The following is a 144,179-nucleotide window of genomic DNA, read 5'->3' as shown; positions in this document are numbered from 1 at the left end:
CTCTCTCACAGTAATATACACAACCTTTAGCTATTTATTAAAATTAGCTAGTGGACTTTTTTTTTTTTTTTTTTTGTCAATCTATGCTGCATTCCCCTGGTAGCTCCATTGGTAAAGAATCTACCTGCAATGCAGGAGACCCTGGTTTGATTCCTGGGTGGAGAAGATTCTCTGGAGAAGGGAAAGGCTACCCAACTCCAGTATTCTGGCCTGGAGAATTCCATGGCCTGTATAGTCCATGGGGTCACAAAGAGTCAGACACGACTGAGCAACTTTCACTTTCTTTCATACAGCATTCACTGGCAATGTGCCACAGAAGTAAATGCTTAAGTACTGCTTTTAATTACTGATGTGTCTCTCCATCAGGAAAAGTTCAAGAAAGTGTTAGTTGCTTAGTCATGCCCAGCTCTTTGCAACCCCATGGACGGTAGCCCACCAGGCTCCTCTGTCCATGAATTCCTCTGGGCAAGAATACTGGAGTGGGAAGCCATTTCCTTCTCTAGGGGATCTTCCCGACCCAGGGCTTGAATCCTGGTCTCCTGTATTTCAGACAGATTCTTTACCATCTGAGACACCAGGGAAGTCCTGTATCTCTCCATATTTTAGGTTAATTATGTGTCCTTCTCACCTAAATTAAAAAAAGAAAAAAAACGAAAAACTGTTTTCCCAGCAGATTTTCTTGTTACAAGGGTTGGAAAGGTGCTCATTCTAGTTATCTATGAACTGAATTTCTGGCCACTCACATTCAGTCTTTCACCCTAAAGTTTGACGTTTCTTTATTCAATCTGCTAGATTTTATTTCCTTGCCCATATAATGACTAGCAGTTCCCTTAATCCAGACTCCTTGGTGCTTACATGCCTCAGCTATTCCCAAACCAGAATAAAAACTCTCAGACTTCCTGAAGATAATTTTTTTTTTACATCTATTTTTTTCCCATGATATTTCCATCATTCATCTTGCTTCCTGGGTTAAAAATTTATAATTTAATGAATTTTGTGTACCTACAATCTTAAAAGAATGAATACAAAGCAGAGCATAGAAATCATAAATTAAGTTGACAAAGTTCTCTCTTCTGTGGAGGCCACATTCCAATCAATAATATAATGTATGCATATACCGGAGATAGGTAACTCAGCGTATAAGGCATAAATGAGAGAAACAAAGAATGTTACAAGAACACAGTTTTATGTGTGTAACAAAACATGTGCTTTAAAAACTGTATATGCACATTTGCACTTTAAATATTTATACAAATTCACCATGACCATATAATACTAATGTCAAATGTATTAATATGGAACATAATGTATCTATTTTAAGCTTTTATTTATTTACATTTTTTAGATTATATAATTATTATTATGTGATTATATAGCTGGGATTTTTCCCATTTGTTCCATGGAAGGTGCTAGTGAGGGTATGTAAAACTTCACACAGAGGCAAATCCCCACCAGTAACAAACTGAGCATGCTACGCTTACAGGAAAGGTTTTGAAATATAGCTCTGATTATGTAAGAGAACTCTGGAGCAGACGGGAAACTCAAAAGACAGTGCACTTTGAAAGACTAGTGTGAAAGTGCATCCCAGAATACTTGTACTTCCTATGAGGGTGCAAGTGAGACAGGAGGAGGAAAGTGTGAGGGTAGTAGATTGGTTATGTTTAATGCCTAAGCACAAACTTTCGATTTTCTAAAGAAATCCTTCTAAAGATGGAAGAGGATTTCTGGCAATTTTGGACATAATGGAAAGACTATTCTTGAAGATGCATGCTAGAGCCAGGCTGGAAATATTGTTGGCAGCAAAAATGATACAACAATAGCTTCTGAAGGTTTGGAGGTTCAGAAAGACATGCATTTAATCAGAATGTAGCAGCACCAAGTTCTGCACACCTTGCACATGACTATCAAGCAGTCTCAGAATAAGTCTGTGAATACATATTGCGTTCAGAGTTATGATTAAACCTGGAGAAAAAGAGAGAGAAAGTGGTTCAAGGAAGGGCTCAAAGCAGCTGCCACTACATTAAAGCATGGTGATAAAGTGAAAGTGAAAGTCACTCAGTCATGACCGAGTCTTTGCGACCCCTGGACCATACAGTCCATGGGATTCTCCAGGCCAGAATACTGGAGTGGGTAACCTTTCCCTTCTCCAGGGGATCTTTCCAACTCAGGGATCGAACCCAGGTCTCCTGCATGACAGGTGGATTCTTTACCAACTAAGCTATTAGGGCTCAAAATTAATATCACATGTTAAATCTCCTTTTTGAGTATATTGTTATATTATCTTGTACAATTCTCTATATGTTTAGATTTTTTTAAATAATAAAAATATGGACAAGCCAGGTTTATTTCTAGTTTCTGATTCTACTTATATATGGAGGAGAGGTTCTCTGTTGAGCTATGACTTGACATGATGAGAACACATGCTCACACAAGCGTATATGCAAACAAGAGAATGATTAGATTAACTATTTAATCTACTACCAATGATGTAGCCAAACAGGGCAGAAACAGATGTAGCACTAAATCAGCATGGCTTTCCTGGGTTCCCCCAAATTCCTGTGGGGGTCACAAAGTTGTGTCACTGTTGCAAGGATAAGTATTACAGGAAGTGTAAAGTTCAATTTTCACTCTATCTTTTCTGTTTTGTACACGACCTTATGTCATGCTTCTATAAATGCTTCCATGAATACTGTGTGCGCTGCTTTATAAGAGACATTCTCTAATGTTGAATGTTATTCTTTCTAAAACCAAATTCTGAGTCTGCAGGTTTGCATACTTACTTGGGGAGAAAACTGGGTCAGCAACTGATATCCCAGAATTATTGTGCCACTCGATTTCTAGCAGGTTGGAAGAACCATACCACAGCCTTTTAAAATGTAGGTTAACAGAAAAAGTGGTAGATCCCCCCCATGAAGAATATTAAATGAGAAATTAGGTAAATGGTGGAACTATTTAAGAAGAAAAAGGAAACTATTGGAAGAGTAGGTTTAGGAAAGGGAGAACTTAAGAACTGTGTTTTGATTGTATGTATGAAAAGGCTTCTTGACTTCCAAAGGGAGATTCCAAGCGCACAGTTAGATACATTCACTGGCTATGTGGAACCAAATACTACTGGTTCAAGAGAATCAGTGTCACAGTTGTGGCTGAAAATTGGTCATGCGTTAGGAGAATCTGCACCATAAAAATTATTAAATGCTACGAATCTTTTTTTTTTTTTTTTTCTTTTACAGAGCCCATAGGAATACAAGGTACAGAGAGCTGCAATGAAGTACAGCAAGGATGTCAGATTGAAGCCTGAGATTTAATAGTCATCTGTTTATAGACAGTATTTATATTGGATGAGGTTACCTTGGGAGGAAAGGTGGAGAAGAAATAAAGTCCAGGAACTAACATCTGGGTCCCTCCAGAGTTCAGAAGTTGGAATGATCAGCAGTGGGAGTCATTGAAGTAAGAAGAGAACCAGGAGAACATGCTAAGTGAAAAGGTTGTTTCAAGAAAGAGAGACCAAACAGTTCTGTTCAATCACAGTAAGGGAAGGATTAAGTAAAACAATGGTTAAACGTTAACAGTTCATTTTGGTAACGTGAAATGATTGGTGATAGTGATTACTTGTCACAGGGGTGGAAAGGGTGGTGATCTTATTGGAATATGTTTAGAAGAGAATAATGGCTTTGTTTTTTCTCAATTCACTTAACTACTTCCAACTTTTCTCCTAAAGCATAGGATTTTCTAGGCTCTTTCAATAATTAATTAGTTAATTAATTTTCTATTTATTTTCCTTATTTTATTCATTGTGCTTTGCACTTTTCTTTAAATCATTTTCACTTAATAATGTAGGAAGATGATATTAGTAAAGCATGGCACATTTAAGCAATATAAGCTATTCCCTAAGTCCTATGGGAAGAACAGCCAAGCTAGTCTTTAGCACATGGCTTCCTCCAACCTAGATTTGCAAACAATGTGAATGCATTCAGGCGTGACAATTTTGTTAGAGTGGGTGTTCAATTTGGATGATTTTAATAAAATATTTTTGCAAATTGCTCCAGCAAATATTTGGATAGTGGAAGCTCAGATAATGAGAGAGACATGCAAAACAAATGAGAATAATCATAAAGAATGTTTCATGTTCAAAAAAAAATTATGTGGAGTAAAGGCAAGACAATGTAGTGGCAGTACAGCCTAGGTTTCAAAAATCTGACTTTGAAGTTTGGTTCTGCAACTCAACGCCTGGTACTACTACCTGTGTGACCTCGGCTAGCAGGTAAGCTACTCTAAGTTTTAATTTTCTCTACTGCAAAATGGGGTTATCATAATAATATCTCAGGATTGTCAGGTGGCTTGAAAGGGATGGTATACAGAAAGGGTTTAGTGTAATACACAGCAGCTAATAGATATCCTCTGCTGCTGCTGCTTCTAAGTCGTTTCAGTCGTGTCCGACTCTTGTGACCCCATAGATGGCAGCCCACCAGGCTCTGCCGTCCCTGGGATTCTCCAGGCAAGAACACTGGAGTGGGTTGCCATTTCCTCCTCCAATGCATGAAAGTGAAAAGTCAAATTGAAGTCACTCAGTCGTGTCCGACTCTTAGTGACTCCATGGATGCAGCGTACCAGGCTCCTCCGTCCATGGGATTTTCCAGGCAAGAGTACTGGAGTGGGGTGTCATTGCCTTCTCCGAGATATCCTCTAAATGGTAGCTAAAATAAAACAGAAGAGAGCATTAGCAGAGATGATCTTTTGACATGCATGCATACATGCTAAGTTGCTTCAGTCGTCTCCAACTCTTTATGATCCAATGAACCATAGCTAGGCAGGTTCCTCTGACTGGGATTCTCCAGGCAAGAATTCTGGAGTGGGTTGTCATGCCTTCTTCCAGGGGATCTTCACCTCCCAGGGACTGAATCTGCATCTCCTGCATCCCTATTACTGCTCATGCTTAGATGCATGGTAAGAAATACTGGAGCCCCCAGCTCTCTTTTTCTCTAATTTTCTATTATCTTACCATGTAGACACAGAAATAGTCAAGACTGGCTAAACTGGAAAGCAGAAACAAGCAGAGAAATAGTGCCTTAAATGTTTGGGTCAAGTACTTTGGCTCAGGACAGTATTTACTTAATATATGAACAGATTATAAACTGACAAAGTCAAGGAGCTCTCCAATCCCAACCTATTCAGTATCATTATCTTGAACTCAGGAACCACCATTTCATCTAAAATACACTGAGGTTATCCAGTTCAGTTCCCTTATTCTACAACAAAGCCACTGAGGCTTAGAAGGAAAATGACTCAGACAGACTCCTAAGCCAGCTTCTTTTGTTTAAACCAGATAATCTATGTGGCCTGCTCTGTGTAGTTCAAGAAAAAGGATGAAGTTACTTGAATCTCTCACTCTGAAGGACATTTATTTCTTTTAATATATAGAAGCTCAAACACATTATAGTACTTATCTAGATCCAAGTCCTTATTTTTCAGAGGAAGAAATGAATGCATGTAGAGGAGAAATGGATTGCCCCAAGGTCAGCTAACGATACAGCTGAGCTTGGAATCTATGTTTCCTGACTTACAAACCATTTCTCGGTCCACTAAAATAGAACACTCAGAGGATGCTAAGACTCCAAAGGACATGTAATTGAATTCTGAGGTACTGTCAAATATTAAGAATGAATAGTTGCAAGCTCTTCATTTAACAATAGCCAAGACACTCATCTTGCCTTTCCACTGAAAAATATCAAGTGAGGGACTAGTTTTGCAAACTTTTCTTCTAAGAGACAAACTCCACAGGCACATGGTCTTTTCTTTTTTTCTCAGTGAGTTGAGTTCATGCGTAGAGCTTCCATTAAGTTTCCAGTAATCTTTTTCTGTTAATTTCATGAAGAATAGTGTCTATTTTATCTGGAAATATCCTCATCTTCTAGGATACTTTGCTAATTCTTACCAATTCTGAAGAATACAATTTTGGTTGTGTGAATGAGATTCACTGATAATTAGGTTGTGTGTGTGTGTTAGTCACTTAGTCATGTCTGACTCTTTGCAACCCCATGAATTGTAGCCTGCCAGGCTCCTCTGTCCAGGGGATTCTCCGGGCAAGAATACTGGAGTGGGTTGCCATGCTCTCCTCCAGGGAATCTTCCTGACCCAGGGACTGAACCCACATCTTTTATGTCTCCTGAATTGGCAGGTAGATTCTTTACTACTAGGGCCAACAGGAAACACATACTAATGTACTAATTAGTGAGTATTAGTGTAGAGTGTGGAGAAGGCAATGGCACCCCACTCCAATCCTCTTTGTTGCCTGGAAAATCCCGTGGACGGAGAAGCCTGGTAGGCTGCAGTCCATGGGGTCACTAGGAGTTGGACATGACTGAGCGACTTCACTTTCACTTTTCACTTTCATGCATTGCAGAAGGAAATGGCAACCCACTCCAGTGTTCTTGCCTGAAGAATCCCAGAGATGGGAGAGCATGGTGGTCTGCCATCTATGGGGCTGCACAGAGTCGGACACGACTGAAGCGACTTAGCAGCAGCACAGCAGTGTATAGTGAGTACATACTACCCATGAAGTAGCTTAGTGTTATTGGAAAGTATACTTGGATTAGTTGTACACTATAAAAATAAAATTAAAAAATATATTTGTTTTATTGTTTAGTTGCAATGTCATGTCTGACTCTTTGTGACCCCATGGAAAGTCATCCACCAGGCTCCTCTGTCCATGGGATTCTCCAGGCAAAACTACTGGAGTGGGTTGCCATTTCCTTCTCCAGAGGATCCTCCCAACCCAAAAATCAAACTCATGTCTCCTGGACTGTCAAGTGGATTCTTTATATATATATATATATATGTATTTATTTATTTTAATTGGAGGCTAATTACTTTACAATATTATAGTAGTTTTGCCATATATTGACATGGATCCACAAGTGTACATGTGTTCCCCATGCTGAACCCCCTCCCACCACCCTCCCCACCCCATCCCTCTGGATCATCTAGTGCACTAGCCCCAAGCACCCTGTATCATGCATCAAACCTGGACTGGTGATTCGTTTCACGTATGGTAATATACATGTTTCAATGCCATTCTTGCAAATCATCCCACCCTCGCCCTCTCCCACAGAGTCCAAAAGACTGTTCTATATATCTGTGTCTCTTTTGCTCTCTTGCAAGTGAGGTTATTGTTACCACCTTTCTAAATTGCATATATATGCATTCAGTCAGTTCAGTCCCTCAGTTGAGTCCGACTCTTTGCGACCCCGTGAATCGCATATGCCAGGCCTCCATATCGATCACTGACTCCCGGAGTTCACTCAGACTCGTGTTCATTGAGTCAGTGATGCCATCCAGCCATCTCATCCTCTGTCGTCTCCTTCTCCTCCTGCCCCCAATCCCTCCCAGCGTCAGGGTCTTTTCCAATGAGTCAGCTCTTCACATGAGGTGGCCAAAGCATTGGAGTTTCAGCTTCAGCATCAGTCCTTCCAATGAACATCCAAGATTGATCTCCTTCAGGATGGACTGGTTGGATCTCCTTGCAGTCCAAGAGACTCTCAAGACTCTTTTCCAACACCACAGTTCAAAAGCATCAATTCTTCAGTGCTCAGCTTTCTTCACAGTCCAACTCTCACATCCATACATGACCACAGGAAAAACCATAGCCTTGACTAGACAGACCTTTGTTGGCAAAGTAATATCTCTGTTTTTCAATATACTATCCAGGTTGGTCATAACTTTCCTTCCAAGGAGTAAGCGTCTTTTAATTTCATGGCTGCAATCACCATCTGCAGTAATTTTGGAGCCCCAAAAAATAAAGTCTGACACTGTTTCCACTGTTTCCCCATCTATTTCCCATGAACTGATGGGACCAGATGCCATGATCTTAGTTTTCTAAATGTTGAGCTTTAAGCCAACTTTTTCACTCTCCTCTTTCACTTTCATCAAGAGGCTTTTTAGTTCCTCTTCACTTTCTGCCATAAGAGTGGTGTCATCTGCATATCTGAGGTTCTTCATATTTCTTCTGGCAATCTTGATTCCAGCTTGCGCTTCCTCCAGCCCAGCGTTTCTCATGATGTACTCTGCATATAAGTAAAGTAAGCAGGGTGACAATATACAGCCTTGACGAACTCCTTTTCCTATTTGGAACCAGTCTGTTGTTCCATGTCCAGTTCTAACTGTTGCTTCCTGACCTGCATATAGGTTTCTCAAGAGGCAGATCAGGTGGTCTGGTATTCCCATCTCTTTCAGAATTTTCCACAGTTTACTGTGACCCACACAGTCAAAGACTTTGGCATAGTCAATAAAGCAGAAGTAAATGTTTTTCTGGAACTCTCTTTCTTTTTTGATGTTCTAGCAGATGTTGGCAATTTGATCTCTGGTTCCTCTGCCTTTTCTAAAAGCAGCTTGAACATCTGGAAATTCATGGTTCATGTACTGCTGAAGCCTGACTTGGAGAATGTTGAGCCTTACTTTATTAGCGTGTGAGATGAGTGCAATCGTGTGGTAGTTTGAACATTCTTTGGCATTGCCTTTCTTTGGGATTGGAATGAAATCACCTTTTCCGGTCCTGTGGTCACTGCTGAGTTTTCCAAATTTGCTGGCATATTGGGTGCAGCACTTTCACAGCATCATCTTTCAGGATTTGAAATAGCTCAACTGGAATTCCATCACCTCCACTAGCTTTGTTCATAGTGATGCTTTCTAAGGCCCACTTGACTTCATATTCCAGGAAGTCTGACTCTAGGTGAGTGATCACACCATTGTGATTATCTGGGTTGTAAAGCTCTTTTTTGTACAGTTCTTCTGTGTAGTCTTGCCACCTCTTAATATCTTCTGCTTCTGTTAGGTCCATACCATTTCTGTCCTTTATTGAGCCCATCATTGCATGAAATATTCCCTTGGTATCTCTAATTTTCTTGAAGAGATCTCTAGTCTTTCCCATTCTGTTGTTTTCCTCTATTTCTTTGCATTGATTGCTGAAGAAGGTTTTCTTATCTCTCCTTGCTATTCTTTAGAACTGTGCATTCCGATGCTTGTATCTTTCCTTTTCTCCTTTGCTTTCATTTCTCTTCTTTTCACAGCTATTTGTAAAGTCTCAGACAGCCATTTTGCTTTTTTGCATTTCTTTTCTATGGGGATGGTCTTGATCCCTGTCTCCTGTACAATGTCACGAACCTCAGTCCATAGTTCATCAGGCACTCTATCAGATCTAGTCCCTTAAATCTATCTCTCACTTCCACTGTATAATCATAAGGGATTTGATTTAGGTCATACCTGAATGGTCTAGTGGTTTTCCCTACTTTCTTCAATTTAAGTCTGAATTTGGCAATAAGGAGTTCATGGTCTGAGCCACAGTCAGCTCCTGGTCTTGTTTTTGCTGACTGTATAGAGCTTCTCCATCTCTGGCTGCAAAGAATATAATCAGTCTGATTTTGGTGTTGACCATCTGTTGATGTCCATGTGTACAGTCTTTTCTTGTGTTGTTGGAAGAGTGTCTTTCCTATGACAATGCGTTCTCTTGGCCAAACTCTATTAGCCTTTGCCCTGCTTCATTCCGTATTCCAAGGCCAAATTTGCCTGTTACTCCAGGTGTTTCTTGACTTCCTACTTTTGCATTCCAGTCCCCTATAATGAAAAGGACATCTTTTTTGGGTGTTAGTTCTAAAAGGTCTTTTAGGTCTTCATAGAACCATTCAACTTCAGCTTCTTCAGCGTTACTGGTTGGGGCATAGGCTTGGATTACCATGATATTGAATGGTTTGCCTTGGAAATGAACAGAGATCACTCTCTCGTTTTTGAGATTGCATCCAAGTACTGTATTTTGAACTCTTCTGTTGACCATGATGGATATTCCATTTCTTCTAAGGGATTCCTGCCCACAGTAGTAGATATAATGGTCACCTGAGTTGAATTCACCCAATGCAGTGCATTTTAGTTTGCTGATTCCTAGAATGTCGACGTTCACTCTTGCCATCTCCTGTTTGACCACTTCCAATTTGCCTTGATTCGTGGACCTAACATTCCAGGTTCCTATGTAATATTGCTCTTTACAGCATTGAACTTTGCTTCTATCACCAGTCCCATCCACAACTGGTTGTTGTTTTTGCTTTGGTTCCACACCTTCATTCTTTCTGGTGTTATTTCTCCACTGATCTACAGTAGCATATTGGGCACCTACGGCCTGGGGAGTCCCTCTTTCAGTATCCTATCATTTTACCTTGTCATACTATTTATGGGATTCTCAAGGCAAGAATACTGAAGCGGTTTGCCATTCCTTTCTCCAGTGGACCACATTCTGTCAGACCTCTCCACCATGACCCGCCCGTCTTGGGTGGCCCCACACGGCATGGCTTAGTTTCACTGAGTTAGACAAGGCTGTGGTCCGTGTGATCCGATTAGCTAGTTTTCTGTGACTATGGTTTCATTGTGTCTGCCCTCTGATGCCCTCTTGCAACACCAACCATCTTTCTTGGGTTTCTCTTGCCTTGGACGTAGGATATCTCTTCACGGCTGCTGTATTGGTGTTTTTCTTTCTGGCTTACTTCACTCTGTATAATAGGCTCCAGTTTCATCCACCTCATTAGAACTGATTCAAATGTATTCTTTTTTGGCTGAGTAATACTCCATTGTGTATGTATATCACAGCTTTCTTATCCATTTGTCTGCTGATGGACATCTAGGTTGCTTCCATGTCCTGGCTATTATAAACAGTGCAGCTGTGAACACGGGGGTACACGTGTCTCTTTCAATTCTGGTTTCTTCAGTGTGTATGCCCAGCAGTGGGATTGCTGGGTCATAAGGCAGTTCTATTTCCAGTTTTTTAAGGAATCTCCACACTGTTCTCCATAGTGGCTGTAGTAGTTTGCATTCCCAAAAACAGTGTAAGAGGGTTCCCTTTTCTTCACACCCTCTCCAGCATTTATTGCTTGTAGACTTTTGGATAACAGCCATTCTGACTGGCGTGAAATGGTACCTCATTGTGGTTTTTGGTTTGCATTTCTCTGATAATGAGTGATGTTGGGCATCTTTTCATGTGTTTGTTAGCCATCTGTATGTCTTCTTTGGAGAAATGTCTGTTTAGTTCTTTGGCCCATTTTTTGATTGGGTCGTTTATTTTTCTGGAATTGAGCTGCAGGAATTGCTTATATATTTTTTGAGATTAACTCTTTGTCAGTTGCTTTGTTTGCTATTATTTTCTCCCATTCTGAAGGCTGTTTTTTCACCTTGCTTATAGTTTCCTTTGTTGTGCAAAAGCTTTTAAGTTTAATTAGGATTATTTACCATTAAGCCACCTGGGAATATTCTAAGGAAAGTCAGGGAAATTTAAACATTACAAAATTCTTCCAGCCCTTTGCCATCCTGGCTCTACTGTGCATTGTGTACATGAATCATGCATTGACCTAAGCTCCCCATTGGCAGAAATACCTGCTCAAACATAAAGAGCATCAGTCTCCTAGCATCAACAAAATAACTCCTTAGGAGATAGCCTTCCTCTTAATGTTATAAGGGACCATGATGACCCATGACTCACTACTCGATTTGCATGTGCAGATCTGGATTGTGTAAACTGTCAATATTTCATAACATAACGTACAGCCCTCTGTCTCAACAATTTACATAGCTGCGCTTTGACTTCTAATATGGAAACAGTTCTCAGAGCTTTCTGAGAGGCTGTTCCTGGGTTGTAACCCTCAATTTTGCACAAATAAAAATGTTCATCTCTTTCTTGGATTAATTAATTTTTTAATCTATGTAAATGTATATTGCAAATTCTAGGACACCACTTAGAAAAGAAGTATAACCGATAAGCTCAGAAAAGAGAAAAAAATGAATTAAAAATGCTCTTAAAGCTACTAAAGATAGGAAGATAAAGACAAGAACAAGGTCAATGAATAAAAAAATAGTAATGAGTATGACATATTAATCCAACCATATCAATAATCAGTTCAAACATCAATGGTCTAAATGCATCAATTAAAAGATAGAGTGGATCAAACAAGATACAACCATATTTTGTCTACAAGAACCACCCTCCCCCCCATAAAGACATATAGAGATTAAAAGTCAATGGATAAAAAAAAAAGAAAAGTCAATGGATGGAGACGTATTTTTGTGTGTGGCATAATTCTAGCTTTGTAGAGTTGCCTGTGAGTGAATTGTATGTTAGTGAGTGTTTTTATGGCCTAGGATTTTAAAAATATGAACTGGCATATTAATAGTTGTCATTATCATGTGGTAAGTTATTTTCTAAAATTATTTAATTACTCAATTACTATCAGATGGTGGCTCATCAGTAAAGAATTCTCCTGCAATGCAGGAGACACAGGAGACTCAGGTTTGATCCCTGGATTGTGAAGATCCACTGGAGGGGGGCATGGAAACTCATTCCAGTTTTCTTGTCTGAAGAATTCGATGGACTGAGGAGCCCAGGACTGAAGTGAATGAGCGCGTGCACACACAAACACACACACACAGGCATATTATTCATAGTATTTTTGAAAGTGAAAGTCACTCAGTTGTGTCAGACTCTTTGCGACCCCATGGACTATACAGTTCATGGAATTCTCCAGGTCAGACTACTGGAGTGAGTAACCTTTCTCTTCTTCAGGAGATCTTCCCAATCAGAGATCGAACCCAGGTCTCCCGCATTGCAAGCGGATTTTTTACCAGCTGAGCCACAAGGGAAGCCCAAGAATACTGGAGTGGGTAGCCTATCTCTTCTCCAGCAAATCTACCCAACCAAGTAATCTAACCTGGGTTTCCTGCATTGCAGGTGGATTCTTTACCAACTGAGCTATCAGAGAAGCCCTTCACACTTTGTGAAATTATATTAAAATTCTAACAACAAGGTTGATAAATGAACAAAGTATATAAACAAAAAATTCACAGCAGGAGAAATGCAAATGTCCAGTAAATATATAAAATAAATATTCAATATTACTAACAATCAAATAAGTGTAACAATCAGAAAATGTCATATTTTTCACTCAAAGTAGCAGTTTGAAAAAAAATTGACATTCACACTGAAGGTGTGTATTGAGACATTCCTTAATCATGACCAGTAAGAATGTAAAATTCAGCAATATTTAAAAAAAAATAATTTGCCAGTATTTATGAATACCTTTACTAACAGTTACTTTTTAAGTCTGTAAGGACTCTTGGAATCTATCTTGGATTAGTTTGGACTTGAGACAAAGATGCATCTGTTATATTCACCAAATTTTTTTTTTTTACAATAATTAACGGTGGTAACAAACTTATGCATTTAACAGTTGAGGAATGATTCAACAAATGATATTGTATAGACAGGATAAAAACAATGCATGCTTTTTCAAAGAGAATGTGTGTGTGTGTATGTGTGTGTGTGTGTGCACATGTGTGCTCAGTAATATCCATCTTTGTGACTCCATGGACTGTAGCCCACCAGGCTCCTCTGTCCATGGAATTTTCCAGAATAGACTATTCGAGTGGGTTGCATTTGCTCTTCCAGGAGATCTTTGTGACCCAGGGTTTGAACCCATGTCTAATGTGTCTCCAGCAATGGCAGGCAGGTTCTTTACCAGCCAGGGAAGCCCTCAAAAAAGAATAAAGACCAAAAAACCTATAAAAGAAGAAAATAAGACAGTATTCATATTATTCCCATTTTGAATATTTAGTTGTACATAAAAACATCAACATGCAGAATGTGGTTCTCTTTGCATTATAGGATTATTGGAAGCATTATTACTTCTTTACAAAATTTTTTGTTTGTGTACTTCAGAAATATGTAAAATAAGGTCTTAAAATTCAGATCAAGGATGTTAAGTGACCTGGACATAAAGACCAGGGACGTTTCTGCGGAAGTTCAGACTTTTTCCCGTGTTTGCCGTGTCCCCCGTACAGTGCTACGTCACAAGGCTGGGTGCTTCTTACATGAAACCATATTGTTTGCAGGGACATTCTGACTCAATGCAAAAATTCTGGCTTTTCAAATTTTCAGTTTTAAAAAGATGGCAGATTTCCTCATCCTTTTCCAGACCCTTGTCTAATTTCTGAGTATAGACTCTTTCTAGCTCCCAACTCAGAGACTGTTGGGAATGAGGGATATTGATATGAAGTTCAAAAGTGAGCAAGTGTCCACTCTTTGCGATCCCACTGTAGCCCACCAGGCACCTCTGTCCATGGGATTCTCCAGGCAAGAATACTGGAGGGGGTTGCCATGCCCTCCTCCAGGGGATCTTCCTGACCCAGGGATCCAATCCATGTCTCTCATGTCTCCTGCATTGGCAGGTGGGTTCTTTACCACTAGAACCACCTGGAAAGCCTCAAATCCATTTCTAATAGAGGTTTATTTTTAGATACTAAAAAAATTTTTTTAATACTAAACAAAAATAGTATGTTGTTGTTGTTCAGTCTCCAAGTCATGTACAACTCTTGTCAACTTCATGGACTGCAGCACGCCATGCCAGCCTGTCCCTCACCATCTCCCAGAGTTTGCCCAAGTTACAGTCAATTGCACCAGTATTGCCATTGACCCATGTCATCCTCTGTCACCCTCTTCTCCTTCTGTCTTCAATCTTTCTCAGCAGCAGAGTGGTTTCCAATGTGTCAGCTGTTCGCATCAGGTGGCCAAAGTATTGGAGTTTCAGCATCATTCCTTCCAATGAGTATTCAGGACTGATTTCCTTCAGGATGAACTGGTTGGATCTCCTTGCAGTCCAAGGGACTCTCAGGAGTCTTCTCCAGCACCACAGTTGGAAAGCATCAATTCTTTGGTGCTCTTCCTTCTTTATGGCGCAGCTCTCACAACCAGACATGACCACTGGGAGGACCACAGCCTTGACTAACAGAGCTTTGTTGGCAAAGTGATGTCTTTGCTTTTTAACACACTGTCTAGGTTTGTCATAATTTTCCTACCAAGAAACAATCGTCTTCTAATTTCCTGACTGCAGTCACTACCCACAGTGATTTGAGAGCCCAAGGAGAGGAAATCTGTCACTACTTCCATCTTTTCTCCTTCTATTTGCCATGAAGTGATGGGACTGGATACTATGATCTTAGATTTTTTAATATTTAGTTTTAAGCCAGGTCTTGAACTCTCCTCCTTCACCCTCAACAAGAGGCTCTTTAGTTCCTCTTCACTTTTTGCCATTAGAGTGGTATCATCTGCAATGTGAGGTTGTTGATATTTCTCCTGGCAATCTTGATTCCAGCTTGGACCTCATCCAGCCTGTCATTTCTCATGATGTGCTCTGTGAATAAGTTAAATAAACAGGGTGACAATATACAGCCTCGTTATACTCCTTTCTAAATTTTGAACCAGTCAATGTTCCATGCAAGGTTCTAACTGTTGCTTCTTGACCTGCACACAGGTTTCTCAGGAGACAGGTAAGATGGTCTGGTATTCCCATTTCTTTAAGTTTCCCACAGATTTTTGTGATCCACACAGTCAAAGGCTTTAGTGTAGTCAATGAAACAGAAACAGATGTTTTTTTCTTGAATTCCCTTGCTTTCTCTATGATCCAGCATATGTTGGCAATTTGATGTCTGGTTCCTCTGCTGTTTCTAAACCCAGCTTGGACATCTGTAAGTTCTTGGTTCACGTAATGCTGCAGTCTAGCATGCAGGATTTTGAGTATCCCTTACTAGCATGGGAGATGAGTGCAACTGACCAGTGGCTTGAACATTCTTTAGTACTACCCTTCTTGGGAACTGGGATGAGGATTGACCTTTTCCAGCCTTGTGGCCACTGCTAGGTTTTCCAGAATTGCTGACACATTGAGTGTCGCACTTTGATAGCGTCATCTTTTAGGATTTGAAATAGTTCTGCTGGAATTTCATCACCCACCCCAGGTTTACTGACAGCAGTGCTTCTTCAGTCCCTCTAGACTTCACAATCCAGGATGTCTGGCTCTGGGTGAGTGACCACACCATAGTGGTTATCTGGGTCATTAAGATCTTTTTTGTACAGTTCTTCTGTGCAAAATAATAGTATATTATATTACAAAACCCTACATTGTTTTATAGAAATATACGTCTTTCCACACAATTTACTTATGGCATGATTTCAGTTTTGTGAATAATGTTGTGTGTGAATTAATGTCTATGGTGTAAGTCTAGAAAAATGTGAATGAACATATTAACAACTATTATTTCTTGGTGCTATGTTTATAGACGAATTTTTATTTATTGCTTATTTCTTCTAAAAGTAGTTAGTAATTCTATATTTTATGATAGAAAGCTATATTTTATAGCTTTTTGAATAAGATAAACAATGTGGGTGTTTAACATAACATAAACCTTATATTGTTTGTTGTTCAGTCGCTCAGTCATGTCCGACTCTTTTGAGACCCCATGGACTGTAGCCTGCCAAGCTCCTCTATCCATAGCATTTTCCAGGCAAGAATATTGGAGTGGGTTGCCATTTCCTCCTCCAAAACATTATATAAAAAGCAGAAAATTGTATATTGCTTGTATGTTCTATAAACACTGTAGAATTTAATAAAATAAAAGTTAAATGTCTCATAATTTGTGTTAGAGATGAAAGAGCAAGCATTAGAAGTATTCATTGTGTATATTTCCTCATTATAAACAATAGCAAGTTTACATTTCAGCCTTACCTTTTTAGTTTCTCTGCACTCTGATTTCAAAGTGGCAATATTGAAAAAAAAAAAAAAAGAAAGAAAGAAACTCAGCATCCATTATCTCCTTTGTCTCCAAGATAATATTCTATTAAACTGACTTCCTGCTGAAGGATGCATTGACACGAATGTTACTCAGAAGCAGAAGAAAGATTAGGATCATCCCCACGTAGGCATGAGCACCATCTGGACCAGGGCTTCTCTGTAGACCAGAGTCGGTTCAGTCACCCCTTCATCACAGATCCAGACCTGGCAGATTTCTAACACACACAGCCACCTGGAGGCATAGCGCTGCCCAAACCCAGCTGAGCTTTCACTCTGTGGTTTTCATTCTCTTGTATTTGATGTCCAGCACGCTTCCCTCTGATGTCGGCTTCTGAATTCCCTGACTTATGATCAGCATTAGAGAGAACTGCAGTGATGCTCAGATGATTTGCGAAGACCTGCAGCAGCAAATGCCTTCCAGTGTTCCCTAGATCCCACACTGTTCATCACGTTTCCTTTTCTCTTTTTTTCCAAACAGCATCTATTTCCAAGCCCTTTCCCCCATTCAATCTTCAATCCTAGAATTTAAACTCTCAAAAGTATTTACATTTAAATGGAGTGCTGAGGCCTTTTGGTGTTTGAAAAAAGCTTTTGAGATTTTTTTAATGAACTTCTAAGAGGTACTTGGATTGAAGCATTGCCAAGAGTAGGTCTATTCGGAACAATGGGAAGCCTGGGTTCAATTTAGAACTAGCCGGTCATCAATTCAGGACAAATTAGAGCCTTCAGAACTGCAATTGTTCCTGCTCCTTAGCCTTACGTTCAAGACCTTTGCCAATCGGTTACTGCTTACTTTGTCAAGCTCATCTCTGACCCGACAGGAGCCACAGCAGCCTTTCTGCTACTCCTCAGATGTTTCTGCTTTCCTATGATCTTTCCTCCTCTCTTCATCAATTGCCTTTTCAAAATTCATGGGCTAAGTTCAATATCACCTCCATCATGAAATTTCTCTTTGCTGCACATGGGTGGTTTAGGGAAAAGTGTATATATTACTCCCCAGAAATTTCTAATTTTCTAGCTTCTACAAACCCTCAGAAGTTACATAACTAAGACACATATAATACAGCTCTATTTTAGGTAAGATAAAACATCATTTATTTTGTATAACTTCTGTGTAAACAAAGTCATATGTATTTACTTATTTATGTTGGAGTCTGATTTACAATGTTTTGTTACTGTCTTCTGTACAGTGAAGTGAATCAGCTATACACATATATAACATATATCCACTCATTTTTAGATTCTTTTCCCATACACGTCATTACAGAGTGTTGAGTAAATTCAAAGTCATGTTTATGAAGTTCTCCGGATATAATAAGTATCTCCATAGCTCTGGAAATTGGGTAAAGTTATTTACCCCAACACTGCCCCCAGAATTTCCTCTCCTGAAAAGCAATCTTCAAGAGATTGTAATAAAGATTAAATGAGGAAATCTATGTAAAAATCTTAAGAGAAATATCTGGCAGATAATAGCAGTTCATTAAAAAATTTTAACAATCCTTATTAACCAATGTTCTCTTCCTGGCTCTATCTGTGTGTGCTCAGTCGCTAAAAGTCTTGTTCAACTCTGTCTCCCATAGCTCAGCAGGCTCCTCTAACCATGGTATTTCCCAGGTAAGACTACTAGAGGGGGTTGCCATTTCCTGCTTGAGGCGATCTTCCTGGCCCAGGGATCAAACCCACATCTCCTGTGTCTCCTACATTGCCAGGCGATTCTTTACCCGCTGAGCCATCTGGGAAGCTTGCCTGGTTCTGTGCTTATTTGAATAAGCTCTTAATGGCAGTATTTAGTGCACCTGTGTTCAGGTTCTTCCCCAAACACCACATTCTATTTGATAACAAGAACCATATGAACACAAAGCCCAAGATCATGTGTGTGGTGCGTTATAAGCCTTTAATACACTGTTCATGCAGTACAGTCAAACTAAACCCAGAAAAAATATAAGTCCTCTGCTATTTTAATGGCTCCATATTGTTATCTGACAACATGAACAAATAGATGTACCAAAGGATGTGATTGATGAAGTCAGTTTGACTTTCAAATAAACCTCATTCTCACTTAGCTCTCACTCTGTTGCTTCTTTTGGAAAATGAAAAAAGATCAATGTTTCCCCCAAATAACATGATGATTCCTTTGACTTTTGGCTGCTTTATTTTTTCTTTGGAAGGCAGACCACAATAGGGTGCATGTTATGGGCAGATGACATTTCTTTTTGTAATTTAGATGAAAGGACTATGAAATATTGGTATTTGGTTGAACATACTGGGCTGTTCCAAACAAAGACTTTTGATCCTGAGTGTAGACCTGCCAGGACTCTATATTTCAGATTGATGGATGATCTTTCCAGCATCGTATTTTCATTATTTTCTACTTTCCTGTTCTATGTGTCAAACCACCATTAAATCACAGATACTAAATGCTGAATAAAATAAAACATCTATGAATTAGAAATGAGTCCTTTCATTTCCTTAATGCAGCTCTCTCATCCCATGCTGCATTTTACATCATTCATCTGGTTTTCCCAGTCTCCTGGTATATCCTTCTTTTTGAACTTTCGGTTCCTCACATTTTAATGAAGTCAGTGTGAGGGAACAAAATGGCTTTGAGCTGAGTGTCAAAGGACCTGACCATAGTCTCAGATTTGCCTCAGCTAGTGTTGTGCCTTGAGAATCTCTTTTCTCATCTTTCAATAAGAAAAATGTACAACATGGTCTTTAAGTCATTGAAACTCTATGATTTCTGATTTTTATCTAGAGCTCTGCCCCTTGATAATCTATTTTGAAAAAATGGATCCTTTCCCCACCTTTAAAAAAAATTCATGTTGACCAGTATTTTAATTATGTCTCCTTTTGTTTACTTTCTACTGAGGGCTGCTTTGAAAAATAATAAAATAATCTGCAGTAAATATTCTAGCATAATTTACCTTCTTTTCTAGTTCTAGTTAAGCTCTGCCTTCTCTACTTCCTCTATATCATACTTGTTCATATTATTCTTTTATTCTAAAGTCCTCTTTGATTCTCCCAATATTTCACAACCTCAAATTTAATTCATTAGCAAATTCTTTTATAAGTTTATTAAAGTACATAGCTACTGTGGGCCAAAACTGGGTTATTTTGCTGTTTTGGAGTGTTGAATAAATAAAATTCCCATTCTCTGCCTGAGCTTGAAATTAGTTAAGATGTAGATTAAAGAAGATGAGATGAAGATAAGTATAGCCCGTTGAAGCTGTTGGAAGATGCTACATTTCAGTTCAATTCAGTTTAGTCACTTAGTCATGTCCGACTGTTTGCAACCCCATGAATCACAGCACGCCAGGCCTCCCTGACCATCACCAACTCCCGGAGTTCACTCAAACTCATGTCCATCGAGTTGGTGATGCCATCCAGCCATCTCATCCTCTGTCATCCCCTTCTCCTCCTGCCCTCAATCCCTCCCAACATCAGAGTCTTTTCCAATGAGTCAACTCTTCACATGAGGTGGCCAAAGTATTGGAGTTTCAGCTTTATCATCATTCCTTCCAAAGAACACTCAGGGCAGATCTCCTTTAGAATGGACTGGTTGGATTTCCTTGCAGTCCAAGGGACTCTCAAGAGTCTTCTCCAACACCACAGTTCAAAAGCATCAATTCTTTGGTGCTCAGCTTTCTTCACAGTCCAACTCTCACATCCCTACATGATCACTGGAAGACCCATAGCCTTGACTAAATGGACCTTTGTTGGCAAAGTAATGTCTCTGCTTTTGAATATGCTATCTAGGTTGGTCATAACTTTTCTTCCAAGGAGTAAGTGTCTTTTAATTTCATGGCTGAAGTCACCATCTGCAGTGATTTTGGAGCCCAAAAAGATAAAGTCTGACACTGTCTCCACTGTTTCCCCATCTATTTCCCATGAAGTGATGGGACCAGATGCCATGATCTTTGTTTTCTGAATGTTGAGCTTTAAGCCAACTTTTTCACTCTCCACTTTCACTTTCATCAAGAGGCTTTTTAGTTCCTCCTCACTCTGCCATAAGGGTGGTGTCATCTGTATATCTGAGGTTATTGATATATTCTCCTGGCAATCTTGATTCCAGCTTGTGCTTCTTCCAGCCCAGCGTTTCTCATGATGTACTCTGCATATAAGTTAAATACTGCATTTAGTCTGTCCCAAATTCCCAAAGCAGGATAGTGGTATTTCTCCCAATTATTCTCCCAAATATCTCATGTAGCCAGGTCTCTTCCCTGTTCCCTACAGAATATGCATGGGAATAGAAAGGTGAGTGGGCACGAGAGAGGCCAGAGTGTTACTGATGTAGGTTCTACCTCAGAGCAACATGAGTGTGTGGATTCTAGTGTCTACCAACACAAGGGCCTGGGGACTTCGCAGTAAGTCACCCAGGAGCATCTTTTCTGTGGAATTTATAGTTTGCATAAAGAATTTAGAGTTTGAAACATAGTCAGAAATGTGTAAGTGTGTCATGCAGAAATATGCTAAAGAATGTAAGACAGGAAGCTTACCTCCCTCCAGCGAGTCAAAGAAAGCACCTCTTAGGAACTGATGCATGAACAGAAGCCAAGAAGCTCACTGATGGGATGAGAAGAGGGTTCCAGGCAATGGGAAATGCACAAGAAAACTTGTGGCACCTTTGGAGAACTGGAGTGAAAACAGGGTCTGGAACAAGAGTGTGAATGGCACCAGATGAGGAGGAAGGGAAGGGCTGAGCCCAGTTATGCAAGCTAGAGCTTAGACTGTATCCTAAATGACAGCAAGAAGACTCAGAGATTCTGAGCATCTGTAGAAATCCAAGGAAAGATGTCCAGTCATCAACTGGGTGATCAGGATATCTGAAGAGAGGACCACTCAGAAAAGAAACACAGTTGTCTAGTGAATAAGTGTTGAAAGACTAGAAGAGTCTTTGCTTGATCCCCAGAAACTCCAACATTTGATGACTGGGCAAATAAAGGTAGAGAGTTAAGACCAAAATGAGAAACCAGAAAAAAACAACAACAAAAACAGAGTGTTTGGAGAAGGAAGACACGGCCACTGTCTAATGCTACCAAAGAGGCCAAGCAGGATGAGGACGGAAACAAGCTGACAAGCCCACTTCAACCTGTACCCATTTTTCTTTCTGCCTACAACAGGGAAGAGAGAGATACTATTACATTTTTCCCCCTTTTTTTCTATACTTCATGTCTTCATTGTTCATTTGTTGATTTATCCTAAAATATTTTGGGTGAAAATGTTTTTCTCGAAACACTCCTAAAGGCAGTTCAGCTTTGGTTCCCTCATGTTGACTGCTCTACTGAAACTCCTCCCGCTAATGTTGCCAGAAATATTTCTTAAGGGAAGTTAGGAGTTAATAGCAGAAATGTCAAATATTTTCAGTTTTGTGTTTTTTAAATTTTTTTGTAAAGTAGAAGAAAGTGTTATCTACTAAGAGTGAAGGGAGAAGAAGAGGGATTTGACCTTACAACAGTGAAAGGGTAGGATAACTAGAAATACATATTTAAATATTTGCGGGCAGATTGTTTTTACCTCCATATGGCCATTTCTTTTGAATATTGAAATATGTAGATGTTTCAATTAAATAAAAGTGAAAATGATTCTAGCAGAGAAAGCTTCATCAGAGTCAGGTTTATATATTGATGAGATTTTCTTCTCCTCGTCTTTTTTTGTTTTTTCATTTCCTCCTTCTCTCTTTTCTTGCACTTTCTTCTGTCTTCTTTTGTCCTGCCTTCTCTTCTCCCACACTCCTTCTTCCTCATCTTTCCTCATTTCCCCCCACCTTCATAGCTGGTGGATTATGAGGCATACCCAGGGAATTAAGCTGCAGCTGGATAGACCTAATATTGAGGAACTGTTTATTGGCTTCTCTGCTGGGGCTCAGAACACTTGCCCTTCAAGAGTGCACCTACTGGAACTCTTGCACTGCTGTTTTCTCCAGGTCATTGCCATCTCCCTGGTGTCCGCTGTCTCTATTAACTTCTTTGATACTGTTCATTTGGGGAGTTGGGCTCATTCCTATCATTACATCATTTCTCTTTTGATCCTCTTTCCTTTCTTCTAGGTTTCTCTCTTAATATTCCTTTGGGGCTTTACAATGCTATCTTTCCCCCACTACAATCTCCTCCAGGATAAGACCCAGAATCATTCTAACTCTTGCCTTTTTACAAATGTCTAATCTGCCCCAACAGCATGTAATACAATAGAGGGACAGAGACCAATAGGATAGGAACCTTGACATCAGTGAGGATACCATATGAGTGTGTGAGCAGGGGACGGGGTAGGCGGATGGGACCATGCAGAATCCTATAAATGCAGACATGGGCAAACTCATGAAATAACAGGACAGTGCAAAAGGAAGCAGCTATTAGAACTGCTTTTAAAATCAAAGAAGAGTTCACTGAAGAGAAAGTCCTTTATTTAGATGAATAAATGTAGAAATGGAAAGAAGGGAATCTCAGATAGTGTCCAGCATCAGCAAAGGCACAGAGACACATCACTTAATGACATGTTTGAGGGGGAATTTAAGTTTTTAAGTACAGCTGAAGCAAACAGGTGAACACTAGGGGAAAGGCCTAGATGTTGGGGAGCATAATGTGAGATTGGTAAACGTGGTTCCCAAGACTGTGCTGTGTGATGCTAAGACATTTGGATAGCCTGGGAAATCTCAATTTCACATTTTTAAGGGAGGATGTCAACATGAAAAAAATAAGATCAAGGCATCTTATCCCATCACTTCAAGGCAAATAGAAGGGGAAAAAGTGGAAGCAGGGACAGATTTTCTTTTCTGGGCTTCAAAATCATTCCAGACAGTGACTCCAGCTGTGAAATTAAAAGACGCTTGCTTCTTGGAAAGAAAGTTATGACAAACCTAGACAGTATATTAAAAACCAGAGATATCACTTTGCTGACAGAGGTCTGTATAGTCAAAGCTTTGTTTTTTTCCAGTATTCATGCACAGATATAAGAGTTGGACCATAAAGAAAGCTGAACACCAAAGGGTTGATGTTTTTGAACTGTGGTGTTGGAGAAGACTCTTGAGAGTCACTTGGGCTGCAAGGAGATCCAACCAGTCCATCCTAAAGGAAATGAACTCTGAACATTCATTGGATGAACCGACGCTGAAGCTGAAGCTCCAATACTTTGACCACCAGATGCCAAGAACAGACTTAGAAAAGACCCTGTTGCTGGGGGAAAACTGAGGGCAAGAGGAGAAGGGGGAAGCAGAGGATGAGATGGTTAGAAAGCATCATTGACTTAATGGGCATTAATTTGTCCAAACTTGGGGAGTGAGTGAAGGACAGAAGAGCCTGGTGTGCTGCAGTCCACGGGGTCACAAAGAGTCAGACATGATTTAGTGACTGAACAACAGTAACAACAACAAAATGGAAGACACATCACACACGGAGATGCTAGTTTATTCTCTTAACCTCACTGGGTGATCTTAGATGAGCAAATAATTGATACAGGGAACAGAATAGGAAACCTGTTCTAAAACAACATGGACACCTTTAAAGGATCTGCCTTTCCACATAAAGATCCATGACAAATACCTACAACCTGTGTTGATTCATAGACTTCATACTTTCTATTTGAAAGGAGATGGGAGGTTGCAAATAATAAACAAGTTTTAAATGGCAAGTCATAATCACACAGTAGAATATTTATGTGTGTGTGCCTGCTAAGTAGCTTCAGTCATGTCCGACTCTTTGCGATCTATGGACTGTAGCCTGCCAGATTCCTCTGTCCTTGTATTCTCCAGGCAAAAACACTGGAGTGGGTTTCCATGTCCTCCTCCAGGGGATCTTTCCAACCAGGGATCAAACCCATATGTCTTATGTCTCCCACATTGACAGGCAGGTTCTTTACCACCAGTGCTACCTGGGAAGCCCAAGTCAGCTATACATATACCTCAGCTCAGTCACTCAGTCATGTCTGACTCTTTAAGACCCCCTGGACTGCAGCACACCAGGCTTCCCTGTCCATCACCAACTCCCGGAGCTTACTCAAACTCATGTCCATCGAGTCTGTGATGACATCCAATCATCTCATCCCCTGTCATCCCCTTTTCCTCCCACAATCAAACTTTCCCAGCATCAGGGTCTTTTCAAATGAGTCAGTTCTTTGCATCAGGTGGCCAAAGTATTGGAGTTTCAGCTTCAGCATCAGTCCTTCCAATGAATATTCAGGACTGATTTCTTTTTGGATGGACTGGCTTGATCTTGCAGTCCAAGGGACTCTCAAGTGTCTCCAACACCGTAGTTTGAAAGCATCAAAAAGTATCAAAAGAATATTGATAATCACACAAATAACTAAATGGTAAGAATTGTGTTTCCTGGAATCTTCACAGAGTTTGGTTAACTCATTGGATTTAATGAATCATTCACTATACAGAAGTTGGGTAGTTTGCACCTTTTGTTCTTTTTTCCTCAGCAACTGAAAAGCCAGATCTGAGTAGAATAAGGAGTTGAGCAGAGAAAATTCCCGAGTCTCTCTTTCTCCAGCTTTTGTATATCGTGTTAAGAAGTCTGCAATCTTTATTTCAGCTTGCCTCAGGAGAAATCATAAGCCTTCCAAACAGAGACAGATTCCATTTCTCTGTAAGTATCTGATAAAAGGAAGTTGGAAATTTCCTAGGCCTTGAATTGCTTTAAATCTCAAATTGAGTCACATGTCAAGAACTAATGCCTTACTTCCTTTGACCATCCTGTTTTTGTTTTTCTTACATGATTTTAGATCTAAGACTTGAGAAACAAAGATGCTGTCAAGTTTATAGAAGATCACACATCACCTAGTTTTAAAAGAACAACTTTTAATTGGCTTTTGATTCCTCAAAAATAGCTTTGGTTTGGCAATTCCTCTAAGGAATGCTAGATGCCTTAGTTCAACTCACAGAGTTTGTGAGAAAGGAAACAGAAAGCATCACGAGTTTTGAGAGTGAGCACTGGCTCATGCGACAGGAGAAGTGGGTTCTACTCTTAGCCTTGCCTTATCTGTGTGGCTTTTGATAAATTGCTTTTTGTTCCTGGACCTCAGTTGCCTTATATATAAGGTCAATGTTTGCTTTAAATATTCTTTATGGCTTTTGCTATGCTGCCATTCTGTGACTTTAAGGATATACATATAGAGAGTATATGTATATATATGTTTGTTCCAAGAGCCTAGTTTGGAAGTTCAACAGTTAGCCTAGGCACCCAAATAACACAGCTGGCTATTGAGTCATGTACTGTAATGGGTGGTTTATATATATATATATATATACACACACATATATATATTATTTTTTTACAAATAATGTGTATAAAACAAACAAGCACAAAAATAAATAAAACCTTTTTAATCTTACAGTACTGTACCTTGAAAAGTACAATAGCACAGTACAAGAGCTGGCATACACAGGCTGGTATCGAGTGAACAGGCAAGAAGAGTTACTGACTGGAGGTGGGAGATGGTAGAAGAATCTTCAGCAATAGGAGATGGAGGGCAAGCTGCAATCTCACTCATGCCTGACGTTGATAGAGCATGTGTTGGCATCTTTGAATGTTTACAACTTGAAGGTTCATATATAAGGGCCTTATTGTACTTCTCTATGCCAATGCCTGGCCTATGAGCCCACATTTTAAGTGCTGACAGTTGACTTTTCTTTTTGTAAAGCAAGTGCCTGACTTAAGTTTTAATTGTCAAGTCAGATTCTTCAAAGAGAGCCATCTAGAATAACACACCACCAGCCACTCTTTGCGTCTGCAGTTTCCTTTGCTTTAGAGGTCTTGTTGGCTCCAATAACTGATCATTTGGGCTCCAATTTTCTCTCTCCTTCATCTTGAAACTCCAGCTCTTATGTTTTAAGTTCACCAATAGAGTAAGCCTCCAAAACCCTACATCCTCACCCTTGACCTCAATAAAAGCAGAACCCTAGGCCCATATGTGTGCTCCCTCTCTCTGTCTCTCCATGTGCTCTCACCGTGTGGACGCAGGTGTGCTATGTAACTTCAAGGTTCTGTAAGCAATAAACCCTTATTTTCCCCAAATGTCCTAATGCTTATTGCTGAAGGATGTCTTCCTATCATGATAAGAGCCACAAGGGCTGGTCCAGGCACAGCACTGATTATTGATGGCCTGAGACCAACACAGCTCCATGGCAGTGTTATAGGTGATGGTTGTTTAGTCACTAAGCTGTGTCTGACTCTTTGTGACCCCTTGGACAATATTATACTAATTATTATAACCCCAGTTTTTGCATTAATATTTTATTATTATATCTCTTACAAAAGAAAAACAAAAGGAGGCTTAATAAGGTTGACTAGTTGTCCAGGGTCACAAATGTAATAGGTGGCAATGCATACGTGCTCAGTTATGTCCAACTCTGCAACCCCATGGACTATAGCCCACCAGGCTTCTCTGTCCACAGGATTTTCCCAGAAAGAATACTGGAGTAGGTAGACATTTCCTCCTTCACAGGATCTTCCTGACCCAGGGACCACACTCATGTATCCTGCATTGCAGGTGAACACTTTACCACTGAGTCACCGGGGAATCCCAGGAAGTGGCAATAGTCTGTTTATAGGAGGTTTTAATGAAACAAGTGAATATTTTTGTTTAAATAACCACTACTTACTTACCACAAAGTCAGTTAGGAAGATGCCACAGAAACGAAATAATTTATTACCAAAGATCAAGTCAAGCAGACATCAGTTGGCTCCCCATCATTTATTAAGAGAAAACAGGCTTGCTCAGATGTCATTCTTTTTTTCTCTGAAAGTCTAATACAATTCCCAGGATTTTGTCAAGTCCCAGAGTCTTTTGTTCATTGCTCATTGTCATCTCTCAACTGGTGTGTGTGATGTCGCTTCAGTCGTGTCCAACTCTTTACGATCCCATGGACTGTAGCCCGCAAAACTCCTCTGTCCATGAGATTCTCCAGGCAAGAATACTGGAGTGGGTTGCCATATCTTCCTCCAGGGGAATCTTCCTGACCCAGAGATTGAACCTGAGTCTCTTAAGCCTCCTGCATTGGCAGGTGGGTTCTTTACCACTAGCACCTGCTGAAACTCCCTCAACTGGTACCCTATTCTTTTTAACCTCTTAGAAATTACTTTTGGCATACAAAAAGCTGTACTTATTTAATGTACATAATCTGATGTATTTGAAGACAGATACACACCCATGAAATCATCACCACATTCTGTGCCATAAACATATCCAATACCTCAAATATTTTCTCCCATCTTCTTCATTTAATATTTTTTTGTAAATTAATTTATTTATTTTAATTGGAGGCTAATTACTTTACAATATTGCAGTGTTTTTTTTTTGCCATACATTCACATGAATCAGTCACAGGTGTACATGTGTCCCCATCCTGAACGTCCCTCCCACCTCCCTCCCCATCCCATCCCTCAGGGTCATCCTAGTGCACCAGCCCTGAGCGCCCTGTCTCATGCATCGAAGCCGGACTGGCAATCTGTTTCACATATGATAATATACACGTTTCAATGCTATTCTCACAAATCATCCCACCCTCAAATTCTCCCACAGAGTCCAAAAGTCTGTTATTTACATCTGTGTCTCTTTCGCTGTCTCGCATATAGGGTCATCATTACCATCTTTCCAAATTCCATATATATGCATTAATATTTCGTATTGCTGTTTTCTTTCTGACTTACTTCACTCTGTATAATAGGCTCCAGTTTCTTCCACCTCATTAGAACTGATTCAAAAGCATATGATAAAAGCACACCATTAGATTTACCCTCTCAGCAAAATTGTATGTATACAATGCAGCGCTGTTAACTACAGGCCTTGTGTTTGCAAATCTCTAGGTCTTATTTATCTTGCTTAACTGAATCTGTGTACCCTCTGATCAACAGCTGTTTTCTTTCTTTGTCCGAGTTAGCCTCAGTCATAGAACATTGCTTCTTTGCTTAGATTTTCCCAAAGTACCATTTACAGAAGGCATTCGTGTGGAGGAGAATTTTACAGGAGATTTGAGTTCAATGGCAGACATGTGGAGCTGTGCAAGAGGAGAGCAGAACTCACAGCTGAATGGCAATGGTTAAATAGTACTCTTACTTAAAAGCTCCTTCACTCACACCTGCCACGGGTAGTTCTCAATTCTTTATTCCTTCCTTCCTCTCCTGCCTCCCTCTCTCCTTTCTTTCTTGTTTTCTTTTCTTCCCCTGCCTTCAGAGTTTCATCTTCATTTCTCTCTCCACCTTCCTTCTCTTACACTCAAGAATTCCTCAGCAGCTCTGATGCAAGGTATTTTATTGATCTCTGTATTTCACTCTGGCACATTTTGATTTGTCCCCAAACATTCCAATTAAGGTGAGCTCTAATATAAGAGAGTCTGTTCCCTAGGAGTGGAATCCAATCAACCTCGATTACTGTGGGTTTGCTCCTTTTTATCTCTCTTTTCACTGTCTCCACCTTCTTCCTTCCTCTTTTACCATGCTTTAAGTAGATATAAATGTATGAAGATGTGTATTTCTTGAGGAAAAATCGATACTGTCCTTTGATAACTGCTTTGAGTTTGTGTTTCTTTTTTCCCCTACCCTTCAATCCACGAAGTTGAGCTTTGATGTCTGTGGCTAAATCTAAGGCCTCATCATTCATCAAGTCAGTATGAAAATAGGCTTATAAAAATCACATAACCGCCTTGTGAACTGCAGTTCTGTCAAGCCAATGTGGCTCACCTGTCAGGTTTAATATGGCAGGCTGAGATAGGTCTGTCCTTTGATTTCATGCTGCCTCAAGTAAGGATGACAGTGACATTATATTTTCAGTTTGTATATATATTATGAGGAAATATCAGCCTTCACCCAACTCACCTACTTGTGTCTTTGACCTTTCCTGCCTTCTAGTCATTCCTACCTTCTGGCACTGAATAAGTCCTCATAGGGCACAACCATGATTTTTCCACTTCTGAACTCATGAATTTTCCATAACTCAGCTTCTAAACATGGAGCCAGAGGACTTGGCATTGTATCTTGACTTCTCATCCAGGATTCTGTGACTTTGGGTAAATCACTTCCATCACTGAATTTTTATGTCCATATCTTTAAAATGAAAGTGCAAGTGTGAGTCGCTCAGTTGTGTCCGATTCTTTGCAGCCCCATGGACTGTGTCTTGCCAGACTTCTCTGTCCATGGAATTCTCCAGGTAAGAATGCTGTGGGTATCCAGGCAAGAGAGTGGATGGCCATTCCCTTCTCCAGGGGATCTTCCTGACCCAGGGATCAATTCTGAGTCTCCCGCATTTCAGGCAGATTCTTTATTGTCTGAGACACAAGGAAAGGATGAATTGGCAACACTGACTCAATGGACATGAGTAAATTCCAGGAGGTAGTGAAGAACAGGGAAGCCTGGCTCACTGCAGTCCATGAGGTCACAAAGACTCATCCATGACTTAGTGACTTAATAAAAATAATTTTTAGAATGGGCACATTCTCGGACTGTCAGAGGTTTATTGTGAAGATCCACTTTTGAAATATGTTCAAGAGCTTATAAACGCAAACAAATTATGCAATGTAAGTTGTAATTCTCACAGGATGAAACAACTCTCTAAGTCTTTTGTTTGAAGCTTAAATTATGTATCTACTTATATCTTAAACTTTCTATCATCTTACATTCAAAGTGAAAAGTTTGTGCAGAGGACAGAGCACTGGAAAGTACACTTTACAGTGCAATTTACAATGATCTATTACAGTGGATCCTGTGTTTCATGAGCTATATGACCTTGGAAGAGATAGACAATGTTACTAATTGTACATCTCAACACCAATGAAGTGCTTACTTCTATAAACATACCTACATTCCAGTATTATCTGTTAAGTTATATAGAATAATGGTAAATAATTAAAGTCTATCAAACAAAAAATCAAGTTTATATTCCTTTAGAGGGTCCCACTGTGCCTAGCAAATTCTTAGATACATAGTAACTTTGCAAACTCCATAAATCCAATGCAAGAATTCACTCTCTTCTTGCCACAGCACTGTTCTCAGCTTAGTGGATAGTCTCAATCTCCTAACTCTAGAAACATTTATGACATTTTCCACACTTCCTTCTCCTTCTTCATATACTGTCAGTCACCAAATCCTGTGGATTCTACTAACTCAGTATCTTTGAAATTCCCCTGCTCTTTACTGCTACCTCTTTTTATTAGATCTTCAAAACTTCTTTTCTGATTGACCTCACCACACTTCTTTCTGGTCTTTCCTATTTAAATTTATTTTCATCGTGTTATGCCACCTATCACTTGGTTATTGAAGTGACCATTTTCGTACAGAAATCTAATATGACTTTTTCCTACTTTGGATGTACTGTGCTGTTGCTTGAGTTTGAAACCAAACTGTCTGAGATTCTGCCACTTTTTATCTCTGTGGCCTCAGTGGAATTATCTCCGTTCGTCAATTTCTTTCTGTGGCGACCATGAGTGTGTGCCTTTCAGATCTCCGACTGCATGGGGGCTCAGATGGACTGATGGGCCTGGGTGTTGCACTCTGAAATACAGAGTACCATGCTTTCCACAGGCTCCACTGAGAAGTGACTGAAAACAGAAGGGCTTCTGAAGCAGGCATATTTCTGGGGTACACAGCATTCCTCTGAAAGTGATGTCTGGTCTGAAAACATCCCACTGGCTTTGCGGAACATCCTCAGATTCACTACAGTGTTAAACTCTTTCCCTCAGTATTTCTTCCTTCCTTTTCTTCTTCACAAAGGCTAGCCCTGCATTGTGGTCTGTGCAGCTCCACCAACCTTCACTGATCTGTTTCCTTTTCTCTCACAGATATTTCCTGTAATGAACTTCTTACATATTGAATTCTGTCTTGATATTTTGCTTCTTAGAGGATCTAGACTAATCCACTTCATCTGTAAAATAAATGTAACAGTAGTGTCTTCTTCATAGGAATATGATGAGTATCAAATAGCATATGGATATAAAACACTATAAAATAGCTTGCTGCTATTATGATCATTATTTTCTACTTATTCAACATAGCATACTGTATCATGTATCAGTTATATATACACATATACACTCCTCTGCCAAAAAGAGAATCCCTTTTATTCCAGTCATGCAGAGTAACAACTTATCCATCAGGCCAAGCTCTTTACTCATCATCTGTCATGCCTTCTTTAGCTCATCTTTTTGTTGTTGATGTTTTCCTCTAGCCCTGGGTATATCACTCTCCTACTACTTACATTAGCACTAATCACATTGTTTGGCCACTAATTAACGTGGCTACCTGTAGACTCTGAGTTCTTTAATGGTTTGTGTTTTGTCATACCTACTTGTGGTGTTGATAGTACTGTGCACATTTTAGAGGCTAACATAGTAGGTTTTAAACAATACATTGAGCAAATGAATGCCTGTAAAAGTGTATCATGTTGATTTGGTAGCAATATAAGGGATAAAAGAAGCCATGATATCACTCATGCTGTGACATCTGGTTTCCTTTGTTTGACTAAAATCTGTTACACGTGGAACTTCTTAAATTTTTCAGTATCAACCAAGTTAAATAGCTGTCCTTGGTTTTAGTAGAAAGGCACCTTAATAAAAAATAGATGTTATTCTTCCATAAATCACTTTGTCCTTCTCCAAGTTTCTTCAGGCTCTAACAAGTTATAATTCTAAGTCAAAGTCAGGCAAAAGCTGCTGAAAACTCAACATTAGTCTTAGCTTCATATTTTTATCCTGAGCCTTCAACAAGGAGTTTAATACCGGCTCGAGAGGATAAGGCTGGAGCAATGTAGTTCCTTCAATCTTTCAATGTAGTTCTATCCCAATCTTTGCCCCATATTCCTGTCCAGTTGATTCTACTTTTAGTGTGCATTTATACTCCAAATTATACCTTCTTATACGAAAACTAGTAAATGAGTAATTGGAAGGAGGTGAGGTCAAAGAGATAACAAAGAGCTAAATTGAGAACATTTTAAAGACCCTGGATTGTACCCCAAGTGAGATAAAGAAACGGTGAAGGCCTGTTTTCAAGGTTTCCAGGTACACACCTAGAATCACAAACTTTTATGTTCCTCAGTAAAATGAACACGTGGTTCTAGGAACCAGGGGGTAGGCAGGCATGGCACTCTAACTATCACTCCCGGTGATCCACTTGGAGAATTTAAGCTTCCTTTTCCTGCAACTGTACACTCTGCAATGGTATGGATTCTAATTCGTAAAGTGGGAAAATTTCTACAAGTGGAAAAAACAAGAGTTTTACATTGAGCTATGGTTTGTGCCCAGGAGCTTCAGGTTTCTTGCACCCAGGGACAGCAGATAAGAGGGCTATACAGTCCATGGAGTTCTCTAGGACAGAATGCTGGAGTGGGTAGCCTTTTCCTTCTCCAACAGAGATGGTAGCTGAAGGAAAAGGGGATGCAGATTGGAGAAAGGAAGATGGAGATGAGTATTAGTTGTGGCCCCAAGACTAATTACCTAGACAAGAATTGTAGGTTTTCTCACTACCATCTCTCTTTTAAATTCTCTCTCAGGAATCCAGGAGGAGTTACCCCTCCACCATTCAGTGGATATGACTGTCCTTTGGGAAATGCTGATGCATCATACAGACCTTCCTTCAAAGAAGGACTTACTGCCTTACTCCTGGACATGCTGTAAGTACACAGCTTTCAGTGTCTGAAACTATGGTGGTGGTGATTTAGTCGCTAAGTTGTGCCTGACTCTTGTGACCCCACGGACTGCAGCCTGCGAGGCTCCTCCGTCCCTGGGATTCTCTAGGCAAGAATACTGGAGTGGGCTGCCGTCTCCTTCTCCAGGGGCCCAAAACTATAGGTCTTGCCTTACCAGGCCCATCTTTCTCAAAGGAATGCTTTTCCCAGAGACGCCCATTTCAATGGCTGATTGAGATGGAAGAGTAATGGTCCAATGTGGGGCAGTTGTAATAGGATATTGTCTACCCAGAGTTTCCTGTGTGCTGAGTAGAGTTTATCAAAACCATATTTCAGCTGTACATCTCCCTCTGCCTGATCCTGCTTCTCTTCTCTTTCTACAGGCGTTGGTCACAAAGGCTTCTATAACAAATATTCCACTTGATAAACTTTGTCTGAATCTGTTTATCAAGAAGCACAACCTGTGACAGATCAACAGGTGACTTCTGTTTCATGAATGGCCTTTTTTTGTTGTTTTCTGATAACCACTTATGGGTATCAATATCCAAATCTTAGAGGCACATGGGTGAATTGGGGCTGGAGATAGCTCAGTTGGCCCAGACTAAATATCTAGAAAACATGAGACTCTCTGGGGCTAATTTTAGATGCGTGGAGAGAAATAAAGGCGAAAAAGAAGAGGAGGTGAGTCAGAAAATGGTATAAGGCTGGGACTACATGGGGTGGAGCAAGTCACTGAAAAAAATTCGGGTGCTGATGTGGTCAAAAGAATGACTTTTAGTAGAAGAATATCTGACAAATATTGTGTATTTACACAATGTAAATACACATTTATGTGGTATGGTTTATCTGAAATAAGTTGTTCCTTCATCTTTGTGTTTGCATGCTGTTTCTTCAGTTCTGTCCTTCATCTTCAATATCCTGTAAAAGTCTGTCATATAAAGAAGCTTTACATGATAATTGTGGGGAGACTGAATTATGCCTGGATTAGTATCGTATAGAGCAGGGAGCAAGCTGATCCATTAACGTATCAAATTCATTGGAATTGGGAAGTCAGAGTCATAGGGGACCGTGGTGACACAAACTCTAGGAGTCGGGATTGAATCACATCTAAATCTTAAGCAGTACTTGGTTTATATCTATTCACTTATTTGTTTTATTCTCTGATTGTCCTTTCTTACAGTGGTTCCCATCATGCAACATAATGGCATATTCATAAATAACACTTCTGAAATGTTTGTGGAATAAATGTATATGGATATACATTAGTATACTTGGTTGTACAAGTATCTTTCTTCCTACTCAACTATGAACCTCAGTGAATCTGAGCCACTTATTTTTTTATTACCCAAAGTGCCTAAAACAATGCTTGGCTCACAGTAAATCAGTTACTTGTTGAGAAGAATTCCTTAAAGCTGAATGTCATCTCAAAGCAAGACACTGATGCCAGCTATCAATTTACTGCCTTTCAGCTCTTCATCTACCCTTCATTGCCTACTCTATGATGATAGAGGTGACTTCTGTGAATGTTCCTTCTTCGCTGCCTGGCACAGTGCCCAGTTCTGTTAGTAGAGGGAACTGGGAAGGCACTGCAGGAGGAAGAGTTGCTTCTTGGCTCTGGTGTGCTCACTTATCAGGATCTAATTTTGCACTGACGTACCCAGCACCGGGTCCCTACAGCATGCATAGCTTCTCAGGACCCAGCTCCTGTGGTGCATACTGGTCAAGCCCACCCAGTGGCCAGCAGCTTCCCTCAGCAGCTGCTCTTCATCATATACCCTGATCAAGTGAGGCTTATCCCGGAAATGGAAGAACTCTTCAACATATGTAAATCAATCAATGTGATAAACCGTATTAACAAACTGAAGAATAAACCCATATGATTATCTCAGTTGATGCAGAAAATGCTTTTGACAAAATTCAGCATCCATTTATGATAAAAAAAATTTCTGGAGAGTGGGCATAGAGGAAACATACTTCAGTGTAATAAAGTCCACAGGAAACATCATTCTCAACAGTGGAAAAACTGAAAGCATCTCCTTCCTCTAAGATCAGGGATAAGATAAAGGTGTCCATTCTCTCCACTTTCATTCAACATAGTTTTGGAAGTCGTAGCCATGGTAATCAGAGAAGGAAAATGAAATAAAAGTAACCTTGGGTAGGTTTACAGTTGAATGCCTCCAATGAGATACCTACTTGTGAACCGTCTTTCTCAGGACCTTCAAAGATGGCTTTCTAGCAAGTTTTAGAAGAGGGATTTTCAGAAATTTCCCCTGGCATGGCAGTACAGAGATATCTCTGTCATCTAGTGAGTTGCTAGCATGCCCTTTCTGAGAAAGTCTGGATCTCAGCCCTGAGGGTCTTCTGTCTCAGTCCTGGAGACACCAGTTGGTCTTTATACTTGAAATTCCTGTATTCTTTAGCATTCACTCTACTTATTGCTGGGCTTCCCAGCTGTTGCTAGTGGTAAAGAATCTGACTGCAATTCAGGAGCTGCAGGAGCTGTGAGTTTGATCCCTGGGTCAGGAAGATTGCCTGGAGGAGGAACTGGCAACCCACTCCAGTATTTTTGCTGGAAAATCCCATGGAGAGAGGAGTCTGGCAGACTACAGTCCATAGGGTTGCATAGGGTTGGACACAACTGACTTAGTACACACACATGCTCCTTACTGTCAGTATGCAATTATTTCAAACCCCTTTTATAATGAGGTTCTTTATATTAAACTTTACCCTTTACCCTAAGTCACTGTGAGATTTCTGTCTCCTGATTAGATACTGACTATATAGTAACAAACTCAAGACAACTCTGAATGGAAAATTCACTTTTCCACATATTTATAAATTTCAGATATTTTTCACAGGGTCCACAGAATTCAGCAAACTTAAAATCTAGAGGAAATTCAGATTAATGCACTGTTCTCTAAAGTAGTAATAGCATTCGTAGATCAATTATCCAGAAATATAAGCATGTATGTCAAATGTATTAAAAGATGTGAATGCTAGGTACAAATAGATTTTGGTTTTGGCTTTAGCTATGAGACTTTCTCCAGGGAAGGCAATGGCACGCCACTCCAGTACTCTTGCCTGGAAAATCCCACGGACGGAGGAGCCTGGTAGGCTGCAGTCCATGGGGTCGCTAAGAGTTGGACATGGCTGAGCGACTTCCCTTTCACTTTTCACTTTCATGCATTGGAGAAGGAAATGGCAACCCACTCCAGTGTTCTTGCCTGGAGAGTCCCAGGGATGGCAGAGCCTGGTGGGCTGCCGTCTATGGGGTCGCACAGAGTCGGACACGACTGAAGCGACTTAGCAGTAGCAGCAGCAGCAGCAGCATGAGACTTTCTCAGAACCTATATCATGCAAATGTGAAATATGAACTTCTGAGGGGTGGATGCCATACCAATGGTTTCCAAAGTCTATTTAGCCACATTCTCTGACCTTAGCATCTTACCAAACATGTGGTTCTCAGATGTGTGCTGAAAAGCTGCCTGTAGGATTGTCTGGTAGGTGGTTCACATATCAGCCTCAGCATCACCTGAGAAATAGTTGGAAATGCAAATTCTAGGGCCCAGCCCATCTTTCTGAATCAGAAGCTCTGAGTGTGAAGTCTATCAATCTGTATTTTAAAAATGTCTCTAAGTGATACTATCTACACCCATAGATATGCACTCAAGTTTGATTCATTGATTTAACTCACTGCTGCTGCTGCTGCTAAGTCGCATCAGTAGTGTCCGACTCTGTGTGATCCCTTAGATGGCAGCCCACAAGGCTCCTCTGTCCCTGGGATTCTCCAGGCAAGAACACTGGAGTGGGTTACCATTTCCTTCTCCAATGCATGAAAGTGAAAAGTGAAAGTGAAGTCTCTCAGTTGTGTCCAACTCTCTGCGACCCCATGAACTGTAGCCTACGAGGCTCCTCCTTCCATGGGCTTTTCCAGGTAAGAGTACTGGAGTGGGTTGCCATTGCCTTCTCCAGATTTAAGTTCAGCTCAGTTCAGTCGCTCAGTCATGTCTGACTCTCTGCGACCCCATGAATCGCAGCATGCCAGGCCTCCATGTCCATCACCATCTCCTGGAATTCACTCAAACTCATGTCCATCGAGTCGGTGATGCCATCCAGCCGTCTCATCCTCTGTCCTCCCCTTTTCCTCTTGACCCCAATCCCTCCCAGCATCAGAGTCTTTTCCAATGAGTCAACTCTTTGCATGAGGTGGCCAAAGTACTGGAGTTTCAGCTTCAGCATCATTCCTTCCAAAGAAGGACTGATCTCCTTCAGAATGGACTGGTTGGATCTCCTTGCAGTCCAAGGGACTCTAAAGAGTCTTCTCCAACACCACAGTTCAAAAGCATCAATTCTTCGGCACTCAGCTTTCTTCACAGTCCAACTCTCACATCCATACATGACCACTGGAAAAACCATAGCCTTGACTAGACAGAACTTTGTTGGCAAAGTAACGTCTCTGCTTTTGAATATGCTATCTAGGTTGGTCATAACTTTCCTTCCAAGGAGTAAGTGTCTTTTAATTTCATGGCTGCAGTCACCATCTTTAGTGATTTTGGAGCCCCCAAAAATAAAGTCTGACACTGTTTCCACTGTTTCCCCATCTATTTCCCATGAAGTCATGGTACCAGATTTAACTCACTACTATTCCTGTATAGTGAGGAAGCACAATCTCAAAAAAAAAAAAAAAAAATTCAGATACTTCCTGATTCAAACAGCTTGCAAGAAAAAATAAAAATGTTCTATGTTCAAACAAATTCCCATTTCTGGTTCTTTCTTCTATGTTCACCTTCAGTTGTGACTGCCTCTGAAACCTTCCCTTAATTATTACTTTCCATTTTGTGTGTGTGTGACAGGAAAACAGAAAATGGGCTTGCATGTATTAAAAAGAACAAGCCAACTGTATAAATATAAAACAGCATTTCGGATACAGGAAGCAATTTGCCCCTGAGGTGCTCAAACACTAAAGCATAAACCATTTGCTGGAACATGGTATAGAGGAGTCAAACATCAAATGAATTCTGGACCAGAAGAGATGGTCTTTAAAGGCCATTCATTCATGTGATTTCTCATTTTTATGATTTCATAGTATGATTTTTTTTAACTCTTATCAAATAATTCAAAATGTTCTTGTGAGAAGAAAAATGTTTTTAATTGAGATAGAATCCTACTGATCTCTGCCTCCCCCAGCTCTCTCTCCACAAAAACGTATGCTGGTCCAGATGCTTCTTTTCATTTTCCATTTAGGTGGCATTTTCAAATATAGAAAACAATTTTGTAAACTCCCTGCCGTTTCTGTTTTGCTTGGGCTCTGCAGAGGCTCAAATAATTTATGGAAAAACAGCACCTGTGTTTTCCCCGGGAATGGCTTTCACAACATTGATGAATTTCAAATGAAGGGCATCTACCTCATTCAAGTTAAATGGAAAGTTCTCTCTACATTTCCAGACATTGATGACAGAACATGCTCCAAAACTATTTTCTCATCCCATAAAAACACAAAACTGTATGTAAATATTTCCTTCCTTTGAAAGAAAGGAAGATGGTAGAGTCAAACAATTTTATCAGAGGAAGAAATTCTAGGGTTGATGTTTTTTGAGGATTTATCCAACAAGATTGATTCATTGTTTCATAAAGGCAGAAAAATTTTCTGATGTACTCATTTACCTATTAAATAAATATTAATATTAATTTATTCAACCTCTGCTGTATCTGGAATCATAATAATAAGTGAATATATTTTATTGGGATTCACAACGGACATTTGGTTCAACAAGGAGGACTGAACTTAAGCTTATCTCTGCTTTCAGCTCACATGGGGGCTCTGTGAACTATGGCCTACAGACTATCTGTTTTTATAAATAAAGTTTTATCAAAGCCACAATCATTCATGTACATATTACTTTTTATGGTTTAATAGTCCTGCTTTTTTCTTTGTTTCATTTTGAGTAGTTTCTACTGTTATACCTTCCTGTTTACTAATCCTTTCCTATGAAAGGTTTTCTCTGTCACTGATCCCATTCATTGATTTTTTCCCCCTTCCATTTCACAGATAATCTTTTTCATCTCTAGAAACTATATTTTGATTTAAAAAAATATTTTCCATGTCTCTACTTAACTGATTTAGCTTTCTTTTCTTTAATGTCCTTCTACTTTGAAAAAGAAAAAGTCTACATCGCTCCCAGGTCACTTTAGATTCATTGGCCTTTGTTTTTTCTCATCATGGGTTATAATATTTCGCTTCTTTGGCTTCCTGGTAATTTTTAACTTGGTACAGACATTGTGAATTTTATCTTACTGATGATGGGTATTTTTGAATTCTTTTAAATATTATTGGACTTTGTTCTGGGATGCAATGGGATGCAATTAAACCATCTGAGGTCAGGAAGACACGATTACAGGGAAGAGGATTAGAAGAAAATAGTAGCGTGCCTGGTACACAGATCCAGGATTTACCTGCCTGAATGAAGCAAACAATCAAACAAAGGACAAAACATATGAAATAATGGTTTGGAAGACACTGGACATGAGGAAAGAAAAGACAATGATCCCTGAAAGATGCAAAACAAGGTGAATCAGAAACACAATTGGAAATCTTGGAATAATAATGTGGTTGTTGGAAAAGAGCTTGGAAGCCATGCTCAGGAATTGCAGCACTCATGAGTCCAAGGTTTCCCACCCGATGTACCAAAATACTGACGGACCCCTCTGACCACAAACAAAGTGGTCTGTTTATTCCTGAGTGTTATACCGATAGTATTATTTTCTATGTATTATAGAATGAAGAAGCTAGGGAAGAATATGCTTAATATCTTAATATCTAAAAGACAGCTTTTAAGACAAGAGAAAAAACACTGTTTGTATAAAAAGCATGCCTCAAATGTATATATGTGTGTGTGTGTGTGTGCTGTACTGTGTTTAGTTGCAGGTCAGTCGCTCAGTCGTGTCCGATTCTTTGTGACCCCATGAATCGCAGCACGCCAGGCCTCCCTATCCATCACCAACTCCCGGAGTTCACTGAGACTCACGTCCATCGAGTCAGTGATGCCATCCAGCCATCTCATCCTCTGTTGTCCCCTTCTCCTTCTGCCTCCAATCCCTCCCAGCATCAGAGTCTTTTCCAATGAGTCAACTCTTCGCTTGAGGTGGCCAAAGTACTGGAGTTTCAGCTTTAGCATCATTCCTTCCAAAGAAATCCCAGGGCTGATCTCCTTCAGAATGGACTGGTTGGATCTCCTTGCAGTCCAAGGGACTCTCAAGAGTCTTCTCCAACACCACACTTCAAAAGCATCAATTCTTCGGCGCTCAGCCTTCTTCACAGTCCAACTCTCACATCCATACATGACCACAGGAAAAACCATAGCCTTGACTAGATGAACCTTTTGTCGCTCTGCTGCTGCTGCTAAGTCGCTTCAGTCGTGTCCGACTCTGTGCGACCCCCATAGACGGCAGCCCAACAGGCTCCCCCGTCCCTGGGATTCTCCAGGCAAGAATACTGGAGTGGGGTGCCATACCTTCCTCTAGGGGATCTGCCTAACCCAGGGATCGAACCCAGGTCTCCCACATTGCAAGTGGATTCTCTACTGTCTAAGCCACCAGGGAAGCCTATATATATCTTTTAATGTATATATACATATATATATATATGTATATACACATTTGAAAGTTACTTAAAGAATAGATATTAAAAGTCCTCAGCATAATAAAAAAAATTGTAGCTGTGTGTGATGATGGATGTTATTGGAATTATTGTAGTTATTTTGCTATATATACATATATCATTATATTCTATACTTGAAACTCATATAATGGTATTTGCCAATTAAATCTCAATAAAAACAAATAAGTAAAAAAGAGTGTCTTGTAGTGCGGTTGAAAAAGGATTTGATGGCTAAAGAGAAATGAAGTTAGAAATAAAAGTTAAAAAGCTTATAAAATGCCCAACAGTTAATTTTCTGACACTTGAATAGATAATCAGAAAAGTAAAAACCTTAGAAACTTAATTTTTAAAAAATCTTTTAAGGAAGATTCAATTGCACAAGGTGTTATTTTTTAGGTGTACAGACAACATATCCAAAGGAAGAGCTGATTTTATTTTGCACATGAACGTCAATAGCCAAGAAAAATTCGTCAGGCTGGAAAAAACTGGGAAGGATTATCTCTAAGGAATAACCTACTAGTCCTTGAAGAACCAGATTTTGTTCTTTGTAAAATTCTTAGCCATTGTACAGAGAAATGACAAATTCATTATCTCTTCTAATAGCTTCCAAGTAAGCTGTAAACTAGAAAAGCTGTGGAACTTAGAAAAAAATCACTAATGCACAATAGCACCTGTTAAATATTTTCATTTGTTGGGAAAAAATACAGAAACTATATACACCTGGTCTATGGTACCCTCAAGTGCAGGCACAGGATTGTCCCTTCTGGAAGGGACCTCTGAGACAAGGCATCATTTGGGATGTGGAGTGTGTCCTGTGGCTGGTGATGTGCAAACAGGGTTCAGAGAGGTAATGGATGAATCTGCCAGTGAGTTTACAGGAAGAAAACCTTTAATATGCCTTCTCACCAATACCCATGGATTTTATGATAATCTGATCAGATATTGAGAGACATCATAAAAAACAATACCATGTTATGTTTACCTACTGTATTATAACTTGAAACATAAGTCCTTGGGATTCATTTAATCAATCATCAATATATTATTGGTTTCCTATTATGCTGTGAAGAAGCTGAGTGCCGAAGAATTGATGCTTTTGAACTGTGGTGTTGGAGAAGACTCCTGAGAGTCCCTTGGACTGCAAGGAGGTCCAACCAGTCCATCCTAAAGGAGATCAGTCCTGTGTGTTCATTGGAAGGAATGATGCTAAAGCTGAAACTCCAGTACTTTGGCCACCTCATGCGAAGACTTGACTCATTGGAAAAGACCCTGATGATGTAAGGGATTGGGGGCAGGAGGAGAAGGGGACAACAGAGGACAAGATGGCTGGATGGCATCACTGACTCAATGGACATGGGTTTGGGTAAACTCTGGGAGTTGGTGATGGACAGGGAGGCCTGGTGTGCTGCGATTCATGGGGTCGCAAAGAGTCAGACATGACTGAGTGACTAAACTGAACTGAACTGAACTGATTATGCTCCTGACAGTATGCCTACTCTAGGGCACAGAGGCCAGGTCATTGGCCTCAAAAGCTCAGACTCCAGTGGAGAAGAAAGAGTGACCTGTATGTAATATGATGAGCTAAACATGGTCATTGCGTCAGATTCTCCCAGCAGCCTTTTCAAGATGGCACAGCACATGTTGACCAGTTTTAACTGCAGAGCCACCCACAGTGTCAAGTTCTATTAGTAGCCCAATCTGGGCTAGAATAGGGTTATTTGGGATCCTACTCTGGTTCCCTTTTCTCAATGGCTGGTTGCTGTAAACACCCCATGTTCATCAGGATGTAGTCCTGCCTCTCAGCAGATGGTTCAAGAACACTGTCTCTAGATCTGGATTAATAAGGAAGATTTCAGCTGGCACTCCCCATTGAGGGAACTTGAACGAATGGCTAGAGATCTCCAGTTCCAGAAGTGCCAGGTAATGCCATCTAAGTGCTGTGTATCCCTTACTGGGTCTTGCACCGTTTAGGTTATAGTAGTTCAGTTTCTTTTTCACTTTTCTGTGCTTGTCGTAAGTAACCCTCTCATACTGCTTTCAATATGAAAAAAAAAAAACAAGAGAATTCCAGAAAAAATATCTACTTTTGCTTTATGGATTAGGCCAAAGCCTTTGACTGTGTAGATCACAAAAACTGTGGAAAATTCTTCAAGAGATAGGAATACCAGACCACCTGACCTGCCTCCTGAGAAATCAGTATGCAGGTCAAGAAGCAACAGTTTTAACCAGACATGGAACAACAAACTGGTTCCAAATTGGGAAAGGAGTATGTTAAGGTTGTATATTATCACCCTACTTATTTAACTTATATGCAGAGTACATCATGTGAAATACTGGGCTGGAAGAAGCACAAGCTGGAATCAAGATTGCCAGGAGAAATATCAACAACCTCAGATATGCAAATGACACCATCCTTATGGCAGAAAGCAAAGAGAAACCAAAGAACCTTTTGATGAAAGTGAAACAGGAGTGTGAAAAAGCTGGCTTAAAACTCAGCATTCAGAAAACAAAGATCATGGCATCCGGTCCCATCACTTCATGGGAAATAGATGGGGAAACAATGAAAACATTGAGAGACTTTATTTTCTTGGGCTCCAAAATCACTGCAGATGGTGACTGCACCCATGAAATTAAAAGACACTTGCCCCTTGGAAGAAAAGCTATGATCAACCTAGATAGCATATTCAAAAGCAGAGACATTACTTTGCCAACAAAGGCCATTGTAGTCAAAGCTGTGGTTTTTCCAGTAGTTATGTATAGATGTGAAAGCTGGACTATAGGGAAAACTGAACACTGAAGAATTGATGCTTTTTAATTGTGATGTTGGAGAAGACTCTTGAGAGTTCCTTGGACTGAAAGGAGATCCAACCAGTCAATCCTAAAGGAAATAAGTCCTGAATATTCATTGAAATGACTTATGCGAAGCTGAAGCTCCGATACTTTGGCCATGTAATGAGAAGTACTGCCTCACTGGAAAAGACCCTTATGCTGGGAAAGATTGAAGATGAGGAGAAGGGGACGACAGAGGATGAGATGTTTGGATGGCATCACTGACTTGATGGACTTGAGTTTGAGCAAGCTCTGGGAGTTGGTGATGGACAGGGAAGCCTGGTGTGCTGCAGTCCATGGGGTCACAAAGAGTCGGGCACGACTGAGGGATGGAACTGAACTGAACTGATTGCTTTCACAGCAGTCATTTCACCACCTGTTGAAAGTGTCCTCAAAGCTGATACAGTTCAGGCCTTGCTGTTTATCTCTGAATCATAACAGGTTCAGCCCAGAGAGACGTTGACTTTCATTAAAAACAATAGCAATTGTCCACTCCCCTGCAGTAATCACTAGCTTGTTCTTTCTGTCTGTGAGTCTGTTTCTGCTTTATTATATTTGTTTGTTTGTTTTACCATTTAGATTCCACATACAAGTAAAAACGCAATGTTTTTCTTTGTCTGACTTATTTCAGTAAGCATAATACCCTCCAGGTCCAGCCATGTTGTTGCCAATAGCAAAGTTTCATTCTTTTTATGGTTGAGTAATATTCCATTATATATATATAATGGGCTATATATATATATATAATGTGATATATATATAATGTGATATATATATTTATATATATATATATATCACATCTCTTTATTTTTCATCTGTTGGTGGACACTTACATTGCTTCTACAATCTTGGCTATTGTAAATAATGTTGCTATGAATGTTGGAGTGAATATATCTTTTCGGATATATGTGTGTTTTTGTTTTTAATGATTTTGCTTTTAGGTTTTTGTTTTGTTCGGATAAATACCCAGGAGTGGACCTGATGCATTGAATGGTAGTTCTATTTTTGAGTTTTTGAGGAACCTCCATACTGTTTTCCACACTGGTTGTGCCAATTTACATTCCTACCAACAGTGTATATGGGTTCCATTTTCTTCACATCCTTGCCAGCATTTGTTATTTATCTTTGGATGATAGCCATTCTGACTGATATGGAGGAAAGACAAAATCAGTGAAGGGAACTAAGAAGTTCAAGCCACTAAGTATAAAGTAAAGAAATTACAAGGATATAATGTGCAGCATACGCCAATATTTTATAACTATCTTTGAATTGAGTATAATCTATAAAATTAACGAATTACTAGGTTGCACATATGTTGGAGGTTGTTCAAACCAATATAACATTGCAAGTCAACTATACATCAATTTGAAAATGGGCAAAAATAAGAACAGCAGCAACAACAATAATGACATAACTATACACTCATTTGCAGGCTTAGAAAAAAAAATAAGGGTCTATTGCTGGAGAGTTGAAGACTAGAAAAGTAAGAAATGACTCTGAAGAAGTTCTATTAGAGTTTAAGCTCTGAGAATTTTAGAATTCCTTGATTAAAGAGGTCAAATTTCAGAACTGTGACTTTAGAGGCACTATTTTAGACAACACTAATGATTTACCTGAAAGCTAAAATGTTCAAAGTTCAAAGTTGTCTGGAAATGTAAGAGAATCAGGCAAACACAGTGATATTGCCAACAAAAAACAAAACAGAACAACAACTGTGTTTCTAGCATGTTCTTTGTCTCATCTGGTCTGTTTCACTCCTTATTCCTGAACCAGATCCCTATCCAGATCAATTTATGTTCTGGTCTTTTCTGACATGATCCATCTATCTCATTAGAGTTGAAACTCCTTCAGACTAAAATATATGTTATATTCTTCTTTACAAACTCAGGTATTAGCACAGACTCAGGCAGGCAGCTGGAACTCAATAGTTTTCTATTAAATAAGTAAGACTTTGTATCCATTAACAAATAAAGAGTCTAGATTTAAACTTTTCCATGGGAATTACTGAGATGTAGCCCAAGCTCCACAGGTTACACATAAAACATGTAGTCTTAGAAAAGTTAAGTTTCTTATATGAGAGAGACATTTAATAAAGTGTGATCATTTGTATGATATTCAGTTTATTTATTTTTCCAAAAAGCACTGCTTTTATACATATGGGATGTATTATTACCGAGTTTTCACAATTTGTCAGTGTTTTTCCAGAAATATTGATTACGTGCGTATTAAGACAAATGTCCTGGGGCCAAATAATCTGAAAAACATTCAGTGGGGGTGCACTGGAGCTGTCCTAGACTGCTTTGTGAGATCCAATCGGTAAACCTCTGCTGCAAATCAGTGATTAAACACAGTTGTCAATAAAACAAAAATCATATATGCTTACAAATAAAAACTTGCATGAAAACAAATATAATAAATACATAAAGTTTACTACTTCCTAGTTATTTCATAGCATTTTACTATTATTATGCTATTCAGGGTGTATATGTCTATTGTACCTTCAAGACAGAAATACTACTTCTCTTTTCTTGCCAACCGTGGTCACTCACATCACATTGGTGGCTTAAAATTGGCCTTTATGGGAATATTTACACAATAATAATCAGTAAATAGTGCAAATCAGCTTGACTTAGTGCCAGGAGGTCAAATAAAGTTTCAGTATATTGAATATGATTTCTAAAAGGGAGAGAAATAATTTAACAGAAAAATCACATATCAGACTTGATAAATTTATTGGCAAAACAGTTAAGGGACTTATCTGCATCTACATATATCAACTCATCGTTGAATTGTGACTATACACTGTTTATGGATACAAGAATTTGGCCAAAATCAACAAATTTTGTCATAATCACTTGCTAAAATAGTTAATGTGTATGAGTATAGCTGTGAAAAGAAGAGAAGCGAAAAGCAAAGGAGAAAAGCAAAGATATAAACATCTGAATGCAGTGTTCCAAAGAATAGCAAGAAGAGATAAGAAAGCCTTCTTCAGCGATCAATGCAAAGAAATAGAGGAAAACAACAGAATGGGAAAGACTAGGGATCTCTTCAAGAAAATCAGAGATACCAAAGGAACATTTCATGCAAAGATGGGCTCGATAAAGGACAGAAATGGTATGGACCTAACAGCAGAAAATATTAAGAAGAGATGGCAAGAATACACAAAAAAGATTTCACGACCCAGATAATCACGATGGTGTGATCACTGACCTAGAGCCAGACATCCTGGAATGTGAAGTCAATTGGGCCTTAGAAAGCATCACTATGAACAAAGCTAGTGGAGGTGATAGAATTCCAGTTGAGCTATTCCAAATCCTGAAAGATGATGCTGTGAAAGTGTTGCACTCAATATGCCAGCAAATTTGGAAAACTCAGCAGTGGCCACAGGACTGGAAAAGTCAGTTTTCATTCCAATCCCAAAGAAAGGCAATGCCAAAGAATGCTCAAACTACCACACAATTGCACTCATCTCACATGCTAGTAAAGTAATGCTCAAAATTCCCCAAGCCAGGCTTCAGCAATATGTGAACCGTGAACTTCCTGATGTTCAAGCTGGTTTTAGAAAAGGCAGAGGAACCAGAGATCAAATTGCCAACATCCACTGGATCATGGAAAAAGCAAGAGAGTTCCAGAAAAACATCTATTTCTGCTTTATTGACTATGCCAAAGCCTTTGACTGTGTAGATCACAATAAACTGTGGAAAATTCTGAAAGAGATGGGAATACCAGACCACCTGACCTGCCTCTTGAGAAATTTGTATGCAGGTCAGGAAGCAACAGTTAGAACTGGACATGGAACAACAGACTGGTTCCAAATAGGAAAAGGAGTACGTCAAGGCTGTATATTGTCACCCTGCTTATTTAACTTCTATGCAGAGTACATCATGAGAAACGCTGAACTGGAAGAAACACAAGCTGGAATCAAGATTGCCGGGAGAAATATCAATAAGCTCAGATATACAGATGACACCACCCTTATGGCAGAAAGTGAAGAGGAACTCAAAAGCCTCTTGATGAAAGTGAAAGTGGAGAGTGAAATAGTTGGCTTAAAGCTCAACGTTCAGAAAACGAAGATCATGGCATCCAGTCCCATCACTTCATGGGAAATAGATGGGGAAACAGTGTCAGACTTTATTTTTGGGGGCTCCAAAATCACTGCAGATGGTGACTGCAGCCATGAAATTAAAAGATGCTTACTCCTTGGAAGGAAAGTTATGACCAACCTAGATAGCATATTCAAAAGCAGAGACATTACTTTGCCAACAAAGGTCCATCTAGTCAAGGCTATGGTTTTTCCTGTGGTCATGTATGGATGTGAGAGTTGGACTGTGAAGAAGGCTGAACGTCGAAGAATTGATGCTTTTGAACTGTGGTGTTGGAGAAGACTCTTGAGAGTCCCTTGGACTGCAAGGAGATCCAACCAGTTGATTCTAAAGGAGATCAGCCCTGGGATTTCTTTGGAAGGAATGATGCTGAAGCTGAAACTCCAATACTTTGGCCACCTCATGTGAAGAGTTGACTCATTGGAAAAGACTCTGATGCTGGGAGGGATTGGGGGCAAGAGGAGAAGGGGACGACAGAGGATGAGATGGCTGGATGGCATCTCTGACTCGATGGACGTGAGTCTCAGTGAACTCCGGGAGTTGGTGATGGACAGGGAGGCCTGGCATGCTGTGATTCATGGGGTTGCAAAGAGTCAGACATGACTGAGCAACTGATCTGATCTGATTAAGTCATCATTTATCTTCTTTTTCTCCTTCCTTCCTTTGCTGAAATATTCAGTCCTAAAGACATTAGGTGGAGTCAAGCAAAGTTGGTGTCCATGATAGGTGACTGTGAGGCCTTAGTGGCCTAGAGTAGGCTGTTGAGGACCAAGGTAGATAAAGACGGTGTCCCCTTGGAGAGGTTGGTCTGGTATGTAGTGTTAGAGCCCAAGCAGGGTGTTGAGATTGCCCATTTCCAGAGATGGCAAAGTGTAGGCTGTCAGAGCCTGAGTAGATTAAGGAGGTGGTTCACCAGGGTAAGGGAGTTCCCATATAGGGGCAGCCAGCTTAAGTGACTGGGATTTTGTGGGTGAAGAGAGTATCCAACATGGGGACAGTGTTGGCTGCCCAGTGTGGACTGCTGGATCCTGAGTGGAGTCAAACGGCCAACTATATAGGGGCGGTAGTGGTGACCATGAAATATTGGTTACACACAGAAGAACTGATCAAATAAGTAAATATTACGAGTAATAGAAACCAGTTTTATTACTGTGAGAGAAAGGACTTACAAATATTGAAATAAAGCAACTTAGAATTGAGCCTGCAGGGTTAGATTAGCATCATAGGTATTTAAAACACATGAAAAAATGTCTACAAGAAGCAAAATATATCAATGTAAAGACATGTGCATATGTATCTGTGTGAACATTCACATGTATTTGTCTATACCACTGATGGGCTCTGGGAGTAGAAAAGCACACCCAGGAACCAGATCTTAGCTTCTAAAAAATGTGATCTACAGTATTTAAACCAAAAGGAACCAGGAAATCATGGAAAAACTTTGATTCTTGGGCCAGGTCAGTGAAAGTGCAAGATGAGACTGGAACATCTTGTACTTGAAAGCAAGAAAGTGTTCAAGAATTAGGGGGGCTTATCAAAAGGACACAGAAGCCAGCTGGAAGCATTTACATTGTCCAGATTTGGGGAAATTTCAGCATCAAAATAATGAATGGATTGAATTATAACCCATTAAATAAAATAGGAACATATGACTCTATATTTTTATAAATATGCAAATAATAAATTAAAAATTGAATGAGAAATAACATACTTATGCAGAGTCAAAATACCTCCCCATAAAATCCTTGCTAAATAGAAAAGGGATTAGAGTAATGTTATGGTGGGAAGCCTGGCAGACACCACCTTAACCCAATGATCAAAGCAAGCATCATCACATATGGGATAAGTCAAAAACATGTGGACCGGATAGGAAGCATTGCATCAGTGATATTCTTGCCAAAGATACACAGACTGCATCTAATCAAATCTAAATTTGGGGATGTTCTACAAAATAACTGGCTTGTAATGTAAAAATATCAAGATCATGGAAGTCAAGAAAGACTTTAACAAAGATCTCAGACAAAAGTTAGAATAAAGATACATATAAATGAAATGCCACACATGATTCTGGACATGATCATTTTTCTGTAAAATACTCTATTGGGATAATTTAAAAATCTTTAATAGAATCTGAACTTTGGATGGTTGTGAAATATCAATATTATTTTCATTATTTAATGAGCATTTAAAAGAATATTCTTCACATGGAAACACCACTAAAGTATTTGTGGGTGGTAGATATCAAGTAAGTGATGGGCTAAGGGAAAATTTATTTCTACTATAACTGAAACTTTAATTTTGAGATAAAAACAATGCCACCATGTCATATGACTTAGCAACTTCATTCCTAACTATACAGCCAAGAGATATAAAAGAATATATTTACACAATATACACAAAAATTGTATCGAATTACCCAAAGTACACTAGTCCTGCTGCTGCTGCTGCTAAGTTGCTTCAGTCGTGTCCAACTCTGTGTGACCCCATAGATGGCAGCCCACCAGGCTCCCCCGACCCTGGGATTCTCCAGGCAAGAACACTGGAGTGGGTTGCGATTTCCTTCTCCAATGCATGAAAGTGAAAAGTGAAAGTAAAGTTGCTCAGTCATGTCCGACCCTCAGCAACCCCATGGACTGCAGCCTTCCAGGCTCCTCCGTCCACGGGATTCTCCAGGCAGGAGTACCGGAGTGAGGTGCCATTGCCTTCTCCATACTAGTCCTAATAGCTGGAAATTGGAAACAACCCAACTACCCCTCAATAGGAGAGTAAATAAACACATTTGTAGAATATTCATGCAACAGAATACCAATTAAAAAAAACAAAACACCACTAATACATGCAGCAACATGGATGATTCTCAAAAATATAAGTGAAAAAAGAGAATGAAGACAGACACTATATAATACCTATTGAATGACACCATTTATAAAGTCCAAAAACAAGCAAAGCTAATCAATGATCTGGAAATTAGAAGGATGATTGCTTTTTAGGAAAACTGAATGAAAAAGTGCAGACAAAAACTTTTCCAACACAATGTTCCATACCTTAACCAGGTGATCTGTACACTGGTGTATGCATTTGGCAAAATGCATTAAGATGTACAATTATGATTATGCATCTCATTGCAAGTAAACTGTACTTAGATAAACCACTGTAATCATTTAATAAATACTATGGAGAAAAATTCAGACTTCTTAATATTACAAGTTCAGCATTTTTGAGTAAAATATCAACAATCCCAACTCCTCTTTCTGCCTTGCATTTATTCTCCTGCATTGCTGTACTAGTCCATTTACACTTTTCATGAAGAAAAAGAGCAAGTTGTTTGTAATGACTTGTAAGCAAATTCCTTCATAAACATAAAACTTGCAGGAAGTCTCTGAAATTATAAAAGTTTGAACAAGAGAGCATTTTGGTCTAATGTATGCAATCCAATATTATATAGTGCCTTATGTCTAGGGAATATATTAGCAAAAATTACCTTTTATTACAAAGCACTAGGCCTTCAAGAAATTCTTTATGATTCACTAAAATGGTAGCAAAGTGTGGAATATTTTGTGGTTGTTGCAGCATTTTCCAGAAACCACACACCTTATATTGAATGAATCTATAATTGTTGGGCAATTTCTTTTTTGAGCTGAACAGCACTTTTGAGACTATGTTTTTCTGAGAGGTCGTGAAAAGAAAATTGGAAATATCACATATCTGCTGACATGACATAGAAGGGGCCTTTCACTTTACATTTTCTTTTTACTTCTGAATGAAGGCAAAATGCTCTTTAAAGACAAAAATGCTTCCTTTGGGTTCTCTGTCCCGAATGAAAACCATTTATCCAATAATTGGGGGCTACATGTCTTACAAATAAAAACTAGGGTCAGAGGTTAAGTTGCTTTGTTATTTTGTAAACCTGGGGAGTCCACTGAGTCTTATATAAATCAAATGTGGGCCTTGAAAACACTAAATTGTCTTAGTTTTACATTCTCTTAATATGCTATAATGTTAAAAGAGAAATATCTGAAGATATTTCAAGATAATTGCTCCCCCCGTTTTTCCTCTTTCAAGTAGGAGTGTTTACTCTGAAAACTTTCATTGAGTTGAATTTTTGATCGCTAGGCTATTGATAAGTATGATCTCCCTACAAGTCCACATGAGGTCTCTCTCCACCTCAATCAGAATTGCATCACATTGCCATCTTTGTGGGTTTGACGTTAGAGTTACTGTCAAAATGACAAGCTGCGTTTATGACCTTGCAACGAACAGGTATTTCTTCTTATTCTGTCCTGGAGCCTGGTTTTTATTGGAGCTAGTGAAATAAGTGAAGATTTATGCAAGTCAGGATCTGAACAAAAAATTTAAAAAATACAATTCTTCCATTTTAATTAGCTCCCAAGATGACTTCTCTATTTTAGAAACAGTTCAGTTCTCTTTAACACAAACGGTGGTTCCATAATGAACTAATTGGGTACTCTCTTTGTGAAAACAGCAATTAGCTCACGTGGTTGTTGGAATCTTGCCCCTTCTGTTTCCCATTTTGATACCAATGCCTCATCACTCCTGACCAACTTCCTTGTGTATCCCTGTTCTCATTGATCCTTCTTTTTCCTCAATATAGTTGTATGTGCACAACCATGTGTAAAATAAATAGCTGATGGGAAGCTACTTTACAGTGCAGGGAGCTCAGCTTGGTGTCCTGTGATAGATGCATGGGATGAGGGGGTGGGAGAGAGGTCCAAGAAGGAGGAGACACATGTATACACACAGCTTATTCACTTAGTTGTACAGCAGAAACTAGCACAATCAGTTCAGTTCAGTTCAGTCATGTCCAACTCTTTGCGACCCCATGAACTGCAGCATACCAGGCCTCCCTGTCCATCACCAACTCCTGGAGTCCACCCAAACTCATGTCCATTGAGTTGGTGATGCCATCCAACCATCTCGTCCTCTGTCGTCCCCTTCTCCTTCTGCCCTCAATCCCTCCCAGCATCAGGGTCTTTTCCAATGAGTCAGCTCTTCGCATCAGGTGGGAAAAGTATTGGAGTTTCAGCTTCAACATCAGTCCTTCCAATGAACACCCAGGACTGATCTCCTTTAGGATGGACTGGTTGGATTTCCTTGCAGTCCAAGGGACTCTCAAGAGTCTTCTCCAACACCACAGTGCAAAAGCATCAATTCTTCGGTGCTCAGCTTTTTTTTTTATAGTCCAACTCTCACATCCATACATGACCATTGGAAAAACCATAGCCTTGACTAGATGGACCTTTGTTGGCAAAGTAATGTCTCTGCTTTTTAATATGCTATCTAGGTTGGTCATAATTTTCCTTCCAAGGAGTAAGCATCTTTTAATTTCATGGCTGCAGTCACCATCTGCAGTGATTTTGGAGCCCCCCAAAATAAAGTCTGACACTGTTTCCACTGTTTCCCCATCTATTTCCCATGAAGTGATGGGACCAGATGCCATGATCTTTGTTTTCTGAAAGTTGAGCTTTAAGCCAACGTTTTCACTCTCCTCTTTCACTTTCATCAAGAGGCTCTTTAGTTCCTCCTCACTTTCTGCCATAAGGGTGGTGTCATCTGCAAATCTGAGGTTATTGACATTTTCCCGACAATCTTGATTCCAGCTTGTGCTTCTTCCAGCCCAGCGTTTCTCATGATGTACTCCACATAGAAGTTAAATAAACAGGGAGACAATATACAGCCTTGACATACTCCTTTTCCTATTTGGAACCAGTCTGTTGTTCCATGTCCAGTTCTAACTGTTGCTTCCTGACCTGCATATAGGTTTCTCAAGAGGCAGGTCAAGTGGTCTGGTATTCCCATCTCTTTCAGAATTTTCCACAGTTGATTGTGATCCACACAGCCAAAGGCTTTGGCATAGTCAATAAAGCAGAAATAGATGTTTTTCTGGAACTCTCTTGCTTTTTCCATGATCCAGAGGATGTTGGCAATTTGATCTCTGGTTCCTCTGCCTTTTTAAAACTAGCTTGTACATCTGGAAGTTCATGGTTCACATATGGCTGAAGCTTGGCTTGGAGAATTTTAAGCATTACTTTACTAGCGTGTGAGATGAGTGCAATTGTGTGGTAGTTTGAGCATTCTTTGGCATTACCTTTCTTTCAGATTGGAATGAAAACTGACCTTTTCCAGTCCTGTGGACATTGTTGAGTTTTCCAAATTTGCTGGCACAATATTATAAAGCAATTATATTCCAATAAAAAGTTGTATGTAAAAACCTATTGTGAGATTTATTTGTATCAGTTTTTTATTATTCTATAATTATTTTGAGGATAGATGAATAAAATGTTTGAGAATAAACTTTTTAAAAAGAAATTGGGGAAAAAACTAGAAAGTATCCCAGAAGAAGATAATACAGACACAAAAATTATGAAGCATATAGAAATATTTCTGGCAAGTAAGGATAAGCAAAAGTGAGAAAAAAAGTTAAAAACTGACTATCAGAAATAAGATGGTATGTGTGAACACAGGTGTGCAACTGCACAGGAATGGATTTAAATATGTAGAGTTCAGTTCAGTTCAGTCACTCAGTCATGTCCAACTCTTCGCGACCCCATGAACTACAGCACGCCAGGCCTCCCTGTCCATCACCAACCCCCGGAGTTCACCCAAACTCATATGTATTAAGTTGGTGATGCCATCCAGCCATCTCATCCTCTGTCGTCCCCTTCTCCTCCTGCCCCCAATCCCTCCAGCATCAGAGTCTTTTCCAATGAGTCAACTCTTTGCATGAGGTGGCCAAAGTACTGGAGTTTCAGCTTCAGCATCATTCCCTCCAAAGAAATGCCAGGGCTGATCTCCTTCAGAATGGACTGGTTGGATTTTCACTTTTTTTTCTAGCAAAATATAAGCTAATGATACTGATTCAAAAAGAGGTTGGAAATACCAACTATTCAGAAAGGTAGATAAAAATATTCCAATTAAAAGAGAAACAAGCTCTAATGTGTTGCTAAATTTCTCCATAAGTTTTAAACTGAGGATTCTCAAGATTTATTCAAAGTTTTCAATTGTATAAGGTAGCTTCCCAACTTGTGTTTCTTTCTTTTTTCTTTTTATGGTTTATCTCTTTCTTTTTTTTTCTTTTTTTTTAAATTAAATTTATTTATTTTAATTAGAGGCTAATTACTTTACAGTATTGTATTGGTTTTGCCATACATCAACATGAATCCACCACGAGTGTACACGTGTTCACAATCCTGAACCCACCCCCACCTCCCTCCCCGTACCATCCCTCTGGGTCATCCCAGTGCACCAGCCCCAAGCATCCTATATCATGCATTGAGCCTGGACTGGCGATTCATTTCATATATGATATTATACATATTTCAATGCCATTATCCCAAATCATCCCACCCTCTCCCTCTCCCACAGAGTCCAAAAGACTATTCTGTATATCTGTGTCTCTTTTGCTGTCTCGCATACAGGGTTATCGTTACCATCTTTCTAAATTCCATATATATGTGTTAGTATACTGTATTGGTGTTTTTCTTTCTGGCTTACTTCACTCTGTATAATAGGCTCCAGTTTCATCCACCTCATTAGAACTGATTCAAATATATTCTTTTTAATGGCTGAGTAATACTCCATTGTGTATATGTACCACAGCTTTCTTATCCATTCATCTGCTGATGGACATCTAGGTTTCTTCCATGTCCTGGCTATTATAAACAGTGCTGTGATGAACTTTGGGGAACATGTGTCTCTTTGAATTCTGATTTCATTGGTGTGTATGCCCAGTAGTGGGATTGCTGGGTCATCTTGGAAGAAAAGTTATGACCAACCTAGACAGCATATTGAAAAGCAGAGACATTACTTTGCCAACAAACATCCATCTAGTCAAGGCTATGGTTTTTCCAGTGGTCATGTATGGATGTGAGAGTTGGACTGTGAAGAAAGCTGAGTGCTGAAGAATTGATGCTTTTGCACTGTGGTGTTGGAGAAGACTCTTGAGAGTCCCTTGGACTGCAAGGAGATCCAACCAGTTGATTCTAAAGGAGATCAGCCCTGGGATTTCTTTGGAAGGACTAATACTGAAGCTGAAACTCCAGTACTTTGGCCACCTGATGCAAAGAGCTGACTCATTGGACAAGGCTCTGATGCTGGGAGGGATTGGGGGCAGGAGGAGAAGGGGATGACAGAGGATGAGATGGCTGGATGGCATCACTGACTCGATGGATGTGAGTCTGAGTGAACTCCGGGAGTTGATGATGGACAGGGAGGCCTGGCGTGCTGTGATTCATGGGGTCACAAAGAATTGGACATGACTGAGTGACTGAACTGAACTGAACTGAAGGCAGTTCTATTTCCAGTTTTTTAAGAATCTCCACACTGTTCTCCATAGTGGCTGTACTAGTTGGCATTCCCACCAACAGTGTAAGAGGGTTCCCTTTTCTCCACACCCTCTCCAGCATTTATTGCTTGTAGACTTTTGGATCTCAGCCATTCTGACTGGCGTGAAATGGTACCTCATTGTGGTTTTAGTTTTCATTTCTCTGATAATGAGTGATGTTGAGCATCTTTTCATGTGTTTGTTAGCCATCTGTATGTCTTCTTTAGAGAAATGTCTGTATTTCTTTGTGGGTCATTTATTTTTCTGGAATTGAGCTGCAGGAGTTGCTTGTATATTTTTGAGATTAGTCCTTTGTCAGTTGCTTCATTTGCTATTATTTTCTCCCATTCTGAAGGCTGTCTTTTCACCTTGCTTATAGTTTCCTTTGTTGTGCAGAAGCTTTTAAGTTTAATTACGTCCCATTTGTTTATTTTTGCTTTTATTTCCAATATTCTGGGAGGTGGGTCATAGAGGATCCTGCTGTGATGTATGTCAGAGCGTGTTTTGCCTATGTTCTCCTCTAGGAGTTTTAGAGTTTCTGGTCTTATGATTAGATCTTTAATCCATTTTGAGTTTATTTTTGTGTACGGTGTTAGAAAGTGTTCTAGTTTCATTCTTTTACAAGTGGAATCTCTTTAACAAGGGTGCTGGGAAAACTGGTCAACCAACTTGTTTTAAGAACAAAGCTTATGTTTGAAATAAAAACTTTACAATAACAAAAATGGGAAATTTAATCACACATTAATTTTATCAACAAATATAAATGGTAAAACTTGAAAAATTAGCTAACAAAAAATATGAAAAGATAATTTATGCATTACCAAGATTACAGAATGGCTCAGTATTAGGAAATCTGTATTAATAATTCATCATGAGAAAAAAATTTCAAAGGTAAAAGATATGATTATCAATAAAAATTTTTCACATAAAATAGAAATTTAAGAAAAACATCTAACATAAGGAAAACTACTCTTCAATAGCAAACATCAAGTTAAATGAGGATATACTTTACTTTCACTGAAGTTAATCATGAAGAGATGTCAGCTGATATTTTGGATGTTTTAGTTAATGTAATACAAGTAGCAGCCACAGCAGCAATACGAGTAGATGGGGCTTCCCTCAAAGCTCAGTTGGTAAAGAATGTGCCTGCAATGCAGGAGACCCCAGTTAGATTCCTGGGTTGGGAAGATCCGCTGGAGAAGGGATAGGCTACCCACTCCAGTATTCTTGGGCTTTCCTGGTGGCTTAGCTGGTAAAGAATCTACCTTCAATGTGGGAGACCTGGGTTCGATTCCTGGTTTGGAAAGATCCCCTGGAGAAGGGAAAGGCTATCCATTCCAGTATTCTGGCCTGAAGAATTCCATGGACTATATATTCATGGGGTTGCAAAGAGTTGGACATGACTGAGTGACTTTCATACAAATAGGTAAATAATATTAATGTATTAATATATGTGAGAAAATAAAATAACATTTATTTGAATATTGTATGATTGCATACTTTAGAAAGAAGTTAAAAGTGCAAAGAAGGAAGGGAGGAAGGCAGGTATAAAAATAAAAAAAGCCCTAGAAAAAAAATTCAAGTGTTAGAATTAATAAAATCAGTTGATAAGGTACCTGGATTCAATATAAATACACAAAATCAAAGTTTTTCCCCTATGCTAGTAATTACCAGTTAGAAAAGAAAATGAAAAAAAAATTCAGTGTGCAATGGACATAATCTAGAAACACTAAAGAATGAATTTTAAAAGAACACAAAATTTATATGAAAACAATCAAAACATTTTTGTTATATATGAAATAAGACCTGAGCAAATGGAAAGATGTTATAACTAATCTTATATAAATATGAATCATTCCAAAAATTACTGTGTATGCAATTTTAATTATAATGCTATTTTAACTTGACCATAACTTTTAAAAATTACTTTAGCAATAAATATCCTTAATCAAAAAATAAATAAAGTAGATTAATGAAGGGGTCTGTTTTTACCTGTCCTAAGTATTAGAGCTTGGTATAAAGTCATGTAATTAAAACCACATAGGTTTCACCCCAAAATAAGAAAATCAAAGAAAAGCAATATACAAAGTCTGGAAGCTGATGAAATCTCATATTTACTATATAGTATTGAGAAAAATGGGCTCCTCAGGTGGGCCTAGTGGTAAAGAACCCACCTGCCAGAAGATCCCCTGGAGGAGGGCCTGGCAACCCACTTCAGTGCTCTTGCCTGGAGAATCCCATGGACAGAGGAGCCTGGAGGGCATAGTCCATTGCGTTGCAAAGAGTCAGATAAATAATATCTCAATTCCAAGAAAAGATAATGTTTTATTAATGACTAGTACAAGAATAATTGATTATCTAGAAAGAAGCACAAGAATATATAAAATAATTCAAATAATTTACTGTTTAAATATTATAAAAATCTAAAGTATTAGAAGAAAAGTTTAGAGATTATTTATCAATTTTTTAGTGAGAGAAAAGTCCTAAGCAGTTAAAAATTTTTAGAATGTATCACAAACAAATTTAACTATTTTATTGACTTATGTTTGGCTAAATGATTGAATTATGATTTTAAAAGTTTAAAGATATTGTAATAGGCTAGAAAGAATATTTTGCAATAAATGACAAAAGGCTGTTATTCTTAATCTGAAAATAGTACCTTGAGGCCAATGGAAAGTATACAAATCATCTACTAAAAACAATATATTTAGAGAAGCACTTCTCAGAAGATAAAAGCAAATCATAAATACACATATAAAAAGCTAGTTGACTTCTCTTATAGTCACAATAAGAAACTGCTTGGCCCATGGGCTTTGCCAAAGTTAAATAATATAACCCAAAACTTGAGAGGATGTGAACAGACTAACTAAATTTTACTGTGCAGACTGTGAATTGTTTACATCAGAAGATCCTGAAAACAGACTTTTTAAACAATTAATGCTTCCATACCAGATGAGTTCCCTACTCTTCTGAATAATATATGTCCTGGTTTGTTGTCCAGACATTGTTTCTTTCTATTAAAAAAAAATCAAATAAATATGAGTTTGAAACAAGCCTGGAGAACTGGCTTTTGAACATTACCAAAGAATCACAAGAATCAATCAATTGCAAGAACCACAGAAACATTTATAATCAGTTGTTGGCAAGATTAAAATAAAAACTGAGGCAAGACTTCCATCCCCCCACCTCTAGGAGGGGGATGGAAGTCAGATTAGTCGGTCACCTGGGACTTCCACCTTGGCCCAGTAAAGAGGTAGACACATTGGGAACGAACAGAATATTTTCAGAGAGAAAGAGCTGAATTGAGGATCCACTTCTGCCCTCTCAGTGAGAAATAATAAGTTTCTATTTCATAGCCATGATTGAAGTTTCAGTTCAGTTCAGTTGCTCAGTCATGTCCGACTCTTTGCGACCCCATGAACGGCAGCATGCCAGGCTTCCCTGTCCATTACCAACTCCCGGAGTCCATCCAAACCCATGTCCATTGAGTCAGTGATGCCATCTAACCATCTCATCCTCTGTCATCCCCTTCTCCTCCTGCCCTCAATCTTTCCCAGCATCAGGGTCTTTTCAAATCAGTCAGCTCTTCGCATCAGGTGGCCAAAATATCGGAATTTCAGCTTCAACATCAGTCCTTCTAATGAACACCCAGGACTGATCTCCTTTAGGATGGACTGGTTGGATCTCCTTGCAGTCCAAGGGATTCTCAAGAGTCTTCTCCAACACCACAGTTCAAAACCATTAATTCTTCTGTGCTCAGCTTTCTTTATAGTCCAACTGTCACATCCATACATGACCAGTGGAAAAACCTTGACTAGATGGACCTTTGTTGACAAACTAATGTCTCTGCTTTTCAATATGCTGTCTAGGTTGGTCATAATTTTCCTTCCAAGGAGAAAGAGTCTTTTAATTTCGTGGTAGCAGTCACCATTTGCAGTGATTTTTGGAGCCCAGAAAAATAAAGTCAGCCACTGTTTCCACTGTTTTCCCATCTATTTGCCATGAAGTGATGAGACCAGATGCCATGATCTTAGTTTCCTGAATGTTGAGCTTTAATCCAACTTTTTCACTCTCCACTTTCACTTTCATCAAGAGGCTCTTTAGTTCTTCTTCACTTTCTTCCATAAGGATGGTGTCATCTGCACTGAGTTTAAGAGATGACAAAGTAGAGAAATAAGATATGCACATGTTATACACTTTTAGATATGAATAATCTTATGAATAATACTATTTAACACAAAATATTTGGAGCCACAGCTAAGGGCTTTATGTATATTAATTTCTTTGCTTAGTCACTCAGTTGTGTCTGATTCTTTGTGACCCTTTGGACCGTAGCATGCCAGGCTCTTCTGCCCATGTGATTTTTCAGGCAAGAATGTTGGAATGGGTTGCCATTTTCTTCTCCATGGGGTCTTCCCAACTCAGGGATCAAGCCCACATCTCCTACATTGCAGGCAGATTCTTTACCCACTGAACCATCAGGAATACCCTATTACCTTGCTTAATTCTTCACAAAAATGCCCTATAAGGTATTTACTCTGTTCTCTCTAGTCTACAGATGAGGAAAGTGAGGCAGATTAATTTCCCCAAAGCCTCAGAGCTACTAAGGATGAAAACTAGAATTTGGTTCCAGTCTGATATTTTGTATTCTTCAAGAGTATGCTATATGCTTCACTTGCTGGGATTCTAATGTAGCTTCATAATCAGCTTAGCAAACTGCAGTAGGTCCTATCTAACATAAATCTGCATTTGTTATATTTTTCAGAAACTATAATCTGGAAATGTTGCATCTTTCTACTTTTGGGGAAGTGTTTTCTCATCTCCTCTCTGTGTATAGGTGTATGTGTGTGCTAAGTCACTTCAGTTGTGTCTGACTCTTTGTGACCCTATAGATTGTAGCCTGCCAGCCTCCTCTGTTCATGGGATTCTCCAGACAAGAATACTGGAGTGGGATGCCATTCTCTTCTCCAGGAGATCTTCCTGACCTAGGGATCGAATCCGTGTCTCTTATGTCTCCTGCACTAGCAGGCGTGTTCTTTACCACTAGCAGATCTCTTTATACTGATAGATGTCTTAATCTTGCTATAATATGTCCCAACTTTTATACTCAGAACAATTTCTTCCCCTTTAAGGAAACCATGTACTTTTACATCTATCTTTCCCCCAAGACATATAAATTGCAAACTGAACCCTCAAAGGCAAAGACAAGATATATAAATTGCAAACTGAACCCTCAAAGGCAAAGAGTGCCGCCTGTATGTGTTTACCTTCCCTCTACTATCAATGTGCTCTCATTTGACAGAAAAGGAAACTGATGTTCATGTGATTTTATAAAACCACAGAAAGATTGGAGGGAAGCAAGGATTTTTGTTTGATTTCGTTTTAATTCACCTCATCAATTCATCACTTCATGGAACATGTGACTTAGTTTTTAGAAAATTGGTTTGCAAAGTGTCCTTCAGGAACATATCTTTTCAAAGCAAGAGGCAAAACTAGAGACACTTTCAGTAGATCAAGAAAGAAACAACCAGCTTATAAATCATCAATGCCTTTGTTTTCACATCTCCCTTCCCCAGTTTAGTAACTTTTCTGCTCATTAGTCTTTTCCTCCTGAAGATAAATATGATCAGAAGGAAAATCTAGCTCAAATCAGTCAATTATATGTACTTGCCAGTAACTGAAATGAAAGGATAAGGCATGGTGGTCAAGGATTCAGAGACAACTTGAGAGATTATCTGTGAATTTCAATTACTCTAGTACGTCTTCTTTTTATTAGCATTAGTAATTGAGAATCCAGAGCCTGGAAAACTGGAAAGCTTGCTGGAAGGTGTGAGAGCTGAAGGATAATTTTACCCAAACTTCTATAAGATGAGAAAATTCTCAAAGATGAGGAAATTGAGGACTTGTGAGGATTATTTGTCTACCCAAAGGCATGTAACTAGATAATGGCTCAGCTGGTGACCTCCAGATAGTCAATCTCTTCTAATTGTAGTTATATGGAAAACAAATGTTTTCCTAATCCCATGTCAGTAATAGTACAATTTCATTTTAAAAAAATGAGTTACTTTACCATGATACTCCCCAAACAGATAGGTATAGTCTCAAAAGGAGCAGAGCATGCTGGGAAAATCCCTAGAAATCAGAAGACTGAGGTCAAATTATGGCTTAATGCTATAGTAGCTCTGTGATCTTGAGCAAATGGCCTTACTTCTCTGAACTTTTGTTTTCTCATCTACAGAAAAGAATTATCCCTAGCTTGTCTGACTCACAGGGTTTTGGAGATGGTCAGAAGATACAAAAATAATAATGTGTTAGTGGTAACAAACGGGGGGCTGTCTATATGCCAGATAGAATCCTAAATGCTCGACATGCATCACCTTTCAAGGTTCACGTCAGCTTGATGACGCTAATGTTAAGGATTTAGAAACTAGCTCAGACTTTATTTTGGGGGGCTCCAAAATCACTGCAGATGGTGACTGCAGCCATGAAATTAAAAGGCTCTTACTCCTTGGAAGAAAAGTTATAACCAACCTAGACAGCATATTAAAAAGCAGAGACATTACTTTGTCAACAAAGGTCTGTCTAGTCAAGGCTATGGTTTTTCCAGCAGTCATGTATGGATGTGAGAGTTGGACTATAAAGAAAGCTGAGCACAGAAGAATTGACGCTTTAGAACTGTGGTGTTGGAGAAGACTTTTGAGAGTCCCTTGGACTGCAAGGAGATCCAACCAGTCAATTCTAAAGGAGATCAGTCTTGGGTGTTCATTGGTAGGACTGATGTTGAAGCTGAAACTCCAATATTTTGGCCACCTGATGTGGATAGCTGACTCATTTGAAAAGACCCTGATGCGGGGAAAGATTGAGGGCAGGAGGAGAAGGGGATGACAGAGGATGAGATGGTTAGATGGCATCAATGACTCAATGGACATGAGTTTGAGTAAACTCTGGGAGTTGGTGATGGACAGGGAGGCCTGGTGTGCTGCAGTTCATGGGGTCACAAAGAGTTGGACAGTACTGAGCGAGTGAACTGAACTGAACTGAACAGGGAGCTTAAACAATGTATGCAATATTACATAGATAATCATATGAGATATATGCTAACTCTTAAGTAGATTATATTTGGAGTCTGTCTGTGAGACAGAGAGAGAGAACGCCCTCCATCAGTGCTAAAGATGAGCTATATTCACTGCTGCAAACCTGACCTTCACCCTGGATCCTAGATTCTGGCTGAGCTGAAGCACATTGAGAAACTGTTGAGGCTATATCTTCTCAAAATATATGAATCAGGACAGGAGGTGGAAGGTCTATGAGGCTCAGTTGATGCTTTTAGACTTAAGCTTGAGTTAACTGTTAACTGTGGAAGAATTTGTGGAATAGGGATATAATTCAAAGTACCATTTTGAATTGGTAACACATAAGATCATGTAAATACCATGTAAGATCAATAACGTATCTGTACCTAATATAACGGCATGTGTGTGTGTGTGTGTGAGAGAGAGAGGGGGGGTGTTTGTAAATAAGATAATGCTTTTGAGAGCATTAAACAGCATTAGGATCCTTTGCATGATTCTTTGACTGCATATTTCCAGGTCAGTCATTAAGGAATGGAGGAAAGGAAGCTAGGATAGAATTCTCTTTGTCCAAGCAAATATTTTTCAAGAACATTTTCTAGGAGTTGATCCATCTGTCATAGAATGTCAGAATTTGGAAAGACTAGAAAATGGAGAAGCTCCATCATGAATCATAATTGTGAGATGAGGTTTTTAAAAGGCCTTTCTCCACTTTACCTGTGTGTACTTGTGTGTGCTGTTATGTCTAACTCTTTACAATCCTATGAAGTGTAGCCCAACAGGCTCCTCTGTCCATGGGATTTATAGGCAAAAATACTGAAGTAGGTTACCATTTCCTACTCCACCAGATCTTCCTGATCAAGGGATCAAGCCCACGCCTCTCCAACACTGGCAGGTGAGTTCTTTACCACTGGTACCACCTAGGTTCCCCTTAACTGCAGAATCACTTTTTGATAAGAACACAGGCTTATAATGGGATTTAAGCATTACTTACTCTTAAGTGTTGCTTACTGCCTCCCCTTCCTTGTATTTATTCACTCAGCTGTTCCCTCTGCCCCAATAAGTATTCACTGAGGACCAGTAAATGTCAGGCACTGTTCTAGGCCCAGACTGAGGTCTCACTTAAGTAGGTGAGTAAGACAGAGTCCTTACCTTCAAGGAGGTTACCACCTAGCATCTAGATGGATATGAATATAGATATTTGCAATCTAATGTGGAAAACGTCTGCCTGAAAGCTAAATCTAGAAGCTTCCCATTTTTGAAAACAAAATTTTATTGTTACACACCAAGCGTGTTTGTTTAGTGTTGTCTATAGCTGATATCAAGCTGCAAAGTCAAAACTGAGTTGTAGTGTGACCAGGTATAACTTGCACAGAAAAAGTTAGAAGTTAGTCACTTAGCTGTGTCTGACTCTTTGTGACCCTCATGGACTGTAGCCCGCCAGGCTCCTCTGTCCATGGAATTTTTGAGGTGGAAGATAATGCAGGGATCAAATTATTACAGTTCCTATATATCCTGTTAGAAATGTTTGAGGCTTATCCTAGAGAGAAAAACGTGGAAGGTGTAGAGCTAAAAGGTTTCACACAAAGAGAGTGACGTGGCAGAATGTGCATTTTCCAGTCTTGGGAAACTGTCCGCCTTAGCTGACACACAGGTCAGAATGCCTGCATTCTGATCCAGCTCCTGGTGCTTAAGTTCTGGTGACCACGACTGCCCCTGACCTGATAAGAAGAGCTTCTGCAGGGTCCTGCAGTTTACTGGAGACAGTACTAACATCAGCACAGTGGTTGTCAGCACAGAAAACTGGGACTGGATGGGTTTCGCCTTTCCCTGGGGACAATTCATCCATGAATCCCAGAAAATGCCTTTTACTTCTTTGTATTTTCTTCTTTGTCTGCTAGCTCTTATTTTTGGATATTATCATTTACTTCTGGGTCTAAACCCAAGAGCCCAGCTGAACTCCTTCTTGTCCTGTGGAGAATCTCACATCTCTCCCTCTATTGGCAGCCCATCTAACAGGGCAGGGTTTGAACACATAATTTTTATTTCTCTCTTATGAGCCCTTGTCTCCTGAAGAAAACAGAATTATTTATGCTATTTTTAAAGAAGAGAGCTAGAGTCCTTCTTTTTTTTTTTGTTGGGAAGATCTTTAAACACCATAAACTTTGGGCTAGCTGGACGTGCCAGCTTTCCTCCTGGGGGTGCACACAGCCACTGCTTAATACAGAGTGATTCCAAAGGCGGCAGGGGGGAGCTGAGCGGCGATAGTGCAGAATTCCTGCTGTTAGGAACCATGGCTCTGCTTGGAGACATATGTAGACACAGAAGGTAGAACACAGCACAGTAGCTTAAGGCTCTGGAAGATGAAACGGACGGAGCGCCCGATCAGGACCCCAGAGACCACCGCAGTCCAGGCGCCTGCACGCACCCAGCAGCTTTCATGGCTGCTAGCCTTTCTAGTCTTTTCTTTTTATCTTTTCCTTCTCTGCTTCTTTCCTTCCTCCCTCCCTCTCTTCTTTCTTTCTTTCTTTTTTTTTTTTTTTTTCTCTAATTTCCTTAGTAAAACTCAGGTGAATTGGGGGCAAGGAAAGGATATGGGAGACAGGAAAAGATGTTGACTCAGATCTCGCAGAGGTAGTTACTATTTCAAGTGCATGAGGTGTGCAGATAACAGGCCTGCTTTTTCCCCTTTATTTACACATTTGTTGTTTTTCACTAACTAAGTCACATCTGACTCTTTGCGACCCCATGCTCTGCAGCACACTGTGCTCCTCTGTCTCCTATCTATCTCCTACTATCTCCAGAATTTGTTCAAATTCATGTCCACTGAGTCGGTGATGATGTCTAACTATCTCATCCTCCGCCACCCCCCATATTTTAACATGTATAATCATAAAAACAAAATGCTCATATAAAAGAAAGTTAATATGTAGTTTGTGAAAAGAATCAACTCCTTGAATTGACAGACAGACCTAGTCACAAAGCTTGATTGGGACACTTTGCTCACTGTGGATGTTGGACTAAGCAATCCCTAACCCTGGGATCCTTGAAAGATTAAACAACATCACAAAGATTAAGTGCAAAATGAAGCTGGTGGTACAAACAGGTGCTCAAATAACCTTTTTCACTTCTAATATTCATTTATTGCTCATAACTTCAGGAAAGTCATTTAAACAGGTTGTTTTACCTTTAAAACAGGGCTGAAACCTGTACACACATCAAGACATGTCAAAGTATTAAATAAGTTAACATGTTAGTTTGCCTGTAACTTACAAGATGCTGTTTACACATATCTATTACACATGTTGCCTATGTGTTAGTTGCTCAGTCATATCAGAGACTATGTGACTCCATGGGCTGTAGCTCACCAGGGTTCTCTGTCCATGGAATTCTCCAGGAAAGAATACTGCAGTGGGTAGCCTTTCCCTTCTCCAGGGGATTTTCCTGACCCAAGGATCGAACCTAGGTCTCCCGCAATACAGGCAGGTTGTTTGCCATCTGAGCCACCAGTGAAGTCTATTACACATGTTAGTTAATATAGTTTATGTCGACAAGGAACAGAAAAGTACTCTATGGACAGAGATCTATTATATGGTAGATGCTGTACTAGAAGCTTTACAATTACATGCTCTCTAATCATTGCAACCACTTTGTGCAGGATTAAGATTGTTTTTATTGGATGGATATTAGAACTGGGTCATCAGTTCTGGGCTAGATGGAAGCTAATATGGATTCCTTTTATACAGTTCATGACGTTCTCACAGCAGGTATATTGGGGTGATTTGTCCTCCCTTGTCCAATGGAACACATTTTCTCAGAACTCTCGGCTATGACCCGTCCGTCTTGGGTGGCCCTACATGGCATGGCTCATTGAGTTATGCAAGGCCCTTCACTACGACAAGGCAGTGATCCGTGAAGGGTATCACTGATGCAGTGGACATGAACTTGGGCAAACTTTGGGAGATGGTGATGGACAGAGAGTCCTGGTGGTGTGCTGCAGTCCGTGGGGTCACAAAGAGACGGACACAACTGGGCAACTGAACAACAACAACATGGATTCCACACTTACTGTACTCTTGTCCTTGTTGCCAACATTTTAGATGCATTGCTTCATTTAATGATTTTATTAACCATACAATATAAAAATATAGTGATCTTCATTCTACAGATTGGAAAACTGAGATACAGAGGCAGTCAGTCACTTTTCCAAGGTTATATAGCTAGTAAGTGATAAAATAAGATTAGAACTAAAGCAGTCTGATATCAATGGCTTCCCTGGTGGCTCAACAGTAAAGAATCCACCTGCAATGCAGGTTTGATTCCTGGGTTGGGAAGATCCCCTGGAGGAGAGCATGGCAACCCACTCCTTTTTTCTTGCCTGAAGAATCCCACAGACAGAGGAGCCTGGCAGGCTACAGTCCATAGAGTCACAAACAGTGGACACGACTGAAGCAACTTAGCATGCCCTCACCTGCAATCTGACACCAGGACCTGGGGTCTTGGGCATAATACTGTATGACAAAATATTGACTTGGTTCTGAAAATTTATCTCTTCAGCTCATAGATGCTGTCTTAACTTGACATTGATTCATGAATTACAATATCATTATTTACTTCATTGTTTCCAAAGGCAATAATATATTATTCAAATAAATTCTATTCATAAAATTAGTATAGAGATTGCTAACCTGCCATCATTAGTAGCTATATTCTTAAATTAGGCCTGTAACCTGGGTTTGTGTACATATGCATCTATTTACTAATCTGTGTGTTCTCCCATGAAGCTGGGCTGGTGCTTAATGATGTTTCTCTGAAGGATGTAGCAATCAGAATTCATTTGAGTCCAAGCTCCAAAAATAATTAGTGATGTTAGTCATTACTAACGGGCTTGCATTCAAAAGCTCCAAAAAGCTCTAAAACTGTAAGAACGTAGGTAGCTAGAGAATTCTTCTTTCTAACTCTCTCTTCACACTTTCCAAGAAATATTCTGCTTCTTCAGCTAGTACCCCTAGCCCTTAAAAGTACAAGTTTATCTTAGCTCTTCATATTCTCTACCTGGTATCCTCAGTGACACAGCAGCTGCTGAAGAATTGGCAAAGTAGAATTAAACAAGGACAAGAGATGGTAAAAAAAAAAATGTGAAAATGCAAGGAAGTATGTAGCTCTGATGTGTGTAAATGCATGTGTGTGTGCGCGTGTGTGTGTACACACACATATACATATGTGCTTAGTTGCCCAGTCGTGTCTGACTCTTCGTGTCCCTGTGGACTGTAGCCCACCAGAATACTGGAGTGGGTTGCCTTTTCCTGCTCCAGGCTGCCTTTTCCTGCTCTTCACACTTTATACATACAATTTATATACACATAGGAGCAAATGCATATAAACAATTTGTAAGACGTTAAAACTATAGACTTGTCACAAATATTTTTTGAAAAAAGCAAGATTTTATGATATTCAGTATTACATAACTAGAGTGAAACTAGCTTCTCAGGTGGCTCAGTGGTAAAGAATCCACCTGCCAGTGCAGGAGATGCAGGTTCGATCCCTGCATTGGGACGATCCCCTGGAGAAGGAAATGGCAACCCACTCTAGTATTCGTGCCTGGGAAACCCCATGGACAGAGGAGCCTGGTGATCTACAGTCCATGGGGTTGCAAAGAGTTGGACACAATTTAATGACTAGACAACACCAACAAGACCAGAGTGAACTCCAAGTTTGTTGAAACCACATACAGTTTCACCAATTTTCTCCATCATATCTGGATTGTTCAAGGGTTCAAAGCTCTGAGGGTCATTTCTGTATGTTTGCTGACAGAGCCAATGAAAGGAACAAACCCATCTGCCAGTTTGACAAAGCCTCCCTCCTTTCCAGCAGTAAATAGGGAGGCTGGGGCTGTCTAATTGAGAAATCGTGTGTCAGCAAAGAATTACATAAAGCCAGTGGGGCACATTTTATTCTGCATTTCACTGTTACCTACCTCTCCCACTTTTCCTAGAACAGATTTTCCCCTGGCTTTGAAAGATGCTAATGGAGTGTTATTAGTCCAGGAAGAAAATTGCCCTGGAGAATCATAATGATTTCAGTGCCATGGTGACAGCAAACCAGACCATTTAAGACAAACGGGGTTTTAGTTCCTGTAGAAAGAATCAGAATTGAGAGATAAATTGCAAGTGAAAGTCCCATGACATGTAAGATAGAAAAGGAGAACAAGGTTTGGGACTTTTTTGGTTGCTGAACTCATGCATGGAGACACCCCAAACCTTTCCTGACCTCTGAGGTTTGAAGATGAGATTAAATATTTAAGGTTGGATTCAGCACTTTCCCAGGTTTTTCTTTCACCAGCATTTGGAGGTAAAAGACTGCACAGCAAAACAAAAACAACACCCCCCGACCCCACAAAGGGAAAAAAAAAGAAACCTCTAATGCTGTGGTTCATGGGGTCGCAAAGAGTTGGACACGACTAAACGACTGAACTGAACTGAATGCTATCATCCACAACCTTATAGTAATTTTTTTCTAGATATCTTTAAGAACTGATGTGTATCCATCTGGGTTTTATACTTTAATATAGCAAAATCAAAAGAAAAGAAAGTTGGAGAAGAGTAGTTTGATGTCCACATGTGATTATTTGCAAACCATTAGGGAAGTCTCTTTGGGGATTCTTAGGACTTTCTGAATTTGACCTGTCAAATGTCGAGTGAGCTAGTATACATAGCTTTCAAGGCATAATAAAAGACAGTGATCAATGGTGCTCATTAAATAACTTTTACTTCCATACAAATTCTAAGATGAAAAAAAGGATAAGACAATGATAAAGACTTCAGATCAACAGTCCAGATCTTATAGAAAAAGAGAAAACAAGAGAGAGATAGAGAGAAAGAACAAATGAAGTAAGACAGACATGGATTTGGACCCAAGACACTACCTCTTCTCCACGTTTGGCTCCGGGAGGTAACTGGTTGCTGGTATTGTGGAGCTTTGGCATTTCATAGGCCACCATAGCGGAGAAGGCAATGGCACCGCACTCCAGTACCCTTGCCTGGAAAATCCCATGGATGGAGGAGCCTGGTGGGCTGCAGTCCATGGGGTCTCTAAGAGTTGGACACAACTGAGCGAATTCACTTTCACTTTTCACTTTCATGCATTGGAGAAGGAAATGGCAACCCACTCCAGTGTTCTTGCCTGGAGAACCCCAGGGATGGGGGAGCCTGGTGGGCTGCCGTCTATGGGGTCACACAGGGTCAGACATGACTGAAGCAATTTAGCAGCAGCAGCAGCAGCAGGCCACCACAGTTAGAGTCCTTGGTTAGTGATTATTAGTTGTGTGATCTTGGTCAAGTTACGGAACATCTTGGAGGTAATATTTTTCAAATCTGTTAATACCAGAGAATACATGAGGATTAAAAAGAATAATGTTTAATACAGCATTTGGCACACCATAATAAATAGCTTGCATAGGCACTCATTTTTTAATTGCCTGAATATTATTAAATCCTTTGATCTCCTTCATCTCTCATCCCGACACACATGAAAATATGTGAGCTCATAACTCAGCTTTGTGTCCATTTGGCTCTTAAGAAAAAGTTTTTGCCACCTATAGATGCTGGGTTTGAATTCCAGAACCAACTTTCACTGTCTAACTTTTACAAGTATCACAATCTTGTTGAATCCCATTGTTTAAATGGAAATAGAGACAATAGGAGGAAAATGCCTATCTTTCTCCATGGAATTATTGATAAATCTACCCCATTTTATTTTATAATATCCCTCCCTTTTGCTAAGGCTCTGTGTTGACTATCTCCTTTATGATAATAGATTTCATTTCAAAACAACAGCAAGAAAAACAGTAATAAATTACTTAAAGTATTCAGAAAAGAAAAAGGAAATGCAATAGACACCTATATTGTCAGCATCCAGATTTAGCATATTAATTGACTCAACAAGTATCAGTTGTGAATAAGCTGGCAACTGGGGCGATGGCTAGAAACCAAACGCTCAAATATTCTTGCTTTTGTGGGGTTTGTATTTGACGGATAAATGTTAATGTGGTCATATTTACTTCAGGTAAAAATATTCTCCTACAGATCATATAGTTGGAGTCACCAGTTCATCACACATTTTGCCCTCTGAGTCTTTTCAGTGAGGCGTGCATCCTCATTTGATTGATTTCAAGTGATAGCGTGAGGTCAAATTCAGTCTCCCTCATTGGACTTGATAGTCATTCTTCCTTTCATACTGACTTTCAAAGACATGTAAACAACCAGAGGTATTTCAAATGAGTTTAGGAAATGACTTACAGGCAGCCTGAGGTGCCCCTCTGGGATTGTTGTTGTTGTTCAGTCACTAAGTCATGTCCAACTCTTTGCAACCCCATGGGCTGCAGCACGCCAGGCTCCTCTGTCCTCCACTACCTCCTGGAGTTTGCTCAACTCATGCTTATTGAGTTGGTGATGCTAGACAACTATCTCATCCTCTGCAACAACTCCATGGAAATTCATGAGGATCAAAGGAGAGAATGCAGATGAGAGATTTTATCCACTGTAAAATATTTCCCAAACGCTATTTATCTTTCTTACACCGGTCATCTCCTGAATGCCACCCCACGTTATCTGGACCATTCTTGTCTCCAGAGCCTATCACTTTCTCTACTGCAGGAGTCATCTTAAGCAACTCTGGGAGGCCTCCTAGACAGTGCCCCCACTGGAGACCATGGCCAGCATGCAGATGCTCCTCACACTGCATTTAGCCTCACGTGGAACATGTCTCGGCGCAGAGCTGAGAATCTGGCATCCCTGAAGCTGCCCAGAGGTGTCAGAACATGCAACATATTAGTGCTAGTGGGAGTCAGACTTTATCAGTGTGGGCAGGAAACAGGAGGGGGCTGGAGATTACTTTCTACTTGATGCCTGGCTCCTGTGAACAGGAGAGGCACAGGGCTCCTTCATGCCTGTCTGCAAGTGTTCCTAGTGCTGAGCACTGGCTATGGGTTTTCTTGAAGGGGGGGGCCAGCTGTTATTTGTTTACCACCTCACTTTCCTTTCCCCACACTCTGGATGTATATCTCTCTCTCACACACACACACACACACATGCACACATACACATTTATATATATATGGCATGTACATGAGAATCTATATTTATATGTATGGCTTGCACAGGAGAATATATATGCATATGGCATTCATATGAGTGTATATATATATATATATATACATATATATATGTAAAATGAATGTTTGTATTGTGTGCATATACCATATATATAAGTATTTGCATATAGTCATGAGTTTCGTTGAGTGCTATTTTGTACTATTACTATATGTTGAGAGATGGCTTTAAGAAAATTCATAAAAACAAACAAAAAACTCAAATAAGTTGCTATGCTTTAATGTTGGGATTTTAGGTGATTTTTTACTTCTTTTATTCCCTTTTTCTGTTTTTTTCATAATTCATTATATTGTTTTGAGTTTTCTGTAAGACAAGTAAATATATATAATGCTTAGACTCAGAACAAAAACAATAAAGCTATTTTCATTAAAAATTAAGAACTCTTTGAAGCTTACTGGCCATGAGTCATTCCTGTTTTGAGCTGCAACAGCTGAGGAATCATCAATAATTATAGCAACAACTATGCTGCCATAGAATCACTTTCTTTCCAGTTAGAATAAAAATTGAGACAGTGTGTAGATTAATACCCCACTTCACACACACTTTTCTTTATAAGATAGTGAAGGTTTTCCATTCCTTTGCTGTTTGTTTCACGGCACATGTCACTGCATTTGTATTATATTCTAACTTAGTGTCTGTCTCTCCTCTGGAAAGTAAGTTTCATCAAAGAAGGGTTCCAACTCTTTTATGTACTGTAGAAAGTTTTATAACAAGTTCATCAAAGTTTTTAAAACCAGAAGAGCTCCTGGCACAGGGAGATATTCAATAAATACGTTTGAATGAATTAGCAAAGGATAGGAAAGAAGAAACCTACTATACTATTAGGGCTTCCAGCTGGCTCAGCTGGTAAAGAAGCCACCTGCCAGTGTAGGAGACCTGAGAGACACAAGTTCAGTCCCTGGTCAGGAAGATCCCCTGGAAGAGGGCACAGCAACTCACTCCAATATTCTTACCTGGAGAATCCCATGGACAGAGGAGCTTGGCGGGCTAAAGTCCTTAGGGTCGCAAAGAGTTGATCACGACTGAAGCGACTTAGCACACACGCGCTATACAACTAATAAAAACTAACATTTATTAGGTGTTCTGAATACATGACAAGTGTAAGCCTTTCATTATCCTATGAGAGAGGTTTGCTGATCCACAGTTTATAGGTGAGGAAATGTGGGATCCGAGAGAATAAGTGTCAGGACAGAGGCACACTGTGGCTGCTCTGCTGGACTTTGAAGTCAAGAACTTTTTGCTGGACTGTCCCCCTCTGCACTTGTACAGGCTCTTCTGTTATTCTCTGTCCCTAAGCCTCAGTGCTATTCACCATCTCGATCCTCAGAACTAAACAGGACTTTCTCTAGCCAGCCTCGCATTTCACATTGGCTGGAGTCAGAGCCCCAGACCTGCTTTGAGATTTTGACTGTGCTTCCTGGTGGCAGCCTCCCCATTATTGTCTTTCCATGTGCCTCTCATCTCCTTCCACACACCCATTCCATCACATCCCCTTTCGGTCCCTCCAACATCATCCACTTAACTGTCCAGAATGATTTTTTACACTCCCATCAAGGTTGAAGACATCTGATCCTTTCCGATCCAGACCTGAGACTGGTGAGCTAACCAAAAACAAGGCTCAGACGGAAATCATAAAATTGATGTGCACATGCATGTGTATGTATGTATGTGTGTATGTATGTATGTGTGTCACATGCATTTTAATTACATGTTTGTCAGTCGTTTGGTTTAAGGTCAGGGTCTTTTCTTTAAACACAAATATTGTGATTAGTGTTCTACTTATTCTGTCTTGGGAAAAAAATACACTCATAATGATTCATTTTCAATTTCTAATTTCTATTTTTTTCAGGTGGAGCAGTATCTTGTCACACCTGCAAATCAAACTGAGAGTAGATATCTTGGGTTTTGTGATTTTCCTCCAACCTTTAGGTTAACTTGCTCACAGCACTTTCAATATGAACATTTTTAGTCAGCCATCCATTTCAAGTGAATTTTCAAAGCAACTCTGATTTTTTTTATAATCATTTATAATAGTATGTTGTTGTTCAGTTGCTAAATTGTGTCTGACTCTTTATGACCACATGGAATGCAGCATGCCAAGCTCATCTGTCCTTCACTATCTCCCCAAGTTTGCTCAAATTCAAGTCCATCAAGTTGGTGGTGCTATTTAACCATCTCATCTTCTATCATCCCTTTCTCCTCCTGCCCTCAGTCTTTCCCAGCATCAAGGTTTTTTCCCAATGAGTCAGCTCCTAGTTTACATAATATTGATTATATAATATAATTAGCATAGAATTACAATTGTCAGGAGTTTCCCAGGTGGTGCTAGCAGTAAAGAACCGGCCTGCTAATGCAGGAGACAAGAGATGTAGGTTCGATTCCTAGGTCAGGAAGATCTCCTGGAGGAGGGCATAGCAACCCACTCCAGTATTCTTGCCTGAAGAATCCCGTGGACAGAAGAGCCTGGTGGGCTACAGTCCACAGAGTAGCAAAGAACTGGACAGGACTGAGGCGACTTAGCACCCATGCATGCACAATTGTCATAAACTGTTTAGGAAACAAGCAAATATATCTTTTAACAAGCATCCAACTCAAATGATTGAAGCCAAATAAAATACTGTGTTTGACAGTTCTCTAATTGCTCCAAAAAACTATTGTGCTATGAATTTTAAATATCATGGTTTACAAAGGAAATCAGTCCTAAATATTCATTGGAAGGACTGATGCTGAAGCTGAAGCTTCACTATTTGGCCACCTGATGTGAAGAACTAATTCTTTGGAAAAGACCCTGATGCTGGGAAAGACTGAGGGCAAGAGAAGAAGGGGATAATAGAGGATGAGATGGTTGGATTGTATCAGTGACTCAATGGACATGAGTTTAAGCAAGCTCTGGGAGTTGGTGATGGACAGGGAAACCTGGCATGCTTCAGTCCATGGAGTCACAAAGAGTCAGACACGACTGAGCGACTGAACTGAACTGAACTGAACAAAGGGAATTAAGACCTGGATTTTAAAGTTTCACTATACTGAAGGGTTTCTTGCACCTGTGTCTCCTCTTAGGTCTTGTTGCTGCGAATCCTCTCCAGGCTTTCATGTGCCTTTTCTCTATTAATATCCCCGCTGTCTTGACCCACATCTCTGGGGAGCCGTAACTCCCCACAGATAAACCAAGGCATCACCTTGCCAAAGTCATTCTAGACTCCAGAATGATTCTGACTTTCCACAGACCTCGGGACAGTTATTTTTTGGTTGTTGTTGTTGTTTTGACAGAATCCCCTCTGAAACGCATGAAGCGTGCCCCTCACTGATTCCTAGCAGCCATAGTCGGACATGCTGAACCGGAGGGAGAAAAAACACATTTAATTCAGATAAAGACATGGCTCCTTTTCCCACCCTATCCAATTAAGCAATTATAGCACTGGGCCAGACTTTTCTCCCCCATTTTGTGCATGCAACATAATTCTGCCACCAGCTGCTCAGCAACATTTTGTTGTCTCCTCAACAGACAACAAATGGCAGAACAGTTCAGCAGAGGGTGATCTGCCAGCAAAACCAATGAGATGCAACCCCCTCCAACCAGCCTGTCATTAGGAAGCTGTTTTCTGTTTCTAAAATAAACCCACTGAAATTGTTGCTTTCCCCCATCTGTGTTTCTACCTAGAAAAGAGAGAGAGATGTTCCCCCATCTCATTGGTCCTGGGGTGTGTGGAAGGACACCCACAAAGACTTATGTATCTGCAGTGAACACCACGGGAGACAGCTACCTAGCCTTAGGGAACAGAGGTTTTATGCACTTCATACTTTCAGTATTAAGAGTGCTTTGGTACTAGGTATTAGGAGTGTGTCAAAATATGACCACCTGGCCTGGGGACCATTCTTTTGTCACATCAGCTCTATCCTTTTTCATCAATGTCATTCACTTTTCTTCTGTCCTGATCACACTCTCCGTCTACGTCATCCCATCTTCAATCTCAACCCTCCCCTCCAACACTCATTTGTTGTCCTTGTTGTTTAGTCACTAAGTCGAGTCTGACTATTTTTCGACCCCATAGAATGTAGCCTATCAGGTTCCTCTGCCCATGGGATTTCCCAGGCAAGCATCCTGAAGTGGGTTGCCATTTCCCACTCCAGGGATCTTCCAGACCTAGGGATTGAACTCGAGTATCCTACATTGACAGGCAAGTTCTTTACCACTGAGTCACCAGGGAAGCCCCCAACCTTTATTAAGAGTCTACTACATTTAAAATTGGAGAAGGCAATGGCAATCCACTCCAGTACTCTTGCCTGGGAAATCCCATGGATGGAGGAGCCTGGTAGGCTACAGTCCATGGGGTCTCGAAGAGTAGGACATGACTGAGTGACTTCACTTTCACTTTTCACTTTCATGCACTGGAGAAGGAAATGGCAACCCACTCCAGTATTCTTACCTGGAGAATCCCAGGGATGGGAACCTTTGGACATGACTGAGTGACTGAGCACACACATGAAGGAAAGCAGGGCTAAGAAGAAGGTGATGTTTCAAACAAGATGTCTGGGCAACAGAGATGTCTGCCTAGTAGGGGGCTGGCAAAGAGTGAGGACACAAATCTTACCAACTTGGCAGAGACAAGAGGAGCAGAAAAAAGGGAGGGAGGAAAGGAATTTCTGCCAGATCTATGGTGTCTCTGAAGGACAAGCCCAGGGCAAGGTGACCTATCACATCCCAAGCCCAATAAGGAGAGAAAGAGTTATGCTTCCTGGAGGTCACAGGCACTGGAGGAGACACGCATTGAAACTGGGAGGCCAAATTCTTTTAATAGACAGTACACAGGGCACCAAAGTTCTACGTAATTCCTCCTAGGCTTTTCTGAAACATCAGTAAGGTCAGCCACATACCCACTGCTGCTGCTTCTAAGTCGCTTCAGTCGTGTCCGACTCTGTGCGACCCCATAGATGGCATCCCACCAGGCTCCCCCGTCCCTGGGATGCTACAGGCAAGAACACTGGAGTGGGTTGCCATTTCCTTCTCCAGTGCATGAAAGTGAAAAGTCAAAGTGAAGTCGCTCAGTCATGTCCGACTCTTAGCAACCCCATGGACTGCAGCCTACCAGGCTCCTCCGTCCATGGGATTTTCCAGGCACGAGTACTGGAGTGGGGTGCCATTGCCTTCACATGCCCACAAACCTTATTAAATTAGGGTTTGTCAGGGGTTTGCTGTTGTTGTTCAGTTGCTCAGTCATGTTCAACTCTTTGCAACCCCATGGACTGACTGCAGCATGCCAGGCCTCCTTGTCCTTCACCATCTCCTGGAGCCTTCTCAAGAAGTTGTCAAGGGGTTGGGTCATAGAAAAAGGGCGGGGCTTTACAGTGTGAAGTGTGTTAACATGAAAGGGACAATGAGATCATGGATGGGCAGAACTCATTGAATGGGGAATAAATGTCCAGGGAGGGAAACATTGGCATTCCCACCCCCACTGCAGCCATGAAAGTCCCAGTGTGGTTGAATCACACACAGATGGGTGTCTCAGAGTGCACAACAGGGAGTCCAAGCGAATTTCGGCTGAATAGCTAAGGACAGGACACTTCACCTGATGTCCATGCATATTCATGAATGTGATTAGTCTTATTCCCAACTGAAGAGTGAGAAAGCTGAGACTTTAGAGAAATTATGTAATTTACCCAAGGTCACATAATTCAAAACAAAGCTATAGGGAAGTCAGGCATTTCACCTCTACAATGCCAAGATTTAAGAATATCTAAACATCAAAAATATTGTCAGTTCTTTAATTTATATGGTCATTATTATACCATTTGACTAACTTCATATGGATAAGAAAAAAAAAGGTAATTGTGGTTAAACATTCTGATAGATACCATCATTTTTACTATGATTTTAATGTTTCCTTTTCATTGCCAAACTCTGCACACTCAGAGATGAGAGATAACTATTGTTCTGTCTGGTTGTCTGGTGTTCAGTTCTAGAAAGAGGGATGTTTGAAGGAAAGCTATAAGGTTTACAAATAAAGGAGACAGGTAAAATGAACTCTATTCTGAGAGACAGCAAAGGAAAATAGGAGTTCAACTGGATGTTACTGATCATCACCAAAGTCAGGGACATCAGAGAAAAAATATGACAGAGAGGGCTTTGTAACTTTTTAAACCTTTAAAAAAATCACTCTTCTATGATTATGAAATCTATATGCCTACCTACATAATGTAGGTGTATGAAAGTGAAAATGGTCCACATTGTTGTTTTAACACATTCAAGATGATGCAAAAACACACAAGTGAAGGCTATCAGCAAGAATATAAACCCAGAGAACTGCAACATACTACAAATTCATAGCCATTCATTGTGAGGGGAGGAACGATAGATTTTCCACATGTTATGAAATGGGGTTTCTTAGGCCAGTCACTTTTTAAAGACCCTATTGTCTGGGTCACTCCCGCTGAGAATTGGTAATTTTCAAGTGTAAAATATATCTTGAGAGTTAAAAAGAAATAGGGTAAACAAACAAAAATTGTATTTGCAGCAACATGGATGGACATAGAGATTGTCATACTGAGTGAGGTAAGTCAGATAGAGGAGAAATACTATATGACATGCCTTATATGTGGAATCTAAATAGAAATGATATAAATGAACTTACAAAACAGGAAGAGACTCATGGACTTAGAGAATGAACTTATGGTTGCTGGGGGACAGAATGGGAGGAAGGGATAGTTAGGGAGTTTGGGATGGACATGTACACAGTGCTATATTTAAAATGGATAACTGACAAGGACCTACTGTATAGCACAGGGAACTCTGCTCAATGTTATGTGGCGACACGGAGGGAAGGGGAGTTTGGGGGATAATGGGTACGTGTATGCATATGGTTGAGTCCCTTCTCTGTTCACCTGGAACTACCACAGCACTGTCAATCGAATATACCCCAATACAAAATAAAACATTTCAAAAGAGGAAAATGTATTATTATTATTAAAATAAATAAATTATGGCATATTTGTGGAATGGAGAGCCTTTGAATATATAGGAAGTGTGTTACTGTGGTCTTCCTCCAAGATGCCTTAACTCATGGCCAAGAAGGAGCAATGGCCAGCTGTGTCAAGGGATCACGCTCAGTCCTGATTGCCTGTTCCATGTGGACTCTGGCCTCACTGCCCCAGAGCATCTTCCAGCTCGGCAGAAGCCTTATGCCTGGTGTGGTGAGCATGCACGCTCCCATGGTTATCCCTGAACATGTGGTCCAGGTACAGAGGGCCCCGATCTGAGCAAATTTGTGGGTATGGAGCTGGAACAGTTTATGCAGTCCCAGTTTATAGATGCACATATCACTTATAAACTTATTAAAAATAATTATTTTTGAAAGTGGGCTCTGAAAGAATTTTATTACTTTTCTTTCATCAACTCTATATTTCTTAGTCTTTGGATAATAATGATTTACTTCAGCATTTTGAGAAGTACCAAGATGAGCTATTTTAGCAACTGTGGTGAACACTGGATTCTGGTGAAAACTGGCCACATGATGAAGTGATAGAGTGATCGCCAGTGAGCATATGTGCAGTGAAGTCACTTCGATCATGTCTGACTCTTTGTGACCCTATGGACTGTAACGTGCCAGGCTCCTCTGTCCATGGGATTTCCCAGGAAAAAATACTGGAGTGGGTTGCCATTCCTTTCTTTAAGGGATCTTTCCCACCCAGGGATCAACCCAAGTCTCTTATGTCTCTCACACTGGCAGGTGGGTTCTTTACCACTAGCGCCACCTGGGAAGCCCATAGACTGACATTTCACAGAAGAAATTCTGCTTCACATGCTCCAGTGTAGGTGCCCCTGTTGCCCACGTGTCACTACTGACATTTGTCAAATACAGTCAGATATCCAAACGCTTTCTGAAACACTGTTATTCCAACACAGACATATCTGTTGCCAAAATATCCCAGTTGCATTTCCATTTCTGCAAAAAGAAAAGAAATTTTATGCTGAAATGTTCAGGGTAAGCATATCCACAAAAACCCAGCAAATGAATTATGAGCCATTCTCCCTGATACAATAAAATATGAATCTCCTAGACTTACAGACTTCAGCATTACTTGTGAGTTATATGGTCACTTGCAACTCACAGAAATAGTTTCATTCCAATATCTATATTGTCATACTCTCTCCTTCATATTGCTGGCCAGTTTAGCTGTACATTTGACAGTCAGTACATTTCTAAAAATTATACTGGCTTCCAGGATTTGTTTTGAACACACTTTTGCTATTCTTTTATCCCTTCTTCAGCAGAGGCAAAAGAAAGTGTCATGGGTACTGAAGGACCCAAATAAAACAAATAACCGAGGACTGATTAAGCCACCCACTCATCCATCCAACTACCTATTTATCCACTGAAAAGTACTTCTGAATATGGATACTACTTCTTTTAATTAATAAAATAATTAATTTTTGGCCATTCTGTGCAACATGCAAGATCTTAGCTCCAGAGCAGAGATTGGATCTGCATCCCCTGCAGTTTTGTCTTCGCTCAGTCCCTCAGTCACGTCCGACTCTTTGTGACCCTGTGGACTGCAGGATGCCAGGCTTCCCTGACTTTCACCATTACCCTGAGTTTGCTCCAACTCATGTCCATTTAGTTGGTAATCCAATCCAACGATCTTGTCTTCTGTCGTCCCCTTCTCCTTCCACCTTCAATGTTTCCCAGCATCAGGGTCTTTTCTAAAGAGTTGGCTCTTCACATCAAGTGGCCAATTTTTCAAGCTTCAGCTTCGTCTTCAGTCCTTCTAATGAATATTCAGGATTGATTTCCTTTACGACTGACTGGTTTGATTGTCTTGCCATCCAAGCAACTCTCAAGAGTCTTCTCCAACACCACAGTTCAAAAGCATCAATTCTTCAGCATTCAGCCTTCTTTATGGTCCAGCTTTCACATTCATACATGGCGACTGGAAAAACCATAGCTTTGACTATATGGACCATTGTCAGCAAAGTAATGTCTCTGCTTCTCAATATGCTGTCTAAGTTTGTCATAGCTTTTCTTTCAAGGAGCAATTTCATGGCTGCACTCATCATCTGCAGTGATTTTGGAGCCCAAGAAAATAATCCTCTACAGTGGGAGTGCCTAATCTTAGCTACTGAAACTCCAGGGAAGTCCCCACTACCTCTTCATTTACTTGTAATATGACCTAATGCCCTTTAGGCAGGGCATCTAAAACTATGGCTTATATATTCATATAACATGGGAGTGGTAACTGCTAGATCACATAGTGCTGAAATGATTAAATGAAGTCATACTTGGCAAATATTTCTGATCATTCTTTTTTCCTAACTAGATGGGGGAGAGATGACAGAAGCTACGATTTGGTTGCCCAAATACTGAAATATCTACAGCATTTCAATGGAGTGTTTCAATCACACACAGGACACATGAAGGGAACTTTAATTTTCTAGGCAAGTCCAGAGTAGAATGCCTCAGAGCTTCAGGCAGATCCTAAGTGTCATATGTCTACAGCTCCCTTGGTTGTATTGAGAATACTTTTTTCACATGTACCACCTTGAACTTAGGAAGTCATGCTCAATTTTTTCAACCCTCATAGCCTAAAAGGGGCCATACTTCCTAAAACCAAAGTAGGATGTTTGTTTGACCAAGATTTGTTGTTATTATCATCACTATTGGTATTGTTAAATGCAAATTTTTATATAAGAAAATTATACCAACTCATAAAAATAAAATTACATGATTTTGAAGGGAGATAAACTAAGTATAAAATTCAGCAAATATAGGTATGTTTAATATAATATGTGCAATGAGATTTATTATAATGAAAATCTGGAACACAATTAGGAAATAATAAAGGCAGTTATGCTTGATGTAAACTAGAAAATATTCGCCTATGGCCATACCACCCTGAGTGCACTGGATCTCATCTCATCTTGGAAGCTGAGCAAAGTCAAGTGTTGTTAGTACTTGGATGGGAGAAAACATTCATTACCAACTCTGCAAGGACTCTGGGTAGGACAAGGGATTTTGAGGTGACTAAGACAAGATCCTTTGGCTTAAGGAATTGTTTATAAACCAAATGAATCTTTGAGCAGTCAGTTCAGTGGCTCAGTCATGTCTGACTCTTTGCAACCCCATGGACTGCAGCACACCAGGCTTCCCTGTCCAACACCAGCTCCAGGAGTCTTCTCAAACTCAAGTCCATCAAGTCGGTGATGCCATCCAACTGTCTCATCCTCTGTCATCCCCTTCTCCTGCCTTAAATCTTTCCCAGCATCAGGGTCTTTTCCAATGAGTCAGTTCTTTGCATCAGGTGTCCAAAGTACTGGAGCTTGAGCTTTAGAATCAGTCCTTTCAATGAATATTCAGTGTTGATTTCCTTTAGAGTTGACTGGTTTGATCTTCTTGCTGTCCAAGGGACTCTCAAGAGTCTTCTCCAACACCATAGTTGAAAAGCATCAAGTTTTCGGCACTAGACTTTCTTTATGGTCCAACTCTTACATCCACATATGACTTCTCCAACACCATAGTTGAAAAGCATCAAGTTTTCGGCACTAGACTTTCTTTATGGTCCAACTCTTACATCCACATATGACTACTGAAAAAGCCATAGCTTTGACTAGAGCAACATTTGTTGGCAAAGTAATGTCTCTGTTTTTTAATATCCTGTCTAGGTTGGTCATAGCTTTTCTTCCAAGGAACAAAAGTCTTTTAATTTCATGGCTGCAGTCACCATCTGCAATGATTTTGGAACCCAAGAAAATAAAGTCTGTCACTGTTTCCATTGTTTCCCCATCTATTTGCCATGAAGTGATGGGACCAGATGCCATGATCTTTGTTTTTTGAATGTCAAGTTTTAAGCTAACATTTTCACTCTCCTCTTTCACTCTCATCAAGAAGTTCTTTAGTTACTCTTCACTTTCTGCCATAAGGGTGGTGTCATCTGCATATCTGAGGTTATTGATATTTCTCCCAGCAATCTTAATTCCAGCTTGTGCTTCATTCAGTCTGGCATTTCATATGATGTACTCTGCATATAAGTTGAATAAACAAGGTGACAATATACAGCCCTGATGTTTTCCTTTCCTAATTTGGAACCAATTATTGTTCTGTGTCTGGTTCTGTTTCTTCTTGACCTGCATGCAGATTTCTCAGGAGGCAGGTAAGGTGGTGTGGTATTTCCATCTCTTTAAGGATTTTCCACAGTTTACTGTGATCCCCACACTCAAAGCCTTTACCATAGTCGATGAGTCACCTTTGAGCAAGAGAAGACCTATAATTTCATTGTCTCAGTAAACAGTTCCCTGAAATACTCAGGACTAAACTACTGTGGCAGTTTTAGACATGTCATTGACATGACTTCTATCAAAGAGAGGACTGTGCATTCTACTTTTTTTTTTTTTTTTCTGGGCCAACTTCAGTGACTGATTCATAGTCAATGGGACGCAGCAGAAGTGACATTGTGAAATGTCCAAGGTTAGGTCATAAAATGTAATGTATTTCTGTCTGGTTCACACAGACATTGCCTTTGACACCCAAAGCCACAAAGTAAGGAATGTCATTATTCTGAGACTACCATGCTATGAGGAAGCTCAAGCCACGGGGAGAGGCTGTCAAGCTTCTGTACCTAGCCTCAACTGAGGTCTCATCCAACACAGTCTCATGAATAAAGACACCTTCAGATGAATCCAACAGCAGCTGCTGAGTCCTCTACAGAGACTAATTCTTCCAGTTAGGGTCTGAGTTATTACTGAGCAGAGGCTAACCATGTCTTATATGCCTTGTCCATTACTGACCATGAAATCAAAGGATATGTTAAAATGATGCTACAAGCAGCTAAGTTTTGGAGTCATCTACTACACAGAAGAAAGTAACAGGAACACCACTCTTCTCGTGACATGGTCTAAAATATCTCTTTAGAGAATTTGGAGTGGAAAAGTGATAAAATTTTCCTGGGCCAAAGCAATGAAAAGTCCTTCATTGATCTCCAGATTTGACACTAAATGTCTGTGTTACTTTGAGCATTTCAAATAGATGTTTTCAGTTTGAACAGTTTTCAAGTTTTTTTTCAAGTTTTTAGTTTATGATTTTGATAATTCCCAACCTACTTACTGTCTATCAGGCACTGTACTAGGTTCTAACACATATGGACTTTATCCTGACAAACAGTTCATGAGATGGGTGTGATTTTTCAGATTAAAAGACAAGGAAGTGACCATCAAGAGCCAATGGTTATTATTTATTGAGGACTTAAAATGTGCCATAGTATTTCCCTGGTGGCTCAGATGGTAAACTGTCTGTCTACAATGTGGGATACCCAGGTTCAATCCCTGGGTTGGGAAGATCCCCTGGAGAAGGAAATGGCAATCCATTCTAGTATTATTGCCTGGAAAATCCCATGGACAGAGGAGCCTAGTAGGCTACAGTCCATGGGGTCGCAAAGAGTTGGACACGACTGAGTGACTTCTTTTTTAAGATGTGTCATATACGTTCTAAGCACTTTATGTGTAATATCTCATTTCATCTTCATAATAACTGTGTTATTATGATCTCCATTTTATAACTGAGGATAACAAAGCACAAAAATGTTATGCAAATTAGCCATGTTTACCCAATAAACAGGTTGGAAGCCTGTGACTTAGCTCAAGATTCCATAAAAAATACTACAGGCCAGGTGGCTTAAACAATAGGCATTTCTTTCTCACAGTTCTGGAAGCTGGAAAGCCCAAGATCAAGGTGCCAGACAATTGGGTTCCTCGTGAGAGCCTTCTTCCTGGCTTGCAGACATCGGTTTTTCACTGTGTCCTTGTAGGGCAGAAAGAGAAAAATAGTTCTGGTTTATCTTCCTCTTCTTATAAGAACATAAATCTCATTATGGGGCCCTACCTTCCTGACCTCAGTCAATTACCTTTCAAAGGCCCCAACTACAAAGGCTATCACACCAGGGGTTAGGGCTTCAACAAGTGAATTTGAGGGGGTTACAAACACTCAGAGCATAAGTCTATCTTCAGAGCACACTCTTAACAACTGTACTCTTTAATGAAAAATATACCACAACACCAACTTGGAAAATGTTTTTTAAAAAAAGTGTAAAAGATCACAGCAATCTATATCCTCCCTGATTAAAAAATTGATTAAAAGCATGCATAGGGAAAAGTAGAAAGATGACATCAAAAAGAAACAGGAGTAGGAATAGTAGTGTTCATGTAGGAATAATAGTATTCATCTTTCTCTACAGTCAGGATTCTTTTGTAGTATCATATTACCTCCATAGTATTAAAGTTCAGTATAATAAATGTATAGTCTCTTCCCAAACCAGGGATTGAACCCAGGCCTCCTGCATTGCAGGCAGATTCTTTACCAGCTGAGCCATAAGGGGAGCCCAAGAATACTGGAGTGGGTAGCGTATCCCTTCTCCAGAAGATCTTCCCGACCCAGGAATCGAACCTGCATTGCAAGCAGATTCTTTACCAACTGAGCTATGACAGAAGTCCCTCCATAATATGAAGTTCAGTATAATAATTTTATAGTTTCTTGGGCAGAAATGTCCATGCAGAAGATCATTTATTAGTGAGTAAATGAGTAGAGAACGTGTCAAATTTCAGTGGAGGCTTTTATATTTTATCTCATGCTTTGAGACATGCTGTCTCCTTGAAAGGCAAGGAGAGCACATAATACCCACACGTGGTAGGCCAGAAGGCTGCTGCAGCCAGTGGGTTTTTGAGATCACTTTCTGGACAGTGGTGGAAGCAATGCATCCGTGGCTCAATGCCACTAATTCTTCTCACTTCCATGAGCCAGGAAAAGAGAAAGAAGAAACTGTGTCAACGTTAAAAGGTTTACTTGGATTATCATGGCAGAATTTGGCACTCACGCATTTGCAGACTCGGAGAATTCACAGAGAAGGGAGGTGAGTGGTGCTGAGAGAGAGGTGAGGCGGAGTGAGTGACAGCACTCTAAGGGTCTACTGCAGACCCCTGAGACACCACCATCCCCCAGAGACTGTGCATCTTGAGACCTGGGAGCTGGAGTGGAGACTGGGCTTGGTCTTTCCAGGTTGCAGAGAAGGGAAGGAGAACATAGTTCTGTGTGACTCTGTTCTGCTGTTTTTCAAAATAGGGATCACAGCCTCCAGATCCTAGCCCTAATCTTAACACAGATAAGAGAAAAGAAATGCCAAGCAAAAGATTTTAACTTTTGATGCCAGAAGCATGTCAGACAGTCATCAGAAAGAATGAGTTCATTGCTACCAAAGAGGGTGTTTGAAAATTAACCAGGATGATGTCTTAGGGTGAATATAAAAATGTTAAAAAAAAAATCTGTACTTTTGTTAACTTATTAAGTAGCACCTCTGACCTGACCTGAACCTAGTGGGAGTTAGTTTACAGCCTCTGGGTTTGATATGCCCTGTGAATTTTCATGAGTTTCACTGCATAAATATTAATGTGTTTGTTTATGTGGCACTGCCTCTGGCTATTAGGAAGAGCTGTATAATATTGGGGATCGTAAAAACCCAGAAAACCCGTATTCAAATTTGGCTCCGCTGGTTTCAGATAAGGGATTGTGGGCACCTATTGCATTCACAGATATTTCTATTTCTCCTTGTCTATTCTCCCTGCTATGAGGCCCATGTGGTCAAATTTTAATCTTTATTTATTAAAACTGTTTGTGACAGTGGTTAAACAGGAGCTTATTCAGTGAATGTTCTGTGCTTAGTAGCCAAAGAATACTCTTTTCCTCTAAAGGCAGAGACAGGAGAGAGAGGCATGCTTGACTATATCTTCAAATAGGTGGTTTGAAACATGATTTTTAGTAGCTCTACATGACTACAACCATCTTCAGGGCAATTGGGCAAGAGAATATATGAAATCAAAGATGCTAGTGCTAAAGAGCACGAACAAACCAAAACAGAGATTTAATGAGGGAAACAGCAGCGATTGAACAGCCCAGACTTTGACATGAGATTTGGATTCAAAATCTCATTCTGTCTGCTCTTTGTCCTTAAGCGGAAAAAAAAAAGTCAACATCTCTAAATTTGTTTCCTTAGCTGTTAAGTGGCAGTAGCAATATATCTCTCATAAGGATTAAATAGAATAAATGAGTTTTAGCACAGTGTCTGGCATTTTAACTACCTGCAAAAATAGACATTGTTTTAATGAAATGCACATGCTGACGTAATGTTTACTGGGAAGTTTTGCTGCCGCACGCTGTTTGCGACAGTCCTGACCCTCAAGGAAGTCTATTTCCATCTCTTGCTCATTAAGTTATTCACTGTGGCTGGAAATTTGACAACCACGATTTTCAAAACTTCTTAGACTGTAAGTTCCGAACTGCTGGTTTATTTTTCAGTAGTGGGCCAAGCGTCACTGAAGACTCTTGCCCAAAGATCTATGAGTAGGTGCTCCTGGTACAGTGATTCATAGTTGCAGGTTCTGGGCCAGATAACTTAGAAAGGTGAGATTACCATGGCTCTTCAAGGAAATATTATCTGTTTTGTGACTCCTGAGTCAGGAAACCATTTAATACCCCGGAGCTCACAGCAGCTGAGCTCAAACATCAGGCTGTGTTTAGAAGGGCCTCCCTCCTCTTCTTCTTTAATGGGCCCTTATTACAGGGGCAGAAGCCTATTAACCCAGGACCCAGTGACTACTACCATAAATTCACCATAAAATCCCATTGACATTGGTTGACTGTCAGGAACATAAAACTGTCAGTGGCCACATTTTCAATTACAACGGACAATTACTCTGTGCGTGTCAGTACATGCACGCCATAGCTCATGTGTGGGAATCACCCTGCTCTCAGGCATGTGTGGGAATAGTGATGACCTGTCTTCACACAGTGAACGGGGGGTTTGAAGCAGTCCAGGCGATTTCCCAGCACCGCTTGAATGCTAATATCAGGAGAGGAAAAGATGTACTTTGCTTTGTTTCAATAATGTGCTGGGTTTTCCTGCTCTATAGCATGTCAGAGTGCATTAAAATTGTCATTTCATTATCAGTCTCCCCAGCTAGCCTTTTACTGTTTGTTTTAATCTTCAGAATCTGGAATAGCACCTTCTATATAGATGGTGTTCTGTAAATAACTCAGCGTCAGTACATGACCTCAGCATGTGTGTGTTAGTTGCTCAGTCATGTCTGACTCTTAGAGACCCATGGACTACAGCTCCACAGGCTCCTCTGTCTATGGAATTCATCAGGCAAGAAAACTGAAGTGGGTAGCCATTCCCTTCTCCAGGGGATCTTCCTGACCCAGGGACTGAACCTGGGTCTCCTCCATTGCAGGTATATTCTTTATAGGCTGAGCCACCAGGGAAGCCTGACCTCAGTTCTTAAGACAATTAAGCTGAGTGTGCTCTTATGCCTACATCATCTTCAGTTCCTGGCAAACTCACCTGCCAAGCAGCTATTTTAGAATGTATGTACTGAGACACAGTCTCCTTATGCCCAAAGCCAAAGGATCCAACACTGACTGAAGCAGGCATTGACATTAAAGGCAAGTTCCATCCAACTTGCCCAAAGTTTCTTTCTGCCAGTCTGAAGTCACCACTAATTCCACCAGATTATCCTCCTGATGCAGACAGATGTGTCCTGCTAAGGACCCTACACAAAATGTTGATTTCCCAAACATCAGGGGACAGTCCTTTATCCTAATTTGAGAACTATTATTGGCTCCTTCTATCCAGTTCTGAAGTGTTTTCTAGAACAGATGCACTCAGTAAGAGGCTTGTAGCTTCACCAGGGCTGTGCTTCCAACAGATTTGGGCATTTAGATAGGCCATGGTTTGACTATGCTCTGCCACATTCTAATCATGTAAACTTGGAGAGGTTAGGAGATCTCAGTAATCTCAGTTTCTTCATCTATAAAATATCAAATAGAAATTCAGTGGTACCTGTGGAGTTGAGTTGAGGGTTACATGAGATACTGAATGCAAAGTGTCTGGTGAATTGTGATTTAAAAAAAAAAAAGTATGGAGTCTTTTCCTGTAAGCAACTGCTTTCACATACAAATTCTTCAATTCCACATGAAATATTTTATCCCATAATTGCTTACTATCCTACCATCCTTCTATAAAAGTGCAGACAAAGAAGTGTCTGTAGTTCCCAAAGTGGCTTTTGTATGCATGCGTGCATGCTAAGAAGGTTCAGTTGTGTCCAGCTCTTTGTGACCCTATGGACTGTAGTCCAACAGGCTCCACTGTCCACGGGATTCTCCAGGCAAGGATACTGGAGTGGGTTGCCATGCCGTCCTCCAGGGGATCTTCCTGACCAAGGGCTCAAATCCCTGTCTCCTGCAGCTCCTGCATTGCAGGTGAATTCTTTGCCATTAGGCCACCGGGGAAACCTGGCTTTTGTATACCTGGTGCTATTTGATCTGTTTCCACCCATTGAGATAGTTGACAGGGTCATCACCTCCTCCTCCTCACAGAAGATAAATAGGAACTTTGAGACCAGGGAAGATAAATGATTTTGCAGAGTGATAAAACCCTAAGCTTCAGTTCTAAATACAAAGTCAAGAAGACTTTATGAATCAAAACTTCTCCTTTCTCGAGGCTCAGCTCTTTAGAACGACGGATGCATTTGGATACACTTGCTTGACTTCTTTCGGGCTTCCCAGGTGATGCTAGTGGTAAAGAACCCACCTGCCAATGCAGGAGACAGGGGTTTGATCCCTGGGTTGGAAAGGTCCCCTGGAGAAGGAAATGGTAATCCACTCCAGTATTCTTGCCTGGAGAATCCCATGGGCAGAGAAGCCTGGCTGGCTACTTTCCATAGGATTGCAGGGAGTTGAACATGATCGAAGCGACTTAACAGGCTTGACTTCTTTGCTATCTTTACAGATCTCTTTGCAAGCACCCCTGTCCCATGGTTCCAGCTCTTCATCTGCATCTCCCTTTCTATGGAGATGGGCTTTCTCAGACCTGCTCAGTATTTTCTATGGTGAGGTTCAGTGGTATTAACTGTCAGTCCCCACTGATTTGGAATTTCATGAAACAATAGAAGACCTATAGTGTCAATCCCTGAATGTCAGACTGTAATCTTCTGTAGTATTCTTAAAAAAAGAGGAAAATCAAGATGAAATGAGGGTGCCAAAATGTCAAAAGAAGAAAAAATCACCCACTTTGCTCCTTGGTCAAGGTTTCCTTTCTTTTGCAGTTTTGTTAAGCATATTGATCAATTCCTTCACTATTTTGAGAATTAAGCATCCTGAGTAGTTAAATGCTTTGGATATACATCCCCAGTATACACATGCTTATTTGTTTGGAAATTGTGCATATGTTATAAAATACTATTGTTTTGTATGATACAAAAGTGGACATTAAAAGGAAGTGATAAACATGATGTGGATGCAAGCGTGTTAAGTTGTTTCAATTGTGTCAGACTCTTTGCAACCCCATGGACTGTAGCCCGCCAGGCTCCTCTATCCATGGGATTCTCCAGGCAAGAATACTAGAGTGGGTTGCCATTCCCTTCTCCAGGGGATCTTCCCGACCCAGGGATGGAACCCTCATCTCTCATGTTTCTTGCATTGGTAGGCTGATTCTTTACTACTAGCACCAAAGATGACATAATATATTAAAATTCTTTTGAATTGTGATATTATAGCAACCATGTAAAACTCAGACATCTTACATAACATTTTTGTTTCTCATTACTAAAGTGGATTATAATATGTAGTAATTATATATATATTCATTTTATAGGATATGGATGTAATTTAGGAGATATCTATAACCCATGTACATAGACTTTCATCAGATCAGATCACTCGCTCAGTCATGTTTGACTCTTTGCGACCTCATGAATCGCAGCACACCAGGCCTCCCTGTCCATCACCAACTCCCGGAGTTCACTCAGACTCATGTCCATCGAGTCAGTGATGCCATCCAGCCATCTCATCCTCTGTCATCCCCTTCTCCTCTTGCCCCCAGTCCCTCCCAGCATCAGAGTCTTTTCCAATGAGTCAACTCTTCACATGAGGTGGCCAAAGTACTGGAGTTTCAGCTTTAGCATCATTCCTTCCAAAGAAATCCCAGGGCTGATCTACTTCAGAATGGACTGGTTGGATCTCCTTGCAGTCCAAGGGACTCTCAAGAGTCTTCAACACCACAGTTCAAAAGCATCAATTCTTCCGCGCTCAGCCTTCTTCACAGTCCAACTCTCACATCCATACATGACCACAGGAAAAACCATAGCCTTGACTAGACAGACATTTATTGGCAAAGTAATGTCTCTGCTTTTGAATATGCTATCTAGATTGGTCATAGCTTTCCTTCCAAGGAGTAAGTGTCTTTTAATTTCATGGCTGCAGTCACCATCTGCAGTGATTTTGGAGCCCCCAAAAATAAAGTCTGACACTGTTTCCACTGTTTCCCCATCTATTTCCCATGAAGTGATGGGACCGGATGCCATGATCTTCATTTTCTGAATGTTGAGCTTTAAGCCAACTTTTTCACTCTCCACTTTCACTTTCATCAAGAGGTTTTTTAGTTCCCCTTCACTTTCTGCCATAAGGGTGGTGTCATCTGCATATCTGAGGTTATTGATATTTCTCCCAGCAATCTTGATTCCAGCTTGTGTTTCTTCCAGTCCAGCATTTCTCATGATGTACTCTGCATATAAGTTAAATAAACAGGTTGACAATATACAGCCTTGACGAACTCCTTTTCCTATTTGGAACCAGTCTGTTGTTCCATGTCCAGTTCTAACTGTTGCTTCCTGACCTGCATACAAATTTCTCAAGAGGCAGGTCAGGTGGTCTGGTATTCCCATCTCTTGAAGAATTTTCCACAGTTTATTGTGATCCACACAGTCAAAGGCTTTGGCATAGTCAATAAAGCAGAAATAGATGTTTTTCTGAAACTCTCTTGCTTTTTCCATGATCCAGCAGATGTTGGCAATTTGATGAAATAGACTTTCATAACCTAACACATATAAAATTATATATACATATATATGAGAAACTGTGAACTGCACTATTTTTAACCTTGCCTTTTACCTGCAAGATATTAGGTGGTGCTGATAACAGTGGATATGAATCTATGTATGATGACCTTCCAGGGTTTATTTGGCTTTGCTTTTCTGTTTGCCTTTGTCAGAATGTTTAGATTGGCATTATTTTAATTCATTACACAGCGAGCCTCCTAGGTGAGTACGAACGACAAAAACCTTGGAGCAGAAGAACGATCAGTCCTGCCATTTTCTTGTTCACATGTGCTTTGCTTGTGTCCCTGGCATTATTTTCAACCAGTCATTTTTTGTAGAAAACTTGCCAAACCACTTGTTTACTCTCTGAGTGTTAGCATAGTTGACGTGAGATCATGCAATCTATAAATATAATTAACCAGGGACATCTAAACCCCAGGGCTTTGTAATATACCCTGTAGAGAATGTTGGTTGAGCCCTTTGATATCTGTGTTCTATGAAATATAGACATTTTTGCTGGGTAGGAAGATTATGTATCCTGATCTCCATTGCAGCTAATTCAACCCTTTGACTAGGTTCTGGCTAATAAGATGCAAACAAATTGAGAGTGGACCTTAAGTAGAAAAGGAATATTCTCTCTCCTTCTCTTTCTGTCCCACCTTCTGCAGACCTGAAGCAGCCATCCTTGTTCACAATAGGGAATCTCATGCTTAAAATGGCAGAACAATTCCGTTTTAAGGTCAAGGGTGTTCCACACCACTGGATTACTATTTCAGCCCTGAAAATTTCAGGCCTACACTGTTAGGGCTGTTAGAAATGAACTTTTAAAAAAAAGTCATTGACATTTTGGTCTTTGTCACAGCCAGAAAACCCACATCCATATCCTAACTAACAGCATACTAAAGGTGAATAAACCAGTGTGGGTGCCCATGGGTCCCTTTGTGTTATAACCCAGTATTCCCCCCAACCACAGGAAACCTTGTCAATCACATCAGTAATATTAACACAGCTTACTTTTCTATTTTTCAATTAAAAATATAACAGGAATTCTTTTTTTTTTTTCTTTCTGTGCCCCAGTTTACTACTTTATTAGGATGCTGGCATTCTAGTAGACCTCTGATTAGTTGGACAATTGTATGGAGTTTTTTATTTTTATTTTTTTGCTTGTCTGCTTCTACATCTTCATATTATATATATTGGCCTTGTCAACATAGGGTAAGTGCAATCCTCTTGAAAGCAGAGCTACTTTGTACGTGTAATTGGTTCTATATACCTGTGGATCTCCAAATATGCTCCTGGAATTAGCATCACCTGGGAATTTGTTAGAATTCCAAATTTCTACCTTCCACCCCAGACTTGCTAAATCAGAAGCTCTAGGGTATGCCTCCAAATTGGTGTGTTAATAAGCCCTCAAGGGGATTCTGGGGCCATCTGAAGGTTGACAATCATGACAACTATGGCAATCACTCCTAAACCTCAAAAGCTTAAGAAGAAGTGACTTTCTGAGCTATAGTTGGAAGTAGGGAGCATAGAGATGGTTAAAGTTAGGCTAGACGGGAAGTGTGGTGCTGCCCTGAAGAAAGGGTTCTGAGATGTCCCCCATTGAAGGACAGAATGTTTCCACCAAAGGATTTATCAGCACTCCCTTGTCACAGAGGAGTTATTACCTGTCGTGGCAAACAGTAGGGCCAGGTCCTTCCTGAAGGGAGTATGAGGATGCTATTGGGTAGTGGAGCGGGGAGAGGTGAACAGCTTGCATGGCCTGGGTTACTGGTGGGCTCCATAAGAAAATGTCTGAGCACAGTTCCTCCCAAGAGAGTAAACAAGTGCGTAAGTATGATGAGAAGTGATCGAGCTAGTGCTCCCTGCCCCTCGCCAATGAAATATTGTCATGAGAGGATACAAATAGATTTTATGGAAAAAGAAAGATCCTATGAGCCAAAAAAAAAAAAAAAAGAAAAGAAAATTGCTGAGTTCAACAAAGTTAAACATCTTCTCTACTGTAGTCTTCTCAGAGCCTTTAATATGCAAATGAACATTTTGAATAACATAGGTAGCGATGCCCAGAGATATTTTGCCACCTCACCCCAGGGAAATTCATGGATCAAACAGTCTTTGAAATGCATTTTGAGAATAGTGTGCTAGGAATAAAATGTGTCCAAACCAATCTCATGAATTTCGAATCTGGAGTAGAAAATGGCAACCCACTTCAGTATTCTTGCCTGAGAAATTCCATGGATAAAAGAGTCTGGTGGGCTACAGTCCATGAGGTCTCAAAGAGTTGAATAGAGGGAAGGAATTGAATGGAGTGAAGACAGAGCCCAAGGAAGAGGATTCCTGGGTAATTTCTGTAAATATCACTATTCACAGTTTATCGTTGTCATTTGGTCAGGGTATGCCAGAGTTCATTCTCAAATTCTACAGTGTGATTGCATACCATTGGATTTTTATGATGGGTGTTTTATAAGCTGCATTCTATTGACTCTTGCCTCTTATGATATAGTTCATCAATTATCCAAGCAACAAAAAGCCCATGAAGTAGGTTGGATGTGAAATGTGGCATTAAGAATCCCTTTGAAGTCAATAAAGATCTAAAGAAATATATACTATGCCATTTCACACAAAAGACCTGAGAATTTGCACTCTTGGTATTTGGAGGTTTCTGGAACTCACTCTTTGCAGATATTAAGAAACAGCTGTAACTTCTGAGATAAAAATTCTAGATGACTTGTGTCTGATTGAGGATGCAGTCCATTACTAAAGTTTTAAGAGAGTCTTGGCCAAAATTTGCTATCAGATCAGGGGAATAGCAAAAGTGAACTTGGTTCAAGACGGTAGCTGCCTAGCAAAGATTCAGATGGGAAGCCAGCACAGAGACCTAGGGGAGAAACGGGCAGAGATCCAGATCTCAGGGGAAGCTGTGGCTGGTGGGCAATATATGCTCAACCAAGGCGCCACAAAGACAGTACTTGCAGATGGAAGACTAGCTCCAGTGGACTACACCCACTGGGGCTCTCAGTCATCTCCTCTCTGGAGAATATAAAATTTTAAAGCTAGACCAAAAAAGTGAAAATGAATTAGCTTGATTTTTTTTCAGGCGTTATCATTATTGCCCATTTAAAGCTGTCTGACAAATAAATCCCAGCTATTATGAATGCTATTCTAGATCTCATCTGTCCTGAATCAGTCTAAGACTCCCCTTAGACTGGCTCCCTTTCTGAGCCAGAAAACTGGCTCAGAGGCTGACTGAGGCTGCATCTGTAGGTGACAAACTTCTAGGAATGATGCTGAGAGGAAACTTAAGGTAACTCAGAGGTTTGGGGATTTTCCTAAGGTCCCTGCTTGCACGAGGTGCATCTGGGTCCATTTCTATCTTCTAAATTCTCTTTCCACTAAGCAGAGCCAGGATTAGCCTAAAATGAGGTTAATACACATTCATCTTGGGCACAAAGTTTAAAAGAACACCAAAATAACTCAGTAATCAAGATAAATAATATCATATGCAGTACTTTTTTAAAGTCAAAAATTATGTAAAGTGTCTCATGCTGAGCAACGCATCAAAAATCTAAGCAAAGGCTTTATACACTTAGCGATACTATAGCCTGAAGCAAAAGAAAAACTATCAGCAATGTTAATGTTGTTCTTATTAAGACGATGACATTTTGTTTACCATGGATCCTTGCTTGGACTTAATTTTGATTTTTTAAAAGTATTGCATGAAAACAGTATTTATCTTGATTACTGAGTTTTAGCATCCTTTTACATTTTGTGTCCAAGATGAATGTTTTCCTTAACCCTGGCCTTGGTCCTTCCACTAAGTCCTCTTTCCATGATGAATGTGTGGATTCTGCCTCTAAATAATCCTGTTGGGTTTAAACCAAGTCTCAAAATAAATAAATAAATAAAAACAAAAAATAAACGTGTTTCAGTCTTTAAGTCATGCAGTTGGAGAGAAAAGTAGAAAAGGGGGGGAAAAGAGGATGAACTTTCCCTTGTGCTTTTATTTTGGAACACTCTGAGTTTTAGGACAATGGATTATATCATTTCTTGAGCTCTCAGACAGCTCAGATAGCAGGGTGCCTACTCTCCATCAAAAGAAAGGGAGAAAATAGAGCTCTTTTTGCATTTGGAGAAGTACAGTAAAAACATAATAGTCATGATTGATCTCTCCCTACATTCACTGTGGTGAACTGAATTATGCAGCCTCATAAGCTGTAACCGAGTTATAAATTAACTCCTGCAGCCATAAGGAGATTTGTTTAAGGCTTATAATCTTTTGGAGATTTGCTCTAGAAGGAGTTCAGGGCTGGAGGACAGGATCCTGCTTTTGTGCTCTAAAGCAGGGGACCTGGGAAATGGGAAGAAAGTATAAAAATAAGAAAGTAATTTCCAAGTCTCCAGGTCCCCTTGTAATTGAATTACAATGACTGTTAGCTCAGCACTTAAGCCTGCCTAAGGCTGAAGTTCCCGAGTATGGGCCATGCTAATTGTCGCTGTCTATGCATTGACTTTGAGAGTGGATGTGGTGGGCCCTGATAGGTTTTCTTGTGAGCAGCACTCGGAAGCACAGGTTGGAACCAGTTACCGCCCTGGGCCCAGGCAGAAACAGAATGAAAGGAAGAGGCCATAGAGGAATTACCTCTAAATTCGTAACTGAATCACTTTCACACTTTCACATGTATAGATGCATTTATTTATTGAACACACATTTGGTTAGAGCTTGCTCTCAGCCAGGAAGCATGCTGAATACTGAGTGTGTGATTCTCAGCAAAGACCCAGAGGAGCCTTGCTTTCATAAAGTCTGTGGTCTGTCAGGGAAGGCAGATTACAGAAAGTAGGATGATTATAAAATAACCAAAAAAAAAAATCCCAGGATTATGGCTCAGTGGTGTCCAGCTCTTTGTGACACTTTGGGCTGTAGCCCACCAGGTTCCTCTGTCCACAGGATTCTCCAGGCAAGAATACTGGAGTAGGTTGCCATTTCCTTCTCCAGGGGATCTTCCAGACCCAGGAATCAAATCCATGTCTCCTGTGTCTCCTGAATTGCAAGTGAATTATTTTCCCTCTGCGCTATCAGGGAAGATCTTACAAAACATAGAAGGAAAGTCATTTAATGTCATGAGAGTAGATAACACAGCCATGACCTAGGCCAAGGGGTCAGGAAAGGTTTCCCTAAGAAGCAGCATTTGAGTGATACAAATTATAAGTAGAAGAGAGAAGTGGGATACACTCTGAGCAAAAGGACCAGAGTGCACCAAGCATAGTTGTTAAGATCAGGTACTCTTGAGGCAAGCTGCTGGATTACCAGTATATCATTTCAGAAAGAAGGGTAGGAAAGTCAGTGAGGTGAAATACCTCTCCTATGTTTAACTAGTGGGGCTTCCCTGGTGGCTCCATGGTAAAGAATCCGCCTGCCAAACAGGAGACGCAGGTTCGATCCCTGGGTTGGGAGGATCCACTGGAGAAAGGAATGGCTGCCCACTCCAGTATTCTTGCCTGAGAAATCCCATGGACAGAGGAGCCTGGTGGGCTACAGTCCATGGCGTCGCAAAGCGTCTACAAGACTTACCAGCTAAACAACAACAACATGTTTGATGAAATGGTACATATCTATTTCAATGTTTGGTTTGTTTCATTCAAAAAACAACATTTTCTCTCTAGGTCTTTTCCCTATCAACAATGGATCATTAGGAAAATATTTTGAGTGAGGAAACTGGCATCAGTGTCAGCTACTAAGGATGAGAAAGTCCATCTCAAGGTCTTTTTTTTTTTTTTTTTCAAGTGAACTGCCGTTAAACATCCACAGAGAAAGCTCCATCTCCCAGCTGGTTCTGTAAAATTCTCATGTCCAATAAAGTTGGCATTCTGAGCTGTCTTTCCTACTTGACCCTGTAATGGTGAAAAAAGATAACGTTCTTCCATGTTGGCAGTAGTCCTTGATACCAAATTGGAAGTGTGTTTTGTAACTCGAAATAATCTCCTTCTTTATTCCCTCACCGCTACTACATTGCTGAGTCTGTGTTTCTGCTTTGTCTGCTGTGTTGGGTTTTGTCTGGGGTCATTTCCTGGAACCTATTTTTGAATAGAATACACATTAATATGCACGCATTCTGTATCCAGAACACAAGTATGACTTTAAATCTATTTTTTATCCTTTTGGGGGGACTTCTGAACTCCCCACAAAATAAATAGTGAACACTTTCACACTAAAACACTGGATTCATGGGGTTCACAACAGGTTTCCAAAACAAATGGTGAAGAAAATGGCTCTTAACTGATTAGAATACAGGAAGGTTAGCATAGTATGGTGGGTAGAAGTGTGTTAGTTTTGGAGCTAGACAAACTTGGCATATAATTGCCACCTTCTTTTCCTTCCTTCAATAAAGTTTTATCAGAATTTTATTACATGCCAAGTGCTGTCATGGGCACTGGAGATAAAACAGGAAACAAAAGAGACAAAAGTCCCTGCTTTCATGAAACATATTCTGATGCAGAAATAGGAAATAAGCAGGCAAACAAAACTAAATACATGTGTTTTGTGGGTATAGTACATGCCAGCTGATTAGTGATACCCACATGTATCATCATTCCAATATAGTCAGATATCTCTGTAACAATTGCACCATTCTTTTTTTTCCCCAGTGTGCAAATGAGGGGAAAATAGAATCCCCAAAGACTGTGACATGGACTAGGCAATTATTTCCCTCAGAATGCCAAGGTGTCAGCACCTCACCGAGAAGGCAGCATTTCAGCTTGGTCGTGAAGGATGGTAGAGAGGGGCTCCATGTAGCTCTTGCGGGAGGGGACAAGGGCAGAGAAAATCAACTGACAGGATTCCAGAAAGAGCAGAAAGGTCACTGTGGTTAACAAGGGAAAGACAGGGGTTAGAATATTAATGAGGAGCCCAATCTAGAAGAAAAGTGCTCAGTAAGTTTCAGTTCTCTCTGCCTATTTTTTTTTTTTAAAGAAGGAAATCAAACAAACCCAAGCAATCACCCAAAAAAAACACAGTAATTTTAGAGTACTTATCTTCTAATGGGAAATTTAATGTTCTCGCCTTTATGCAACACTGGTCCCCATCCCCATCTGGATAATTCCAGTCTATAGGGGAGGTTGAGGCACTGAAATGAGAGAACAGTCTTAGGTAGTCATGTCCGACTCTTTGCGACCCCATGAATCGCAGCACATCAGGCCTCCCTATCCATCACCAACTCCCGGAGTTCACTCAGACTCAAGTCCATCGAGTCAGTGATGCCATCCAGCCATCTCATCCTCTGTCTTCCCCTTCCACTCCTTCCCCCAATGCTTCCCAGCATCAGAGTCTTTTCCAATGAGTCAACTCTTCGCATGAGGTGGCCAAAGTACTGGAGTTTCAGCTTTAGCATCATACCTTCCAAAGAAATCTCAGGGCTGATCTCCTTCAAAATGGACTGGTTGGATCTCCTTGCAGTCCAAGGGACTCTCAAGAGTCTTCTCCAACACCACAGTTCAAAAGCATCAATTCTTCTGTGCTCAGCTTTCTTCACAGTCCAACTCTCACATCCATACATGATCAGTGGAAAAACCATAGCCTTGACTAGACGGACCTTTAGGTAGCTCATATTTCTGTGGTGGAGGTGGGTGACTTCCACTTACATTGCTCTGCTCCACATTCTTGGGTTGGGAAGATCCCCTGGAGAAGGGAATGGTAACCCACTCAAGTATTCTTGCCTGGAGAATTCCATGGACAGAGGAGGCTGGCAGGCTACACAGTGTATATGGGCTTGGAAACAGTCAGACACAACTGAGCGACCAACACACACATTCTTGGGCATGGCCAGCCTAATGCATGATGCAAATAGTATTAAAAGATTAATAAGAGGTTAAACCATTGAGAACAGTGCAGAAGAGGGGACACCTTTCTTGTCCCTAGACTTACGTCTTTCATACTAGAAAATGTTACAGATGTAAGGATTGTAGAAACAACCATTTAAAATGCATATTTTCAATACATTTCTTTTTAAATTCAGGTTTATTGAGGCATAATTGATATATAAAATTATAAGATATTTAAAGTGTACATTGTGGTAATTAGATATACATATACAACATGAAGGCTTCCCTGGTGGCTCAGACAGTAAAGTGTCTGCCTGCAATGCAGGAGACCTGGGTTCAGTCCCTGGGTCAGGAAGATCCCATGGAGGTGGAAATGGCAACCCACTTCAGTACTCTTGCCTGGAAAATTCCATGAACTGAGGAGCCTGGTAGGCTACAGTCCATGGGGTTGCAGAGTTGGACATGACTAAGTGACTTCACTCACTCACTCACTCACTCATAGAATGTGAAGAGTCTTCCCAGGTGGCTCAACGATAAAGAATCCACCTGCAGCACAGAAGACAAGGGTTCAATCCCTAGGTTGGGAGGATCCCCTGGAGGAGGTCATTGCAGCCCACTCCAGTATTCATGCCTGGAGAATCCCATGGACAGAGGAGCCAGGCGGGCTACAGTCCATGGGACCACACAGAGTTGAACAAGATTTATCGACTAAACAAAAAAAATATATGAATATACATGCATATGTAAACATACATAGATATCTAGTGGGTATGAGCTTAGACTATTAAGATATAAATAGACTTAAACTTCATCTAGTTCAATAATATTTAAACAATACTTGAATTTACTTGGAAACATCTGTACCCTTGGAAGCACAAGACTGTTTCTTTTGTAGCTTTGACCTTTCTTTTCTCTTAAAACTTGTTGAGACATTTCGTCTTGTCATTTAAATATATTGGCAATTTTTTTTTCTTTGACCGTGACATAAAAGCTGCCTTACCATATGACCATCCATCAGATTTTGAAAACAAACAAAAGCCATTATGACTTCTAACATCTTATCTAGGCTAAATATTCCTAGTTTCTTCAACACAATTCTTGCCAAGAACAAGCAATTAATATCCACTCTTTTGATGAATAAAGTAAAAAGGAGAATATAATAGAGGGCCCTTCAATTAAATAATAACTACATCCTCTCTTTCCCAGAGAAGAGTTAAGTTTTCACGGAAAGCAATTTCTTATTGTCCTTTCACAATCCAACCTCCTTGCTAATGAATCCTCATTAATGGTATAAAAATATCTCTTTCAGACAATTTCTTTTATTAAGTGTAGAAGTTAAATGTGCTCATTAATGTCATTGGGAATGTGAGGATAGTCCTCATGTTCAGTTTGTATGGGCCTGGGACATAATGTGTGTGAGTTTATTAATAGGTAAATGAACATAAGGAGCAACCCTGATGCCCAAATCCCCCAAACTGGATGCTAATTTATCTTGTGAATGATGAGATACCCAATTAATCAGACAAAATAATTTAGACCAGGTCTGGGATCCAGCCTTTGGTTGTACAACTTTAAATGGGATACAGGCAAACCAGAGACTATTCAGAGAAAATCAAGTAAGATTTCAAAGAGATTTGAATTCAGGGGCTCTGTCTGCTTGTCTAGTGTGGCAGCCCTTGAGTCTAGCACATTGTCCAACTCAGAGCAGGCACTCAATAGATAAAAACCAGCAAATGAAAACACCTGAAGTCCTTTTATGTGGGAAGAATCATATGTGTTAATAAAACTGTTTTTGGAAAAAGAAGATTCAGAGAGAACATGATGATGGCCTTTAAATGGCCAAAGTGCTGTCCTTTGGAAAAGGGGTTATTTATGTGAGTCAGCACTCAGGAAATGTTTTAAAGGAAGGTCTTTATACGATAAACAGTGTGTGGTGAAATATATACATATACACACATACATGCAGACTTCTCTGGTGGCTCAGATGGTAAAGCATCTGCCTACAATGGAGACCCGGATCCGATCCCTGGGTCAGGAAGACCCCCTGGAGAAGGAAATGGCAACCCATTCCAATACTCTTACCTGGAAAATCCCATGGATGGAGGATCCTGGTAGGCTACAGTCCATGGGGTGGCAAAAAGTCGGACGTGACTAAGTGACTTCACTTTCACTTTCTTTCACTTTCATACACATACGTTTCATATACATAAACACATACTTATATTTAATTCAAATATACAAATGCACATGCATATATACACACATACATATTTATTTATAATGTCATATGTAGGCTTCCCCGGTGGCTCAGTAGTAAAGAATCTGTGTGCCAACACAAGTGATGCAGGTTCATTCTCTGGGTTGCGAAGATCTCCTGAAGGAGGAAATGACAACCCATTCCTGTATTCTTGCCTGGGAATTCCCTTGGACAGAGGAGCCTGGCGGGCTACAGTCCATGGGGTCACAGGAGAGTTGGACATGACTTAGTGACCAAACAACAGCAACACAATGTCATATGTATTTCACTAAGTGTAGAATCTGTCATTTGAAATTCAAATTACACTTGAAAATTCAAATCCCATTCAAATATATGCATATATACACACATTCGCGGGCACACACATTTATATGGATTTGAATGAGAGTGTTCTTTGCCCTCTTAAAGTAGTAAAGAGTGTAGTAGACTTTGTTTGTCTGACTGATTTTAATGAGTGGAACCAGGACTAATGAGTAGAAGATACAGAAAATGAGATGACTTCATGAGAAGAAAACTTTGCCATCCCTCCATAATTTTCTTCTGTTTGTCTAGAAGATTCACAACTATCCTCTTTTCTGAAAGCAACCATCTTTCATCCATCTGTCTGGCAAACTGCTACTTTTCTTTGAAGATTTAATTTTGCTCACCTCTACTACAAAACCTTCCCTGACTTTTTGGGAAACTGGCCATGATCCCACTGTACTGTACATGCTTCTTCTACAATACATCATCTTGGGTCACAATTGTTTGCAAGGTTTCCTCGGATGCAGCCTTGGCAGTCGCACTGGCCACAGTGACCTGCAGCCTGCCTTCTATTGCTCAAGGAATCGTCACAGGACTAGCTTGATTCTAGGGGAGAGGGCTGCAGAAAGGTATGACTACTGGGAGGCATGAATCACCTAGACACAGTTTCACCATCTGTAACTGATGAATCGTATGAGATGGTCGGATATTACTATTACACCCATTGCTTTACAATGCGTTGGTTCCTGCTGTACAGCGACATGAATCAGCTATAAGTACACTTACAACCTTTCCTTCTCGAGCCTCCCTCCCAGCCCTGCCCCATCCACCCCTCCGTATCATCACAGAGCTACAAGTTGAGCTCCCTGTGCTATACAGCAGCTTCCCACCAGCTATCTCTATTATACATGATCTGATATTATTTTTTCTTGTTCTAATAGTTGTTTAAATCACTTAGATGATTATAAGACTGCTTACTTTTATTCATCTTTATTTGATCTTGTATAAATGATCTGCCCTTTCCCCATCTTAGTAAAAAACAAACAAACAAACAAACTTCTGGTCCAGAGGTCAGTTAACTTATTTTGTAAAGATCCAAATAGACAGTAACTCTATTAGACTGGGTGAGCCACATGGCCTCTGTTGCAACTTCTCAACTCAGCATTTGTAGCACAAAGGTGGCTAAAGACAGTATACATGTGTATAGGTGTGGCTCTATTCCAAAAACATTTTGCATACAAAGCTTGCAGATGGCTGAATTTGGCCCTCAGACTAAAGTTTTCCAGCTCCTGAGATAGTCTAGCATGTAGTAGCACCCACTTAAATGGCAAGAGACATATTTTTCTATGTGTCACAACAAAAATGACAAAAGCCTAACAGGAGAAAACAAAAACTGCAACCCTTTCCCGATGCCAACGGATGACAAGTCACTTCTTTAAAATAAGATTTTTTCTACGTAAAATCTAAAGAGTTATAAGCAGAGAGTCAAAGGCATCACTGATAATGGATATTTTGTGCTGAGCAACAATATAAATAATAGGATAATTATGGCATTATTTCTCATCCACCATCCTTTCAGTATTGCTGTGTCTAATTTATTTTCCATAAGGTTTGAAGATCAAGCCAAAGTATTATCTGAAAGTGACATGATTGCAGGAGCATTGCCAGCCCCAAAGGAAAGCTGAAAATGTCATTTGAACAACTAGGAAACCCAGATTTTGAGGGGCTATACACAGTTTATTTTTACAGAACAGGGGCTATATACTCTATGAATTAATTTTATAAGATATACATTTGTTTTCTTCAGTCTCTAATCTTGAAATATTTTCAGATCAAGGGCCTGTTATAGGTTGAACACACCAGCAACATAAGGTCAGTGTGAAATATTTTCCAATTGAGTTCCTCCTGCAGTTTCATGAACTGAAGGATTTTGATATTTGTTCTCGTCTTCATGTTACCTGACTACACTCTCTAGATTCCAGTTTGAACACCCTACAGCTCAGGCTCTGATTTTCTAAGGAACTTTCCTAGGTCATAAGGATTTTGTGATGCAGTTTATCTATAGACATAAAAGACATTATTTCCAAAAAATGATTCTGTAATCAGACACACCTAATTCTTAGGATGCTATGTTGAATGTCCTGTTGCTCAGTTGCTCAGTCCTATTCAGCTCTCTGTGACCCCATGGACTGCAGCACGCCAGACTTCCCTGTCCTTCAACATCTCCCAGAGTTTGCTCAAACTCATGTCCATTGAGTCAATGATGCCATACAACCATCTCATCCTCTACTGCCCCATCTCCTCCTGCCCTCAATCTTTCCCAGCATCAGAGTCTTTTCCAATAAGTTGGCTCTTTGAATAAGGTAGCCAAAATACTGGAGCTTCAACTTCACCATCAGTCCTGCTAATGAATATTCAGGGTTGATTTCCTTTAGGGCTGACTAGTTTGATCTCCTTGCTGGCCAAGGGACTTTCAAGAGTATTCTCCAGCACCACAGTTTGGAACTCAACATTCAAAAAACTAAGATCATAGCATCCAGTCCCAACATTTCATGACAAATAGATGGGGGGAAAAATGGAAACAGTGAGTGTCCTAAATTTCTTCAATGCTAAGTTGAGAATAAGTATTCTCAGTATTTTGAAAAAGCTGAATTGGTTACCTTAATTTATTCATTGTTAAACTTGGCATCGAATGTTATTTCTATATTTACATTTTTTATCTTTCTGGATGACCATGTTTTTCAACTCCACTAGATCCTGTATGTGGAAGTCTTAGACTTAGATGCCTACAGATACCACACAGGCAAAAAAACAAACAAACAACAAAAAAAGCAAAATGAAATGACTCTACAAAGGTAAACAATAACAAAGATAAATAACCCTAGTCTGGAGACTCATGAAGAACACAGAAAATGATGGAAATTATGAAGCTGGAGAGTTCATGAGCCATGCTGGGAGGGGAAGGGCAGCTGCTATTTATTTCAGCCAATTGCATTGTATGGAAGTGCGCAACCGATGATTCTATTTCTTCTGAGTGTGAGAAGGAGTCTCTATCTTCCAATGGTAATGAAAATGCTTCCGATATTTAAATAACTATTTTTTAAAAGAACATTGGGGGCCAAAAATTACATATTCATAGGCTAGACTTGCACCATGGGCTGCTGGTTTAGGATATCTGAGGAAGCTCCATGAGGAAAAGTGTCTCATCTGGTGTTTTGTCTGTATAACTTTTCTTGCTGAATCATTACAATTATCACCATGAGTACAACAATAAGATACTCAATAAATATTCTTTGAATTAATAAATGAATTATCATTGTGAAGGGATACTGTATAAAGCTTCTTTAATGAATTCAAAATATTAATTCCTATAGGGGTTAGTGTTTTCTGTATAACAAGACACAATAGCTAATTATTTATTCGAGGCTTCCCAGGTGGCTCAGTGGTAAAGATTCAACCTGATCTTTGGATGATCTAGTCCAGTATTCTTGCCTGGGAAATTCCATGAACAGAGAAGCCTAGTGGGCTATATTCCATGGGGGTCACAAAATAGTTGAATACAACTTAGCAGCAAAACAGCAACAATTATTTGTTCACAATTCTGTGGGATGGCTAATTAGGTATGGCTTCCCCAGTGTCTCAGGAGGTAAAGAATCTGCCTGCAATGCAGGAGACATAGGAGCTGTGGGTTTGATCCCTGGGTCAGGAAGATCTCTTGGAGGAGGAAATGGCAACCCACTCCAGTATTCTTGCCTGGAAAATCCCATGGGCAGAGGAGCTTGGTGAGCTACAGTCCAAAGGGTCACAGAGTTGGACAGGACTAAGCACACACATTAGCTGGGACAGTTTATTTCAGCTCATGTGTTTTTTGATGGAATCATTTGTGAATTTGTCATCAGATATGAGGTTTCCTTAGAGTTGGTTTCTGCTGGGTGTCCTTACTTGCACAGCTGGGAATATTAGCTGGAGGGCATTCACATAACCTCCCCAACAAAACAGAACTTTGTTATATGGCAACTATGTTCCAAAAAGGCAAATCCCAATGCACAAGCATTCATCAAAAGCAGAGATTACTTTGCCAACAAAGGTCCGATAGTCAAAACTATGGTTTTTCCAGTAGTCTTTTATGGATGTGAGAATTGGACCATAAAGAAAGCTGAACGCTGAAGAATTTATGCTTTTGAAAGCATAAATTGGTCTTGGAGAAGACTCCTAAGAGTCCCTTGGACTGCAAGGAGATCAAACCAGTCCATCCTAAAGGAAATCAATGCTGACTATTCACTGGGAGGACTACATTGAAGCTGAAGCTCTGACACTTTGGCCACCTGATGCAAAGAACTGACTCATTGGAAAAGACCCTGATACTGGGAAAGACTGAAGACAGGAGAAGGGGATGACAGAGGACAAGATGGTTGGATGGGATCACCGACTCGATGGACATGAGTTTGAGCAAACTCTGGGAGTTGGCAAAGGACAGGGAAGCCTGGCATGCTGCAGTCCATGGGGTGACAGAGCATCAGATACAACTGAGTGATTGAACAACAACAACAGTTTGTGTCACAATGGTTGCTTTTCACATGGACTGAAACAAATCATGTGGCCAAGTGCTGGCTTAACCTGGGAGGGAATTACACAAGGTGTGGACAATGGGAAATGAATCACATAGTGGATTGTACCATAGTGGAAATGTACCATAGTCGATTGATATCTTTGTTATCCCCAACTTATCAACTTATCAAAGTTGAGGATAATTATTTTTAAAAGTTGTATTATTATGTGTATAATAGAATATATTTTAAGGAATTAGAACAATTTATCTCTAGACTAAAAAGAAACAGAACTATAATGTCAACTTCCTTTCTCTCTGAGATGACTCAACTTTGATGGTCAGAAAACAATGCTTGGTCTTCTTTCTCTCCTCCAAATGCAGCATTAACGCTTTTCTTTCGATTTAGGATTCAGTTTATCCTATGAAACCAAGATGTTCTGCGATGCTGGTCAATGTCGTTTTTCATTTAATCTAAGACAGTGTCCTCTATGCATGGAAATAAGACCTCCGAATCATTTTACATAGGTCAGTGAACAGCTATCAGATGCTAATAACTTGTTACTGACCTCATCAGAAAGAATTTGAACCAATGAATTACAGGTGAAGGGCTTCTTATCCTATGAGCCTGGGGACATTTCATTCATCTTGGACATATTGTATTCATCTTGGAGAACACTTAATTCTAAAGCATGTTCTTAACTTCACATTGGCCACATTAATTATGTGTTACTTCTTTTTTATAAAAGTAGAAGGAAGACTTTAAGTGCTCCCCTTCCCCAGTATATTAAGAATCTTAACACTAAGCTGAATATGAAAGTGAAAGGGTTAGTCGCTCAGTCTATCTCTTTGCAACCTCTTGGACTGTAGCCTGACAGGCTCCTCTGCCCATGGGATTCCTCTGTTCCAGGCTCCTCTCCCCATGGGATTCTCCAGGCAAGAATACTGGAACAGCTATTGCTTTCTCCAGGTAATCTTCTCGACCCAGGAATCAAACTCAAGTCTCCTGCCTTGTAGGCAGATCCGTTACCATCTGAGCTACCAGGGAAGCCTGAAAGCTGAATATGGGCTATGTTACCCCCCAAGTCAGTGGTTATTGGAGGTGAGGACACCATTTTCTACAGATTCATGTATGGTCAGTTTTTCAGCACCCTTTCATTAACTGCATTGGATTCTAATGATGCATAAATAGGAATGAATGGTTCACATCCTTAAGCATATGGACTCTATAGTTATGAGGAGGGTTAGAGAGAAAGGTAACCATTCTGGGGTTGGGAATCAAGGAAACTGAGTTCTTCAGTAAATCACTGATTTTTTATTAATTCCAGTTTCTGAGAACACTGAGTCCTTTACATGTAAACAGGCATTTATTGAAGCTAATAGTATTTCACATGTGTTCTAAATAAATTTTCACACTACTCATATAAGAATAGCAGTTTTATTTCTGCCTTATGAATAAATTGAGGCTCAGAAATACTTAAAATTTAATAGGCTAGCTAGCACTCACTTGATAAGCATCAATGCTGGTATTTGGAATTAGATTTGATCTGGCTCTGATGTTTCCCTACTGTTCATTTCACCTCCCTGATACTTCCTCATTGGTTGAAGATCTTTCTAAGATCCTGCTGTGTCTGATTTAGTCTTATCAACCTTGGAGCATGTTCCGTGGTCAGCACAAATGGCCAGGCTTTGGAACTACTGCTCCTGTACAAACGGTAATAGGATAAGAGATTTGTCATTGCTCTAGTACCCCAGTATTCCCCGGTGGCTCAATCGGTATAGAGTCCACCTGCAATGTGGGAGACCTGGATTCAGTCCCTGGATTGGGAAGATCCCCTTGAGGAGGGCATGGCAACCCACCCCAGTATTCCGGCCTGGAGAATCCCATGACACAGGAGCCTGGCGGGCAATATTCCAATGGGGTTGCAGAGTCAGACACTACTGAGTGACTAAGCACAGTACTGCAGTATTAGACAATATAGGCTAAATAATGCAATACGAACATTTAACTCCTCCCCGATAATCTCTGTGCCTTAATACTACAGAAATTAATTTTTTGCTCATATTACATGATTCACTTGGGCTAATGATGACTTCTGATTCAAAGAATCACAAAAGTTCCATCATCTTTTAATTGCCCCATGTGGAATCCATGGCTTTTCCAACTAGTGAAAGAGACTAAAGAATGATGCAAGTGCTTCTGTGCTTAGAAGAGATGTGTCATTTGTGATCATATTTTACTGACTAAAGCTGTTCTCATGTTCTAACCAGCTGTGAAATTCCTGAGAAATACTATCCTCTGTGTGCTTAGAAGGGAAAAAATAAACATTTTGTGAATATTGATTAGTTATGCTTACGCTTCAAAAATAATGAAACACAACAAAAAATAGTAATTTCTTATTATTTTCCTAAGAAGCCATAAATATGTTATTTGGTTAAGTCTGTGTCAAGGTTGTATGTTGTCACCCTGCTTATTTAACTTCTATGCAGAGTACCTCTTGGAGAAGGAAATGGCAACCCACTCCAGTGTTCTTGCCTGGAGAATCCCAGGGATGAGGGAGCCTGGTGGGCTGCTGTTTATGGGGTCGCACAGAGTCGGACACGACTGAAGCGACTTAGCAGCAGCAGCAGCAGAGTACTTCATGCAAAATTCCAGACTGAATGAAGCACAAGCTGGAATCAAGATTGCTGGGAGAAATATTAATAAACTCAGATATTCAGATGACACCACACTTATGGCAGAAAGTGAAGAGCCTCTTGATGAAAGTGAAAAAGGAGAGTAAAAAAGCTGGCTTCAAACTCAACTTTCCCAAAACTAAGATCATGGCATCCAATCCCATTACTTCATGGTAAATAGATGGGGAAACAGTGGAAATAGTGAGACACTTTATTTTCTTGGGCTCCAAAATCACTGCAGGTGGTGACTGCAACCATGGAATTAAAAGACACTTGCTCCTTGGAAGAAGAGCTATGACCAACCTAGACAGTGTATTCAAAAGCAGAGACATTACTTTACTGACAAAGATCTATCTAGTCAAAGGTATGGCTTTTCCAGTAGCCATGTATGGATGTGAGGGTTGGACCATAAAGAAAGCTGAGTGCTGAAAAATTGATGCTTTTGAACTGTGGTGTTGGAGAAGACTCTTGAGAGTCCCTTGGACTGCAAGGAGATCCAACCAGTCTATCCTAAAGGAAATCAGTCCTGAATATTTATTTGAAGGACTGATGCTGAAGCTGAAGCTCCAATACTTTAGTCATCTGATATGAAGAAATGACTAATTTGAAAAGACCCTGATGATCGGAAAGATTGAAGGGAGGAGGAGAAGGGGATGACGGAGGATGAGGTGGTTGGTTGGCATCACCGACTTGATGGACATGAGTTTGAGCAAGTTCTAGGACTTGGTGATGGATAGGGAAGCCTGGCGTGCTGCAGTCCATGGGGTCACAAAGAGTTGGATATGACTGAGTGACCGAACTAAGGCAGTGTCTCATGTTCCTCTAGTAAAGATGATATTTCTTTATTCTGTTAGAAGTCTAGTTCATTAGTTCCTTAGAGACTGGGCCTTTAACTGGACTGACTATTCCAAGTGGGAACATTAAGCTGCCTACTGGCTTCCTTTTCAGTCATAGTTTCTCTCTCTTCTCAGGGCAGGAATACTAAAAACATAACCTTGCTTTGTGTACCAATCTATTGACAGCTATCTGTTGTTGTTTAGTCACTCAGTCACATCCAATTACAATGATGTAATTCTGAATGTGGATGCTTTCTCTATTTCCTAGCTTTATTTCTTTTTGAGGTACATTTAGAGCTATGTGCTTCTGAGTTCAAACCCAGTGAGTGGGAAATGATGAGACTTTTCTCAGGTTGCTTCTGTGAAGCACCTGATATTAATTCTCTTTGGATGATTTGGATCGTGTCTACTAGCCTTCTACCAGCATATCAGCCTATATCTCATCTTCAGTCTTTACCTTCCTCCAAAGTGCTCAGTCATTAAATCGTGTTCAAGTCTTTGCAACTCCATGAATTGTAACCCGCCAAGCTTCTCTGTTTATGGGATTTCCCAGGAAAGAATACTGGAGTGATTTACCATTTCCTTCTCCAGGGGATCTTCCCTACCTAGAGATTAAACTCACATCTCCTATATCTCCTGCACTGCAGGCAGATTCTTTACCACTGAGCCACTGGGGAAGCCGTCTTCAGTATAAGCTAGAAAACAAAATTCTTAATTTGCTGCATATGTTGGATATACAAAACTGGCACTTGGCATCCATTCTCCGCTCCTTCTATCAAGTCTTTGTTTTTTTTTTTAATCCCATAGACTGAAAAGTAAAGTCTGCATTTCCAAGATTCCATCACATCTAGGATTCTAAACACAAATTGATGCTTTTCCAATCCGAGGCACACACCCAACATTTGGAAGGCAGGAGTAAATTGAAGCCTATTATTGTGTTGCTCTAGGTTTTCTGGAGACATTTTTTCCCCCTCTGTGGTTTCACCATCCTGCTCTGGAGTTACCAAGAAAAATTTGCAAGGGGTAGTAGCCAGACTCCACAATCTGATGCTCATGACCAACTTGCTGGATATAAGAAGGTTGTAATGGTGATCATGGCAATGACTGACTGGGGTTTTCTGACCCCTGCTTTGTGACTAGGGTGATCCGTTCTTCAACTTATGTTTCTAGTAAATGCACACAAGTCCGACATGGCCAAAATACTATCTGTGTAGGTAAAGGTAACAACAAACAAATAAACAACAACAGGAAAACTGTACAGAGGGTTGGGAGTGTTTCTTATGTGTGCATCCTAAGTCCCTTCCATTGTATTTGACTTTTTGCAACCCTGTAGGTTATAGCCTGCCAGGCTTCTCTGTTCATGGGTTCTTCAGGCAAGAATACTGGAGTGGGTTGCCATGCTCTCCTCCATGGGAGCTTTCCAACCCAAGGATTGAACCTGTGTCCCTTTAGGTCTCCTGTGTTGGCATTGGCAGGTGGGTTCTTTACCACTAATGTCATTTGGAAAGCCCAGATATAGCATAACAGTTAAATACAGAGGCTTATTAACACAGACTCAAGTTCAAATTCCAGGTCCATCATTAACTTTTATGACATGTGGTCAAGTTAATAAAAATTTATTAATTTTTTGTTTCCTAAGGATTATATAAAGCAATGCATGTGATATATCACTCTCTTCAACAACGGAAAGAAATCTCATTTTTATCCTCTTGCCCAGTTGCTTCAATGCTTCTGCCTACTCACCTATGGCCAGGTAACACCAGGTGCTGTTCTGAACTGCAAAGCAGGGCTTTTTCTTGCTATTCTGACTTTCCACCTCACGCTGGTTGTTTCCTTTATTCTTTAGTCCCACTTTGCTTTCTCAGGTCTGGAGTCTTATTTGGACAGCATTTTTCCTGCAAACACATCATGGAGTTGAAAATGCCTTTCTTTAAAGTGACATTTTCAAGAATATAATTACCAGGAGGTGTTTAGCCCATAATTTGGACACTCCTGTAATTTGGCACAGTCGCCTGCCCTTCAGGGAATGGTGAATTATTTTCAGAACAGGCTATTTCCAGAGAGAGAAACCTGCTTATTCCCACAATTTAAGAGCACTCTGACTTGCTATTTTTGAGAATAATTCATTCTTGATCAGTTCATCTCCAGCTCTTAGCTTTGGGTAAAGCAATCACATTCAGTTGTTTTTATCCATTTGGAAGTTTCTTCTTTTTTCAATTTATTTGAACCTATTTAAACAACAGTAAAAAGGAAAACTCCTCTGTATAAATTTAATTCCAATTACCCTGTCTCCTTTGCCATATTCTAGTTATAATGTAAAGGTTTTTTTTTTTTTTATGATGGCAATTTTAAAAGGTGATAATTCACTTGACAACTGGAGAAACTAGGATCATTAAAGCAAGAAATAGTTATTTTTAATGCAGCCTAACTATTCTCTGTGTTTTCAGAACACTAACAATGTTCTTTGACATTTTTCAGCATCCCTTCCTTACTGTATACTGAGGGATCAAGGCATTTATTCATTTATTTGATAAACAGTTACTGAGCATCTGCTATCAACCAATCCCCATGTTAAGATTTAGGGACAAAAATATGAACAAGACATGGTCTCAGCTTTCTTCTCTCTTCTTGTAACCAGGTTATATGCAAGAAACAGAGAGAAAAGAATAAAAGTAAGAAAAAGAGTTATACAATTATTAAAAAAAAAAAAACTTGTACACTTATAAGAAGAAGAACAGGAATGGGATGATGAAAGAACAAGAAAAGAATTAAATGGGTTTGGGAAGGCTGAACAGAAAAATAACTGAGAAGAAATAGAGGAGAAAAAATATGTAAAAGGAGTGGTTGTAGGAAGGAGATTTAAAAATAAGGATTGTAGTAACATTGAAATTTATATAGTACTATTATCATATGCATGCATGTAATTTTCTGTATTTTCTATAACTCAAGCAACTTTGTAATAAGCCCTCTGCTTCCACTGATGTCAGCAAAAAATTTTAATCTTATCGTTTTAATGTTATCTGTCTCTTCCAGTTTAAATCATAGACTCTTTTGAGGTTAATTTTGTCTCTTCATGACTTTTTCTACTTTTCTTCTCTTTCCCTTCTCACAGAGTGTTACCTGGGCCCCGTAGGAAGTTTTCGTGGCAACATAGATTCAGATCTCTAATCTTCATATGTATTTCCAGGCATCTGCTGGATTTTCTGTTGGTTTATGTGTCCTCTTATGGCCGAATAACTGCCCCCAGCCTGAAACTCTCTGTCATGGACAGATCAATGACCCTCAAAGATGTTCACCTCCTTAGCCCCAGAATCTGTGACATTTGTCTCGCATGGCAAAAACAATATGATTGCAGATGGAATTCAAGCTGATAATTAGTTGGGTTTGTTATTTATTGTTCAGGTGCTAAGTTGTGTCCAATTCTTTGAGCCCCAGTGGACTGCAGCACACCAGGCTTCCCTGTCCTTCACTATCTCCCTGAATTTTCTCAAACTTTTGTCCACTGAGTCAGTGATGCCATCCAACCATCTCATCCTCTATCACCCCCTTCTCCTTTTACCCTCAATCTTTCCCAGCATCAGGGTCTTTTTCAATAAGTCAGCTCTTTGCATCAGGTGCCAACAAAGTACTGGAGCTATATGAATATTAAAGGTTGATTTTTTTAGGATTTACTGGTAAAAAGTTGAGCTTGACATGGGAAGATTATCCTGTTATTTGAGGTGGAGAGGGCAGAATCCCCTTCTTTCAGATTCCTTTTCAAAGGAATCCATGAGTTCAAAAGAGTTGGACACGACTTAGTGACTCAACAGCAACAGCAAGGATTAGGAGATAAAATAGGGAAAACAAAGAGGAGAAGCAAAGAGAAGCCCAAAAGTAAAGGAAATGAAGGATAAAAGGGAGGGGAAATCGCGTTTAAGATTATTTGGGAAAAAAATGAAGCAAAATGATTTTCTAAGGTTTCTTTGTAGAGCACCAGAGAGAACTGCATAAAATCATTCTTCCCTCTTCTCCATCTGCAGTTCAACTGAAGTAATTTCATTCAACTTTTCACTGAGCATGCACACATACACACGTACACAACACACAGGCATTCTTTCTCTCTCCCTCCCTCCTGGGACCCATCTCTTTTCTCTTTCTCTCTCTCTCTCTCTCTCTCTCTCTCTCTCTGTGTGTGTCTCTGTCTCTCTGCATGGCTCAGTCCTGCTCCTGTATGAATGCACTCTAACATATTCTCATACATGTGAACTTACTCTCAAACACTCTGTTACCTGCCACCCTTTTCCTTTCTTTGTCTTGGTGGAATCATAAAGAACTGTGCACATTTCTCTTCTTGCCTCTCTTCTGAAAGCTTGTCTCTCCGCTTCCTTTTCCCTTTTTTTTTTGGTGTTTCCTTCTCTTCCAATCCTTCCTTCGTGGCAGACTCGCTGCCACTGTGCCTCACATGTGGTCACGGTATGTCGTACAAGTAAGTGATGGAAGGCAGGTATTTTCAGAATTGCAGCTATGACGTCTGGAATTTATCCAGGGAGATTTTATAAATGAAAGTTTAGCAGAGGAGGAAACTGATCAAATATGAACCAGATCAAGATCATTTTGTCAGCTGGCAGGGTCCTGAACTACAGAGGCGATGTTGTGAGAGTCAGGGGGATCAGGCATGAGACAGGAATCATGAGGACCTATCTCCAGTCTAGATGGGAGCTGTAGAGGTGAGGTTCATTTGTAGACTGAGCTAGGGGATGAAGTAGAGCAGGTGTCTCTGCTCCACCGTGATAAAGTCAGGCCAAACAAGTGTGTGAGCCTTGACACTGTGGAAGTATGAGAAACTCTCTGAGTGTTAAGTGTCCTGGGACTTGAGTATGCTGCTTCCTAGAAAAATGGCCTGCAAGACTGAAAATTAGGTGCATATATTTGATAAACCTGTAAATGGAAGAGAACAACGATGGATTGTGAACTCAGATTTCCAAACTAGGTTTGAAGAGTTTCTTTCTTTTTTTTTTCCCTTACATTTGACCAAGACTACTTATTATTCTGAAGATGGAAGGCATCCCATCAGTGTGTTGAGGAAAATGTTATCCTTGAGAATTCTGGAATGTCACTAGATGCACTTTCTCAAGATCAGCTACATACACACCATAATCTTGTGAAGCAGAAGAGCTTGAATATAGGAAGAGTGAAAGTCACATTATTTAAGGATCATAGAGACAATGGTTGGCAGGAAGATTCTTGTCAAGTTAACAGGTGACCTCACCTTTTAACTTCAGATACTGGATCAAGGAGATGTTTTAGTAAGAAGACAGGAAACAGATAGTATGCCTCCTGAATAATAAAGTATTATAGAAGCCGCTCTTTAGCATGCTGCCTGAATATAACTTCAGTCTGCATGCAACAAGAACAGACTTTAGTGTCACACTCACTATCCAGGATAAGAAATATTGAGAGCGATTTAGATTAGGAGATTTCTACATCCCACACCTTCCTATTTTGCACAGGTTTATGTAGCAACCATGAGGGATACAGATAAAACAACAGATGTGTGTGTTTGTGTAATAAAGTTAACAAGCTGTTGATGTTATTTAGTCACTAAGTCATGTCCAACTCTTTTGCGACCCCATGATCTGTAGCCCTCCAGACTCCTCTGTCCATGGAATTTTCCAGGCAAGAATACTGGAATGGGTTGCTGTTTCCTTCTCCAGACGATCTTCCCAACCCAAGGATCGAACCTACTTCTCCTGCATTGGCAGGCGGGTTCTTCACCACTGAGCCACATGGGAAGCCCCAAGATAATGGCTGTACTTCAAAGAGAGACACCTGTAAAGTGGTAGAAAGAGACAGGAAGAACTCTAATTATTGCATGACTTAGAACCTGTCTGAGAAAGGAAGAAGTCTCAGACAAAGTAATTACTCCTGAGACTCTTGGCTGATGTCTCCAATGCCTGAATGAGGAGGGGTTGGAAATATGTGTCACACATGTGCAGTATTAACATATTAAAAGACCCTGATGCTGGAAAAGATTGAAGGCAGGAGGAGAAGGAGACAACAGAGGATGAGATGGTTGGATGGCATTACTGACTCATCAATGGACATGAGTTTGAGCAAGGTCTGGGAGTTGGTGATGGACAGGGAAGCCTGGAGTGCTACAGTCCATGGGGTTGCAAAGAGTCGGACATGACTGAGTGACTGAAGTGACTGATGAGACATGTAAATTTATGGGAACTATTATTTTCATACTTGCACAGCATTAGTATTATTTTAAATATATCTGGGTTTAAGTGGAATGTCATGACTTGCATGTTAACAGTAGAGGACTCTAGCCTGACTGCTCCAGCAGGAACACTTTGTGTATGTTTCTTCCCAAGTCCATGCTAGATGAAGTTAGCTTGGTAGTTTGAAGTTTGTCATAGCGGAAATATTTCACTATTAAAACCTCAGGGCCTTATTTTGAGCACTAATAGTTAAGCGTTTACCAGTATATCAATGCATGTCAATGTTTCCTAATACAATAGTCTCTCTAAATCCCTAAACCTAGAACAAAGCTTGGTGTAACACATGTCTATTGAATAAATGGTCAGGAAAAGGAAGAAGGGATTTATAAGAATAAAGAGAGAATCTTCAAGAATACATTTTCAGGAGAAAAATCTGAGTTTTGAGAAATGCAAAGGAGAATGCATACCTAGGAATAGAGGAGAAGAAGATCTTTCAGGAGAAAGTCAGTTTGGCTCAGATGAATGAAGAACATAAGGAATCAGAAGAATTATAAAAAAGTTGAAAATGACTTGAGAGCAGAGTACACAAGAACACTGTCAGCAGATGAAAACCAAGGATTTTGCAACAGATCTGAAAGAGCTATACCCACCTCTAGTCCAGTATCTTAGACCAGCAAAGATGAACAGACAGGAGATGAAGTAAGAAGTCTCTGCTTCATAATGATGCTCTCAGATATGAGCCTGTTTCTGAACTCATTGTGTTAACTCATTATGTTAACATTTTTAGTTGCACACATTTGTGTACATATCTTGGTGAATTTGGGCATGTGAATATACCCATGACGCCATCACCACAATCAAGTTTCTAAATTTTTCCATCACTTCCAAAAATGTCCTTCTGTCCTTTTGTGTTGTGAGTGTATATATGTGTTAAAATATTTAACATTGGATCTATTGTATTGACATATTTTAAAATGCACAGTACCATGTTATCTATAAGTACTATATTGTATAGCAGATCTTTAGAACTGGCTTACCTTGCGTATATGAAACATTATACTCATGAAGTCAAATTAACCATTTCTTCCTTTCTCCAGGCCCTGGCAACTGCCATTCTGTTCTCTGTTTTCATGCATTTGACTGTTTAAGATACTTCATAAGTGGAATCATGTAGTATTTGTCCTTTTGTGACTATTCATTTAGCGTACTGTTCTCCAGGTTCATCCATGTTGTCACAAATGACAAGATTTCAAGTGCTAAGTCGCTTCAGTCATGTCTGACTCTTTTTGACGCTATGGACTGTAGCCTGCCAGGCTCCTCTGTCCCAGATTCCCCAGGCAAGAATAGTGGAGTGGGTTGCCATGCCCTCCTCCAGGGGATCTTCCCGACCCAGCATTCAAACCTGTGTCTTTTACCTCTCCTGCACTGGCAAGCATGTTCTTTACCACTAGCACCACCTGGGAAGCCCCCCTTTCTTTTTTAAGGCTGAAAAATAGTCTGTTATATGCAAATACCATGTTTTATCTATTCATCCATCAATGGCTATTTGGATTGTTTCCATATCTTGGCTATTGTGAATGTTGCTGGAATGAGGATGGGGCACAAAGATAGCTATTGGATTCTGATTCAAATTCTTCCGAAGAAACATTATTTTTGAGAAAAGGAACATAAAGACTAAGTTTGAAAACGTACTGTTTCAGCTTTAAGAGTAACAAAGTAATTTGATGCTGCTTAGAACCTTGTGACCTATGAAGATGCAGGGAACAATTTTCCTTGTTTTCTAGGTTTTCAGGTGAGCTACTCTGAGAACCACACCCAGAGACTAATCGCTGACTTGCAGCCATTCATAGACACATGGCTCAATGGATGTACATTCTTACTCTTCTGGTGTCTCAGTGAAGAAGATCTATGTATGTCACAGTGCCTTCCGCTAAAACTGGTAAAGAAAATGGTTTGCCAAGTGCATCCCCCAAAATGTTGTTGATGAAGGGACCTCTAGGGGTAAGGAGGAAAAGAGAAGACGTATCAGTCTAACACAGCATTGGAACACTTGAGACCTCATTCAACCTTCTTTTTACACAGTGGAGGAAAACGGGGATCAAAACAATAATTTCACTTGGAGATATTTTCTAAGTCCAAATTCCTGTAATTTTTTTTTTCAATTATGATGCTGTTTTTTACACCTGAAATAAGGTACAATGAAGTCATTTGGCCAGTAGTTAAAAATGGCTTTTTGAGTCCTCACACTTATGTGGGTCTGAGCACCATGCCCTAGTTGGGGGACACTGCAGAAATGTATGACCTTGCTGAGAGTCAGTCACTTATGAAGTAAAATGGGGAATAATAGGTTCTATTTAATAGTGATGCTGTGAAGAATTATAGACATCAATAGGCAGAATACTTAGTATCATCTAGGGCATATGAAGAAAACTTAGTGTATGCTAATTATCATTTTTGTTGCTGTGCTATGTTGATAATGATGATGATGGTGATAATGATGATGTTACTTTAACTTAATCTTTGGATAATGATGTTTCAGCAGTTAATATATTTTGGCAATTATCAAGGATTTAAAAGAAAATATATCTCATAAATAAAATTTATATCACAGGAGATCATGTGTTTTCAATTTATTTCAACTGATGTTTGACATTCTTGACACTGAACCATTAGCTTCTCCCCAAAGAAGTACTACGAGTTGATGAAGAGCTTATGATTTTTAACCAGGTCTTCTCTGTCATTGGACCCAGGTAAGGTTTTACGGGAGGGGATGACATAGAGGGCTGCAATAAAATCTAACAAGTGTCATTTGATAATTAAACAGATGAATCACTCTGACCACCAAAGCAGTTGACCACCGTGACGACAGAACATTAAGACTTAGCAATTCATGATTTAAAGTCAGGAGGGTCATAAAAATCAGTGTCTGTGAATGTCCCAAAGAAGACTCACTTAGCTCTGAATACGGACTGCCCCCACAGTTCTGGAGGACAGTCGTCCATCACCTGCTCCTCTTGTACTGCAGGAAGCAGCCACCGGAAAGGAGAGGCAAAGCTCCAATGATTTCAGAGAAACCATCTGAATGACAAACGTTTTGTGATATCCCTAGCCAGCCCCATGGTCTGCTATTTACTGCCCACCAACTGGCCTCCTTGTGGCCTCTTTTGGCCACTTCCAAGCCACTCTCTACATAGCAGCCAGAGGGGTCTTTCAAAAATCTGACTGGGTCTTACTATTCATTTGCTTGAAGCCGTGTGGTGATGAACTTCTGTTGTGCTTTAAAGTAAATCCAAATCCTTTAAGCTGGCTTTCAAGACCCGGCACGACCCATCTCTGGTCCTCTCTCTGTCCTCTTCTTAGACCTCCCCTCCCTTATCTCTGCCCTCCAGACATCGATCATTCTTTCAGAGCTTCAGAGACAACTGTCTTTCTCCCTTCAGAACCCTGCAGCCTTTGTTCTCACCGCTCCCTAGTCCTAGAACACTCTGCCCTGTCTCTTTGTGTGACTGTCTCCTGCTCCTCCTTCAGATCTCAGTTTAAATGTCATCCCCTCAAGCGAGCCTTAGTCGACTGCCCTCCTGGGTATCCTTCCCTGCTTCATTGCTTCCTTCACATCACTCCCATTTTAAAGAAAGACTTTTAAATTATATCTGTCTTTATTACCTGCTTATGAAAAAGGGACTCAGTCTGCTTTGCTTGCCAGACTACACCCCAAATATTTCAACCCCTGATATATCTTTGGTAATTCACAAATTAATAAGTATTAGCCCTAGTCCTATGTTAACATGCATTGAACATTTTCAGTGGGCCAGGCTCTAAGCTAAGCACTGTGTATGGATGCTCTCATTTATTCCTCAACCAAGCCTATTCGTGGGTCCATGCCCAGTCATGTCTGACTCTTTTGCAACCCCATAGAGGGCAGCCTGCCAGGCTTTTCAGTCCATGGGATTCTCCAGGAAAGAATACTGGAGTGGGTTGCCATTTCCTCCTCCAGGGGATTTTCCCGAGCCAGGGATTGAACCCACATCTCTTGCACTGCAGGCAGATTCTTTACTGCTTGTAAACCCACACCAAGCCTATGATGACTGCTAATATCATACCTATTTTTGATGAGGAGTCAAAGGCAAAGAGTATTTACCTGTTGAATCTGAAGCCACAGAGCTAGTGCTAGCACAGCAGGATTCAAACTCAGGCAGAGTTCAAAATTTTACTCTTTACCTTGGTATTGAACCACTGAATGCAAGGATCTTGGCCTCATCTGATTGGCTGACTCCTTTGGGTTTGTCTAGATTTTGCTCAAGCATCACTTACTCAGTGAGACTCTTATATTCAGTTTGAAATGATGTCACCCTGAATTCATTATAAGCAACATTTGTCACACTATTTTAATATTGAATACCTGTCTCCTCACAAATCTAGAATTCCTCCTTGGGGAAGACTCCCTGTTTTATTATCTTTTCCCTCTATTTCTCCTGAAAAGTGAAAGTGAAGTCACTCAGTTGTGTCCAACTCTTTGCGACCCCAGGGGCTGCAGCCTGCTACGCTCCTCCATCCATGGGAATCTCCAGGCAAGAATACCAGAGTGGGTTGCCATTTCCTTCTCCTGGGAGTCTTCCCAACACAGGGATCAAACCTGGGTCTCCCACACTGCAGGCAGACTCTTTACTGTTTGAGCCAACAGGGGCTCCTTCTATTCCTCCTAAAATACAATAAAAATATTGAGCATATATTCTACCTTGGTTTTATTTTAGAAATTGGGAATGTGATAATGAACAAGATGGGTAAGTCCCCTATCTTATATAGTTTATAATTCATGGCAAAGGGAGGCAGAAACTAGTCTTGAAAATCATTTAGCAAATAAAATAATTTTAGGTAGTAGTAATATTTATGAAATGAAAAACATAAGAAAATGGAGACAAGAGAGTCTAGGGAGTGGGTACTACCGTAGACAGGGTGGTAAGAGAGAGTTTCCCTGAGGATGTGACCTTTGAGTCAAGATATGAGGATAAGGTTTGAGGGGCAATTTTTTCTCACAAGAGGATACAACTAGTATCCCAGGTGTATGACACAGTGAAGTAGTGAAGCAAGCTGTTAGCTTTCAGTCATGCCCAACTCTTTGCAACCCTATGGACTGTAGCCCGCCAGGCTTCTCTGTCCATGGGATTCTTCAGGCAAGAATACTGGAGTGGGTTGCCCTTCCCTCCACCCGGGGATCTTCCCCACTCAGGGATCAAACTTGGGTCTCTTTCATCGCAGGCAGATTCTTTACTGTCCAAGGCAACAGGGAAACCAGTATAGAAGTCCAAAGTTGAAAAGAAGCTAGCCATAAGCCAAGAGCAGAACACAGCTGTCTTCTACCTAGGTTATGAGATGTTCTGGACCTGATGTCACTTGTCCCCAGGTATGAAGGTTAATTGTATACATCAACTTTCCTGGGACACAGGATACTCACATATCTGATTAAACAGTATGTCCAAGTATGTGTGTGAGGAACTTTCCAGAAGAGATTAGCATTTACCTAGGTGGAGTGAGTACAGCAGATGACCTTCCCCAGTGTGGATGGGCACCAGCCAGTCCATCATAGGTCTGAACAGAACAAAAAGGTGAGGAAGACTGAATTTGCTCTGGAACCTCAATCTTCTCCTGCCCTTGATGCTCCTGGTTCTCTGGGCTATAGGCCCAGGTTGAGTTCTACACCATCATGTCTCTGGCTTTCAGGCCTTTGAATGGTATCCCCAGGCTTCTGGGTCTCCAGCCTGCTGCTGGCAGATTGTAAAACTTCACAGTCTTCATAATAGTGTGAGCCAATCCTGTATGTTAAATCTCTTCCTATTGGTTGTTTCTCTGTGTATGCTAAGTGACTTTAGTCATGTCCGACTCTTTGCAACCCCATGGACTGTAGCCTGCCAGGCTTCTCTTTCGGTGGGATTCTCTAGGCAAGAATACTGGAGTGGGTACTGGAGTACCCTCCCTCCTCCAAGGCATCTTCCTGACCCAGGGATCAAGTCTGTGTCTCTTATGTCTTCTGCATTAGTAGGCAGGTTCTTTACCACTAGCACTGCCTGTCTCCAGAGAACCTCAATTCATACAAGGCTTCAGTTGCAGCTTGCTTCCCAGGCTCCACAATGCCTCTGTGGTCCTCAAAGCCTCAAAGACCTGTGGTTGTTAACCACTGCCAACACACCTACTTTCTTTACACCACCAGTTGTGGGGTCTCCTGAGGTGAGGTCTCCACTGAGCCAGCTGAGACACAATGGTAGCAGCTTCAGCACCCAGCAGGCAACTGGACCCACTGAGACTTGGGTTTTTTCATTAGGTATCCAAGCCATCTGGATTTCACTGTTCAGAAGCTAACAGAAGTTAACTTCAGGGACTTTGGCCAATTCAAGACAAGGGACAGGAGGGGAGAAGCTGATAAATCTTTTATCCTTCCTTCCCTGACAAACTCTAAAATAGATTGTGTTTCCCCTATGGTTTCCATAACTTGTCTAAAAGCCTGGGCAAGAAGTAACATTTCTTGTGGCTCCATGGCCAACTTGGTCATAGACCACCTTGAGTTGATGTCCTTCTTTCCCCACTTCATGCCCCATGATTTTCTTACTCTTGCTTCCCTGAGATGGCACACTCAAATGAAATATGACTGCATGAGATTTGGCCTGACTCTCTTTTCTAAGAACTGGAACTATGACAGAAAATCAGCCTGCTGGGAGCATAGAGAAAGAAAGGACAAGAGGCAAGATATGAAGCTGATAAGATGGATAACTTAAATTCTATAGGGTCTTGCAGGCCAGGAAAGGGATTTAGACCTTATTTCAATTGAAATTTCAATTTCAATTTAGACCTTATCTCCATGGAAAGGAGATAGCATGATCCCATTTAAATATTTTTAAAAGATTATTTTGGCTACACTGTGGGTAATGGGCTTTCATGAACAGAGTTCATGCTGTACATTAGGCCCTCAATACCTATTTACTGATTGATGTGTGAATGTATATATTCTATAATGGGTTTTATTCTCCTAAGTTAGCTAGTCTGGGTTAAATCATTTATCTTGTGCATGGGTTTACCCATTAAAAATTTTGTGATATTCAGGCAGCATAGACATATTTTTATTTCAGTAGTTTTTCCTTTCATGCCTTAAACTCTCTTCTCTCTTATACCACTCCCCTCATTTTTCCCCCCTTGGGTACCATTTTTTTGTTATTTTTTTTTTAATTGAGCACAGGTTAAGAGATTACATGGTTAACTTAAATTTAAATTAAGAGATGATTTAGTAAGACTTTGCATTTCTGAAATTTTTCTGTAGCTGCACAGAAAAAAAGGAATGTTCTTTTTGTCAAGTAATTAAACCAAATATTTTGTAAGGTAGTGTCCTTCATTATCTCTGCTCACATGCACTGTGAAGTAGAATTGTGGCCCCTTATAATGGGAGAGCTAAGAATTTAAGCTTTTCCATGTAAACTGTCAGGCCTTTCTTTTATCCATTGAAGATAATTGTGCATGCTTGAAATTGCCAACCTCTAGGAAGAATATTATTAATCTTCTATGACAGTCAGAGTTCAGCTTTGGGTTGGTGGGGGCTGGTTTAGGGTGGCCAGCAAGTAGAAGGCAGGGTGCCAACTGTTCCTTCCTTACAGAGGATGTAGCGTTCTTCATATTCTTGGTAAAGCCTTTTATCAATATTCAGAGCCAAAACAAAAAGAATGAACAATTTCTTAAATTTTATATTATGTTCCTTAGCCGTAAAGTTCTGTATAATTCAAATATATTCCACTCTATCTTTCCTTCCACCTGTCTAAACTCCCTCTCTATTTCTTCCTCAATATTGAGAGATGAGGCTGGCCGGACAGAAATTGGCTCAGCATTAGAGACTACAATGCCTGCTAGCTTGGTCCTTAAACCCAAGATAATCCAAGCCAACTCTGAGTGGGAGCCAAATCAGGAGCTAAAGAGGGGGCAAATCCCAAGACCAAAGGCTTAAAAAGAGGAATGTAAATACAAGAAAGATTTGAAACAAAAGCAGGGGATTAAATGAATTCAAATAAGAGCATGCAGAGACTACAAGGAGTGAGTTGGCATGATTAAATCAGACATCTCTGAGGCACCCAGGTCTTGCCTGAATCAGTCACTGGGTTCATGGTGTGTGCATTTTGGGGGCTTAATTCAAGATGGAGAAAGGACTCCTCCAATTACTCTTGCAGCCTATATTCTAGCTGATGTCTAAAATACTCTCATGGGGACACCGCTCCTGTCTGTCTTCCCTCCTGAAAACTCCCTCCTCACAGCATAAGAAGCATTCTTCCTCTCAGTCTGCTGCTGTTGCTGCTAAGTCACTTCAGTCATGTCCCCATAGATGGCAGCCCACCAGGCTCCCCTGTCCCTGGGATTCTCCAGGCAAGAACACTGGAGTAGGTTGCCATTTCCTTCTCCAATGCATGAAAGTGAAAAGTGAAAGTGAAGTAGCTCAGTCCTGTCCGACTCTGAGTGACCCCATGGACTGCAGCCCACCAGGCTCCTCCATCCATAGCATCACTATGGCACCATAATGGAGACAAAGTCATATATTTCATTGAGAATAACATAGAATCTAATGAACAATCCAGGGAATTAAGCAGATCATGAAATGTAGAGCTACTCCTAACTAAATTATACTCTCACTATCCAGATATCTGCCATGACAGCTTGCAGACTTTTTATGTGATTTTCACCATTTGATATAAAACGACAAGCAAAACCTGCGTGTTTGTTCTGGTGAAAGCATTTAAGTTATATGGAAATCCTGGCAAAAGAATGTGGATCACATTGCAGTAATACCTCAAGTGTTCTAAGAATATAATTTAGTGCTCATGTTATTTAAACACGATATGAATTATTGCTACCATCTTTCCAATATTGAGTGAAAATGTTTTCTAAGAAGCTGAAAGAGGAAAAAGTACAAAGAGATACCCAATGCCAAAGCTTTAAAAGAGATTATGGTGCATCCAGACAAAATGATTGTTGCAAATATACATGACTGTGACATAGGTAGAGGTACCATATTAAGAATGCAATTATAAGTTCAAAATCTTGTTGTTAGCTATATAACTATAAGGAAAGAAAAAGATAGAAGCTTATATTTAGCTTTCCTCGTTATTCATCGCTTGATCTACGACTTCAGATGTTAATTCATAGGTATCTATTTCTTGAATCACAATCTCCAAGAAAAAACGATGTCAGGTCCTCAAATTTGGATATGAGACAATCAGAGGCATCTATCATTTTTCTCAAGATTTTACTAACTCCTTCTTCTCTCTCTCTCTTTTTTTAACCATCCTCTTACAACCACAGTGACTACAGCATCCATCTACCATTTCTCATCACCAAACCTCACTCAGGCAACTCTTGAATGGATAGGTAACAAAGTTTTAACTGTGTTTTTATTGGTTTTATTTTTCTAAGATCCACTTTCATTCATCATACATTTTATCCTTTTAAAATAACGTGCATTTACTTGGCCACATCAAGTCTTCGTTGCAGCATTTGGGAACATTATTTCATCATGAGAGATCTTTCAGTGAGGCATGAGGACTCTCTAGTTGAGGCGTACACCTAGTTGCTCTGCAGTATGTGAAATCTTAGTTCTCTGACCAGGGATTGCACTCGTGTCCCCTGCATTGCAAAGGTGGATTTTTAACCACTGGACCACCAGAAAATTCACCATCATACATTTTAACCTAGTTTCAGTTCAGTTCAGTTTCAGTTCAGTTCAGTCACTCAGTCATGTCCAACTCTTCGGGACCCCATGAATTGCAGCACGCCAGGCCTTCCTGTCCATCACCAACTCCCGGAGTTTACCCAAACTCATGTCCACTGAGTTAGCTGAGTCATCCAACCATCTCATCCTCTGTTGTCCCCTTCTCCTCCCGCCTTCAATCTTTCACAGCATTAGGGTCTTTTCAAATGAGGTAGTTCTTCAAATCAGGTGGCCCAAAGTATTGGAGTTTCAGCTTCAATATCAGTCCTTCTAATGAACACCCAGGACTTATCTCTTTTAGGATGGACTGGTTGGATCTTCTTGCAGTCCAAGGGACTCTCAAGAGTCTTCTCCAACACCACAGTTCAAAAGCATCAATTCTTCTGTGCTCAGATTTCTTTATAGTCCAACTCTCACATCCATACATGACCACTGGAAAAACCATAGCTTATGATTTGCTTTTATTATAGTATGCTTTGGTTACAATGAAGGAGGAAATGGTAATCTGTATCTGATTCATTGAATATTAATATACACCACAGCAGTGATAGCAATGAGAAGGTAACAGTCAGGAAGGCCAGGGGTCTCCAAAGGGAGGAAATAGGTTTCAAGTGTCAGACATTTTTTTTTATCTCTCCCTTAAGTGGCAGGAAGAAACAAACTCTCTATGGAAATGTTTTTCTTAAGCTATGTTAATTAAACTATGTATTTGCTTTGGAATTTGCCTTTTTTCAAAATGGTTCCACCTAAGACTAACTTTTTTTTCTTTTCTCAAACCTTGGGCTAATAGTAGTTCAACAAACCAGTATTCATATCATTTGTTCTATGGCTGGGGGATGACACACCTCATGCCACCCTAACTCAAAAATGCATATTGTGGGAGAGCCTTGAGATGTCTCTCTAATCTGATTAACAGCCTTCTAACAGACACAAGTTAGCTTGCTAAAACTAGCAAAAGGGGGCGTTCTCCATCCCCCTTCTGATGTCTGTGTCAGAAACTTTCCCTGTCCCTTTTCACTTTAATAAAACTCTGCTATACAAAAGCTCTTGAGTGATCAAGCCTGGTCCCTGGTCCTGAAGTTAAATCTTCTTCAGAGATCACCAATCTGACATAGTTCACCGAAAGCTATCAGTAAGTGATGGTCTGAATGCCAACAATTTTTCCCATTAGTTGGGAAGACATGATTATTCTCTCAATTTAAAGAAAACAAAGCTGTCCCAAAATATATCATCCAACAACTAAGACTTGAATGATAATTGAGACTAGATATGCAAAAGAAGGAGGTGGACTTGGCTTTGGGGCAGTCAAGAAGAAGTCTTCCAGGTAACAGAAACAGCAGGTGCAAAGACCATAAACAAGAAGAAGTGTATTTTGTTTCATATCCTGAAAAAAAGGCAGGTATAACTAAGATGTAAAATAGGAGGGGAAGAGTAGAAAGTCTGCAGAAGTAAGCAGATCAAAGGTATCTTATTAGGCATGCCAGAGAATTTGGACTTTATCAGGCAAGGGAATTATCCGAATGATTCAAGTAGGAGAGCAATATGGTCAATTTGAATTCTAGGAAGACTATTTTATGTGTACTGTGAAACCTGGATTGCTGGCCATATTACTGAACATGGGGAAACCGTTAGCAAGCTATTGCAACGGCTTCCTTAGCCTTCTTTTCCCCTTGAGTGATAATTATACTACTTCCCTAATTATCATTTGTAGGTAACATTTTTCCATCTTTGGTCTTTACTAAGTTCAATATTATTTATTTTCATTTATCTTTACTAGCAAACTAAATCATTGATATTTAATCCTTTTAGCTATTGACCTTTGCATAAATATAGCTATATGGTTTCCTGGAGTTCTTTGTTTACTTGGCCTAAAATTATGCATGCTAATAATAGCCAACATACACTGAGTACATATGCTAAATGCTTGAAATGCGGTTTCTCGTTTAATACTAAAAAAAACCTTTATTTACTATTATACTCTTTTATGAGGCTGAAGAGGCTGAGGCTTAGACAGGTAACATTTGCTTAAAATTATGATATTGATTTCTCATAGCTCAATCCAGCCCAGGTCAGCTAGACACTAGAACCAAAGCTTTTATCCAACTATTGATACATGATTGACAACTATTATTTTCCTGTGATTCTTACAACTTGGGCACTTTAGATGGGGCATATAGCTCCCAGAAAATGCACAGATTGGAGGAATAAAGAGATTCTGTAATGATATATTTCAGTTCTTGAAACAATGGTCAAGTAGCTGATGATATTCTATTAAGAGATCTTTATTGTTCTCTATCTCATGAAGAAACCAAGATATCAAGAGACAACTAGATTTGTTCAAGTTTATTCAGTGAGCACTGGTCAGAGGAAACACCGTCTTCCAACAACACAAGAGAAGACTCTACACAGAGATATCACCAGATGGTCAACACCAAAATCAGATTGATTATATTCTTTGCAGCCAAAGATGGAAGAGCTCTATACAGTCAAGACGAGGAGCTGACTGTGCCTCAGATCATGAACCCCTTCTTGCCAAATTCAGACTTAAATTGAAGAAAGCAGGGAAAACCACTAGACCATTCAGCTATGACCTAAATCAATCCCTTACGACTATACAGTGGAAGTGATAAATAGATTCAAGGGATTAGACCTGATAGACAGAGTGCCTAAAGAATTATGGACAGCGGTTCATGACATTGTACAAGCAGCAGTGATCAAGATCATCTCCAAGAAAAATAAATGCAAAAAGGCAAAATGGTTGTATGAGGAGGCCTTACAAACCGCTATGAAAAGAAGACAAGCAAAAGGCAAAGGAGAAAAGGAAAGATATACCCATTTGAATATAGAGTTCAAAGAATAGCAAGGAGAGATAAGAAAGCCTTCTTCAGTGATCAGTGCAAAGAAATACAGGAAAACGGGGGAAAAAATAGAGTAGATCTATGCAAAAAAAAAATAGACTAGAATGGGAAAGACTAGAGATCACTTCAAGAAAATTAGAGATACCAAGGAAAGTTTTCCTGCAAAGATGGGCACAATAAAGGACAGAAATGGTATGGACCTAACAGAAGCAGAAGATATTAAGAAAAGGTGGAAAGTATACACAGAACTATACAAAAAAGATCTTCAAGACACAGATAATCATGATCACTCACGTAGAGCCAGACATCATGGAATGTGAAGTCAAGTGGGCTTTAGGAAGCATCACTACAAACAAAGCTAGTGGAGGTGATGGAATTCCAGTTGAGTTATTTCAAATCTTAAAAGATGATGCTGTGAAAGTGCTACACACAATATGCCAACAAATTTGAAGAACTTAGCAGTGGCCACAGGACTGGAAAAGGTGGGATTTCATTCCAATCCCAAAGAAAGGCAATGCCAAAGAATGTTTAAACTACTGCACAATTGCACTCATATCATGCACTAGCAAAGTGACGCTCAAAATTATCCAAGCCAGGCTTCAACAGTTGGTGAACCATGAACCATGTTCAAGCTGGATTAGAAAAGGCAGAGGAACCAGAGATCAAATTGCCAACATCTGCTGGATCATCAAAAAAGCAAGAGAGTTCCAGAAAAACATCTACTTCTGCTTTATTGCCTATGCCAAAGCCTTTGACTGTGAGGATCACAACAAACTGTGGAAAATTCTTAAAGTGATGGGAATACCAGACCGCCTGACCTGCATCCTGAGAAATCTGTATGCAGGTCAAGAAGCAACAGTTAGAACTGGCCATAGAACAACATACTGGTTCCAAATCGGGAAAGGAATATGTCAAGGCTGTATATTGTCATCCTGCTTGTTTAATTTATATGCAGAGTACATCATGAGATATGCTGGACTGGATGAAGCACAAACTGGAATCAAGATTGCTGGGAGAAATATCAATAACCTCAGATATGCAGATGACACCACACTTATGGCAGAAAGCGAAGAAGAACTAAAGACCTTTTTAATGAAAGTGAAACAGGAGAGTGAAAAAGTTGGCTTAAAACTCAGCATTCAGAAAACTAAGATCATAGCATCCAGTCCCATCACTTCATGGCAAATAGATGGGAAGTCAGTGGAAACAGTGACAGCCTTTTTTTGGAGGGGCTCCAAAAGCACTGCAGATGGTGACTGCAGCCGTGAAATTAAAAGATATTTGATCCTTGGAAGAAAAGCTATGAACAACCTAGACAGCTTTTTAAAAAGCAGAGACATTACTTTGACAACAAAGTTATGTCTAGTCAAAGGTCTGGTTTTTCCAGTAGTAATGTATGGATGTGAGAGTTGAACTATAAAGAAAGCTGAGTGCTGAAGAATTGATGCTTTTGAACTGTGATGTTGGAGAAGACTCTTGAGAGTTCCTTGGACTGCAAGGAGATCCAACTATTCCATCCTAAAGGAAATCAGTCCTAAATATTCATTGGGAGGACTGATGTTGAAGCTGAAACTCCAATATTTTGGCCACCTGATGTGAAGGACTGACTCATTGGAAAAGACTCTGATGGTGGGAAAGATTGATGGCAGGAGGAGAAGGGGACGACAGAGGATGAGATGGTTGGATGGCATCACTGACTCAATGGACGTGAGTCTCAGTGAACTCTGGGAGTTGGTGATGGACAGGGAGGCCTGGCGTGCTGCATTCATGGGGTCGCAAAGAGTCGGACACGACTGAGTGGCTGATCTGATCTGATGTCTGATTCACTTCATTGCACAGCAGGAACTAACACAATCTGTATGGCAAAACCAAAACAATATTTTAAAGTAAGAAAAAAAACAACAACATTATGTCCCACTTAAAACAAACAAACAAACAACAGCAAGACACTTGGGCTGGTCCCATTGAACAAAGCTTCAAAAGGCAAGGTCTCCAACTTGATGACCACTAGTGCAGCTGTGTTTGCACCTACTTTCCTTCCTATGCTTCTGCTTGTTCATTTCCCTGTTCTCTTAACTCTCTGTAGCAGTCATTACTCTTGGCAATGTAGGTTGTGATACTTTCAGGACTTTGATGAAGCTTAAAACCTTTGAAAATTTTTCACATTATTCTGTTGGGAGCAGAGTCACCCTTTATGTATGTGTAATGAAAATGGATAGCATATTATTTTAACCATCCAATGAAACAAATTCAAGCAAGCAGAATTGTTGATGTCTCCCAGAGAATACAAGACTTAATAAGCAAGAATTTGCTTTACACTATAGTCCAAGATGAGAAGATAATCCTCTAAGTGCCCTGATGATCCTTTGGGAAAGCTAAAGTCTTGAGAAAAACTTAAAGGGCTTGTGCACAGTTTGGCATATGTTTTACCCTTGTGGATTTGTGAGAAATCATGATTCTAAACTACAGGCATAAAATGGGGGCTGTATCCAATACTCTCTAATTCTGCATTCTGTTTCATCTTCTAACCTGTAGCTCTAGCTCCCAGTCACTAATCTATACATCATTAGATGGTGGTGTAGATATTAATATGCATTCCTGAGGATGAGAAGGTTGGATGATATCGCTGATTCCATGGACACGAGTTTGAGTAAACTCTGGGAGTTGAGGATGGACAGGGAAGCCTGGCGTGCTGCAGTCCATGGGGTTACAAAGAGTTGGGCACAACTGAGTGATTCAAGGTGGGGCGGCAAGAGGAGATACCCAGCGTCCGAGGTCAGGGGCAGCAGCCGGGAGGAGATACCCCACGCCCCAAGCCTGAGGCCAGGGGAGGCAGGTGGGAGGAGCTACCCCACGCCCCTACGCCCGAGGCCAAGGGCGGCGGATGGGAGAGGCAACCCCACGTCTAAGGAGCCGTGGCAGCGCGGGCGCAGAAGGGCCTAGAGGAGCTATCCCAGGTTGAAGGTCAGGAACCGTGGCGGTGAGGAGATACCCCACATCCAAGGTAAGGAGCAATGGCTACACTTTGCTGGAGCAGCCGTGAAGAGATACCCACGCCCAAGGTAAGAGAAACCCAAGTAAGACAGTAAGTGTTGCAAGAGGACATCAGAGGGCAAACACACTGAAACCATACTCACAGAAAACTAGTCAATCTAATCACACTAGGACCACAGCCTTGTCTAACTCAGTGAAACTAAGCCATGCCCGTGGGGCCACCCAAGACGGGTGGGTCATGGTGGAGAGATCTGACAGAATGTGGTCCACTGGAGAAGGGAATGGCAAACCACTTCAGTATTCTTGCCTTGAGAACCCCATGAACAGTATGAAAAGGCAAAATGACAGGATACTGAAAGAGAAACTCCCCAGGTCAGTAGGTGCCCAATATGCTACTGGAGATCAGTGGAGAAATAACTCCAGAAAGAATGAAGGGATGGAGCCAAAGCAAAAAGAATACCCAGCTGTGGATGTGACTGGTGATAGAAGCAAGATCCGATGCTGTAAAGAGCAATATTGCATAGGAACCTGGAATGTCAGGTCCATGAATCAAGGCAAATTGAAAGTGGTCAAACAAGAGATGGCAAGAGTGAATGTCGACATTCTAGGAATCAGCGAACTGAAATGGACTGGAATGGGTGAATTTAACTCAGATGACCATTATATCTACTACTGTGGGAAGGAATCCCTCAGAAGAAATGGAGTGGCCATCATGGTCAACAAAAGAGTCCGAAATGCAGTACTTGGATGCAATCTCAAAAACAACAGAATGATCTCTGTTCATTTCCAAGGCAAACCATTCAATATCACAGTAATCCAAGTCTATGCCCTGAACAGTAACGCTGAAGAAGCTGAAGTTGAACGGTTCTATGAAGACCTACAAGACCTTTTAGAACTAACACCCAAAAAAGATGTCCTTTTCATTATAGGGGACTGGAATGCAAAAGTAGGAAGTCAAGAAACACCTGGAGTAACAGACAAATTTGGCCTTGGAATACTAAATGAAGCAGGGCAAAGACTAAGAGTTTTGCCAAGAAAATGCACCAGTCATAACAAACACCGTCTTCCAACAACACAAAAGAAGACTCTATACATGGACATCGCCAGATGGTCAACACTGAAATCAGGTTGATTTTATTCTTTGCAGCCAAAGATGGAGAAGCTCTATACAGTCAGCAAAAACAAGACCAGGAGCTGACTGTGGCTCAGACCATGAACTCCTTATTGCCAAATTCAGACTTAAATTGAAGAAAGTAGGGAAAACCACTAGACCATTCAGGTATGACCTAAATCAAATCCCTTATGATTATACAGTGGAAGTGAGAAATAGGTTTAAGGGCATAGATCTGATAGATAGAGTGCCTGATGAACTATGGACTGAGGTTCGTGACATTGTACAGGAGACAGGGATCAAGACCATCCCCATGGAAAAGAAATGCAAAAAAGCAAAATGGTTGTCTGGAGAGGCCTTACAAATAGCTGTGAAAAGAAGAGAAGCAAAAAGCAAAGGAGAAAATGAAAGATATAAGCATCTGAATGCAGAGTTCCAAAGAATAGCAAGAAGAGATAAGAAAGCCTTCTTCAGCGATCAATGCAAAGGAATAGAGGAAAACAACAGAATGGGAAAGACTACATTCTCTTCAAGAAAATCAGAGATACCAAAGGAACATTTCATGCAAAGATGGGCTCGATAAAGGACAGAAATGGTATGGACTTAACAGAAGCGAAATATATTAAGAAGAGATGGCAAGAATACACAGAAGAACTGTACAAAAAAGATCTTTACGACCCAGATAATCACGATAGTGTGATCACTGACCTAGAGCCAGACATCCTGGAATGTGAAGTCAAGTGGGCCTTAGAAAGCATCACTACGAACAAAGCTAGTGGAGGTGATGGGATTCCAGTTGAGCTATTTGAAATCCTGAAAGATGATGCTGTGGAAGTGCTGCACTCAATATGCCAGCAAATTTGGAAAACTCAGCAGTGGCCACAGGACTGGAAAAGGTCAGTTTTCATTCCAGTCCCAAAGAAAGGCAATGCCAAGAATGCTCAAACTACAACACAATTGCACTCATCTCACATGCTAGCAAAGTAATGCTCAAAGTTCTCCAAGCCAGGCTTCAGCAATACGTGAACCGTGAACTTCCTGATGTTCAATCTGGTTTTAGAAAAGGCAGAGGAACCAGAGACCAAATTGCCAACATCCACTGGATCATGGAAAAAGCAAGAGAGTTCCAGAAAAACATCTATTTCTGCTTTATTGACTATGCCAAAGCTTTTGACTGTGTGGATCACAATCAACTGTGGAAAATTCTGAAAGAGATGGGAATACCAGACCACCTGATCTGCCTCTTGAGAAATCTGTATGCAGGTCAGCAAGCAACAGTTAGAACTGGACATGGAACAACAGACTGGTTCCAAATAGGAAAAGGAGTTCAACAAGACTGTATATTGTCACCCTGTTTATTTAACTTATATGCAGAGTACATCATGAGAAATGCTGGACTGGAAGAAACACAAGCTGGAATCAAGATTGCCAGGAGAAATATCAATAACCTCAGTTATGCAGATGACACCACCCTTATGGCAGAAAGTGAAGAGGAACTCAAAAGCCTCTTGATGAAAGTGAAAGTGGAGAGTGAAAAAGTTGGCTTAAAGCTCAACATTCAGAAAACGAAGATCATGGCATCTGGTCCCATCACTTCAAGGGAAATAGATGGGAAAACAGTGGAAACAGTGTCAGACTTTATTTTTCTGGGCTCCAAAATCACTGCAGATGATGACTGCAGCCATGAAATTAAAAGACTCTTACTCCTTGGAAGGAAAGTTAGGACCAACCTATATAGCATATTCAAAAGCAGAGACATTGCTTTGCCAACAAACATCCATCTAGTCAAGGCTATGGTTTTTCCTGTGGTCATGTATGGATGTGAGAGTTGGACTGTGAAGAAGGCTGAGCACCGAAGAATTGATGCTTTTGAACTGTGGTGTTGGAGAAGACTCTTGAGAGTCCCTTGGACTGCAAGGAGATCCAACCAGTCCATTCTGAAGGAGATCAGCCCTGGGATTTCTTTGGAAGGAATGATGCTAAAGCTGAAACTCCAATACTTTGGCCACCTCATTCGAAGAGTTGACTCATTGGAAAAGACTCTGACACTGGGAGGGATTGGGGGCAGGAGGAGAAGGGGACGACAGAGGATGAGATGGCTGGATGGCATCACTGACTCGATGGACGTGAGTCTGAGTGAACTCCGGGAGTTGGTGATGGACAGGGAGGCCTGGCGTGCTGCGATTCATGGGGTCGCAAAGAGTCGGACACGACTGAGCGACTGATCTGATCTGATCTGAGCCACTGAAATTAACTGAACTGAACTGAATCCTCAGGGAAACTGATGTGACTTCTAAATTGCATCTGGTCCAGATGGCATAATTCTTTTTTTTCTTTTTCAGATGGTTATTGTTTTAAGCTACTCAATTTCTTCTTTTTAAAATATTTATTTATTTGTTTTTGACTCTCAGATCTTCATTGAGTCATGCAGGATCTTTCATTGAGGCCTGCAGGTGCAGAGGTTGCAGCTTATGGGCTTAGTTACCCCACAGCATGTGGGATCTTAGTCCGCAGACTAGGGATCGAAACTGCCCCCTGAATTCTAAGGTGGATGGCATGCTTCTTCTGGTGGGTATTTCAAGATGATAACTGATTTAAAACAACCAGAACTCATCCTATATTTATTAATTATGGTTGTATATACATGCATTTAGGAAAAAAACCCCACTAAATTAAATAGAATTAAGGGGTAACTACCAATCATACAAGCTAATATTTTGGTTTTTTGAGTGTGTTTAAAAAGGTTGGCATTTGCGCCTTTGTTAGTTATTAATATAATGACAAGTATAGACTTCTGGATCTATCTGTGGAAAACAGGAAAAAGAAGGAATATTTACACCTGTTATATTAGTGCTTGTAACAGAGATGATATATTGATAACTTTGACTTTTATGCTATAAAGACTTGTCAAGTGAGTTAATCTATTGATTTGTGAGCCAGGTTTTTAAGAGATAAAATAAGAAAGCTTATTAGGCATAATTTTACTAAAAAAACAAATGAGGATAGCAACAGTTATCTTTAGTATGTTCCATGTGTAAGGCAAAGATATAATAAGTACACATATATTTTATCTAATTTCTCACTCATGCTTCAGCATAAATATTAGGCTCATTTAAGATAAAAGTAAGTCAAAGCTCAGAAAAGCCAAGTCACTTGCCCAAGACTACACTACTCTAGGGAAACCAAGATGTTGCCAAGTCTTGACTTCAGAACCAACCTTCTTCCAGCAGACTAGTACTGCTATAGCAATTGGTAGACTTGCTACTCAACTGACATTATCATAAAAAAAAATTAAGAAACAATAAGCAAACAAAATACTGTCTATTTAGTGAGGTTTTCTAATTTAATGGAAGGATAAAATGAAATACTTGAAAAAAAAGAAGTCTGCATGGCTGGTTCATGGAAGAGATAAAACTATTCCATGAAAAAAGAGTCTATGTCTCTAGATTCACAGTCCAAAACTCTTCCTTGCCCGCTCTCACCTGAGACATGTACAAATCCTAGCTGATTTCCTGACATTTAACCTGGGTCTACTTTAATTCTGGGTTTCCTTCAATGGTTCACTTTTCTCATTCCAAGAATCCTAAGGCTGAAGAGAATGGACAGAAAGACTCTGATACTGGTGAAGTGAAAGAAAAACTGAAACGAGAGCACAGAGATTTTCATTCTGGAGCAGCGCTTGGACAAACACTCAGCCCTTGAGGTTCACATCTTCTCTAGGAGTCAAGAGATACTGCTCTTAACCGAATGCCTAGGGCTACCATGGAGACCAAGTAAGGTAATGAATGAGAAAGTGCTTTGCAAGTTATGAAACACAGTGTGAGCTGTAATGGTCCAAAGTGTAGCACACAGTGAAGATTAGGTGAGAAATTCTGGAGACATATGCTGTGCCCCCCTCTCAACCCTCCCCATCATTCTCTTGTCCGCTATAATTTTAGCAAATCTCTGGTTGGCATCTCAAGTATACCTGCTGTACCAATCTCCTTTTTTATTTTTTTGTTTCTAAGTTATCTCTAAGGTCTCTAGGGCTCCTTATCCCAGGAACAGATGCAGCCTGGGAATATAGGAGTGGTCATTGCCCATACTTGTAAAGGACAGAATTGGAAGAATGAATGTTTCCACTTCCCATGTGTAGAGAGACAATTCTGAGGCACTTTCTAGAAGATTCTTCAGATGCTCCTGCAGGGTTGAGCCCCAGCTGCTCTCCTCAGTGCCCAGCTCGACGCCTCAGCCTTTATTGACTGTTCTTCTACCACTATTTTACTTCCTCTCCCTATCTCTACTTCATAGCAGCTCCTACCCCATGATGGTTAATTTTATGTATCACCTTGCCTGGGCCACAACGTATACAGATATCTAGCTAAATGTTATTTCTAGATGTGTCTGTGAGGTTTTCTGAATGAGATTAATATTTGAATCAGCAGTTTGGGTAAAGCAGATTGTCCTCCACATGTGGGTGGGCATCATATGATCTGCTGAAGGCTTGAGTGAAGTGAAAGCTTGAGTAAGAAAAAAAAAGAAAAATCTCTCTCCCTGATTGTCAATGTACCTGTCACCAATGCAGGTACATTGGTGCTCTCCCATCTTTGGACTTGGACTCAGAATGGAATTTATACCATCATACCATTTATACCATTTATACCAACTCTCCTGGTTTTCCAACTTGCTGACTGCAGATCTTGGGTTTCTCAGCCTCCATAATCACGTGAGCCAAGTCTCATTCCCTTACAGTAAATTCATATCTGTCTATCTATCTATCTATCTAGTCTATGTAATTTATCTATCTAATCTATCTATATAATCTATTCCAGTTTATCTAGCTAATCTATCTATCAATCTATCATCTCCCATTGGTTCTGTTTCTCTGGACAACTGAGATTAATCCGTGTCCCAAATCAAAGACTTGCATTCAGATAATTGTCTCAGGCATTGCTTATAAGGGGGCTTCTCTCATAGCTCAGTTGGTAAAGAATCCACCTGCAATGCAGGAGATCCTGGTTTGATTCTGGGTCAGGAAGATCCCCTGGAAAAAGGATAGGCTACCTACTCTAGGATTCTTGGGGTTCCCTTGTGGCTTAGCTGGTAAAGAATCTGCCTGCAATGAGGGAGACCTGGGTTCGATCCCTGGGTTGGGAAGATGCCCTGGAGAAGGGAAAGATGTAACTCCAGTATTCTGGCCTGGCGAATTCCATGGACTGTATAGCCCATGGGGCCACCAAGAATCAAGCATGACTGAGTGACCTTCACTTTCACTTTAGGGAGATCTTGAATCAAGACAGGTGAGCTGATTTTTATTTTTTATATTCCATTCACTTTATTTTTTTTCGCTGATATTTTTAAAAAAATTTTTGTTTTTTTTTTAATATAAATTTATTTATTTTAATTGGAGGTTAATTACTTTACAATATTGTATTGGTTTTGCCATACATCAGCATGAATCTGCCACAGGTATACATGTGTTCCCCATCCTGAGCTGATTTTTAAACCTTTCTATTTGATCAACTGATTCTTTCATTTCTGCAAAAGTTTACAGAACTTCTACCGTGTGACAGGGACTGTGCTGGGGGATAGGAAATATGAAAGGCTCCTGACCTTGAGGAATTTGTGGACCAGCGAGGGTGATGGACATGGAAGTGGATGACTGCAATGTGAGGAAGTGAGGGACAAGGTGAGCATTCCTGCATCCTGCCTCATCTCTCCATCTCAGCACCCATGTTTGGCTGCAGCTCAATTTGATTGAATTTCTTGTCATGATTGAGTTTCTTGTCATGATTCCTCAGTATAGACCCCTCCCCCAGGCTTGGCACAGACTCCCAGCCAAGACGTCTCCCCTAGTGATATTTCTGGGCTTGTGCGCTGACGCAATGACAGCTGTGAAGAATATTCCATCCCAGAAAGGTCAGCGAACAGCATAATCCACAGACTAGCAGCCGCTCTGCATAAAGCCCGTTCCTGAAACATGGATTTTAACCTTTAGGTTTTGCTAAGGCAGTCCCCCAGCTCCTGCACCCTGCCTTGGGCTAGCAGCGATGGGGGAAGTTCGAGGTGGGATTCGTTATAGGAGTCCCCTATACCAGACTCTGCCTGCCAGTCTCCATAAATGCTGCAACTGGTGGTTTGTACCTGGGTTTATCGGGCAACAGACGCCTTATTCAAAATGGCAGTGCTGCAGCTCAAACTACACCAGATGCAGGAGAGAGGAGCCTGAAAGTACAACCTCACATCGTCCCTCGTTAGTCCAAAGGATTTAGCTGCTGGGGCTCTAGCCTCTCTAAGGCAGCAAATCCCTTTTCCTTTGGCCCTTTCACAAGTTAAATTTCTGCTCTAAACCAGACTCTCTACTGGTACGGAGGGTCTGAAGTCCAAGGCAACACAGTGTTGCAACACATCCTGGTCTTGCTCTATGAACACTTTCTCAGGCAGGCAGCGGGTAAAATGGTTTAGACAGGCATACCCGTGTTTGAATCCCATCTCTAGCTTCTGAGAATGAGCATGCGGCTTCATCTCTCTGAGTTTCCAATTCTTCATCTCAAAACAGGAGACAGACAGCCTTAAGCAACATTTCTTCTATGTCTCTACTCCTGCTCCCAAGAAATGGTAATTAGGTAGTGAGATAGAGGTGCTAACTATAGCTACCACAGCAATCATATCACAATAGCACTGAAACCTTAAACGTACACCTTTCATTTGGGCAGTGTTCTATGTCAGGGAACAGTAAATCTATACATCGATGTTTTAAATTTTATTTTTAAATTAATTTTTATTGGAGTATAGTTGATTTGGGTTTCCCTGGTGGCTCAGTGGTAAAGAATCGATCTGCCAATGCAGAAGACACGGGAGACCTGGGTTCGATCTTTGGGTCAGGAAGATCTCCTGGAGGAAAGACATGGCAACCCATTCCAGTATTCTTGGTTGAAGAATCCCACAGAGGAGCCTAGTGGGCTACAGGCCGTAGGGTCACAAAGAGTCAGACATAACTTAGTGACTGAACAGCAACAACAAACAGTTGATTTACAGTGTGTGTCAGTTCCTGCTACACAACAAAATGAATCACTTACACATATACATACATCTACTCTTTTCTGGATTTTTTCCTATATAGGTCATTATAGAGCATTGAGTAGAGGTCCCTGTGCCATACAGTAGGTTCTTATTAGTTATCTATTTTAGATGTGCGAAGTGTGTGAAAGTCACTCAGTTATGTCTGATTCTTTGCGACCCCATGAACTATATAGTCCATGGAATTCTCCAGGCCAGAACACTGGAGTGGGTAGCCTTTCCCTTCTCCAGGGATCTTCCCAACCCAGGGATTGAACCCAGATCTCTCACATTGCAGCCAGATTCTTTACCAGCTGAGCCACAAGGGAAGCCCATTTTAGATGTAATAGCCTGTAAAAAGGGTTTCGCAAGTAGCTCAGTGGTAAAGAATCCTCTTGCCAATGCAGGAGACCCAAGAGACCTGGGTTTGTTCCCTGAGTTGGAAAGACCTCCTGGAGGAAGGAAATGATAATCCACTCCAGTATACATGCCTGGGAAATCCCGTGGAAAGAATAGCCTGGCAGGCTACAGTCCACGAGGTCACAAAGAGTTGGATGCGAGTGAAGATGAGCATGAGTGTGTAAAAAAGGAAAAAAAAAATAGAATGACAGTGTATGTGTTTGGGGCAGTTAACAGCCTCCGGGAGGGGCTGATGCCTTAGGGGTGTAAAAGAGGAAGGGATAATGCACCTCTGCTTCCTGCCCTGACCCCATGAGCTGTTCAGAGCCTTTCTCTGTGATCCATCCTGGGCTTCACTGACACACCTGTAATGCTCTTCTCTGCCCTTTCCATGCTAGACTGTGCCCTTCAATAGCAATTAAGTCATTAAACCACTCTGAGTCTCAGTTTCTCATCTGTAAATCGGACTTGAAATAAAACCACCAGGCCTGTCAATCCCATTGAATGTAACGAGGCAAAGGTTGTGACCATACTTTGCATATGATGCATCCCTCTACATGACTGCTGATTACTCATTTTCCTGGGTTGTAAGTATAGTGGACTTCTCCTAACTAATAACATATTTTTGGATATTTTATATATGCTGTTTTAAAATGTTCTGTTCATATTATAAAATCAATGCATCCTTTTAGTATTACATTTAAAAACTTATAAAAAACGTTGCGAAGAAAACAAAAGTCACCCTTCACCCCACTCTACACATCTCATCCTGTTAATAGTGTGGAATATTTCCTTGCATGATATCTGCACAGTTTGATTGGATCTGGCTTGGTTTTGAAGTTGAATAATCTGATCACCAGCTGAGAGAATCGGAAGAGCGAAGTCAGAGGAGGCAAGTGAGTCAACACATATCTCCAGATTTTTAGTGAAGTGTAACTGATACTTACATTTGGGTCCTTGATCTGAATATTAAAGGAGGAAAACCCAAAGGGGAGAAACATATGTTCTTCCTCCTCAAAGTGTTTTCAAACAAATAGGAGCAGGGCTCCAAGGCTTCCAGCTCAAGTGTCTAAATAATCACTTCACCAGGTACAAGCTTAGTGGTCCAAACAGAGGCTGGGACAAAAGAGAGCTTAACAGCACTGGAGGATGGAGGGGGAGAGAGAGAGAGACAGACATACAGACAGACAGACAGAGTGTATGAGCGAGAGAGAGAGAGAGAGAGAGAGAAAGAGTGTGTGTGTGTGTGTGTGTGTATGTGTGTGTGTATGAGCGAGAGAATGAGAGAGAGAAAGAGAGAGAGAGATTTCTTTTTGGGACTTTCAGGGAACACAGTAAGAAATCACACAGGGCCTCAGGGCTAAGGAAGAGAATGTCCATCTACAGGAAGATTCACAGAAAATAAATAAAGCGGTTGAGATAAGAAAAGCCTCTGGAGTAGCCTTGGAGGGAGTATTCAAGGCCAAGGACATGTGAAGCAGAGATTGCCTCCAGAGGCCTTGGGAGCCCATGGACTTGAACACTCCTATCTTCCCCTTAACTCAGGGGCCTTAACCTGAGGTTCAAGAAACTTCAAAGCCACAAACCACAGTAGAATATAAAAAGCTGTGACTTGGCCACTAACAGAAATCACAGAACTTTTCATCACATTGCAGTTGTTTCAAAATTAAAATTGTAAAACATCACTGATGTTCTATTACAGGAATTATTAAGTCTACTACTAGATGCTATTATTTAATATATTAATAAAGACATATATTATTATACTATGTCACAGTTTCATTGTTACTGGTGTTTTGATATTTGGAATCCAATACTTGATTTCCCTTATAATTCTTTGTTTTGTATTTCATGCAGTAAAACTATTATTCTTAGAGTTCAAAACTAAATATAGTTTAGAAGGGGTCCATGACATAGAAAAGGTGAAGAGCCTCTCCTTCAGGGTCTACAGGAGACTTGGAGAGAGGCTCACAGGAGACTCCAGAGGCAAAACTGAGGGGCCCAGCTGCTTTTGGTTCCAAGAAACAGAAAACTGGACTTTGATTTAGCAACAAGGGTACATATTACCTCAAATAATTTTAAATGCAGGGGTAAGACTGGCTTTGAACTGGGTTAGTTCAGTAGATCACAAATGACACAGGTGACCTCAGCTCTAAGCATGTCTCCACCCTGCCATCCGCAGCTCCAGCTTGGTCACAGGGTGGTCCTCTCATGACTACTACCTGGACTACAGGAGCAGTTTAGCTGTTTGCATTGCTATTATTTATACCTAGCAGGAAGCAGAGAAACCCTTATTCTGCTGTTCTAGTAAGCAAAGCATTAAAACCTTCTAGCAGCTCCTCCTGATGACACATTGGTGAGGATTGAGTCATATGCCCATTTGTTAATTAATAATAAGTAAAATGATATGATGAGCAGCAATGGCTTGGGCTAGTTAGAAACACCCTCCCCTGTACCCTCAGGTCAAGAGTCAGTTCCCAGTAATGCATATTGTGGTTAAACAGTGGGGAGAGAGAGGAATGCATCTTGTGTGGTCCATCATGTGACCTTCATGCTTTTCAATCATCATGTTCTTAGTCTACATGTTAACATGTTGGAGATGCTGGATTCAATTTTTAAACATCTGCTATAGCATCCTGCTAAAAATCTTTGTATGCAGAAGCATTAGGAAGGGTGGGTGAGCAGGTGTTAGGTGTAGACTCAGGGTAAGTGAAGTGTGATATTCTTCTCAGAGGAGCAGTGAAGGTTCATGCAGCCTTCCAATTTATGTATCCAAAATGGATTAGAGGTAACCAGAAACTTTGAAAATTCCAAATGTCAAGGCCACTGCTGAAGCTCCAATATTTTGGCCACTTGATAAGAAGAGCCGACACATTGGAAAAGACCCTGATTCTGGGAAAGACTGAAGGCAGGAGGAGAAGGGGATGACAGAGGATGAGATGGTTGGATGGCATCACTGACTCAATGGACATGAGTTTGAGCTAGCTCCAGGAGATGGTGAAAGACACAGAAGCCTGGCACACTGCAGTCCATGGGTTCGCAAAGAGTTGGATATGACTTAGCGACTGAACAACAACAAAATAACAAGGCCACTGGACAAGCCCCAAGATAATTGTCTCTATCCACCATCAGACTCCTTC

The 144,179-nt window shown here is 40.3% G+C and overlaps 1 long non-coding RNA gene across 1 annotated transcript; it reads left to right on the top strand.

The window, feature by feature from the left end:
• Window positions 1-33,119: 33,119 nt before the first annotated feature.
• Window positions 33,120-34,524, top strand: LOC147370255 (uncharacterized). Its single transcript, XR_015166081.1, has 2 exons — window positions 33,120-33,239; window positions 33,638-34,524. It is a non-coding gene; the product is annotated as an uncharacterized LOC147370255 (long non-coding RNA).
• The last annotated feature ends 109,655 nt before the right edge of the window (window positions 34,525-144,179 follow it).

This window comes from Bos grunniens, chromosome 6 (assembly GCF_055505025.1).
Source record: "Bos grunniens cultivar Pamir isolate PY7600 chromosome 6, Bosgru_T2T1.0, whole genome shotgun sequence".
Taxonomy (NCBI): Eukaryota; Metazoa; Chordata; class Mammalia; order Artiodactyla; family Bovidae; genus Bos; species Bos grunniens.
This window is presented reverse-complemented; position numbering and strand designations above follow the sequence as displayed.